Genomic DNA, 144,179 nt, shown 5'->3' on the forward strand with positions numbered 1-144,179 from the left:
ATTTGAGATAAATTGTACATTTGGAAAGCAAGGAAAATGTTACTGAGAAGCTAGGCTGCTAAACATAATTGAAATTCATTCTGAATTCACTGAGGGTCAGTTTCACTTTAAAGTAGCAGTCCTTGTTTTGAATTCCTATATTCTGCTTTGTTTCATCTACAGCATTAAATTTACTAATCACCAAAATGATTTTCTCCTCTGGTTTGGTTAGAAGAATTTTAATTAATTTTATACTTAAATTTTCTATTGTATAAATGTTTATATTTAATGTTTTAAAAGATATTGATTACCCAAAACATTGTGATCTAATCTCAAGAAAGGAGACATTAAGGATTAAAATTTGTTCGTAACAACAACTGCATCTACTCTTTGATTTTGACCAATTTCATAGGCAAAATATTCTGGCTGATATCTTTTGTGTAAATAATCCCAAATCAAACTTTGCAAAATAATGTATTTGCAACTTCACTGTCAGTTGATCTTTAAATAATATGTTCCAAGATTTTGATGGCAATGTATATTTACAATCAAAGATTCCTCCGTGGATCAAAAAGTCAGCCAGTCCTTCTTACCTTCCTTACTCTCGCTCAGAATTTAAGTATTAGTTTTTCATCTCTTTTTCTTCTCCCAGAATTTAAACATTAGTTCTTTCATTCTAGTGTCAGATTACCATAATGTTGACTAAGTGTCCTAAAAATATTTATTTGGAAAGTAAACTAAAAAATAAATCTCTGTTGTCTACTTTTTAAAAAAAGATACTGGATTCCCTGAGTTGCTAGCAATTCATGTTTTTTCTTAAATGTTATGTGAAGTCATTTAACTTTTGAAAGAAATCTGTAGTAACCATGTGATAAAATTACAGTCAGGATGTTCATAAAATAGTCTTGGTGTCTTCTCTTCAGGGGGAAAATCATCCAATAACAAAGTTTTCCAATAAGTCATTAAAATGACACACCAGGAATTTTAACTGTGATGGGTCAAATTCTCAACTGTCTCATCACCTATGATGCCTCTTTCATAGACTGTTCCTGATTATTTTTGCAAAAAGCAGAATAAAAATTCTGAATGTGATCGGACTTGGGAAGATAAAAACTTACTACACAAAATGCACTGATATGTTACTCTTACCTCATGAGACTGCCCAGACCTCAGTGAATTTGAGAGATGGGATGGAATGTTAGCACTGATTATCTGCCCAATATAAACCCAATCATAACGTGATTAAATTAACTTGGCAGATTAATTCTAAACATAATTTCTCATTCCTTCATCATTGGCCAGACTGCAATTTACACACTTTTTAATGACAGTGGACAAAACTACAGCTTAGTCAGTAAATCAAACTATGTAAAAGGAAGGTCAGCAAAAAAATATCAAGCATAGAACATTTTAAAATAAATGCCTTGGGACTTCCCTGGTGGCGAAGTGGTTGAGAATCCGCCTGCCAATACAGGGGACACGGGTTTGAGCCCTGGTCCGGGAAGGAGCAACTAAGCCCATGCGCCACAACTACCGAGCCTGCACTCTGGAGGCCACGAGCCACAATTACTGAAGTTTGAGGGACCAGAGCCTGTGCTCTGCAACAAGAGAAGCCACCGCAATGAGAAGCCCACGCACCACAATGAAGAGTAGCCCCCACTCGCCACAACTAGAGAAAGTTCCGCACACAGCAACGAAGACCCAACGCAGCCAAAAATTAATTAATTAATTAAAAAAAATAGGGACTCCCCTGGTGGCTCAGTGGTTAAGAATCCACCTGCCAATGCAGGGGATACGGGTTTGAGCCCTGGTCAGGGAAGATCCCACATGCCATGGAGCAGCAAGGCCCAGGCACCACAACTATTGAGCCTGCGCTCTAGAGCCCGTGAGCCACAACTACGGAGCCTGCGTGCCACAACTACTGAAGCCCGCGCACCTAGAGCCTGTGCTCCGCAACAAGAGAAGCCACCGCAATGAGAAGCCCACGCACTGCAAGGAAGAGTAGCCCCAGCTCGCCACTACTAAAGAAAGCCCGCGCACAGCAACAAAGACCCAATGCAGCCAAAATAAGTAAATAAAATAAATTTTTTAAAAATAAAATAAAATAAATGCCTTTTTACTGCTTTCAAAAACTTGCATTAGTTTGGATTAAGCTACAGAAATGTATTTACTTTAGTGAATAAATAAAGTGAGCATAGAAAATATTTTTAAATGTTGATTCTAAGATTATTGGAGAAGGTATATCCTCTATATATTTTGAATAAAACCTCTTTGAAGTCCTTATATCTTATTTAGAGTGATATTCTTACCAAATTATTTTTAGAGGTAACACAAGTAATTCCAAGGTAATTCAAGTTATCTTGAATTATAAATTCTAAACCGGTAATGAGGTTTAACATTGCCCAAAGTACCCTAAATATTGCTAAAAATAAAAAGTTGGCTCTTCATAAGTAGCTGATAATAACATTTCCAATGAAACATTTGAAGAATATTGTTCATTACTTTCTTCTGGGTGACTTGAAGTAGAATTAACCTGCAGCCATTTTTAATTTAAATATTTACTTGAAATTATTCTTACTCTTTAGAATTTAACAGTGTGGTTATATATGGGTTTTCCTTGGTTCTAGTCTGGAAAGGAATGAAGATGTTACACATTTTCTACTTTGAGCAATCAAAAACTCCAGTGTCACAGGCTTGATGAGATTTGCCCCTGAGGAGTAAGACACAACCCTCATTGAAAGAATCACAGGGATTTCATGTTTGGGAGAAACTACATACTGAGGTTTCTATATGGAGATCAAGACACAGTATATTCAAATCCTACTTCAAACAGAGTTTTAAGGATGAATGCTTCAAAATTAAGAGGGTGTCACTTAAACCCATCAAGAGTTGGTAATTCAGCAATTATTAAGTCTTCAGAGAAGCATAGCTCTTCTGGAACATAGTTATTGAAGTAGTGTGGCTCCACTTCAATAAGTGAAAAAGGAGACAGCATTCCTCTTTAGAAAACTCAGAGGCATGCTTCATTAAGTTAATAGGTACAGGAAATTCTTCAGCAGAAAAAACGTAGTCCCTGAGATTTATTCAATTAGCCTTTGGTGCCTATTCTTTTGCTGACTATTACCAAGTATCTAATGACATATTTAAGTGCACATATGTGCTTTATTTTTCCTTTTTCTTCATCTTAATGGAAACACACCTGTTTAGTAAACTTTTTATTGTTTGAAATATGTAAGTGTTGAAATGAAATTGTCACCTCTGGTCTAGTTGCAGACAGTATAATTAGCCAAGAAGGAATAATGTGAAGTGTCACATAGGACTGAGTACATGGAAATGGATAGATTCTTAAGATAGATTCTGAAAAGTCCCTGTGCTGGTCAAGGTCAGAGTAGCGGAAAACCATAATTACAGATTTCCCAGATCTAGCAATTGAAAAAAAATTTAGAGTAGGTAGGGTTCTAATTGTAGTTGAATAGGATGATTCCTCTTTGTGCAGTGGTATTTAATTCATGCATCATTCTGCATGTGGGATTAGCTAAACTTGCACTCTAATAGTCATTCCGAAGCCAAAGAGGAAATGAAGCAAAGCAAAATAACTTCCAGGGATTTCTAGTTTAATATTGTCATGATAACAGCAGATAGCGTATGACTACACCTTCTAAAGTGAGAGACACATACCATTGCTGATATGCAAAATGGCTTCAGGTGGTACAAGATGAAAATATTTTCTTTTTATTAGTTATTTGTTTTTGTTTTAATGTGTATTAGCTACAACCCAGAATTTCACATATATTGTTGTCTTACATGAAGCTAAAATTAAAAATTTAGTGAATCAAAAATTATTAAGCAAATAACAGCACATATTTCATGGCAGTAGTAAAAATCATAAAGGTAATACACAAATTACTGAAGTTGGGAAACAGTAGAGCAAGTCATACTCATTCATTCATCCAACAAGATTTATAAACTATGATGTTTGTCCACACATATGGAATAGGAGCACACTAAAGTATAAGATGGATAAGATCACTGCTTTTGTGGAGCCTACATTTTGGCCCACATCTCTAGTGATTCCTCAGGAGACTGGGGTAATCTAAGGCTGTCTACACTGGGGTGTTTTATCTACCTTTGCTGGGCGCAAAAGTAAATTTCCTCTGAAGCTCTGCTGGCTCAAGTCAGGTTAAATATGGAGCAGCCAGGGGTCCGGTTCAGTCCTAGGAAGATATTCTCACTAGTGGTGCTTCATGAAGAACCATGCCCTACAAATACTGAGCTCTGAGGAAGATGAACTTCTGGGTGCACCCTCATAAATAGGAAGATCAAGGTCTAGGTGCCTCATTCACCCTGCCAAGTACCTCCTTCTGAATACTTCCACTTTACCATAATCCCCCATGTACTTGCCAACCACTTCAGTTCTTACAAGCAAAGTCAAACCCAAAATATGGAAACCTTTGACTCTGAGAAACCAAATGTGAACACAGGGGAGACAAGTAATTAAAAGCACAACATGGCATCTTCTTACACTGGTAGCCCTGGCCTGCTAAGCTGACTTGCTAGATTTTTATCACAAGTCATGGTTAGCACAAGATGAAAGAAGAATATTGGGGAGTTAACACCTAGGATTGATCTAGGGCACAGTTTGGGCAGAGACTCTTTACACTGGGCTGAGAAAAATTAAAAAGTGATCTCTCAAGGAGTTTTCTTCCTAGAAGCTTGCTGATATAGAAAGAAAGAAAAAGAATCTGTGCTTAAACCAAAAGAAAAAAAAATTAAAAATTAAGTCTTAGTGTGTACCAATTGGGAAAGGAGGAAAATGAGGTGAAATGAAATGAAACTGAATTCATTGCAAGCTTCCTCAGGACTGCCCTAGTTTAAAATCTTAAGGTTGTTAAAGATTTTCTGAATTAGATTCCATTCTACCTATCCAGTTGTATCCGCTTCAATGGGGTTTCTGAATCAGAATCACTTGGTGTGTTTGTAAGGGAGTAGGAGGTTTGGTGGGTGCTTATTAAAAATGCATATTCCTAGGTCCCACCTCAGAATCCAAATCTCTAAAGAGGCCCCAAATCAACATTTTTAGCAAGGTGCTCAGCGATTCTTAAGCACTGTTAAGTTTGAGGATTCTTGTGCTAAACAACAAACTCCTTGAAATTTACATTATATTTATATTTTTACATTAAGTCCAGCTCAGAACCTTGAGCCCATAGCACAGAGTGCCAAATTCTTCAGTCTACCTCTGTGGGAAGTACACTAAGTTTTCCCACTTGTAATCCATCTCCTTTTGCCAGAATCATTCTGTAAGGAAGTGAGAGAGGGAGGAGAGAGTTCCTTAAGCATGTCAAGAAGAGCCTCTGCATTTAACATAGTACAGCAATAAAAATCTTTCAAAAACCTCAAGTAAAAAAAATTCTTCACTTTCAGAGTCTTGCCCTGGTGAAAAAGAAGAGAAGCAGCATCTCAACACTATGTTTCCTTGGGCAATTCACTGCATCTCTCCATTTCCTCTAGGGAGAAACAAGGAAGTTGAGTAGATGATCTCACACCTATATAACCTCAGTCAAAGGGCAGACACTTTTGAAAGTGTAGGGGATTTTCATTTTTAGTTCATCCTTCCCTTCCTTTACTGGCATTACTGAATGTAGCAAGCTTTATTAAATACTGAGCTCAATTTCCTTTGGTTCACTAATATAAATTTTTCTTTAACCAGTTTTTAAAACATTAATAATAATAATAACAATAATAAATTACACACTTGACAATGAATGCTCTTTTCTATCTGCAGTTCATTTCTGCAGAGATTCTGATTTATCTTGTGTAGAGTGAGCTTCTCATTCTCCAAGGATTACCCTCATCCACTAAGTTATGTTTGATCAATTACGGGTCAAATAGGGTGATGGCATTCCAACAAACTTATGTTTAAAGATAATTATTTTAATATTGAGGTTTTTTAATATCTATTCTTCTGAACTCAAGACCTTAACAGATTTATGCTCCAATGATCACCAAGAGTCTCTTTTGAAGATAGAACTTCAACAACCTACTCAATGTATGGTGTTTGGGGAAAGGAAAAGTTGGTTTCATTGGATGTGAGATTTGGATGTTTCTATTTTAAAAATTTAACCTAATAGATTCTAATATTTTACCCATATTAATATATATATATATAGATATAAATACATTTACTCATCAATGCTTTTGGCAGTGAGAAGGAAGTAAAGGTGTGAAGAGCAACTATTATTCAGTAATAGCACCGAGACACACCCTTAAATGATTTTAACTAAAGCTGTTTAGTTTCAGGATACCAGGAAACTTACATTATTTATTAAGAATAACTGCCCAGCAACCAAGTTTGTAAAGTTTCATTCTTACATACCCATAGAAGTTGAGTGCAAGTCTGAATTGATATATGGGCATTACTGAAACAGCTGCTTTCCAGTATAACTCTTCTTATGCTCATACATGATTTTTAAAAATTTAAGGACAAAAGAATATAGTTTAAAATTCAGGCTATTCAAAATCAGAAATGACAGTAGAAGACAAGTTTGCGTACTTTCAACATACTTTCAAACATAAATGGAAATTTAAAAACTTTTTTCTTTAAATATTTTAACTTGAACTTTTCATAATTTGTTTTACATATATAAATTTCCTTTAAACATTTAGTACAGAGAACATAGGCTTTGTGTAAAAATCAAGAAAATGAAGTTATAAGAAATACACTAAGATTTCTTTCAAATTCTATAGGAAACGGGAGCCAATGGGCATTAAAAAGAGTACTTGAGGGCCTCCCTGGTGGCGCAGTGGTTGAGAGTCCGCCTGCCGATGCAGGGGATACGGGTTCGTGCCCCGGTCTGGGAGGATCCCATATGCCGCGGAGCGGCTGGGCCCGTGAGCCATGGCCGCTGGGCCTGCGCATCCGGAGCCTGTGCTCCGCAACGGGGGAGGCCACAACAGTGAGAGGCCCGCATACCGCAAAAAAAAAAAAAAAAAAAAAAAAAAAAAAAAAAAAAGAGTACTTGATAATATGCTACACTGAAAGTTAAGCATTTAACCTTCTGAATTTATTTCATAGTCTCCTTCTAGAGTTTTAATAGCTATCATTATATAGCTTTTTATGAATCGTTCTCTTATTATTGGCAATAGAACATTCCTTTTGAATGTTACAAGGAAAATGTTTCAGCTTTAGCAACACAATAGAGAATTTTTAATTTGTCAAAAAAGTGGCACCAGTAAAATTTTCTAAAAATACCTTTAAAAAAAACTTTACCATCTAGCAATATTCTGAGAATAATGGTGTTACTTTGTAATTCTGCAGTAGAAAGATATTGTTTGTATTTCCTGTTTACATTTTTCCTCATTCTTCTGTGAATTATAGTAATGAGTCAAAGCCCAGTTTAAAAAAAATATCTATAAAACCCAATATAAAGGTCTCAAATATGATAAGGTTTGGCTGATATATAAAAGCAATCTTGGTAACTTTCCTGACCTTTATTGCCAATTTTGCACAGAAGAAATAAACATTTATGAAAAATATAAATCCAGGAAATCTGTAGTGGAGTGGATACCTTAAAGTAAATATCAAGGTCTAGTGTTGATATATTTTACTTGTGGATAAAATTATATTTCATGCATATGTGTAAAAAAAACTAAAGTGCTTAGAATTTTTTCAAAGTCCAATAAGAGGCCATTAGAGTGTATTAAACAGGGGAGATGACATGATTTAATTCATATATTTTAAAATCTGGCTACTATGTAAATTCAAAGAACATAAATACAGAAGTAAGAAAATCAGTTAGAAAGCTACTGCAGTTGTCCAGATTTTTAAAATATATATTTTATATATACTCATAATATATATTATATACACCTTAAATCTGGACTATATATATATATACACACACACATATATAATAGAATATATAGGTAATAGAAACCTTATTAACTATCAACAAATTAATACAGAGTAAAAGGAAAGAATACATTTAGAAATAAAGGAGGGCACATTATTAAAAACATAATTAGGTACAGATTGGGGATGTCCATCTAATTCATTTCTTCTTGCATATTTATTAGGTACCCATTATGTGTCAGGCACTGTGCTAGACAGCAGGCACATATCCAACAGTTTTTTCACTTTCCTTAAACAAAGTTGTATTATTTCGGAGCTAAAATGCAAACTGATTATAAAATGTGCTCTACATATACATACAATGGAATATTACTCAGCCATAAAAAGAAATGAAATTGAGTTATTTGTAGTGAGGTGGATGGACCTAGAGTCTGTCATACAGAGTGAAGTAAGTCAGAAAGAGAAAAACAAATACCTTATGCTAACACATATGTACGGAATCTAAAAAAAAAAAGGTTCTGAAGAACCTAGGGGTAGGACAGGAATAAAGATGCAGACGTAGAGAATGGACTTGAGGACACAGGGAAAGGGAAGGGTAAGCTGGGACAAAGTGAGAGAGTGGCATGGACTTATATGTACTACCAAATGTAAAATAGATAGCTAGTGGGAAGCAGCCGCATAATACAGGGAGATCAGCTTGGTGCTGTGTGACCACCCAGAGGGGTGGGATAGGGAGGGAGATGCAAGAGGGAGGAGATATGGGGATATATGTATATGTAGCTGATTTACTTTGTTACAAAGCAGAAACTAACACACCATTGTAAAGCAATTATACTCCAATAAAGCTGTTTTTTTAAAAAAATAAATAAAATATGCTCTATAGATCAGAAATAATTTCAGGGCATCTATACTGTATGTTGCTCAAGGAGTTGCCAAATTCCTAACAGCCTGGGTTCTAGTCCTGAATTTGCCACTATTATTGCAACGCAGGAAGCAAGGACTCTCTGGGTATGTTTTCTCCTATAAAATTAGAACTTAGGAAGATAATCTTGAAAACGTCTAGATCTTCTAGCTCTAAAAGAGTTTATGGTTTGATCAGCTTTGTCTAAGCACTCACTTACAGCTCTGGTGTGATGGATCTTCTCCCAATGTCAGGCACTGTTCAACTCTACTTATGTGTGTATTCTCATAGTCGTGTATTTATATTCTAATACAAGGTTAAGAATAATAGATGCCATTTACTGGAAACATTTATAACATATTTTCAGTTGTGTTTCTTCAAAACAACTGTGCAAGGTGAAATTTGTTATCATTTTCAACTTAGGGGTGAAGGAAACTTGGCCTCAGAGATTACATGACCTGCTGAGTAAGAAGCAGAGTCAGACCACAGCCCAGATCTTCCACTAAACAAAATGCAGCAGACTACATTTTGCTATTCAAACTAATGGGATCCAAGAGAAATAATCAATAACCTAGTCAATGCTTTTGAAGCATTTTTTTAAATTAGAAAATCCAATACGTGTAAGACAGGGGTTAAAAAAAGATTTTAATTGTGTGTTTGTAATCCTCTCCCCAACCCCACCCCATACTGGCCTTCTAAGAAGAAAGGATTATTGCTTGCTTAGTCAGCCATAGGAACTTAATTGTGTCTATTGGGGAGAGAATAGAAAGGATAATTGGAAGACACCAAATGAGTGTTCATTGCTCTATATAAGAAAGGCAGCCTAAGGAAAAAGAATTTTCATAAAGTTATGAAACTGAGATTTTATGGAAGAAAAAGGATTTGAAATCAACACATACTATGATGTAAGGGATTTTGAGGAGAGAAATTCGTTAAGAAGAATTTAAATAAATTTTTGCCAAAACTGGCCACAAAACAGCCCCATTTAATTTGAGTTACAGGTAAAACAAATAAAAGATAAGCTTCTCAGCTGAGATGTCCAAAGGCACAGCCCACCCAGATACACTCATAACAAACTGCTTCAGTGAGAAATAGCTATTTCTCTTTGCATCTTTGCAGACAGTTTAATCCTCTAAAAGTAAAGCAATTGAAATGGGTTTAGCTCTAAGCACAGGCAGGTACTTACCTGGTTAGTTAGCAGGCTGCCTTCCCCTAGATATCTCCCCAATACATTCTATTATTTAAGACATCAACAGGGAAAATAATCCTTTATTTCACAATAAAGATAAAGAATTAATTTGATCTTCTACGAACACTTGATCCTTCTACAAAGAATATATAGTATATACTAAACCTTATAATATTTACATATAGTGCATATGATGATAATGTAATGAAGGCAAACCAACTCTCTACCCCACTTAATTTAGCAGGGCTAGAAATTTGATGATATTGAATTAAGGCCAACTTCACAAAAAAAATTAGATATTTCTATTAGGCTAAGAAAATTGGAATATAAAAGAATCAATTAAACAGAATATGACTTTATAACTTGCATCCTAAATGTCTACACATATGAAAAGAATATATGTTAGAGTGTTCACATAGTATATTAATAATGCACTAAATAGTTGGGGTGGAATTAAACAGGAAAGGAGAATATAATTATGATAATAAAATGATTCAAAGAATGATATTATGCTATCAAGTTGGCAAATGAGTTGAGTTAATAATTTTACTAAACCTATATTCTGAGTGGAAAATAATTTCAAATCTGATGCTTTCAAAGGACAGTGAAAGCTGAAGACCCCCAGCTCCCCAACATGAGGAAGAAAAGAAGAAAAGCCTATAAGAAATGGAAAATCTTGAATCCCACAGTATGTAAGTCCAATTCATTGGTTTTATAAGTACATATAAAATGAACTACTTGGCTTATGTATTTTGTTCTTTGTCACAGGAATATCTATAAAAGTAGGAAGATAAATGCATATAGATATTATAAAATGATTTAGAATCTGGTCAATTGTCATTATGTATATACTTCTGCATTAATCGTTATATGAATTACAAGTGATAAAAACTTAAATATAAATATCTACATATTCAAACAAAGGCTATTAAAACACCTATTCTTAGAATCTGTTATCAGTGTATTATTATGTAACTGTCTCAAATCTATCTTCCTACTTGTAGAAATTGTAGTATAGTCCATTGAAGGATGCTATAAGCTGTAAAATTATAAAATTGAAAGTGGCTGTAAACTGAACTGTTCTTGGCAGAAGGGTGTTAGCTTAAGCATAAATTGTAATCTACAATTCTGGAAGGCAGGCTATCAGTCTATAAACCACTGTAAATGGGCTTTAGAGAGCCATGTCTCCATGTCACTTCTCCCACAACTTCCACATGACAGTTCTCAGACTGTAACCAGGCCCACTGGAAACCATTTCAGGACTTGTTGTAAGAAAAGCCATTTCCTCAGACTAGAAGAGAGATAAATGGGAATGGTTAGACTCTCCAAGGCACTTCAGTATGCTTGAGAGCCTATAGGTCAAATCAGAAGTCTGTATATCTCTCAAGTTGGAAAGTAATAATTCCTAAACGTATGATTCTTTATTTGGTTCTGAAACAGCAGTTATTTTTCTGCATCCCTTACTTCCATGTCACCTCTAGCTAAATTTTGATAGGATGTTTTCCTTTTTCTGATTGAAGAGAATTTATTTATTTACTCTTTATATAAGTATTTATGTAAGTATTTTTATTAAAATATGTTATATAAAAATCATATTTAAATTAAGGATATTTAAAGTAATTGTAAGTAATACTTTCTCAATTTTTAGTTTAATCAACTTATTAAAAGTATCCTTGTGGACCCCTGGTTGACAGATTTCCATGACATCATTATTTATTTGTTGCTCATTCTTCTTTCTTTTCCTTTCAAAATACTCTCTTTCAGACGTTGTTTAAAACATAATTTGAGATCTTCGTATTTTGTCTACTGTTTTTTACACAAGATCTAGTACCTCATGCTCAGGTTCACAAATTTTCAAGCAAAATATTCTAACATTATAAAGCAGAGAAGTAAGAGTCACAAGGTGGCAGTTCTTGGGCCAAACACATGACCATGGCAACTTGCTCTTTATCAAGAAGTCTCTTAAAATTTATTTGTATAAATTTGCTCTGAAATTTTTACTTCACCTGTTTTGGAAGTCTCTATTTTAGAGTAAAACTTAATTAGATTCTTACTTCCTAAAACAACTAGGTGATATTCTGCATTCTAAGATTATTGATTTAAAATGAGGTATTAGAAATGAATTTTTGCAGGAAATACCTTGACATACTAGAAATGAATGAAAAGTGTTACTCAAAAAATGCATTGAATTTCATTCTAGAATTTGGAACATCTGCTTTCTAAATGGACACATAAAACTTTTTTTTTTTTTTTTTGCTTCTTCTTTAGGTGAACCTCAGCCTGCTAATCAAGCATGCCAAAAAAATATAAAAGATCTTGAAAAGGAAGTCAAAGGAGACACCTCGGAAGCTTTGCTTCATCAGACTGGGACATTAGGGAAATCTAAGGAAAATGGAGATGTGCATATATCCACTTCTATGAATAGAAAGCAGAAGTCCCCTTTTCTCCCTAAAGATAAGAAACAACCTCCATCTGACAGCAGAATAATTAGAGAGAAGGAAAATGATGATCCTCCTTCATCCATTTCTTATCAACTAGAGAAAGTCTTACCAGTGGTCATGTTTAATGACTGTGAAGAATCATTATCAGGAAAAATTACACTGCAGAATTTCCCAAACACATTAGTAGCCTTTAAACCAGCAAAAGGCAAAATTATTACAGAAGTGAAATGTGGGGCTATCAATGTACAAGTAGAAATCAAGAATAGATTTTTCTGTAAAACAGGAATACAGTTTCCAACAAAAAAGAGATGTTTGAAATGTCACCAGCATTATTCTGTCAGATACTTTCAGAGATGCTACACTTCTAGAAGCTGCCGTTCTAAATTCAAGAATATATCAATAGAACTAAAACCTGAGGCACCATCTAAATCTGAAGGAAAAATTGCCAGAACTGAGAGCCCCTCACTGAAAGTAAGCATTGTAGGAAAAGGAATTAAAGTTAAATACAAGAGTAAGAAACAGAATATATCAATAAATATAACTCATCCTAAAAGAAGTAGAAAAATAGCTAAACACAGAAACATTTCCTCCAATCACACAACTAAAGAATGTTCCAAGTCTCCTGCACAGTCCAATATTAGGCACCCTGAAAAGTGGCAGCTTGAAAACAAGCATCAGAGTTCAGATTGTTTTCATGTCTCTCCTCCTGTTGTGTTTGCTGTCCAGAAGGAGGAGAATTTTGGTACAATTGTGGTTTCTCTGTGCTCAGGCCCTGAGAAGAAGAAGAATAAGCCTGACACACCGTCTTCGGTCTTAGATGACTGTGAGGTAGAGTCTGCCATCTTTCAGCAGAAGAACTTTATAATTAGTAAGAATACCCCCCAAAAGAAACATTTTTCCGAGGCTGAGACGCTTCTCAAAAACATTCTTCCTACTTCATGTGATACCCTAAAGACCACAAGTAATACAGGCTTAAGTAAAATGCCTTTTGAGGACCCCAAAGACGTGAATAGAGAGAGAAAAATCATCTTTGATAAACCAGAAAATATCACATCAGACTCATATATACAGCACAGTACAGAAGGAATAAATTATTTGCCAAGTACCATTACTGACATCTTTCCAGTTCAAGATGGCAAAGACTCTGACTTTTGTTCTTCATCTTCTCTGAGTGTGCAGCTTGTAGGAGAAAAGGCATCCAACATTTATTGCAAAGGCAGCAAAACTCCACCTGCAGATTGCTATGAGAACCCAAATTCTTTATCTTTCCCTTCTATTCAAAATGCTCTGAAGTCTTCCACTTCTTTCAGGCCATCACACTGGGCCACCGGATACTCAGAACCTGAAGAAACCCCTGGGGATACATTTTCCTTTAATCACTGTGCTGAATTTTTGAAAGACTATGAGGAAGGGCTTACTGATATAACTGACAGAGACTTTAACAAAACCACTTTACATAGTGACTCTCATACAAAAGTACAGCAACTACTGGAAATGAAGAGTACACAGTGTGCAACTCTCAGCCCTGCATTCTCTGGCAGCCTCTCTGCGGGCAGCCCACTCAACAGTAGTAGCCAGAGCACTGCAGAATGGGGTCAGACAGAGTCCCAGGCAAGTCATCCAGACACAGAAGTCCTCAGCAAAACAAAAGCACCAGTTATGACCTTAATAACTGATGAATTAGACCAGAGATTAATTATTCAAAGTGATAAAGAAGGCACAGCTTATTCTAATTATCCCATGGGAATGAAAAAGCCTAAAGAGTCACCCAGCTCTCTGGGAAACATTGAAAAAGACAAATTCCAGATAATTATGCCTGTGGTAAAGAATGCATGCTACAGAGATTTTGAAGACCTATCAAACAAGACTCATGATGAAGTTTGTTTTCAAAAGAATTTTCCAGACAGTGCTGAGTTCAATTGTGCAGTGTGTGGTACAGATAATCTGTTTCTTATTGAGAAAAAACTGACCAGTGATGCAGACCAATATGGTAACCAAGATGAAAAAAGCCTTGGACTAACCAGTTTTAAACAGGAGCCAGCAGAGTGCCAAGGGATTACATCGACAAAGCCAAATTCTGAAGAAAATAAAAATGACCCAAAGGAAACTTACTATCACCAAATAGACATGTTGTTGTCCCCTCAGAAGCAGAAAGCTTTGAAAGGTACAATGGACTATATAGAATCTTTAACTTTCATTATTTTTACATGTTTGAGCTTTGAGAAGTCCTTTTTATTGCTTGGGGTTTTTTCTTTATTGCTGAAGATATATTGAGTATTTTAGAGTTAGATGAATACGGGCCAGCATATATCAGTCTGCTTCTTTCCATTATCACCTACCCCACCCACCCATAAATAGTGCATAATAAAATCACCAAGACTGCAGTGTAATATACAGTAAAAAAAAAATCAATTTCTCTTTAAAAGGTTGATGTATTGCCAAATCAATTTTGTAGGAAACGTTAGCCTTTTGCCACTCTTAAATAATCTGCCATTTCTTTCCTTCTTGCAAGCTAAGCATGTTCAGAATAGGAATATGTCTGTGATAAAATGTGTTTTTAAACCTTGCTGTGTTGTTGCAGAAGCATGGCCTACATGTTTCAGGAGGCCATGTGGAATAGTAATTAAAGCAAAGGACAAAAAACAGAAACAGCCATGGCTAATCCTGATTGATCCGTCCATGGGGACTCTGACCTCAAGCAGACCTCTGACCTCCCTTGTGGATTTGCTGGCCCTTCTCAAACCATTGATAGAATCCAGAAGCTCTCCAGACCTGGAGAGGGCTAGGATAGAAGCTCCTTCCTAAGTACATAATACTGCCTGTCTGCTTTCAATCTAGGATCCACATTATATCATTTGGGGCATTTCACAGAAGGCCCTTCTTGTTTTTCTTCAATAAGCCCCAAATATTTTATATTTAAGGTTAGCATTATTCTACATTGTATATTAAAATACACCTTGAACAAGTAAAAACTTCCTTCCAAACTGCCAGTAACATTCCTAACAGTTCCACAGATATTTGGAACAATGAAATTTAGTCAAGAAGCTACCTTTTCTTTGTTGTTATTCTATCCCTAATTTTTTAATAGAATAAAATTTAGAAGTAGAAATAAAACACAGAAGCACAGAAGTATTGGCATGAAAGATGAAATTTACTTCATAGAGAATTAAATGCCCTAAAACAACACAAAAGCTATGCAGTCACCTGCTTAATATGAACACCCTAAGGCAAAGATCCATCATAGTGACTTCTTTCCAGTTCCAACATACCCCTAGATACCAGGATCAATGGCATTAATCCTTACATTTGCTTCAGTCCATAATTATTTAAGTCTGCAAGAGGCAGACCTGCGATAAGAGCACTGTGTCTTCCAGAGCAGATGTGTGCTCACCTGGATGAATATCCCTCCCAGGCTGACTCTTCCCCCGTGGACATGCTCCCCCCTGGACTGCCTCTCCCAGCAAGGCATAGTTCCTTAAGAAAATCAATCATTCAAGTCAGAATCTTCCCAAAGCTGATATCGTACTTCATTAGACTTTGAAACTGTCCCATTTGGTGAACAATTCCAGTGACCGATTCCCTGTGTTACTGTGTTTCATCAAAAGGCTGTTCCTACAACTCTCTCCCTTGCCCCTTTAGTCCTCTTCCCCCAGATCACTCTGTTCCTACCACACTGACTTCCTTGAGTTGCTGGAACCTGCCAAGCAAGAGCCCACATCAGTCCTTTGCTTGGGCTACTCCCACTACCTGGACTGCTCTTCCCACAAATGTCCACATGGTTCACACTCCTCCTTCAGATTTTTGCTCATGTGGTGCCATCTCAGTGAGGCCTTCTCAGGCCACTCATTTAAAATTGCAAACTAAGCTCTGTCCATTCCAGCCTAGGCATACTATATTCCTTTTCCATGAATTACTTTTACACATAACATCTTCACCTGCTAATGTGCTGTCTATTTTACTACTTTATTTATTCTGTCTTCTCCCAATAGAATGTAGTCGTGAGGGCATGTAGTTTTTCTGTTTTAATCACTGCGGTATTCAGAGCACCTGAACAGTCCCTGCCTGTAGAGTAGGCACTCAATGAATACTTGTTGAATGAAAGAATGAGTTCAGGGAAGTTATATCAGGTTTCTTTGTGGAAAACTCTGTGTTCACAAACAAGAACAAAAAAACAGGAAAACAGTTCAGAAATCAAAATGTTTATATTAGAAGATATTTGAATCTATAAATGTTTGCATGGATTTTACTCTTGTAGAGCTACGAGTTTTTTTATACTTTATTCAATACCATTATTATTATACTATTGATACCTCAGGCCAGGATTTTGTCATTTTTCAGGGTACAGATTTCTTTGAAGAGCTTGGGCATCTTTGTACTGTTTCTCCAGAAATTTTATACTTAATATAGGCACAAAAGTATGCCTCTATTTGCAGAGGGATCCTCCAAATTCTCAAAGTCTGTCCACGTACCTCAGATTAAGAATCCCTGACATGACTGCTGTACTTATGTAGCTCCTTCCACTTAGGAATTAACTAGATTAGAGGTCACAATCTAGAAGGGCCAGGCAGGTAGTATAAATGAGTAAAGCAGGCTGCATGTGAGAAATAATGGAGTGTTGGTGGACTAGAGGGAACGCTGTCCTGAGGGAATGAGAATTCAGGCCCTGCCTGTATAGACAGGCCTTCTAGTTTTTCAAGCACACGGGAGATGTGGCGGTTTTATCTGTATGAATCTCTAGATTATATGACATTTAAGACACAGTACAGGCTAAACAATCTACCACCTCTGAACTATATAAACCAGAGGTGGTAGGGATTGGCATGTGACAAGAGTTAAAGAGACAGTGGTATAAAGGAAAGCATACCAGTCTGAACCTCTTAAGACTAAATTCTGGGTTCTGGTCTGCACATTCTTTTTTTTTTTTTTTTTTTTTTTGCGGTATGCAGGCCTCTCATTGTTGTGGCCTCTCCTGCTGCGGAGCACAGGCTCCGGACGCGCAGGCCCAGCAGCCATGGCTCACGGGCCCAGCCGCTCCGCAGCATGTGGGATCCTCCCGGACCGGGGCACGAACCCGTGTCCCCTGCATCGGCAGGCGGTCTCTCAACCACTGTGCCACCAGGGAAGCCCTGGTCTGCACATTCTTAGGCAAAGAGGTTTATCAGGGCCTCAGTTCTTCCACTGTAAATTGCCTGAAATGTATCTTTAAGATCTCTGCCAAAGGACCAGAAATTCTCTGTCGTAAAACATTTTAATGAGGAAATCAAACCTAGGCTACTCTGAGAGAATGACAGATAACAAGAAGGATTAAATGATACTTTACATGGCATAGAAATATATATAATTAAACAGCCCTATATATGTAACATGATACAAAACTTACACGTAATGTGTGAGATATTTTATTTCCCTGTGCCCCTAAGGAAGGAGTGATTCTGAAAGCCCACACCAAGGCAAAAGGTGTACAGGATTGTAGCTCTGACAAAGTTTGTAGTCCTAAGATCTACACCAAGCACTAGGGATAAAAAGATACATAAAACAGTTATTCTTTTTCTTATAGAATACAACTCTTGGGATAATTTCCAACAAGCTGACTTCTTACGAAATTGGGAACTTTCCACACTTAAAGCCATTTCAGTGTTTCTCAGTAGATGAGCAAGTCCAGGGTCCAGGGTCCAGCTGCAATACCCCAGCTTTCTTCCAGCAGGGCTCCGCCCAGATCTGCATCTTCCTCTCCTTGGTCTATAACTCATTTCCCAGGCCTCCTTCTGGCTTTCATGGTGGTAGCTTTCTACTTTCATACTCACGTTTGATAAAACATTAGTGTGTTTTTTGATGTATTAACATACTGTCCCTACAAAGGGGCAGTATGTATTTTAATAGAGTCCTTCAAGATCCTTGAGTGTCTTCATTTCAGCACCAAGCAAACTGTCTGATTCCTAGAAAGGCTCAATAAACCTCTATTGGGTAGTCATGGAATGAGGGAGAGGCTTACATGTGAACAAAGGTTACCGAGACATAGGTTAAATTCACCATGTAAAAACTCTCTATCAGCTTGAAGTATTCAAGGATTATGCTGATTCAGGTAGTAAATTTGAGTCTGGGAAGTGTTCGAGCTTAGATTGAATGAGTCCTTGGTAGAAATCCTGTAGAATTGTTTTAAGCATATAGAGGGTGGTTGGACAAAATTACCTTGTATATTTTTGCAAACCTGAGATTCTACAAATACCAAGCAGGACAATGGGAGTGATGCTTTGCTCTCAGGGCACATTACAGTGGTTCTCAAATCACACTTCAAAACATACTGTAGGGCACATATTCTCCTCATTTCAGTATTTAATATTCTAAAGGAAAACTTTTCTCACAATGTCACAGAGCCATATTTCCATTACACACACTTTCCTAGATTCATAAGACTTCTTTTTTTTCCCAGCAATTTCAGAAAAGAATTGCTTTAAATGTAAAATATTTGACATTAGAAAATTTTCCTTCTCATGGATGCCTTCAGAGTCAGCCTGGACTCCCAATCTCAACAAATAGTGGAACTAGAGTGAGCACTGAAGAAAATGGTTAGAGGCCAGCTCTGTAGCATTTTTAAAAGTTTCACCACTCTGTAAAATTCCAGAGGGTAAAAAAGTCATCTTGTTCATAGCTGTAGTCCTAGTAACCAGCACAGTAGAAATTAGTTTATATATATATATATATATATATATATATATACACACACACACACACACACACACACACATACATACCTATATATTAGTATAGAAAGGAACAGTAAATATTATAGAATGAATGTCATTTTTCTGTCACCCTCTTAAGCCCTAGGGAGGAGGTAGGAGTCAACATCAAAATTATGGAAAATAAGAGGAATTGAATAATGATTCCTCCCTTCCCATGTCTTTGGCCCTGCCAAGTGAAGTTTAAATTGTCAGGTAAATGGATTAGTAATAACTATCTATAAAAATAAAGAAGATAATTTATTCATGGATATACCCCATTTATTATTTAAATAGCTCTGAGAACAAATTTTGACACTGATAAATTTGTTTTTAATTTACAAAGACCAAATTTTAAAAATTCATTTGCTCCTGGGAATAGAATAAAAATAAAGGTTAAAATTCTTTTTAATTGATGTTGCTTGCCTTTTGTATAGTATCAAAAAGTGAAAGCAAGAAAACTCCTAACCAATTCTAGCCTATCAAATTATTTTCTAGGTATTACGTACTCTGCTATTTGAGGTTTTATTTTTTTCATTTTGACAATTATTTTCTTAAAGTTCGCTTGTATTGCAATTAGTTTATCTGAAATTTTCTTACTTCTAATATACAGCCTCATAGCTTGTGATGACTAAAAATAGCAGTTTGGAAGTATATAAAGTATTTCAAGTTGTTATTTATTCAAATATAAAATTATCAAAGCCTTCATGTAATTTGGGGTTTTTTTCCTTTTCTTCATTTTGAACCAAGAAAAGTATCATGAAATTTGTAGTCTTGTGATGATTAGAGGTCAAACCATAAAGGACTTGAGTTCAATAGTAAACTTGTTTTCAAAGACTATAATTTAACTAATTCAGGTAATCATATCTTGTCTTATTGAACTTTCAGTGGACATAACTAACAATTTATTTGCACTGTGATCCTCCAAAACAACTAATAGACTAATACAATGTATCAGGCATACTGCTGGTGCCCAAGGAATATCTACTGAATTGAATCCAACTGAGGAAATGCATGGTGATTCCCCCCTTTCCTATATGTCTATTTTCAATCTATACAGCTCTTTCTTCTTCTTCTCCCCCTCCCCCTCCTCCTCCTTCTTCTTCTTCTTCTTCTTTTTGAGTAATACAAATTTAGAAAGTGAATCATGAAGGAGTTGAATGAAATCATTTTAGTTCTAGTCTTCTGTGATTCTGTTTCAAAGACTGGAATATTTGAAATTCTATCTTGAAATGCTGTCTCACTTTCATACTTAATGTGGTTTAATCTAGATTGGAATTTGGAAATTAACAGCCACCGAAAGTTATCCCAGGAAATGGCACCAAAAGGTACAAGGGCCAGTGATGGTTCACTGGACGAAGCAGTAGACCAGTGGGCCAGGAGGAGGGAGCAATTCAGAGATGGTAAAAGATGCAGCTCAGCTGGAAGAAGTTCGTTTGCCAGCAACATCACTGAAGGATCCAGTGAGTAGACTAATGCCTTCTTTTCCAAAACCAGAGCAAAGGCAACAACCTACTGAAGCTTAACCAGATCCCCTCCCTCTTATCTTCAGAATATAAACCCTGTTGCTTGACCAGGGTTTATACCACCATGGCAATGTGGTAATTATGTGCTTTCATATGAAAGATATTTTTAGAATAATCAACCCTTTATTACACACTAAGGAATCCAAACTTGGTAAATTACCTTCTTCAAAAACACACAACTGCCTACTAAGACTACTGTTCTCTTCAGAAACTGAAATAACTAAATATAGGGTTCTTTACTCAATGAAATGTGTGTCCTATTTCAAAGAATTTGAGTTGGCTTACAAAAATACCTGTAGTGCAAAAAGATAAGATTAATATGTTTGATTATAAGAAACAATTTTTTTTCTTGTTTTAACATTTCTGAAATGAGAAAGTGTCTTTAAGTAGATGCGTACTTTAGTGAGATAGCACTTTTTCTCTTGCTGTTGAAAAGATGTCTTGATGATGGCCATTCTGACTGGTGTGAGATGATATCTCATTGTAGTTTTGATTTGCATTTCTCTAATGATTAATGATGTTGAGCATTCTTTCATGTGTTTGTTGGCAGTCTGTATATCTTCTTTGGAGAAATGTCTATTTAGGTCTTCTGCCCATTTTTGGATTGGGTTGTTTGTTTTTTTGCTATTGAGCTGCATGAGCTGTTTATAAATTTTGGAGATTAATCCTTTGTCAGTTGCTTCATTTGCAAATATTTTCTCCCATTCTGAGGGTTGTCTTTTGGTCTTGTTTATGGTTTCCTTTGCTGTGCAAAAGCTTTGAAGTTTCATTAGGTCCCATTTGTTTACCTTTGTTTTTATTTCCATTTCTCTAGGAGGTGGGTCCAAAAGGATCTTGCTGTGATTTATGTCATAGAGTGTTCTGCCTATGTTTTCCTCTAAGAGTTTGATAGTTTCTGGCCTTACATTTAGGTCTTTAATCCATTTTGAGCTTATTTTTGTGTATCTCACACCAGTCAGAATGGCCATCATCAAGAAATATACAAACAATAAATGCTGGAGAGGGTGTGGAGAAAAGGGAACACTCTTGCACTGCTGGTGGGAATGTGAATTGGTACAGCCACTATGGAGAACAGTATGGAGGTTCCTTAAAAAACTACAAATAGAACTACCATATGACCCAGCAATCCCACTACTAGGCATATACCCTGAGAAAACCATAATTCAAAAAGAGACATGTACCAAAATGTTCATTGCAGCTCTATTCACAATAGCCCGGAGCTGGAAACAACCTAAGTGTCCATCATCGGATGAATGGATAAAGAAGATGTGGCACATATATACAATGGAATATTACTCAGCCATAAAAAGAAACGAAACTGAGCTATTTGTAATGAGGTGGATAGACCTAGAGTCTGTCATACAGAGTGAAGTAAGTCAGAAAGAGAAAGACAAATACTGTATGCTAACACATATATATGGAATTAAAAAAAAAAATGTCATGAAGAACCTAGGGGTAAAACGGGAATAAAGACACAGACCTACTTGAGAATGGACTTGAGGATATGGGGAGGGGGAAGTGTAAGCTGTGACAAAGCGAAAGAGAGGCATGGACATATATACACTACCAAATGTAAGGTAGATAGATAGTGGGAAGCAGCCGCAGAGCACAGGGAGATCAGCTCGGTGCTTTGTGACCGCCTGGAGGGGTGGGATGGGGAGGGTGGGAGGGAGGGAGATGCATGAGGGAAGGGATGTGGGAACAGATGTATATGTATGACTGATTCACTTTGTTATAAAGCAGAAACTAATTAAAAAAAAAAGAAAAGATGTTATTAAATCAGCATCATACTTCTGTCAAGGAGGAAAAAGACCTTCCTCAACCCTTCTATGTTCTTTTGACTGGCGTAAGAATTAAATTGACATGAGACAAATTAACAGGAGAAAATCAAACTTAATTTCATAGGTGTGGGAACCCCACATACATGAGAGGGTCAGAGACCACACATACCTGGGGGTCAGAGATGTCTTTGAATCTCTTTGAGAGATTCAAAGACAGAAATGTAAGGGACTTTCCTGGTGGTCCAGTGGTTAAGACTCCACCCTTCCACTGTAGGGGGTGTGGGTTTGATCCCTGGTCAGGGAACTAAGAACCACATGCCTCTCAGTGCGGCCAAAAAACTTTAAAAAAAAAAGGTGGAAATATAAAATGAGGTATATATGCCATCCTGAGCTAAGAAATGGGATAGGTGCCTGGGGCTTTCAAGAACAGGAGGGTCATTCATGGGATGATAAGAAGAGCAGAGGTTTGGTAATTAGATGTTTGCCCTGCCATAAAGAGGGGGCCACTTAGATAAAACTTATCTCTGGCAATAGCTTTTTCTCTGGGAAAAATCCCCAACTTAAGTTCTTCTAGGTAGTTGAGGGAGGGGCAGTATTCTCTTGAGCTCAGAGGGTTCCACTGCCTTTAGCTGAAAGAAATCCACATGCCAAACTGGCACATCTTGGGGAGGCCTCTTCTGAATCCCTACATCTCAGTCCCACAATCAATGGCAAACTGAGAAAGGAAAGTAAATAAGTCATCAATGAGGAAATTTAACTGAAGGAAATACGGGTTTAAAAAATGGAGGGGGGCCACTAATGAATACCACATTAAAATTTTTTTCTTTTTATTTTTGGCCGCACTGCATGGCATGTGGGATCGCAGTTCCCCGACCAGGGATCCAGCCTCTAGGTAATCCAGGGTGGGGCTGATTGCCAAGGGAACCAACCACATGATTAGAGGGTTGGAATTTTTAGCCTCACCCCCATCTTCCCAGCCCCAATCTGGAGAGGGAGAGGGGCTGGAGGTTGAAACAATTGCCAATGGCTAAAGATTTAATCAATCATGCCTATGTAATGAAGCCTCCATAAAAATCTTGAAAGGATGGGGTTCAGAGAGCTTCTGGGTTGGTAAACATGTGGAGATTTGGGGGAGTGGCACAGCCAGAGAGGGCATGGAACTCCATACCATTTCCTTTCCATACCATACCTTGCCCTATGCATGTCATCCATCTGGCTCTTCCTGAGTTGTAGTATCCTTTAATAATAAACTGGTGATCTAGTAAGTAAAATGCTTCTCGGAGTTATGTGAGCTGCTCTAAAATATTAATTCACATGGAGGTCATTGGAACCTAGCTGGTGGGTCAGAAGTACAGGTAACAAGCTGGACTTGCGATTGGCAGCTAAAGTGGGGAGGTGGAGGGGTGGGGGAGGCAGTCTTTTAAGACTGAACGCTTAACCTTTGTATTTGGTAGGTAGTGTCAGAATTGAGTTGAACTGTAGTTCACCCATGCGGTTTCTAAGAATTGCTTCTTGTTGATGTGGGGAAACCACCACCCGCACACACACACGCATACGTTGGAATTAGGTCCAGGAACCCAAAAGAGTTGTGACGCAGAGAACGGTGTCTCTATGATAGAGACAATAGTGAGCGTGTGAGTGTCCTAGGTTATGTCCTATGGACAAGCTCCTGGAATGACCCAAGTACAGTTCAGGAAGACAGTGGTATAACTTATCCAGAGTGAGTTAGAGAGCTGGCACAGGTTAGAGATTGAATGTAGCTATAAATGTGTGGCAAAATTATAAGTAATTTAAATAATTAAACACTGTACTGTATTATCCCACCACAGTGTTCTTACATGCATGTGAACAGTGAAGAATACAATGTAAATGTTCCACTTTGTCCTCAGAGTTTTGTTCTTGTCTCTTGATCATTGTCTAATCCCTCTAGTTTCTTCTTCCTATTTGGCAGCAAGGACTCAAGATCTGGAATCTTTTTTTTTTTTAATTGAAATTTTATTGCAGTAATTCTAGATTCACATGCAGTTGTTAGAAAAAATAGAGAGAGCCCAGTTTCCCCCAATGGTATTTTTGTTTGTTTTTTATTGAAATGTAGTTGACATACTATATTATGTTAGTTTCACGTGTACTACATAATTATCTGACATTTGCCTACATTATGAAAGGATCACCATAAGTCTAGTAACCATCTGTCCCCATATAAAGTTATTACAATATTATTGACCATATTCCTTATGCTGTATATTGCAGCCCTCTGGCTTTTGTATTTTATAACTAAAGTTTTCTACTTCTTAATCCCCTTCACCTATTTCTTAAATTTTTATTCTTACATATACTACTGTATAGGGTTGTTTTATTATCACTCTGTTATTCACAGACTCTTGAAATACCTCCCTGGAGAATACTTTTCTTATATCAGACTTCCAATAATATATTTCCACAGCTACACATTTTGTTGTAATGTTCATTTTATTCCACTCTCACTTCCCCTTCCCCTTATCAATTTCTGGATTGATATATTCTAGAATTTGATTTAGATTTTTTTAATTGTTACTTTTAATAATCAATACTTAATATAGTTCATTAATGTTTCTTCATCACTGCTTTTTGTACCAATTACTTCCAACAGGATTTGCTTTCTTTTTCTTCTTACTATAGTTATCCTCTAATAATTTTTTCAGAGAGATTCTTTGGGAGGTAAACTCAGACCTTATATATCTGAAAATGTACTCACTTCCTTCTTAATTCTGAATGACAGTTTGGCATAGTTTGGTAGACAATTCTAGGTTCAGATTATTTAAGAAACTGGTTCACTATCTTCCAGTAACCAGCAGGGCTGATGAGAAAGAAGTCTGAATCCAATCTCATTCTCACAGCTTCGGTCATTAATCCAATTTTTGTCTCTTTTACCTCTTAGGGTTTTCTCTTTATTCTTGCTATTCTAAAATTTTTCTAGTATGTATCTCAGTATGTGTATTTTAAATATATTTTCATGTTTGGCATCCCATAAGCTATTACATGCTGATGATTCATATCTTTCTTCAAGTCTCATAAATTCACAGATACGAGCTCTCTCTATTTTCTCCTGCTGTCACCCCTTTCAGAGAGACATTTAAATTTATAGATCTATCCTCCAGATAGCTTAACCTTCCTTTTGTACTTTGCATCTCTTCATCAATTTGTGCTACATTCTGAGAGAATTCCTTAGCCCTATCTTTCAGCTTAACAATTCACCTTGCATCCAAATCCTTCCTTCTCTTTAGCCTTTTTTTAATGTTTTTATTTCAACAACTCTTTCTTAATTTCAAAGGATCTTCAGATGTTTCCTTTTATTGATCTATTTTTATTTTTTAATACATTTTTACCTCTGAGAACATTAAATGAATTATATAAAGTTTTAATCTAATTGCTCTATCAACTATTTCCTCAGTACATATTTCACATTTGCTGAGTTATCTTTATTTCATAGTGCTGGTTTTTCCCAAATGGCTTTGTGATTTTTGACTGGATGCTTATTTTTTGCTTCAAATTTCCTATTTACGTAACGCCTCCTACTGAATACCTGGGCAGGTAGCAAATGCTCCACTATGATTTTTGCTATACTCTGTGTAAGTAAGAATGCTTCAGGTTACAATAAATGCCTTACCCCCGCACAGGATATTCTGTATCCCATCTGGGTGTCCTCTGTCCTCAATCTGTTACTTTTTTAAACATTCATTTTTTCTTGGCTAGAGGCAGATATAATCACTGCTGCTACTTGACTCATGGTGGAGTTTCTAAGTGAGGGATGCACAGACATCAAACTACCTGCTGTTTCTGTCATGGTGCTCCAGTTGATTGCCCTGTTGTTTGTACCTGGGGCCTCTCTAGCTCCTCAGTTCTCACTCTTGTCCTACTCCCACCATTCTGCATCAAAACTTCCTCACAGATAAGTCAGACAGAGAAAGACAAGTACTGTATGATATCACTTATATGTGGAATCTAAAAAAGCCAAACTCGTAAAAACAGAGAGTAAAATGGTGGTTACCAGGGGATGGGGGTGGGGGGATAGGATAGATGTTGTTTAAGGGTACAAACTTGCAAAGAGTAGTAAATAAATCTTAGAGGTAAAATGCACAGTATAGTGAATATAGATAATAATATTGCATTATAATCATCAAATTTGCTCGGAGACTAGAACTTAATAATTCCAACCACTAAAAAGAAAGGATAATTATGTTAATGTGCTAGAGGTGCTAATTGTCACTACAATGGCAATCATAATGTATAAATGTATCAAATTAATATGTGTACACCTGAAATTTACAGTGTTATATGTCAAATATATTTCAACAGGAAAACAAGAAAAAACACACAAAAAACACCTCTCACATATATCCTCCGCTGTGATTTCATTCCATGGCTTATAGTTTGATTCCGGATTTCAGGTTTTTCCCAGTTATTAGGTAGTACTGAGAATTCCCTTCTTTCTTCCAAACATATCTATAGATCTTAAAACAGTTACTATACTATAGGCACACACACATTCTCTATTTCCTTCCTAATTTTCCTGTGGACTTTGAAATACCTCTCTCCTTCATTATGCAGAAAACTTCAGCTGCAACCCCTGTTTCTACATAAGTGCAATTGAATTTATCACAGTGTTCATAAAATAAAAGACCTTGCGGGAATCAGGACCTATCCAAAAACATGTTTTCTAGCATTCCTATCAAAATGGGATACAGGGTCTGTGCTTACTCCACTATCTTGAATCCATGTCTGCGATAGCTTCCATTTGCCCCTCTAGCTTCCTTCTGCACCCTTCTCCACCTTACTGTCTGCCCCAGGAGTCTCACCACTATGGACTATATCAAGGAGTGTATTTGCCCCCTGGCTTCCTATGGGTTTGGCCAGTAGGGAAGAGCAGCAGAAGCCTGGAGGGAGAGTGAGATTCTGGTATTATTGCCCCAGATCTCTCGCTGTGGTGTACCAAAGGCTGCTTGTGTCCTTAAAGTCACACTCCTATAAAGCAGTCCTCTCCACACTGCCTTCTATGGCTCTGGGGTCTGGTAACTGGTACCTGCTTCCCCCCTTACTGTTTTAGTCTTAGATGGACTGGTCTATCACACCTGATTTCCTTAAGTTCTGTCCACAGTTTGTAAATAGTGTTTTTTATTAAACTTTCCTCAAATTACTCATTTGAGTGTGTCACCTATTTCATGCCACAACCTTATGACATACCAGTGCTCTGTTCTCACATTATAGCAATGATCAAATATCACCTACATTACATATTGATAAGAGAGAGCTGTCCATTGCTTACAGAGATAAGGGAGGATATGCCCCCTTGACAGAGGTTTGGTAGTGCCTCAGAGGGGGAAAGGCAAAGTCCGATTTTACAGAGAATTAGAAATTTGATTTAAGGCAGGTCTTTCAATGTGAGAGCTTGATTGGAAATGGGTAAGGATCGTGATTTAAAAGATCAGGACTTAGGGAAATGGCAAGGTGAGGATTTTGAGTGTTTCAAAGAGACTAAGGAAATAAACTATCTATTGGTGCATTCTGTTGAAGAGTTGACGGTGCGACAGAAGTTCCTGTAATGAACGATAAAGGTATTTGCCTGGTCAAGAGTCTTCTGGAGTGTAAAATGTGTTGATAATGTGAAATAAGGTCATGTAATTCAGACAGTAAGATGTGTGGGCGTAGGTGGTTTTGGTCCTCAGTGTCCAAGCTGTAAAAAAGAATAGAGGTTTTGTTCTCAGTGTACTCGAATCTTCCCTAGCCTTAAGGTAAATAAACAGACAAAATTTCACTAAGGTGGATTCCCCCAAACTGGATTTCCAAGACAGCAATATTCTTGAACTATCATTCATGTTTTCCTTGGCCTTTTGTTTGATTAATTTGCAGTCTTTGAAAATTTTCTTCCTTTTCACCTAAGAATATAAATCTTGTGTTACGCATGTAAATCAGATACAATTGCCATTGGCCCTACTCTTCCAGGTCCCCCAAAGAATATACCCACACAAAAGCAATATAATTGGCCCTCTGAATCCACAAGGGATTGTTTCCAGGACCCCACCCCTGTGGATAACAAGTCCCTGGATGCTCAAGTCCCTTACATAAAAGGGCTTCTATTACATACTCCACAGCAAACAACTTGAAATCCTTTGTTTTATGGACAAATTCTCTACTACCAATGCTCTTTCATGTTCATGTCTGCTCTGCAGAAAAAGGAACTACAGGTGTGTTGGAATCAACTCACAGTGGTTCACGATAGCCAACTGTGCACTTTTTTTCCCTTAACACTGCAGTTCAGTAACATCAGTTTGGTAGCTTGAAATTGGCCATGATGGGAGTATCTATTCAATGGAAACTGGTAAACACTACAAATCAGGGCTTGTTTTTTATCCCTTTTGGAGAGTCACTTGTTAAACATTTACCAGTATCCACTTGAAACAACACAGGAATGGGCTGTATAACTTATATAAATTCAAATTCAAGCCAAAATAACATAGTCATTTTAATTAAAACAATGATTGTTTCCTTTGGGGTGAATTCTGTTTTGAATGAAAACTTATACTAACAATTTGTTTCAGATTAGACATGAGGGAATTGAACTGCCATTTTATTTTTCAGTTTACCCAAGGCAAAGACACTCAGAAGGCATATTGTATTTCCTCAGAAACTTTTCAGTAGAGACTGCAATTCACTAAGAGCTGCTGGAACTAATATTGTTTAGTGTATGGTTTAAATTTTATCTCATTTATAGAGTCAGGATATGCTACTAATCCATGAATTCAAATCTGACAGCTTTATCGAGCATCATTACAGCTGGTGTTTCTCAGTCTGTTAATCTCACTCATCTCTGACTTCCTACATAATAACTGGAAAAGACATTAGGAATGACATATTTATGTCTGTGGACACAGTTGATCAATCCATCTAGGCTGTGGGGAATGCTGACTAAGGCACACCAGGTAAATAACTTGAAGGCTGTAAACGGAAGTCAGAAGGGTCTGCAAAATGGAGCTCTGATATTTATAATCTCAAATGGTTCCTGTATTACAAACAGATGTGGCAAGAATTTGGGTCTAATTGTGTGAGGATACTTGATAGCATTTCCCTTATTTCATTCAGCAATAAGAATTTTTATGGAACTGTATTTACACAATAAAAGAACTTCCATTTCTAATAATAAGAGCTAACAATTACATTGTGCTTGCTATGCCAGTCCTTACAATATAAATTAGTTAAGTGCTGTATTTTCATCCTGACTTTACCAAGTGGGGAATCTGCATCATGGAGAGAATAAGTGACTTGCCGAATGTCACTTTGCTATAAATAGTGGTGGAGCTGGGTTTCAAACCAGACCTTCTGACCAGGAATCCACCCTCTTGAACAACACAACTCACTGCCTCTGGTTGGATTATTCATATCTGACCCGGTCTCTCTCTGGAAATGTCCAAACAGAGTCTCACTTCATTAGATACCACTTTTTTCTTACCGTCAAGTAATACAGTAGAATGAAAGAGATATGAGAATGTCTAAAGACACCTGGAAGTGAGCTGAGTATTTTATCTTTTTGATTCTCAAGTCCCAAAAAGGAAGTATTTAAATTTTTCAAGAGCAAAGAAGTGCACATACAATTTCTGTCATACTGAGCATATTTAAGAGCTCACTCTGTGTACATGTCATGTACACACTGCTATATTTAAAAGAGATAACCAACAAGGACCTACTGTAAAAAAATTTTTTAAAAAGAGCTCATTCTGTTTTAAAGTTTCATTTATTAAAAGGCTCATCTAGCAAGCCAAATTTAGATGACCAAATTTTGGTGACAGAAACATTTGGATTTGTTTTCTCTTTGGCTCAAAGTTCCAAAAGGGCAGTTGAGAAATCTAGCAGCTCAAAGCTGCAGCAGGTGTGTGGCGTGCTGCTTCACTGGATGTTAACACAAATTTTATGTTTCAGTTTATGTAAGAATATGTTGATTAGCTCTGTCCTGGTAACTGAATGAACAGAGAACTGCTCATCCACATAATCAAATCTGTTTATAAGTAAGTGAGCTGTTTTAACAGTCTCATGCAGGCTGACAAAAACAAAGATGATTATAATTTAAAGGCCCACCCTCAGACCTTTACATGATAGGGGGGATGATTACCCGTCCAACATGGACAGCTCCCGCTCAGAAAAAAAAAAAATAAAGATAAATCCTTGCCCAGGAATCTACATATGTTATATTCATAAATATTAAAATATAACTGAATATTTAAGGCCAAGGATATAAGAAATAAATCAAATAATGGATGACACTTTAAAAGCCTTTAGGGCTTCTGTAACTTTAGCAAGTATGTAGGAAGCAGCTTTGATTTAGGCTTAAAGCTCAGAGAGACAGGTCAATGAATTATTATAATTTTTTGGTTTACTCTTCCTACCGTTTAAAGTCAAATGTCGCACTCAGATTTATTCAAAAAATGAGTGCAAACATACTTAAGGAATTTTGAAATATGATATGTGGAAGGTGTTCTATATCTTGAGTTAAAGTAATCTATTCGAAAGTTATCACTTTTATTTCAATAAACAAGATGCCCCATAACATTCTCATATCATTTACATTTCAACTTTATCATTACATAATATTACTATATAACATCCCCTTTATTTTCACACACCAAAATTATATTTATTCAATCAACATGGTCTATCTTTCCAGTACCTACTTCCCTACTGTGGGCCACCTGTCCATATCCTGTTTATCTACCAATCCATAACCTCATCATCCTGTAGAAATTTTGCCCACTCCTCCTTCCTTTAATCCTTCCCTTCCCTACAGCCACAATTACTCTCCTTCCTCTGAACTCTCTTACTGCATCCTGAGTCCTATATCTTACTCATCCTTCTATCCCCATTATGCCTAAAATTGTACCTTGCTCATGACAGAGTAACAATTATTTTAAATTAACTCAACTCAATACATGAGTAATAAATGAATAAATATATCTAAAATCATTTAAACCATTGTGAATTAATATCAAGTGATTAATGAACTTGTATTTGGTATATAAAATAAAAACTATAAGAACAAGCATTAAAAACATTTGGGTTTTGTTTTTTTGTTTTGTTTTGTTTTTGGCTGTGTTGGGTCTTTGTTGCTGCACGCGGGCTTTCTCTAGTTGCGGCGAGTGGGGCTACTCTTCGTTGCGGTGCACAGGCTTCTCATTACGGTGGCTTCTCTTGTTGCAGAGCACGGGCTCTAGGAGCACGAGCTTCAGTAGTTGTGGCTCATGGGTTCAAGAGTTATGGCTCGTAGGCTCTAGAGCGCAGGCTCAGTAGTTGTGGCTCATGGGCTTAGTTGCTCCACGGCATGTGGGATCTTCCCAGGCCAGGGATCGAACCCATGTCCCCTGCATTGGCAGGTGGATTCTTAACCACTGCGCCACCAGGGAAGTCCTGTGGTTTGTTCTTGACTGTCTGCAAGAGACCATGCTGTAGCATTCTTTGTCACCCCTGACCATTTCCACACAAGTTAAACAAATATTTGAGCTAGAAACTTACTGTTGCATTTATCTATGTATCAGGACAACTAACATTTACACCCTTCAGTCCAGTACTAGGAGAGCAGAGGTGGAAATGTAGGGCCGAGGGCAAGAACCATTAGGAATGAGTCTCCAGAGAAAATCAGTGACAGCAAAAGAACCTTTCTTTCTGGGGTTTATATAACTGACCTTCAGCAAAAGTCCAGCTGATTACTGCTGGACATGATGAGGGGAGTAAGTAAAAGGTTTTACCTATAATTTTTAAGATAAACACATGGGAGCAACTATAGTATGTGAGAAGACATTATAAGAGAAGTGTTTTGTTGTTGCTGTTGTTTAAGAATCATTCTGTGATCTTCAAACCCTACTCCCTTCATGATCATTAAGAAATGTAAGTAAAGGACCTGTGTTTCTCCTGAAAGTATGTTTTGGTTATAAAGTAGTGCTTCTCAATTTTGTATCCTTGAAAGACTCAAAGGCTTGGGGCATGACTTTATTCAGGTTTCAAACAGGACCACAAAGAAATACTTGGAAGATAAAATAGAAATGCACTCTCATTTCCTTAACTGGCATAGCCTTCTATACAATCCAAGAAACTCCCAAATACATGGAAAACTGTAAATTGCTATGACTGAAACTGTCAGATGAAACTTTACTTGCCTCCCTATATGCTTCATTCTACATGTAAGAGCACGGAGAGTTTTCTAGGAATGTATGTTTTTTGCAGCACCTTCTTTTTAGCACAGAGAAGCAATAGTGATTTTTCTTCCCCTGTGCCTGGAATTTTGAAAGGGATTCTAAAGCTAATTCTCAGTCTTATGTGGCTTCCTCTTGACCCCTAGATACTAATACATAAGTCGCAGAAACATCTCCTCAGCAAAAGGATTTGTAGTGCTGTCTTTAGTACACTGACTCCCACAGAATAGGCCCTCAAGCAATGCCTACTTTACTTATGATATTTTAGGACTATACAAGTTCTTCCCAAGAGAATTGTTTAAAAACTGAGCTACTTGTTTTCCAGGATGACACTGCCTTTAGTATAGACTTCGCCCCTGCACACATTCAGGAGCTTTCTTACCTCGGCCATCAGCATGTGCACATCTTTCTTCCCAGACCATAATTCACGTTATCACCTTTTCTGCTCCTCAGTCACCTCAGAAGACGGCTGTTCTGTGGATCTTGGCTTTCGAGTTGGTATTGAAGCACAGGGATTCTACACAGAGAATTTCCATTCAGCAGCATGGATTTTCCAAGGGGATGATGGGAATCCTGATGACAGCCCCAGATGTCTTAGTAAAAAACCTCGACCAGTAGCTGGTAAGGACCCTACAATTATGGTAAAATGAATATGTCCTAGAGAACCTGTAACCAGGCAAGTCTCTAAAGTCGGCAAACTTGCACACTGGGTGGAGCATTTGGAGAGAAGTATGGGTATGTGTGTATGTATATGTGTATGTGTGTGTGTGTATATATAGAACTTCTTAATATTGTGAAAGAATCTGAAGCTATTAAAATACAAACTGTCTTAAGCACTCACTCAAAAACAGAATAATAATTCCAAAGTTGGAGTTAAAGATTAATGTAAGAAGAGTCAAGAATCTTTTTCATTCTATGACTAAAAAATGCTTACTATTTTTTTAACCATGATTTAAGATTTATATTTTTTTAACATCTTTATTAGAGTATAATTGCTTTACAATGGTGTGTTAGTTTCTGCTGCATAACAAAGTGAATCAGCTATACATAGACATATATCCTCATATCCCCTCCCTCTTGTATCTCCCTCCCAACCCTCCCTATCCCACCCCTCTAGGTGGTCACAAAGCACCAAGGTGATCTCCCCGTGCTATGCAGCTGCTTCCCACTAGCTGTCTATTTTACATTTGGTAGTGTATATATGTCCATGCCACTCTCTCACTTCGTTCCAGCTTACCCTTCCCCTCCCCGTGTCCTCAAGTCCATTCTCTACACCTGCGTCTTTATTCCTGTCCTGTCCCTAGGTTCTTCAGAACCATTAAAAAAATGCTTACTATTTTTTAAAAAATGTACTGGAAAGTATAAACAAGTAACAAATCATTTATTGTTCCAGCACTGGAATATGACCATTTTATTGTTTCTGCATTCTTTTTATTATACATAGGTCTAGTCCTGTTTTTAAATGCATATGAAATATGCATTTCATATTATCATGTATACAGTTTGATATATAAGAAAGAACCCCTACCAGTAGCTGGTAAGGACCCTACAATTATTAAATTATATAGCCTGATTTATATTTAATAATATAATTATATAATAATTATACTTTCATTTAATAAAATATTTTCATGTGTTTTTGCAGATGTCATTATATTCTAATAGTTTCATGATGCTTTTTAAGAGATTAAAATTTAGTTTACTAAAACTATTGATATTTCCCTAATGCAATAACAGCATAATGATATTTTTTAAAGCTTATACCTGAATAACAACTTTCAGCATGTGAAATTATTACTTCAGTCCAATCTTTGCTGCAAAATTTAAGGTGTAGAGCTTTTATAAACTTCTGTTTTATTGGTATAAATAAATGACTTTGATAAATTGTAAACAATTTAACTCAAGCAAGCAAAGATTCAGATTAAAAATAATGTTTTAAATTAATTATACAATCATTGGCGTTCAACAAATACCTTGCCTACTGTGGCCCAGGAACTGGGGGAAGTTGCTAAAGATACACAGAAGTGACAGGTATGAGTATGATAGATTCTATTGCATAAAGAGGTACTTAAATTTTCAGTACAGGCATCAAAATGTGCTTAGTTTTACCTTAATCCCATTTATGCAGACAAGATTAATTGTTGTTACATATAAGATCATCATTTGTTTTACGTGTAGAGTAAAATAGAGCCTTTCTTAATTTTTTCTTATAAATATGCAATTCGGCATTGGAGGATTTTAATGAGGAAAAGTTGTAACTCTGAGTTCCTATGCACATGCATAAGACAAGATTTGTATATTGCACATTTAGAATATTTATTTATACTCATTTCATAATATGAATTAATTGAGATTAACCATTCATTGAAAAGCAAGCATGAGACTTTGATTCTAAAACTTAAGGAATTTAGAGTAGAATTTTTGAAAATTAAATTAGAAGCTGATGAACTGCATGCAAATCAATGAAGTTAGAACACTTCCTCATATCATACACAAAAGGAAACTCAAAATGGCTAAAGACTTGACTATAAGACATGACACCATGTCTTAAAACTCCGAGAAGAGAACATCGACAAAACATTCTCTGACATAAATTGTAGCCATGCTTTCTTAGGTCAGTCAGTCTCCAAAGGCAAAAAAAATAAAAGCAAAAACAAATAAATGGGACCTAATCAAACTTATAAGCTTTTGCACAACAAAGGAAACCATAAATAAAATGAAAAGACAACTTATAGACTTGGAGACAATATTTGCGACCGATGCAACTGGCAAGGGATTAATTTCCAAAATATACAAACAGCTTATACAGCTCAATAACAACAACAAAAAAAAACAAGCCAATCAAAATATAGGCAGAAGACCTAAATAGACATTTCTCCAAAGAAGACATGCAGATGGCCAACAGCCACATGAAAAGATGCTCAACATCATTAATTATTAGAGATATGCAAACCAAAACTACAATGAGGCATTATATCATACCAGTCAGAATGGCCATTATCAAAAAGACTACAAATAATGAATGCTGCAGAGGGTATGGAGAAAAGGGAACTGTTGGTGGGAATGTAAATTGGTGCAGCCACTATGGAGAACAGTATGGAGGTTCCTTAAAAAACTAAAAATAGAGTTGTCATATGATCCAGCAATCCCACTCCTAGGCATATACCCAGAGAAAACTCTAATTTGAAAAAATACATGCACCCCAATGTTCATTGCAGCACTGTTTACAATAGCCAAGACATGGATGCAACGTAAATGTCCACTGACAGATGAATGGATAAAGGAGATGTGGTACTTGAATACAATGGACTATTACTCAGCCATAAAAAAGAATCAAATAATGCCATTTGCAGCAACATGGATGAACCTAGAGATTATCATACTAAGTGAAGTTAGCCAGACAGAGAAAGACAAGTATCATGTGATATCGCTTATATGTGGAGTCTAAAAAAATAATACAAATCAACTTATTTACAAACCAGAAACAGACTCACAGACATAGAAAACAAACTTATGGTTAACAAAGGGGAAGTGGTGGGAGAGATAAATTAGGAGTTTGGGATTATCAGACACAAATTACTATATATAAAATAGATGAACAACAAGATCCTACTGGGAATTATATTCAATATCTTGTAATGAACTATAATGGAAAAGAATCTGAAAAAGAATATATATTGTATATATAGGTATGTATTTATACATATGTATGTATATATATATCTGTGTGTGTGTGTGGTGTGTGTGTGTAACTGAATCACTTTGCTGTATGCTAGAAACTAACACAACATTGTAAATCAACTATAAAAAAATAGATACTGAGAATTAGGCATAAACTTTTTAAAAAAGAAACAAAATTTTCTATAGTTAACTTTTATTTGAGTATTGGATGGCATAGGAAAAAAACACCAGGCCGAAAATAGGATTTTCAGGGTTAGGATCTCTATTTGTTCATTGATGTATTCTAAGCACCAAGGACTGTGCCTGCTTCATTATAGGAAGCCAATTTATATTTGTTGAATGAATGAATAAAAAGTAATTTACCAGCTATGTGACCTTAGAAAAGTCACTTATTTACTGTTATTATCTCTCTATCATACAGTGTTATAAAAATATAAAATGAGACTATATATGTGAAAATTATAATGCACTATTTTTATCTATCTTGACTATTTCTATCTGCTATCCTTATTTTTCTTAATTTTTATGAGAGCTTTAACTAAATATTAAATACATATTCACATCTGTGTACATTTATAAATATTTTATATAAATTGTAAACAATTGCTATTTCATAATATACTAACTAAATTGACCAATATGTATTGACTGTTTGTGGCAGGGAGATGAAAAACTAAGTTAGGTAAAATACAATTCCTCCCTCACAGTATCTTGGCTAACACCTGATGTAAGAAAGTACAATTATCACCATTTCTACAACTGTTTGTGGTCATCAATGAACAAGCATTTGGTTGATTCACTGTTATTTGCTTTAGCTAAAAAACAAAAGAAAATTTGTTTAATTTTGCCAAAAAATTCATGTGTGTGTGTGTGTGTATACACACACACACATATGCACACATACACATACACGCAACTAAAGAAAATGTTTAAATGTGGTGAGTTTTATACTATTTATTGGACTGAACCTCAGTTCAAGAATGTGCTAGTTTTTCTTTCTTACTGTTACTAAGACATATACCCGATACATGTTTTTAACTATGCGATTTTGAGACATCAATAGAAGAAGATGGAGATTGGGAGGAAACGTGAGTTGGAGGCAAATGAATAGCTTTAAGACTGAAAGATATCTTTATTAGCCTAATGGCATTTTTAAAATATTGTAATACTAATTTATATCTACCAGTATGTATTTTGTGAAAATAAATTTTACACTTAAAAAAATTCAATCCTGAATCTTCTAGAAAGTGTCCTTCCATAATTTGGAGAAATAGATAAACAAAGGTTTGCATCATTACAAAAGTATATTGCTGGAGCTAAAAGAAAATTTAGGGTATTTTCAATATATGAGTCATATTTATGGAACTATGTACCCTTCATTTGAACTTTTACATCTAACAAGATGATTCCAAGGAAGTGTTATTTGGGGGGATAAATTACTTGACGATGTGCCCACACAGTCTCTGAAAAGACAATGACATTCATCATAGACTATTCACCAGACAGTAGCAAGGGAATCCAGGACTATAAATCTTAAAATATGAGAAAACTGTCTTCAGAATGGGAGGGGAACATGTTGCAAAACATCTTGATTGTATCTTCTCCCACAGGAGAGCACTACAGTTGAGCTTACCATTTAAAGACTTTATTGAATTGTTCATACTGTCACACATTGTTGACATTCGATTTGCCTGATTGAAAAAAACCACCACCACCACTACAGCCTTGAAAGCAATAGCTATCTTACAGTCTCATGTAATACGAAAACAAACAAGAAAACATGATTTGATTTGAATCAACACAGTAAAAATACTCCATTAAACAAATATCTATTGGGTAATCAATCTGTCAAAAGCAGAAGATAGTATCAAGACGGTAACCTATAGGGAGCAAGAAGTTTTGACAAGCAGGGTTGTTAGAAATGATTTCTACCGAGGTCAGAAATAGGATTTCTGATTTTCTTTTTGCCTTGATTAGCTACCAGCTCGTTGCAGACTGCTAAAATATTCATTTCTGTGTCCTTGAATTTCCCAGTTCTGTCCCTTAAATTATGCTGAGATCCAGTAAGTGGCAGTCCAAACAGTCATGTAAAATAATTGCCAAAAGGGAATCATATTAACAAATGATAAGAGATCTTCCCAGGAACATAGAATAAAGCAGAGCACAGCATTTTAGGGCTGGAATACACTAATACCTGCACAGCAGCTTTGGTTTCCTTTTCCAGTAGAAAAACAGTGTATTTTGTTCAGACATCTTGTAATAACAAACCTTCCTTCATGAATCCATATGAAGAGAATTTATTCTTTCTCTCTTTGAATGTTTGCCAATTTTGGTAGCCAGTGTCTAGGATGTAAACTCCGTGAGAAAAAGTCTCTTCTCTGTATTAGGACCACTACAGTCCTAATACATAGGAAAACAACTGGGCACAAAGTAGATACTTAGTAAATGTTTGTGAATGAATTACTTCTGATATTAGGCTACAATGGATTATTAGAGACAAAGATGCTTGTTTCCTTGTTTTTATCAGATGTTTTTGTTCCCTAGCTGACCAAGGAGATGATCACATGCAAGAACATTTGGAGAGATTACCTAACCTTTTACTATCTTTGTCACTTTTTAATAAGAAACTTAATTTTTTAAACTAGATTTACCTCAGGATATCTGGAAGGAAATTTAATAAAATAATGGCAAATCTTTTTACAAACTCTGCAAAATATAAGGTACATTTATAATAATAATATCTCTCCAAAGATCAGGGACTCACCCCCCTGCCAGACCATCTGTCAGCGATGGCAAAGAAAGAGATTCCTCATCAAAGGGGAAGTGGACCAAGGTCCTTTCCCACTCAAAATGCAGTTGTTAAGAGTTCCTTTGAACTCTTGATTGTTTCTAATTTTATCCAAATTTTGCCTGCACTGGACATTTTTTTTAGTATGAACCTTTGAATATGAATCTAGAGGATGCAACCCTTCAAAGAAGAAATGTCCTTGATCTCCAACCTGGAGGGATATCTAAATATTTCTGAGAAATGAGAAGTGAAATATGAAAATATAAAAATACAAAAGAATGGTTGAAAAGAAGCTACAAAATATATTACTTTTTTTTTTTTTTTTTTTTTTTTTTTTGCGGTACGCGGGCCTCTCACTGTTGTGGCCTCTCCCGTTGCAGAGCACAGGCTCCAGACGCGCAGGCTCAGCGGCCATGGCTCACGGTCCCAGCCGCTCCGCAGCATGTGGGATCTTCCCGGACCGGGGCACGAACCCGTGTCCCCTGCATTGGCAGGCGGACTCTCAACCACTGCGCCACCAGGGAAGCCCTGTATTGCCATTTTTTAATGGAAGGGAATTCTATTAAATTGCAATTTTAAGGTGTGAATTTGCCTTGCCCTTATTAATAGATGAGTATTCTTATTTTATAATTACTTTTTTCCCAGAGACCTAATAATACCTTTTTCCCAGAGGCCTATTACTAATAATTCACTTCTGCAGCTCAGGCAGTTTATCATTATACTTTATTATGATTTATTCTTTATTATTTTAAGATATTCATTAACAAACAGGAAAAACTTGACTAATAAAGTATGCCAATCTAATCGTTGGGGGCAGATTAATTCTCCCAGTATAGCATTAATACTTCTCTCTGATGAAGTTTTCCTTAAATACAACCAAATACTCAATATTTTGAAGACTTTTGTTGTAATTCTTCATTGGATAACATTGTCAGCATTTAAAATAGGATTCTTCTGAGATCATTTAAGCCCTTCAAATGTTTTATTTCAGTTTTGTACTCTAGCATGATTCAGGCATGATTTTTTTTTTCTAAATAAAAAACAAGGTATAAATATACTGTAAAAGACAAAACACCTACCATGGCCACATCTCCCTTTATGGAAACTGCCCTTGCACAAAAGGAACAGTCTTGTAGAGACATGTTTTCTGCCTTGGAACCCTGCTCTTTCCTCATCTCTGAAGAGCAATAGCTCAAAGAGTTATGAGTTTCATCCTGTGAGATTCTCTCTTTCAGGAATTCAGCCTGGGAAAATGCTCTTGGAAAGTCTTGAGGTAGAGAAAAGTCAAGAGGGCCCAGGAGTTAGTCGAAGTTATGAACTTGTCAGCAAGCAAAAGCTTTGAGGAAGAAATACACACACACACACACACACACACACACACACACACACACACATACAGAAAAGATGGTATAAAGGTAGCAGAAGGAAAAGGGAGAAGACACATGGAAAAGCAGACTGAGAAACAGCTGGGCCACATTAATTAAAGATTATTAGACTAACGTAAAAATTCTTGAATTTTTACTGTGAAGTCTCTGGAACTCTCCACTTTCAATGCAGCATAACCTTATAGTTAAAATTTCGGCAAGGCCCAGCTGTTCCCAGTGTTTCTGAGAAGAAGTTCAGTTGTTCAGGATTTCCTGGGTTCCTGTAAGAGCTAAATGTATGGCTGAGTATTCTGTTTTCTTGTTTCCATGTGTATTATAGCCTTGTAATAAATGTTCCACTGTTTATGGATCTGAGTGCCTCAGACCTGTAAGGCTCAGCTGCCTTTTGGGAGTTGTGCTGCCTTGGAGTAGCAAGCACTGCCCCTTACTCATTATGTGACTCAGATGGGTTGTTAACCTCTCTGTGCCTCAGTTTCCTCCTCTCCAAAAAAGGAATATTAATTACAGGCTGATGTTAAGATTAAATTAGATGATACTTGTAAAGTACTTAGAATGTTTTTATTACCCCTGGCATGTAATAAATAAGCAATAAATACTAGCTGCATTTATAATCATATCTGTAGTATCTAAAGAATAACTCAAAAGAATGCCCTTTTTGTTTCCTCTTTAGTTCGTGAGCGAACCGTGAAACTAGTCAAAGGAACTGGCGATTATCCCTGGGGATTTCGAATTCAATACTCCAAACCAATTGTGGTAACTGAAGTGGATGCTAGTAAGTTATCTCACTATAGCAACTTTAATTCAGACAGGAACAACTATCTCAAGCCTCGCACAATATATTATACTAAATAGCCTCCAATATTATAGTCTTGTAAAACACATATATGCAATAGAAGCAATTTCTAAATCTCAGTCTATAAAAACTCATGATGATTGGCAAGTGCCTACATCATGATCAATTATTTTTTAAAAGACCATGTTTCCCTGATGGAATGGACGCCTCTGGTATACACAGGGCCACCCCACTAAAGAAGAGCCCTACCTGTACCTACGGAAACAGGGCTCAAGCTCTGGAGATAGAAGGGTCTTATGAGTAGGCAGCTGCCTATTTATTAGTATTTGATAGTTTCCAGAAGCAGTTCTGTTCCCCCTAAATTATTTCCTTTATGGCTCCTCAGATTTATTTCCTAACAAGCAAATTAGGAATTAGTAGATGCCTAATGAAAGATAGATCCTTTGCTCCCTGATCTGTTAGATATAAAGATAAGATAAATATACCCATACCTAGCATGGTGCATTAGGGGAGGCCTAATTAGGTTATCACAGAGGGATGCCCAAGGCCACTAGGGGTTTCACAGTCCCCATCTGGACTGAGTTTTCCAAGGTCAGAAACTGTATCCTATCCATTATTTTAATCCTCAATATTTTGTGCAGTGTCCCAAAGGCAACAAAGCAGATGCCCCCAAAAATGCCTGTGGAGTGACTACGAGAGCCCTAGGTACCTGAAGGCTGGGGCAGTGTGGATAGAGCGGAAGGGAGGTATACTGTCCAGGAAGATTACAACACTCTGGCTTGCCCTGGTACCCAGGTGCCGTTGTCACCCAGGGTCACATTTTGTTTTTCTTTGCTTATCAGCATTCGGATGTTTCCTCTGTGCACTCTCTGTGATTCCTTTGGGAATATGTTCTCCTATCTGTAAAGAAGTAGGTGACTACTCAACTCTGGGAAAGGCCAGAGGGGTGACAGCTGCAGCAGATGAAATTGTTGCCTTCAAGCCCAGCCTTTCACAGTCATAGGTGACATCTGTGGGTAGGAAACAGTGTGCACAGACAACCACCTATTTTTTATATGAATGGAGTATCTAGATAGAATGTGAGATATTCCTGGTGCAGCATGGAAGTTAAGTTTTACAGTTTTAGGACCCATCTTATGGAAACAACTTCTCACAGGTTATCACTTATGCCAGGTGATCAATGGCACAGATTCTGTATAATGTAGAGGCTTAGTCTCCTTTAAATGAAGCATAGGGGGAATGCCTAAGTACTTAGTAACCTAGATATCTATGTCACACTCACTGATGTTTGTAAGGAAAGAAATTTACTTACTTATATATAATATCAAAGTAGAAATTAAATTTACTTTAAATATAAAAGCCATGTGATGTTGCAGAGAGGAAAGACACTCACATTCACTGGATACCTAGTATAAGCAGGGCATTTTATATATGCGCTTCCATATAATCTATACAACAGAACTTGAAACTTGGTATTATTACTTCCATTTAACAGACAAATATATTAAGGCTCAAACTGGTTGAACAACTCACCTCAGGTTATATAGCTTTATCATGGCAACTCCAGGATTCATATCTCAGAATTTCTACCCCCTAGAACCAGAGTTTTTGCCCTATGACTTATATCAGTTAGGACTCTCTGTCTCAACTAGTAAGAAATTTGACTCAAAATAGAAGGGGACTGGTTGACTCAAAAAACTTGAAGGTTCTGAGATAGCACAGGTGTTAGATTTGTTTCATGGCTCAGTTACTTAATCAAAGGCATAACTTCTTTCAGCCCCTTGATCCAGACTTCCTTAGTGATACAAGCCTCTCATCTGGATTCAAAACCATCTCAGTAGTTCTAGTTTTCCCATCGCACATAAGAGTCATAAAGAGAGAGGAGACTCAGCTTGGTGCTCTGTGGTGACCTAGATGGATGAGATGGAGGGGGTAAGGGAGGTCCAAGGGGAGGAGATATATGTATACATATAGCTGATTCATTTCATTGTACAACAGAAACACAACACTGTAAAGCAACTATACCCCAATTTTTTAAAAAAAGAGATAGAGAGAGAGGGGACTGGCTTCAATCCTCAAATTTCCTCTTATTTCCATGTCCCTGGGGACCACTGTGAGCTGTTTCACTTAAGCCAAATGCAAGGGGAATGTCGTTGTCCTGGTTGAGCTTCTAGCAAACCAGGGTCCACCCTGGATCTACAGGTGGAATAATGCTTCTTTACATTTCCAAAAGTACCAATAATAATGGAAAAGAGATGGAGAAGATATGAGAAGGCCTCAAGGAACTCTACCACCTCTCAGCCTCAAATCATACTGACACAGTGACTGACACTCTGCACCCAATGAGTGATAAACAACAGTCACACAAACAAACGAAACATCACCTAGTGTACACAAACGTGGTGTTTTGTCTCTTCTTGATGTAATATTATTTCCACCTTATCCTGTTTTTTAAAAATCCTATTATTCTTATCAAAGAATTGCCTTTGAATTTTTCATGACTTGAGTTAACCTACTTTATTCTCAGCTGTTAAGAAAAATATTCAATACATTAAAAATCACACTAACTCTTCTTAGCTATACAGTTGAACTGACATTGCCCCAAATATCTGACCATCTATGAGCAGGATTCAGTCAGTGCACTACATAAAATAACTTTTTCTTAATACTTTCCATTAAGCTTACCTCGCAGACCTATTCTTTCCTGCTCTGGGTGAGTTCTGGGATGGATTCTAATTTTTTGTAGTCTCAGACAATAAGAGCATAATTGTTTTGTAACTAAAAGTTCAGGGTAGTCTAATAATCATAGAACTACAGGTAAGTCTAATGTAATAATCAAAATTTCTGAATTCTTTTCTAATCTTGAGTTTCCTCTCCCAGCTTGAGCCTCAGGCTTGCAAGAATGGATTATCTTCTTTACTAGTTCTCACCTCTATTTTCTGTTCATTAGAAATCCCACCTCTATACCTTCAAATGCACTTGAATTTTTACCTTTTTCTCCTTTTCTCCTTCTCCAATTGAAAGCCAATACTTCTACCTTCTCGTGACTTACAAAAATATTAGTAAATTAGGAACAGATGTAAATTTCTTTAAGGTAATAAAAGAAATTCCTTTTTCTCCATTTCTGTAGTCTGAGAAACAGACACCAATGCAAAAGCAGATGTGCAAAAGATTGGAGGAAATCACTATGACAGACAAAAGAGAGCATAAGTAGGCAGAAGAGCCTTTAGACAACAATGAAGGTGTGGCCCCTGTGAAAGGAGAGGGAGAAGGAAGCAGGATTGTGTAGGAAGAATCTCAAACTGCACTGTAGCTCTAAGAAATTCTGAGACAGCCCCAGAGTAAAAAGTGCCCATTAGACAAGTCCCACATTGGCCAGAAACGGCCTTGCTCCAGTACCCCCTCCAAATTCAGTCACTGGCTGGAAGTAGTGACTTAGTGGGAGGAATGTAGCCTTAGTGTGAGGCAGGATGACCAGAAAGTGTAGCAGTTGAAGGCTTTCACTCAATCATAATCCTCACAGTAGTTTCTCTTGAAGGTATATCTAGGCAGTGTAGACCTAAGAACTCTATGTAGAGTATGGGATATAAAGCCTCCAGGAAGGAAAAAAAAAAAAAAAAAGGCAAATTGAAAGAAATAATTCTCATAAAGATGTGCCAAATATTACTTTGAAAATACAGAAAGAAATTAAAAAACACTTAAATTAACGGCAGGAAAAGTGTGTATGGTTTGTAAATCTTAATGTTTAAAGATGTCAGTTCTTCCTTAAATTGACCTATAGATATAATCCTAATTAAAATTCTAGTAGAGTGGCTGTTTTTGTTTTCGCTTTTATTTTTCTTGGTAAAAAATTTTCAATTAGATTCTAAAATATTTATAGGAAAGCAAAGGGTCAAGTTATTAACTTTGACGTGAATGAATTTCAATTAAAGTTTAATCAGCTAATCAAATATACAAGTGACTATTAAGCAGATAATTCTCTTAATGATTGGGGAAGGGGGGTGGTTTACCCAAATGTTGGTGGGACTTGGGGGTGGTAAGGGTGAACCCCAGATGAATGAGGAGAGAGTAGAAGAGGAACATGGTGATAGAACTCAGGCAAAAAAACATAAACATTACAAATTTTGTCCACGGTCAACCTTACTCTGTCTCTTAGTGCCCTTCAAATTAACAAGAACAAAAACCAATTATGGCTTTAATTATTTCTATATAGACAAAAACAGTCAACTTTTTATCATCAAGTGGCTTCTGATTTCTTACAATGTTTTAAAGGACATCTGGCTTTAAGAAAATAGATGTTCATTCATGCGGAATGTGTTCACGATGTTCCTCATCTTTCCACTCCACTTAACTCCTCTCCCCCTTCCTCCTTGCTCCATTTTCTCTCTCCTCTGTCCTCTTTCCCTTCTCCCTACTCTCCTCTTTATACCTCTGATTTTGCAAGATTAGCCTTAAACAAAGAAATAAAATAATTCATAAGAAAAATAAAAATGACTGCCCTTTCAAATTCAAACATAAGTTTAGCACATTTTTGCAAAATATCAAAAACCTTGACATACTTTTCATGCCTACCTTCTAGATAAAATAACTAAATGCAGTTTAATAAAATGTTATGATTTCTTTAATGTCTGATACCTGTCCGACTGAGACAGTTAACTGTATCTCATTCATTCAGATGTGAAACAAATCAAAATATTTGCATTGTAAATGATGTTGTATTTAGGAGGCCCTGAGGTTTTGTAATAGGAAAAGCTGAAGCATCTCTACTGTAGCAAAAATGGTACAATACACAGTTAACCTAGGATTTTATTCAACATCAGAAAGTGCTGCCTTGGCAGGGATTCATGTATGCTGAGTCTACTTCTCTTTTTTTAAAATGTATTCCTCAATGCTGAAAAGCAACCCCTGAAATCCACTGTCTAGTCAAATCTACTAAATGAAGGGTTGAGGGACTTTAAAATTACATGTACTTTAGCATTTCTGAGAATCTCGTTCACACCACAAAACATTGTTCTGGATGCACCAGAGAGGCTTAATTACACACTGACGATAAAAAGATAAAGCAGGAAGACCTGTAGGTGCGATAGAATTATTATCCTTAAGTATACAGAGAGGGAGCTTGCTCGTAGCTTACATAACTAATTGCCCACACCCAGCTGTCATTTGCATGAACATTTTCTATGAAAGCCTAAATGCTTGTGAGATCTGTTGGCATAAACAAAAGAAACAGATGTTCCAACTTTGATACAAAGCAAACTTGAAAAGAAAACTATACATTTAGGGATGGGCAGACCCATAGAGGAAATTATGGACAGGGCCATCTTCCTGGAAGCTCTAGAATTAAAAATGCTACTGTTATAGTAAAATTTTTTAAAATGAAAAGGACAAGCCTGTTTTTTAATTTTAAGGTTTTCAGATTCTGCACTATATGTAAATATGCATGAAAGGATGAAGTAGCTCGGCATTTAACTCTTTATAATAAATACAGAAATATGTAGTCAGGTATCCTATTGGGGAAACAAACTTAGAAAAGCATGGTTTTGTTTTCTTACCACCTTGATCATTCCTTTGCAATGTAGGATGTATACTTCCATCTGCTCCCAAGAGCAGCCTCAAGTAGGGCAACTGTCTATGTGGTATATTACAGAGTCACCTTGAAATACCTCCCTCCCCTAAGAAATCCTAATGCCACAAACTGTCACCATAGTTAGCAGATAAAGGGAAAATTTGTAAGTTGCATTCAGATTAGAGGAACACAGTCAATACCCTCTATAATTAAAGCCAAAAGCAATCAAATAAACTATCAAGAAGCATTACACTATAGAAGTAATTCCTCGACAAACAAGAATAATTTTCACTCATAACTCAATAATACAAAGATAAATAACACAGTTTTTAAATGAGCAAAGGATTTGAATAGATATTTCTCCAAAGAAGATAAACAAATAGCCAATAAGCACATAAAAAATTCCACATCAATAGCCAATAAGCACAAAAAAAATTCCACATCAGTAGTCATCAAGGAAAGCAAATGAAAACCACTCCATACCCACTAGGATGGCTATAATCAGAAAGTCAAAAATAACAAATATTGGCAAGAAAGTGGAGAAATTCAGAACACTTATACAATGGTGATGAGAATGTAAAATGGTATAGCCACTTTGGAAAACAGTCTGACCATTCCTCAAAACGTTAAATAAACATAGAGTTACCATTTGACCCAACAATTTCACTCCTAGGTATATACCTAAGACAAATGAAAACATAAGTCCACAAAAAAATTTGTACACAAATTCTCATAGCAGTATTATTCATCAAAAAAATGGAAAACAACACAAATTATCATCCACTGATGAATGGATAAACAAAATGTGCTATATCTTTACAATAAAATATTCATTCAGCAATTGAAAAGAATGCAGTGCATACTACAATGTGGATGACTCGAAAATATTTTGCTGAGTGAATGACACTGAACACAAAAGACCACATATTATATTATTTCACTTATACAAAATGTCCACAATAGGCAAGTCCATAGAGACATAAAATAGATTAGTGGTTGCCTAGAGCTGAGACACTGGGGGAAAGAGAGAGTGACTACTCTTGGTTACTTAGTTTTTTCCTGGGGTAACAAAAATATTCTAAAATTATATTGTGATGATGGTTGCACAACTCTGTGAATATACTAAAAAACATTTAATTATACACTTTAAATGGGTGAAATTATACGGTATGTTAGTTTTGACTCAATAAAGGTATTAAAAAAACAAATTATTTCCATACTGCTGGATTCTTTAAGTCATAAATTGTTGTTTAAAGCAAAGTTTACTTGGGAGAGGAGATCTGTTATCAAACACTCATACCTTTGATTATATAGTAGTTTATGACTTCATCTATTCAATCATTTAGCATATACTGATCAGCACAAATAGCTCAGAAGTTTGTCTTTCACTTCCATCATACTCCTTAAAATTCTTTAGTTACCATTTACTTTTCTTACTCCAGATTTAATCACTTTTCCTCCATCTTTGTTCTTCTTGACTTTGTGAATAGAAAAGGATTTAGAATACCATTATTATGGTTACTTCTGTGGTATCACTGTAGAACTGTTGACCATTTTCTCCATCTTGAAATTCTTCCTTTGCCTTCACTGATCTTATACTCTTGCTTCCATGCTCTCTAGGACCTATCTGCTCCTTTATGTTCCTCTTTGGCTACCCATTTCCTCTCTGTCCTTAAAGGGAATCATGATTATTCTTCAAGATTTTGTCCTCAGTGCTCTGTACTTCTCTCCTTACGTTTATCCCTTTGGCTATAAATTCTGAATCCATTTCTCAGGCCAACTTCATATCCTAGGTTTCAAAGATATTTTTATACCTGGCCCAATGAACATTTTCAGTTTTTCTCTTCCATGGTTATCTCAGTATATTTAGCCAACCTTTTTAATACCCCTACCATGTGCCAGAGATTATACTAGCCATGGGAAATACCTAAATAAATAAATAAGAAATTTTACTTGCTCATGAGATGCTTATAGTCTATTAGGGGCAGAAAGGCATCGGCCCCTACTCATGCAAATGAGTGCAATGAGGTATTTTAGGTCCTATGACAGCATTTTATACCTTCTATTCATTTCCAGTTCCTGCTTCCAGAGCCTGTATGGCAGGCCTGTATTGATTTTGATAATAATATCTTTGCTGAGATGCTTAACTTAATCTCTCCCTATTCTAAATTAATCTTCTGAAAACCACTGTATTGCCATAGGATCTTGAAGTCATCTGCATCTGGCAGGCAGATGGGTAAAGAATAGGAAGAGTGGTCCATGGGATGTTTTTATGCGCCAGGCCTGAATGTGGTATACATCACTTCTATCCCATTTCAACGGCTAGAACTCAATCATATTGCCAAACTGCAAGAGAGTCGGAGAAAAGCTGTCCAAATGTGAGCCCAGATAGAGGAGAAATTTGGTTTGTGAACACCCAGCAGTCTTTCTCACCCTGCCTTCCTCATTACTCTCCACTATAGAGAATCTACTTATTCATCAAGGTCCAACCAAACTCCACTTCTCTGGAAAGCATTTCTTAGCCACTCCAAATGGGAGTGAGAATTCCCTTTTCTGAAGTTTCACAATACCTATTATCTTTGTGTTTTTACACTTGCTGCTCAGAGTATTGCACTATTTCTTTCTGATTATGCATGTCTTTTCTTCTCCAATAGAATTCTAATCTCCTTGAAGGTATAATTTTTAGGTCATTCATTCATTCAACATGTATTCATTGGAAGACTACTGTATAAAGACATAATATTTAGTAGCATATGGAATACAAAAATTGATAAGTTGTTTCTGGATCTATATCATCATTTTAGAATTTGATTCAGAAAGCACTGCCATAATCAAGGTCTTTAAAGCAATGGAGGAAATTTTTTCAAATGATCAGCCATACCATGGACTTTAATTCACCACAAGGATAATATTATGCAAATGAATGGATATATCAAATATTACTCTTCACTTAACCTTCCTACATTGATTGACCATTTCCTATCCAAGCAGAGATCTTCCCTACTATTATAAACAGACTTAGACAAACTAGTCATTACTAAAAATATTCAAAGTCATGTTACCTCACCAAATGAGTCATGCTTTAAGATTAAAAGTATTTGAGGAGGTTTATGACATTCTAGATAATGACAGCCTAATATTGCTACGTAATTACTCTGCAAGTCCATAAACACTCACCCAGCACTAAGATCTAAGAAAGAGGAAATGGGTTTAAACTGAAGTAAAAGAAAAAACAGATTTAAACTGTTGCAGAAAGAATCTTGTTCAAATATATGGGAGACCTTATTTAAAATGAATTAACCTTGAAATGATTTATTATATCCTTTTTTACCCCTAGAGAATATTAGGTATGTTACAGTAAATGCAGATGCCCAAAAACCGAGGGATAAAATAAATAGCCTCTGGAGAGGTCCTCCCCACCTTCCAAAACTTAAATCTTAAGCCCTAAGGCTATTTTTGGTTTCCTTTCTGAGATGGCTTAGAAAGGAGCCTATACAATGAAAAGTAAAAGCAGCTCTTTATTTCTTTTTTCTCTGACTACTCCAAGATCTGTTTTTGCCAAAACTTCTTAAGTATTTCAATTACTTGTTCCCTCAACAATACTGCTGAGAAGTTCTGCCCCCCACCTCCCTTTTTATAGATGAAGATATTGAGGTTAAGTGATTTTCTCAGGGTTACAAAGAGACCTAGCAGCAATGAAGGAATGAGAACTAGCAGTTCAACCTTCTGGTAGATGAATAGATTGAGCTTCTGAGCAGCCTTGCTATTATACTGCAAAGAGGCCATGCAGATGCCTGGATGAATGTGCAAAGAAACCATGTCCTGGAAATGAAAGGAGGCTCCAAGGACAGTATTTTCCTTCTTATTAATGACATCGGCAATTGTCTAAAGTTTGAAAGAAAGGCCCTTTACAGAAAGAGCCTTTTAAAAAGGGGACAAACAACAGGGCAATCAATTTGGGACCCCTCCTCAATGAGACCCTTGTTGTCTGTCTACTTACAGACAGTGCTGCTGAGGAAGCTGGGCTCCAGATTGGAGATGTGGTGCTGGCTGTCAATGGCACTGAGGTCACCAGTGTGGAGCATGCAGAAGCTGTGCACCTTGCAAGGAAAGGTAGGTGGTCTACAGAGTCCAGGGTTGATGTGAAGAAGCAGAGAGCTGAAATACAGCAGGGAATGCGAACATGAGGAGGAGGCAACCACAGAATGGGTATAACTTCACTTCTCTCCTGAGGCTACCATTAATGCCTTGTCATCAACATGATTTCTCATAGGAATTAAATCACATTTCTGCCCCTTGTTCCTTCTGTATTGATGGCCAGCCACAAAAGTGAAACCAGAAAGTGGCAGTAAGCAAAATGTGCTCTATTTATTACCAATATATTTCCTTAAACTCCTTGCCATGAAAGTCATTACAAGAATTCATTTAGTATGTCTCTTTTCCCCTTCCTCCCTTCCTTCGCCTCTCCCTCTCATTCTTGCATCCTCCTTCCTTCCTCCCTTCCTTTCTTCCTTCCTTTATTCTTTTCTTTCTTTCCATCAGTTTTTAGAATTAAGAGCGTCAGTGTTTTAATGTTATAAAACAAAGAGAAGGACATAAAGAAATCACAAACCTAAAGCTTCTACAGCTTTTCCTAGGGCCACTTGAGGCCTGCCCTTATAGCAATCTGACACAGATGGGACCACCAAGAGAACAACGATAACACATGCCCTGTAACCTTGTATCCACTCACATTAAAATACTGGAAAGGTTAATACCACCCTCCTCTCTGCAAAACAAAGTTACTTTCTTTGGCATTATGTTACAAATCCTCATCTCCCCAGAGAAAACAGCTGTTAATTGCTGTGTTCCATCATGGGATTATTTGGTGAGGTGTCCTATTCCTGGCTTCCCAAAGGCTGCATGCATACCTCTGTGGTCCTGAAATATATTATCAGGCAATGAGGGATTAAAATGTGTGCATTTGGGATAGGCCACATGTGCCATAAGTATAACCTGCTGAACAGTATGTATTGCTCACTATTTCTCAGGATGCCATCATGCTTGTGGGTTAGCAACAGCAAGAGACATCTCTAGTGCAGACCAGCACAAGAAAATCACTAACAAATGTTGTGTCCTGATAAGCATTCTGGAGCTTCTGAGGTAGAATTTAGCTTAGTATTTGGCTGCTTGTCATGTACTTGGTGCACCAGGAATCCAAGGACACTGTCAGCAGGTGCAGCAACTACTTATAAGTCCTACATAAATATTTATCCTTATGCAGTACAGATTAAAAATTGAGATAATATGGTAATGATTATACTAATGAATTGGTAGTATCCCATTCAATGAGGGAATACTACCCCTTGCTACTGGATCTAGCTGTTCCTAGGTTCTTTCTCACAAATTAATTTTCCAATTGTTGAGTTAAATAAAATCTAATTTTAGTAATATTTCCACTCTTAGTACTTCTTTTATTTTTCCCCAAGAAGCTTAATGTTCTTTATAGCATTGAAGCATTCAGCCTCCGTTAATGGAAGATAGAAGACAGCTCTAAAACTTGAATGGAGGGTTTTTGGATTTCTAAAAGATGATGAACTGACACTGATACTGGGAGAAGAGCTAAATTCAGCACCCTAGCTTGTGCTGTCCCTGGCAGTTATCTGTAGGATGGTTTTATATGCTGTTATTCTCTGAGTTCCACCACTCCTTCTTTGCCAGCGTGGACATCCTATCCCAAGACCCTGACCCTCAGGGAACCTCCCCGTGTCTTTGTCAATCCTTCTCAAACCCAACAGTAGAGAAGCAGCAGAAGCAGAAAGCCTCAGAAGCAGAAAGGTGAATTATAGATCTGAGATGTTAAAGTAAGGACAGTAAGAGACTTTTAGGGAAACAAGGCCATTTGGTACCTGTGTGTGTTTGGAGGGGTGGGAACTACAGCCAATAGCTAAAGAGAACTGAACATCTCATATAGGGAATGGCTGAGGGACTGTTTCTTAGTGTTTTTCTCCCCATTATAGCCCTGCTGGCCAATTCCCCACCACACTCCACTGAAAGCTGGACAGATGGCACCACCTGTTATGGACAGTCAGTGAGAAACATCAGAGTAGCCCTTGAAACACCGCTGGATTAGGGAGTTGATCATTCCTTCCTCAGGTTTAATCTGCTGCACATTTCTAAGGCTACCAGCTTTTAACTGAGAAATAATAAAAATTTAAAAGATGCAAATAAAATGGAGAGTAAAAAAAGGAAATAATAAAAAAGGAAAAACAAAGTTTTAAAAATAATAAAATACTATTTGAACACTGCATAACAATAAATTTAAAAATTAGATAAATAAGAACATTTTCCACAAGCATTTAAAGAGCCAAAATTAGTACAAGAACAGTTAGAAAATTTGTATAGACTATAATAAAATATTTATAGAATAAACAAAAAGACCACCTTGCCTCTCCTCCATTTCCATCCCCCCCATTCCTCACTCAGAAGCCCAGGATACCAGTCACTTTTATAGATAAAATGTATCCAACTTTCATAGAACAAATAATCCCTATTCCATAGAGTTTTTTCAGAAAATAACAAAGAGTGAATACTTCTCAGCTCATTTTATAAATCTATTTTAACTTTGATTTCAGAACCAGGTTAGTATAGTATGAAAAACTAAATCATATGTTAATTTTACTTATGAGTGTATAGATGCACAAATTCTAAGAAAAAATAGTAAATACCTAAAGCAAACTGTGTATTAAAATTACACATAATACATCATAATCAAGTAGGGTTTATTCCTAAATAAAGACAGCTTATAAGAAAATATTATAACACAATTCATCACATTAATGAATTAAAGAAAAAAATCACATGACTATATAAAGAAAAAATCATGTATCAAGTTATATATATATATATACACACACATATGTATAATATATATACATATAATTCTCTAAATAGTAGGAATAGAAGTTTCTTTTCATAACTTGATAAAGTCTATCTACCAAAATTCTAACCATGAAAAGAGAAAAATAAATAAAAGTGTATACACAACAACAATAAAACATTTAATAGAGAAACTTTAAGATGCAGTCTTTTGAGATTGAGAAGAATAATGCCAATTTTTTTTTTTTTTTTTTTTTTTTTTTTCTTTTTGCGGTAGGCGGGCCTCTCACTGTTGTGGCCTCTCCCGTTGCGGAGCACAGGCTCCGGACGCGCAGGCCCAGCGGCCATGGCTCACGGGCCCAGCCGCTCCGCGGCATATGGGATCCTCCCAGACCGGGGCACGAACCCGCATCCCCTGCATCGGCAGGCGGACTCTCAACCACTGCGCCACCAGGGAGGCCCAATAATGCCAATTTTAACAACCTCTGTTTATATAACATCAAAGGCCCTGACTTGTCCAATACACAAGAAAGACAAATAAAGGTATACGGTCTGTAAGAAAAGAGACAAAACCATTATTATTTGTAGATTATATGATTATTACAAAATCAATAGACTGATGCTTAGAAGTAGTTAGAGAAAGATTGACCAAACTAAGATCTCCTTATAAAAATCAGGAGTGTTCTCCTACACCTGAATAACCAAAAAAGAGAATAAAAGGAAACTAATATATGATTAACAATAGCAACAAAACTACAAGGTAGAAAAGAATTAATCTAACAAAGGATGCACAAGGACTTCATGAAAAAATGTTTACAACTTGACCAAAGTACATAAAAGGATACCTAAATATAACTGGAGATACATAGAATCTTTATGGGTGGAAAAGCTTTGTAAAGATCTTAATTCTCCTAAAATTAATCTAAAAATTCAATAAATTTTCAATAAAATTGTATTTTAAATGTTTGAGTAGCTTGTCAAACTTATCCTCAAATATATGTAAAGAATAAATGTCTACAAACAGCTACATCATTTAGGAATAGGGCAAACAATGGCAGAGGAACTTTTCATATCAGATATTAATATATATTATGAAACCATAATAATAATAAATAAAAAATGTAGTACTGTCACAGAAATAGACCAGTGGAATGGAATGGGTTAGAAAGTTCATAAATGGACTGAAAAAATTATTAAAGCTTGACATACGATAAATGCCCCACAAAACAATGGGAAAAGGACAAACATTTTAGTACGTTATTTTTATGGAGACTTATAATTTGGATGGATTCATACCTTCATGTATTATGCCTTATTCTTTATACCATATACCAAGGTTGACCTCAGATGTATTAATGACCTCAATTTTTAAGTTAACAGCATAATGTCAATAAAAGAAATTATAGTAGAATAACTTTGTTAGTGATCTGAGAAATGCAAATTAATAAGGTGATATTTTAGATCTACCAGGTTAGGGGGAAAAAGTGGAAATTAGATTATAGCCAGCTTTGGTAAGGATATGAGGAAGTGAGAATCTTCATGCAGTCTTGCTGGGCTCTAGGCATCTCAGAGAGCACTGGCAACATCTAGTGAAGTCCCTATAGATCCTCTGTCCTACCAATTGCACTTCTGGGCATTTAAGCCCAAAGGAGCTGCTGAGAAGACATATACAAGGACCTTCATTGCAGTGTTCTGTGTGGTGGGCAGTAGTTAGAGGCAGTCTGGGTGACTGTCACTAGAGGAATGGATAAGCAGACCAATAATGGATGCATACTCTGGACTTCTATGTCTTCTTTGAAATAATATACGAAATGCACATTTAGCCAGCACCATGGATAGATCCTTAAAAACATGGTTTTGAGTTAAGAAAAAGACAGAAATAGAATGAGATGTTAGCAAAATACCAGTTATGTAAAATAAAAAGACATGCACAAAAGAGTGTATTCACAGTCCTATATCAAACATGTTTTGTGAGTGCCTATTGTGGGGAGCAGAATGTTTGAGGAGAATCAGGAATGGAAGGAAGAAATAAAGTAAAACAAAAAACAAAAGGGGGCTGGACTCTAAACACAATTGCATGCAATGACCTGAGTGTTATGATGGGCTCAGTTGTCTATAGTTGAGTTCAAGAGCAACAGACAAATGCCTCCTGGATGGGGACCCACCCATACACAATTTTAGCTCCATCCAAGTTCTAAAATGTATAGGTGGTAGTCATGAAGGAAGGCAAAACAAACAAACAAACAAAAAGCACAGCATTACTGAGAAGCAGTGGGTCTATGAGAAGAATATACATGACCATGATACTAAAAAAAGAAGAGGAGAAAGGGGAAGAAATAACAGGAATAATTTGATTTTTATGTAATGCTTTACATGTTCGATTTTGTTAGCAAGCCTATACATTGGTCAGGGTATTTCTGGAGTATATAGAATTTGAAACAAGCTTTTGGAGGTTCTCTTTGGGAGAGGAAGTCACCAACTTGTCTGAAGAAAGTAAAAATTGTGAAACAAATGATAGAGCTTTTTGTTAAATTCATATGAAACACAGAGGCCTTGAAATATATATTTAACAGGTACCTATTATGAGCATGTTTAAAAATCTGAATGTTTCCACCTGACTCTTGTGTCTGTTTGCGTAAGTTTTTTAAAAGTCCATCTGATATCTTTTTGACTGTTATATATCTCTGCACAATTTCACTCCCATGCATGTGAAACTCTGGTAAAATCCTATTATATTACTGATCGCTATGCTGCTGATTTAGATATAGAAACATCAAGTAACTTTTCTCAAAACATTAAATCTTAAATCTAACTGTATGCCAGAATCACCTGAGAAACTCTTAAATACAGAATTCATGGTGGGTGGTGGCCTGCACATTTGTAATTTTAATCAAGTCTCCCTGGTGGTTCTTTCACAGCCTGCCCAGCATCAGTACACAGACCAGCATCTCGGAGGCATGGCCAAAAGGTTACAGGCATAAGGTTAAAAATCAATTTTGTTAGCTTCCAGTGCAGGTGTTATCATATCTTCCTAGACCAGCATTAGAAAGGGGAATTATTATTGAAATAATAATTCCATTCAATAATAATAGAATAACATGTTAGTATATGTTATATATTATATAATAGGAAATAATATAAAATAAAACATAATCAAATAACAATTCTGTTCAAAAATACTAATCACACACACCTAGACAAATTACCTCAATTTTGCTGATGGAAATACCAAAACAGATTTAAGAAAACGTTCAGTATCACACTGGGAATGACAATAGCTCCATGTGAATTTTTATTTAATTAGGTCCCTCATACTTTCTGGTTTGAGCTTTTATAGGGCTTGGTTACTTGCAGGGTCAAATAGAAGATTTAATCATTAATGAAAAGTGCTGAAAAGAAAGAGAGGAAAGGGAAACAATGAAGCTTAATCAACCTGGAAGTCCTTTGGATTCATTAGGGCTCCTTTGTTTCCCTAACAGCAGGCTGTACTAAAAACAAGCCCAGAAGTGCCTCTGGAGCCTAGGACCTCGCAGCTGAACGCAGTACCAGCCCACTGCGCCAGCCCTCGGGGACAGCACTCATCTTGCACGTTGCTCATCCACGCCTGCGAGGGTGGTGGAGTTTGTCTGACAGCAGAGGTGCGACTCTGACACAGTTTAAGATTGGTGGCATAATAAAAGACAGTGATCCAAGGAGAAAGCGTGAATTAGAAAAAGAAATCATTTTTCTCTCTCCTGTAGCTGTAAATAACCTCACCCACAACTCCTTACTTCCAAACTATAGGCCAAAGCGCTAGGGAAGAAGAGTTTGCTGGAGAGCTTTTCTTTTTAAGGACGTCATCACCAAAGAGCTGTATTTGCTAAAGACATGGATTTTCAAACTCTGTCATCTCATGAAACAAACAGTTCTCTTAACTCTTTCACATCAGGCCATTCGTCCTACCGCATCCTTCCTCCCACTCACACCCAAAAAGCAGGAAAGATTTCTGGGATGTCCAGTAGAGGAAGGCAATGATGATGTGTCCCATTTCTCCAGGGTGGGGAGATATCTAGAGAAAGAAGTAATGGTGGCACTGGGATAGGTCATGGAACTAATGATTTTGTTGTTGCAAAATATTGGGGATGAAAATGAAAGCATACAGGGGAGACTAAATCAGAGCCAAGGAAAGAAAGAAGCCTGGTGGTTGGTGACAAAGACTGTGCTCATGAGCAGAGCCTCTCAGCAACTGACAGTTGCCTGGGGACTTGCCACTTAAATTGTGGTCCAACATTACCTGAAAGCTCCTTACAAATAAGGAATCTCAGGCCTCATCCCAGACCTACGGAATGAGGATTTGCATTTAACAAACCCACTGGGTGATTTGCATCTACATTTAGTTTGAGAAGCACTGAGCTAGGACATTGGCATATTTTTAGGCTCCCAGTAAATTAAGAGATAAATAATAACAGAACCAGAAGGGTTTAATTGTTTGTACTTAACATTTAGTTCTTTTAAAACACACACACACACACACACACACACACACACACACATACTACAATGACTATATAAATAATCTAATGTGGAGATAACATCAAAAGTCTAAAGTCTCTGTAAATGTCAGGCCCAGGTCCTCCCGGCCCCGGATAGGACCTTCAAAGAATATAAAACCACCACCACCCAACAGCTGTTTGGAACTCAGCAACTCCCCATGCATCAGGATCATGTCCTAACTGTGAACATGAAGAACTTTCCTTTCCATATGAATGCACCAACTTTCCTTTCAATATGAATATAGGACCATCTGTATCCCTGTCCCAGAAAGAATTTTTTTGGTGTACCAAGTTATGCTTACGGCCGGCTGAAACTCAAGTTTAGCTTGATCAGTATCAGAGAAACCCATATGCAGTCTTTGTAAGCAAGAGAAAAATGACCTCCAGGGGCAGCCCACTGCAGCAGTACATAAATAAGTTGGCAGATGTGTCAACTACGCATATTAGTCCAGGAGTGCAGTTCTTTGGGGACTGAAGTCCAAAGACAAAGACATTTGTGGGTTGCTGGTCAATCTGGAGCATTTCTTCTAATTATTCTGGATGTGTTTTTGACAGGAGCTTAAGGGCAGTTCAATAAATTAAAATGTATTTACATGGCAATGAAGAATCATCTCAACTTGCAGAGTTATTTAATTACCAAGGTGCTTTGTGTGCTGCTAAAGTTAAGACTGTGTCAGCCTTTCTGGGACAAATCTTTATTTTCAGGGCCATGTGGCTCAGCCAGAAATGATCCCCTGGGTTGGAACTCGTCACTTATATAAGAGGAGTCTCCTCACTGACCCCCATTTCCATGGACAGCTCTAAACAGATTGGTAATCTCAATGTCAGACATCATGATGAAGTCAGTGCTGCCAAGGCCAAATGTCCCCCTCAGGGATGTGGCCTCCATCTCAGAGGAATTGTAAATGAAGTCACACCCCATTTGCAGTTTTCAACGCATGTCAGGGTTGCTGTCTGTCTGAGTGACTTTCAGAGAATTTTCTTGAGGCATCTAGAGGTAGGTATATGATGAAAGCCTATGTTCATGCAGGCAGCATCAAAGCACAATTGGTAAACAGTGACCTCATATTATCAGGGACAGGGACAATTTTTCTCAAGCTCTTCACCATACTGATTCTACAGGAAAGGGGACACCACTGAAGTCCAGGCACTCCAGAAGGAGAAGATAGGCACTTGGAAGCTCAGGGTCAAATCCTCAGCAATGAGTTGGGTAGGCAAGAAAAAAGGATAAAAAACATTTGTACCTCCAAGTCTCCTAAAATTTCTGTCTACTTCAAGTTCAAAGGTTAGTAATTGATTTTGATCAGAGACAATATTGGCAACATATACTAGCAGTGGTTTAGATCCTCCCTTTAGCTAACACAGGTCAAGGAAGCTAATTATCTTGAATAAAAGTGAGATAGAAAAGCCAAACATCATCTATCTTTCTTCTTTGGATGTAAATCAAAATATGTTAAATATTTAGCTTGCTGTTACTATAGACAGAATGAGCAGACCTGAGTCCTCCATAATCAGACCCAACTAGGCCATGTGGTTAAATAGAAAGAGTTCTGTCTTAGAATCAGGAAACCTGGGTCTCACATTTGATTCAACCCCTTATGAGCTATGGGTCCTCAAAGAAGTCCCTTTACCTCCCCAGTTTTCATTTTCCTCTTCGACATGAGGGGTTGAATTACTAAAGAACTCTCTGATTCATTCCAGTTGTAGAATTCTATTTCACTGATTCCATTTACGGTAACTATACCTCTTTTTCATCCATTCCTTCTGAAAAGCAACAATCTTTCCAGTTGATTGTAAGCGTTTCAGCCACTGAACTATCTCAAATTCATCCCTCTAGGTCCAGACATCTTGACTCTGGTGGTGGGGTCTGACATCAGCTGCTGTCCCAATACGCCTTGGCCCACCTGCCGCGGCTACCTATATAAGAGGACTCACTCCGGGTTCATGAAGGGTTGGAGGAAACGGTGGTTCGTGCTGAAGCATGATGGCTGCGTCCACTACTACAGACACAAGAAGGTAAACTAAGGGGAAGGGAAAGGGTTGGAGTGGGTGAGAACAAGAAACCCTGGGCAGTACAGGAAGTCCATTACCAAAGTATTGTCTTATAAGGTACCATGCATGTGGTAGGATCTTAGAAACAGTGTTCTCTCCAGTGACTTTTAAAGAACTTTTCCTTCTTCAGAAGTTCAGAGAACTGTAATTTATTTTCTCTGCTGCTGCATAAATCAAGGCTGGCATACATTTCTATCTGATTTATTCCTACTTTCAGATCCTCTGTGAAAACTTTCTTATCAAAGCCAATAAAATAAGAACCAAACTATATACCTAGTACCCTAGAGAAATCAAGGTGGGCTAAGGCAAAGCACAGCTAACATCTCACTAGACCGCTGTGCCTGGGCTCTGTTCCTTAGGTTACAGGGACTGATGTTACTAAGGCTTCTGAAGCAGAGCACCTACTAAGCCACCTGAAATACTTTGTTTCATTTCCCAGATTTCCTTAGAGCAGTGATTTCTAACCATAGGTGAGGGTTGAAATCTTCTAGGGAATGTTCTCAAAATATGAGATCCAGTCCTCAACCCAGTTGTTTCTCATTCAGCAAGTCTGGGATGAGGCCTGGGCTTGTGGGTGTGGGGAAGGCACTTCAGGTGATGCTGGCCTGCAGTTCAAACAACCAACCGGCAGGTCAGGTCTTATCAGCAGAATTGTTTTCTTTGCCCTATGCAATACAATGTTTAATTTTTTTAATCAAAAGCAAGCATCATAAATTTTAGAGATTTCACACAGAAATTCCAATTTCCAATTTCTCTTGAAAAATTCTCTAGTTACAGTTGGTGGGAACTGTGTAGTGACTCCCTCCTCTAGGGAGGGTGAGAGGGGCCCAGTTCAACCGAGGGCCCACTGCTTCCTATGTCCTCTGCCCGGCTGGCTTCACTCTGAACCACCTGTGTGACCCGCTGCTAATAAGCGTGAAAAACAGGAGCTTGGGTTATTTACCTTATCCATGACACAATTTTATTTTTCTGCCTTTATTTTATATTGCCCTAGTTTCTTAATTTTAAGCGTTTTTGTTATTTTATATATTTTTTAAATGACCTTAATTCCCTTCTGGAACAAGGAGTATCTATCTGTCTATCTATCTATCTATCTATCTATAAAGAAATCAGTGCCTTTAAAAAAATAAGTAGTAACTTTGCATATGGAATCATTGTGAAGACTCCTCATTCCTAGACCGTGAATCATTTATTTGTGACATAGACCAGGAGGTGTCTGCCTTTCATGGCAATGCGAGCCGTACAGCTACTTTGCAAAAACTTTGTCTCCCTCCAGTGCAGGAAAATAGGATTCTCTGTAAGCAGGATGAGAAATGATGGTCTAGCCTTGTTTTCTGTATTCTGAGTATTAAAGTGGAACAGACCAGAAAGTTCCAACCTGGGTATGCTTCAGAAGCCCCTGAAGAGTTTTCCAAAGTACACATGCAAACTACCTCCTTCCCCCTTCCCTCCTGAGTGGCGCCCTGGAAACTGTATATTCTTTTTTTTTTAATTTTTAATTTTTTGCTTTATAACAAATTTAATCAGTTATACATATACATATGTTCCCATATCCCCTCCCTTTTGCGTCTCCCTCCCACCCTCCCTATCCCACCCCTCCAGGTGGTCACAAAGCACCGAGCTGATCTCCCTGTGCTATGCAGCTGCTTCCCACTAGCTATCTACCTTACGTTTGGTAGTGTATATATGTCCATGCCGCTCTTTCACTTTGTCACAGCTTACACTTCCCCCTCCCCATATCCTCAAGTCCATTCTCTAGTAGGTCTGTGTCTTTATTCCTGTCTTACCCCTAGGTTCTTCATGACATTTTATTTTTCTTAAATTCCGTATATATGTGTCAGCATACAGTATTTGTCTTTCTCTTTCTGACTTACTTCACTCTGTATGACAGACTCTAGGTCCATCCACCTCCTTACAAATAGCTCAATTTCATTTCTTTTTATGGCTGAGTAATATTCCATTGTATATATGTGCCACATCTTCTTTATCCATTCATCTGATGATGGACACTTAGGTTGTTTCCATCTCCGGGCTATTGTAAATGGGGCTGCTATGAACATTTTGGTACATGTCTCTTTTTGAATTATGGTTTTCTCAGGGTATATGCCCAGTAGTGGGATTGCTGGGTCATATGGTAGTTCTATTTGTAGTTTTTTAAGGAACCTCCATACCGTTCTCCATAGTGGCTGTACCAATTCACATTCCCACCAGCAGTGCAAGAGTGTTCCCTTTTTGGAAGCTGTATATTCTTTTGTAAGCTTTCAAGGCCATTCTGAAGGAACTGATTTGTAGCCTGGATAAGTCCCACAGCAAAGTTTATTCCCATCTATAGTCAGAAGACAAAAATAAAACAATAATGCAAGCTTGCCAATTTTTCTTTCATGGAATAGATGGTTCTTTATCCTGAGATTGTGTCCTTCTCCTACCTCTTGGTGATGATAATTTTTGTTTCCTCTTGTGAAACAGTGACAATAGTAGATGCCAGCTTTTCTTTAATGGCTTCTTCAGCAAAACAAATACATAAAGCAACCCTATGCCGAGCACCCCATAGTTTAAGATTCCTGCTTCTTGAGATTAAGAATGATTCCTGGAGCAGTGTCTGGGCCTGCCAGGGGGCAATCATGGGGCTAGTGGTGCCTGCAGATGTTATATTTGGCTTGCACAAAGTTTTCATAATTTTTTTAATGCAATGCATTCAGGTGAAGCAGCTACTATCCAATTTGCCATAATCCCTACTACTCCTCATTTCCTTACACTGAGCCCAGCCATTTAAATTACTCACTAGGCCCTGCAGGGATTTGAGTGTATAAGTCCTGAGGTAGAATTTATGTGAAAAATTAAAAGTGTGGTGGTAGAGAGGTTAGAATTAAAATAGATTTTTTTTAAAAACTGCTTCTAGTCCTCTTTGGAAAAGACATGTACATCTTATAGTAAGTTTGGACACAGCTAAGAAAAAAACATCTTGAGTAACTGCTGTTGTGAGCATCACCACCAAAATAGAGCTAACATGGAGATGGTAGAATATAAAAATACAGCTTTATTTTGTTTATAAAGAGCCAAAATCAGATCCCTTGTAATGCTACAAATTCCAGAATACATTACGTCTAATCTTTAGAGTAGATAGCAATGACTGAGAAGAGTTAAGGGGGCATGATAAGAACACAACAGATTAAATTAGCAGAAAATGAACTCAGCTATACAGTATTCATTCATGCAACAAATATTTATTGAGTGCTTTTTAAGAGCCAGGCATTATACTAAGCACTGGGAATATAAAAACAAAAACAAAAACAAAAAAACAAAAAAACAGACATGGTGCCTGCCCTGTTTGTACTTATAGTTGCATAGAAGAGACTGATATTAAGAAATAGACTTACAAATAAATATACAATTGTGATTGGTACAGTAAGAAAAATTATGGGATGGGAGAAGAGAATTGTAGCAGTCTGAATCCAAACAAGAGATACAATCACACAGTGATTTAAACAACTTTAATAGAAATAATTATTAAACTATGATAAAAGAATCACTATAGGCTATAAGAAAAATCTATACGCTACCAAGGGAAAGTACCCAAGGAAGGACAAACTTAGAAAGGGTACCCCTCTCCAAGGTTGGGGATTCAGATCTCCTTGGGAAATGTAGTTGAATCCACTGGATATCAGAGCCGCTCACTAGTTCACTGAGACAGAGTTAGTTATTCTGCAGTCAGAGGGCAAACAGGAAGCAACACTTTGGAGCACAGATGGGGCAGGTAAACTGAAGCTGGTAGCTGGTGCATGGGAACATAAGAGGAGTTGGGGATGCCACTGTGGCAGGAAGCCTGGAGCATGAGATATCCCTGTTGCGAAGAATGTCTGGAGTGAGATAGTGCAGGGAGGACTGCAGGAGACAAACCTATAGGAGAGGGGAAGTGAGCAGAGGGAATCAGCGTACCAGGGTAGGCAGGAGATGTCCATATGGAAAGGGTTACAGGAAGGTTATCACCAGGTCACACTAGGGCTGCAAGGTTTCCAGGGACAGGGTGTTCTGGGTGAATAGCTAAGATAGAGCACGCCCAGATGTCCACACACTCACACTGCAGACCCACCCTAAGCCGCTGAAAAGAGCGGGAGGGCCCCTTCCTCTTGCAATGTTCCTCTAGCGCCCTCTACTGAGAAGACAATGCGCTTAAAAAAAAAAAAAAAAAAAAAACTATGGAAAGGAATTCCATCCATTATTGCAGAGCATAGATTGAGGAGTGAATTTTGAGATGAGAAGCAATAAGTTTGTAACTGGCCAAGAGTGAAATGGAGGGTTTAGTATAGATTAGAAGACATGGGAGTATGTAACGAATTCCTTCTTGAGGATGTAATATTTTAGCTTAGGCCTGAGGACTGAAATAAAGCTAGCCGGACAGATGGTTGAGATGAGAGTTCTCTAGGCAGGAAAAACAACATGTATGAAGTCCCTGAGCTGGAAAAAAGCTTGGCAAGTTTGAGGAACTCTGAGAAAGCCCAGTGCAGCTACACCAGCGTGCAAGGAAGAGGGCAGGGAAGGCAGGAGGTCAGGCTAAAGAGGTAGGCAGGAGGCTGTCAACTCAGGGTCCTGAGTCAATGACAAGGATTTTTGGATGTTCTTCTAACTACAATAGAAGGTCACCAAAATTCTCTTGGGCAAGGCAATTTCAAAAGATCATTTTGACTGTTATGTGGAGAATAAATTGGAGGGGGATAAGACTGGAATGGAAATAACAGTTAGAATGCTAGTACCGTAGTCTAGGCAAGAGGAGAGCCTAGGTAAGTAGTCTTGACCAGAGTGGGGATAAGGAAGCTAAGTGGACAGATCTCTAGAAACATTTAAAAGCCAAAATCAAAAGGATTTGGTGATGGATTAAATGTGGTAGAGAAAGGGGAAATAAAGGACAGCCAAGGATGACTTTGAAGTTTCTGATCAAAGTAACTGGTTGGATAAGATATCTTTTACTGAAAAAGGAGCAGGTTACAAGGGTATAGGGTAAGGTGAGATCAATAGTTCAATTTGAACTACATTTAGAGTATTATATATACTGTATAGTTATAGTATAGCAAATACATATATGTAGTATTTAAAGCCATGGAAATTGATGAGATTGCTAAGGGAGAGAATATAAAGTGAGATGAAAAGAGAACTCTCAAACACTGAGAGTGGACAAAGTAGGAGGAAATAGGAAAGGTGATTGAGAGGGGTGGCCAGAGAGATAGAAACAAAACCCAGGAAAACATGTGCCATGGAGCCAAGATTTAAAAAAAAAAAGTTTCAAGAAGGAAGGTGATAGTGTTTCCTGGCATTGCTGAAGGGTCATACTGTGATAAGTATTAGGAAGCATCTGCTGGGTTTGGCATTATGCAAAGTCCTTGGAAACTCTGGCAAGAAAAGTCTGGGTTATATAGAGTGAGTTGAGAAAGAAACAATTTATTATATGAATTGGAAAAGTATAAACAGCATTTGCAGAGCAGTCTTTTGAAAATCTTGCCTATGAAAGAGACTAGAGAAATAGTGTGAGAACTGAAGAGTATTTAGTCCATTTACAGTTAATTTAATTACTGATATAATTGGGTTTACATCTACTATTGTTATTTTTGCTTTCAATTTGTCTCTCTATTCTGTTTCTATTCCTCACCTTTCTTGCCTCCTTTCAATTAAGTTAATAGTTTTATGATCCCATTTAACTTGTACTTGTTAGGTCTTTTACTGTTCTTTCAGTGATTACCAAAAATATTACACCATGCATTTAGATTACTGGAGTCAAACATAAATTAGTACTTATACTATTTTATGGACATCACAGCATCTAATTTAGCCATGCCTTAAGTAATATGTTTGTGTTGTCATATATTTAAATTCTATACAGATTGCAAATCCTCTGAGATATTATTATTATTATTATTATTATTATATTTGCGGTACGCGGGCCTCTCACTGCTGTGGCCTCTCCCGTTGCGGAGCACAGGCTCTGGACGCACAGGCTCAGCAGCCACAGCTCACGGGCCCAGCAGCTCCGCAGCATGTGGGATCTTCCCAGACCGGGGCACGAACCCGTGTCCCCTGCATCGGCAGGCGGACTCTCAACCACTGCGCCACCAGGGAAGCCCGATATTATTATTTTACACAATCAATATTCTTTTGTATTTACCCATATCTACCTTTTGCATTGGTATTCATCTGTTCCTGCATCTTTAAACAGTTAACCTGCAACATTTTCCATCTTCCAAAAGAATGGTATTCAGTTGGAGGTCTGCTGGGGGTGAATTTTTCAGCTATCTTGGGCAAATATCTTTATTCCCCCCTTAATACTTTAAGAATACTTTTACTGGATATAGAATTCTAGATTGGGTAGTTGTTTTCTTTCAGATCATTGAATATGTCTTTTCACTTTCTTTTGGCTTTCACTGTAACAGTAAGACTATTAGATAACTTCTCAGTATAAGTTGTTTCTTTGTGCTTTATTCTGCATATATTCTTCTGAAATTCTTCTGTCTAGTTTAATAGCAAATAAACTCCAGTAAGTTCTTAATTTCAGCAATTGTATTTTCAGTTCCAGAGTCCATTTGATTATTTGTTTATATTCTCCTGTTTATGCTGAAATGCTTTTTAAAATGTCTTTTATTTTTTGATCATATTAATCATAGTCCTGCTAAAGTCCATCCTTTATCAGGATCCTCTATAGGTGCCTGTTTTTTTCATCTGCCATTTCTGCAATTTTGTCTGTGTTAGAAAGATAAGGGCACTAATCCTAGGCCATCTTAATCTATTCAGTGCTAAAATAATTGTAAGACAACCTTCAGTCATTGTGAAGGTTGGTCTTTTTGTCATTCATTCTAATTCCCAAGGTTATTCTTCAAGATTCTAATTCAGAGCATGATTTATAAGGACCTACTCCTTGATGGGATCTGAACTCCATGAGTATGTTGAAATCTCTGCTCAACTTCTTAGTCCCTTCAGGAGGAAGTGACCCCAATGTTGGGCTCATCTTCTGCTGGATTTTAGTCCCATTATTCTTCACTATCTTATAGGCTCTCTGATGTATTCAGAGGCATTTATATATCCTTCAGCTCTTCTAGTTTTCCCAGTAATAGAGTTGATGCTAATGAACTAGTCTGCCATTACCAAAAGGACAATTCCAAGTTGTCAAGCTTCCTTGACAGCTGAAAAGGAAGGATATATGAGGGCAGAGTTGTTTTTGTTATTGTTTTTAAGGTGTAAGATACCAGTTTAAGTGTCAATGCTGCTGAGAGTAGAGTCAGGAGAAAAAAGGAGAAAAAAGCTGAAGATACAGAAAAAGAGGAATTACTGGTGGATACATTTACCTTACAATCCACCTATCCTAAAATTGGGTATATCTAGCTCATAGGTACCAAAAGAGAAACTGAACTTTATGAAGGATAAGACTGAATGTTCAACCAGGTTTTTCAGAAAAAGGAAGCATTCTCTGTACATTGTAGCAGAACAAGCCAGTTTTTGTTCTGTTCCAGGGATCTATGTATGCAAGAACCCAAACGTGGGTGTACGTGGGGGAAAAAGGACTGGGAGACACTTCACACACTGGGCTTTACAGATCTCAAAGAAGAAAGCAGTGTTATGCTTTAAATACTTGTCTCTATTTCAGGAATTGTGATTGTCACAGCGTATTTACTTCGCTATGTTGGAGGAGGAGTCCAAGGGACTGAGTAGCACACAATAGTGTGAGAGACTTCATTTTGAACAAAGAGTAAAATTTGGGGCATGAAATAAGATTAAATATTTTTGTCACATGTCTTGAATTTCTTTTGTAAATGAGACCTGTTAATCTTTGATTTCCTTTTACGAAGGAAAGTGAATGATATTACCTTCCAAAATTGCCACGATGTTAACAATGCACTTTTAAAGGCAGTTAAGCTCTAAAACTAGAGGCGGGGTGAAGTAGAATAGAGTACGGGCCTTGAAGGTCAGTCTAGCTCTACAGCCCACAATCTCAGAATAATTTTATACTATGACTTTTCGTAAAGTAAGAGTTATCGGAAAAGGGATTTGCCCTAGAATTGACCTAAGAAGCAGAGGAAAACCAGGCCCACAGAACGGGCTTGAACAGATAGTAGAAGGAAACAATACAGTTGATTCCTGATGGCACCTTACGGTCTTGCTTATTACCAAAATGGTTCTTTGCCTGCAGCTATCCAGGAGACCTTATGGAAGAGACGGAATGGTGGAGCTCTGAGGACAGATCTGTCAAGAGATTCAGCTATGTTATAAAATCATTTGCATATGGAGTTGGCACTATATGTCATGAGGTCGCATATTAAGAATGTAGATTACAAGAGAAGAGAGCTGAGGTCAAAGACATTGGGATGAGGACAGAGCCAGTCAGAAGTCTGGCATGGGGAGGAGGATCCAGCATTAGAGGCTGAATAGGAACAGCCAACGAGGCAAAAAGAAAACCAGAAGGAGTTTTATGTTTCCAGAGCCCAGACATGAATGTGTTTCAAAAGGGTAGGAGCAGTCAGTGGAGTTAAATGCTGCTGTGAAGTCATTGCCTGTCAGATACAAGCCTCTAAGTGGGAGAGTGGACCTCCTTTGCTATGACTGGCCTTCTCTGGCCTTGCCTTGCCTCTATCTTTGAATTCACTTCTTCCCAATCTAAAGGCATATTTGTCTGTTATATCCTGAGAGAGGGGAGAGAAAACCCTCTTGAAGACACATTTATTGTGACTAACTTTCTATCTCTCATCTCCTTTTCTAAGGCAAATTCTTGGGAAGAGTTGTCTAACCCTACCTTCCTTCATTTTCTTTCCTAACCCACTGCAATCAGGTGTCTGTTTCTGCTATACATGTGGACATTGAAATTATGATCATATCTAGATTATCCAGGAAGAGAGTATAGGATGAGAAGAGCAGTGGGCCACCAACATTTAATGGGACATGATAATGTTTACCTGATAAAGCTCTTATGTGGATTAAATTAAGTATCATATATAAATCAATAATTACAGGGCCTGGCACATAGTTTCAACTACTAGATTCCATCCCCTCGACCCATTTTACCTTAATCTAAGCAATTTGCCTGTGGTCATGTAGCTCATACGTGAGTACAGATTCAAACTCGTGTCTTCTTGGCTAAAAAGCATATTTCTATCTTTCCACTACTCCAAACTTCCCTCCCAGAGGTTCAGTCCCCAGTTTTGTGCCTAACTACAAACTACCTGCCCCCTGGGAACCACAGTCCCTGATGAATTCCCCAGGTTCACACCTCAAACCTCATCCAGCTAACCTAAAAGAGAGGTGAACATAAGAACTATTAAGTAAGATTCGTGAGCATCATTTGCTGATTTCACAGGAATGGAACAAATAAGTACCTCATCAATGGAAGAATGCTTGTGGCATTCAGAAAGCAGGGAATAAGTCAATATATGTGGTCAATATAACAGAGGATTTCCAAGTTTCCTATAAAATCTTAAGTAAGTTCAGCTCCAAATTTCAATACCTCATTGGAAGCTTACTTTGTAATTTAAGTGATTCCCAGTAGGTGGCGTAGCTTACTCACAAATGGTTTCTCAGAGCCCACCTGGGAGAGCAATTTGAATTATAAAATTCTCGTTAATGCAGGAAGAGACAAATAATTTAGACCAACTTCCTCCTGTTCCAAAATATGAAAACGAGGATTAAAGATTATATAATTTATAAGAGAAGACCCAGCATTTAAACCAGGTCGTTGATATTCACCTGGAATCCTCCTATTTATACTAGTTACCAGTCTCCAACTTTGGGTGACATCCCCTAGGAAGGCCATGCAATGGCAGTAAGCAGCTAGCTCTGGGTTAGGAAAGTGTAAGTCTACATAGAGAAAGTTGTCTGCCATGATATGACCACAGTCTTAGGATGATAACCTGTTGGGCCTATTTATCCAGTATTAAGAAATCTCAATACAAAAGGACATTTAAAATGGGAAGAAATCCACCCCTTCCCTTTCACCTTCCTGATCTTCTCCTACCACCTTCTGCTCTTTCTCCTACAGCAAAATCCCACTTGCCAGGTATATGTTCAGATTATAAATTAGAAGAAAGCCAGCTTTCCAAAGTGGCTTCCTTCCCAGGCTGCCCCAGTATCTGGAATTCCCAGGGACAAAGACAAGGCCATCATGCCATGTCCACTTCTAAAAGATATTCCTGGGGGAAGTTCATATCCATTCTGTTATTGGCAAAATAGTTATTGAAAACTTACAGTATGTCAGAGACAGAGCTGTAAAAATAATAAGCCAGGCCAACAGCTCTCATGGAGTTTCGCTTTACTGCGGGAAGAGACAGAAAATAAACAAGATAATTTCAGATACTAATAAGTATCTGGATTTGAGAGTGGCTGGGAGGAGGGGTAGGGTTGGGAGGCTATTTTTAAGTAATCATCAAGGATGCTTGTCTGGGAAGATGACATTTAAGATAAAACAAAGATCTGGGGGAATGATTTCAGTAGAGGAAACAGCTAGTACAAAGGACCTGAGGGGGAGTATCAAGCTGTTTTCAATCATTATAATCTCAATAAGCATTAGGTAGTTTATCCCACTGGTTCTTAAGTGCTTGCTACCTGGTATAAAGAAAAATACTGAAGGCACTGGGGTTTAAATGAGAAAGGAGAGGGATCATCCTGGAACATGTCAGGAGTGTCTCCTTTCCCTAGTGTGGAGGTTGTGGGGACAGTTGAGTCCAGCAGTGCGGCCCTGGTCTATGGGGAAGTGCCAGGACAGGAGGCGGCCATCACAAGGAGAAGAGACTCACTAAAGGGATAAACGGAGGGCACCAAATCCAAACTGCAAGTACTTAAAAGAGATTTTAAAACACCCTGCTTATCTCCACCTCAGTGTTTCCCAAAATGTGGTCTGGGAACCACAAATCAGAATCACCCACGCACTTATCAGATACCCCTGGGCATCATATCTGGTCTTCCAAATCTGAATTTATGGGATAGGGCTCAGGAATGTGGCTTATAATAAGCACACACACACACACACATACACACACACAGAGTAAATGTTATATACACTAAAGTTGAGAACTGATGCTCTGGAGAATTTGCATTTTCCCAGTGCTTCAGCTCTTCAAATAGTATGGCCTTCAACTTTCTCCTAGCACAGGCTCAGTTCTTCAAAGTAGGAAGAGACTAAAACACATCTGAGAGAAAAAGGGAAGATTAATGCATGGCCCAGAACCCTGTGAAACATTAGGGAGTTTTAAAGAGATCTTTAATAGTTCCCTTTATTAACAAGACATAGGTCTTTGATAATTTGTGATTTTTTAAATCTATAATATATAAAGAAGCACTTTTCTTTATGGATTTGAGTAAACAAAAGCTTTCTTCAAGGGTTTAGTATTAGTTTTCCTGTGGATGGTGTAATTTTGTGGGCAATAATGTACTCTCTGTAAATCTCAAGAGCATTGAACTCTCACCTCATCCTGTTCTCAGGGACACAGTGGGAAGAAAGTTCCTTTAGTCAAACTGTGGGCTGGAAGGATGTGATTTCAACTCCTGCAGCACACAACAATGAGGACACAGCAAGTGCATTTGGAATGGTGAAGAAATGGATATGTTCCTCACGTCCACTGGTATCTTTGTATTCAATTTACAAAACTATGGCCAAAAAAGCAAGAGTAAATTTGGACTTCTTACCCACCCACCTCCCATCTGCCATTAGGTATTGAGGTTTCTTGTTTGTTCATTTGTTTGTTTTTACTAATCCTTCCACTGACCTAACCCCAATAAACCAGCAAAAAGCAGGATTATCTGGTTGCCTGATTCAGCCCAATACATTTAATGCTTGATTTCTTTTTTATTTTTCATCATCAAAAATTTGAAGAGAAAGCACATGACTTCTCTCTTCCACAGAGTTTTCTAGCAGGCCATAATGCCCAACAGTAGCAGCAGCAGTGGCAGTTGTAGTAGCGGGGCCTTTGGGAAGAAGCCCAACAACCCTTGCTTGAAGACAGTTCAACCACTATTCATACTCTTCAAATGTTTTAACCAAAATGTCAGAGGCTTCATCAGGGTGGAAATTATTTGATGGCTCCATAATACATTATTTTTCCTTGACATACACTTATCTCCTTATTCCAGTAAAATGTGCTAAATTGGCAAAAGGGGAATCAGTCAAAGTTGGTGTTTTTGTTCTTCACAAGGAATTTGGGGGGTATAAGAATAGACAATTAAGACAAATTATTCATGAAGTACATATGCCATTTGCATTTTTCCCTTCGGGATACATTTGTCATCATCATTTATATGGAAGGTATTTGCTTACAGATCTGCCCTTTCACCTCAGAACTAAGGTAATGTTTCCATTTAAACTGAGTCATCCTTGTCCTAAATATTGCATAGTGGCACAGACCTGCCATCTCCTGTTTCCTTGGGCCAAACACGATGACAAAGCAAACTAGACTATGGTCCCCAAATCTCTTTGTACTCACTGCCATTTTGAGTGGTGGTCAGAAGTATTTGTTACATTGCGAGGAATTGTAACAGTGAATAAGTTGCGCAAAATTCTACCCAAGGAATTCTAAAATAAAAAGCTTGCAAATGAATGCCTGCTCTAGCTATGAAAAATGTGTTCTGAAAGCACAGAAGGAACATTTGCAACTTGAAACTTTTCATCAGAAATTGAAAGAACTCAAGGTCAGTTTAATATTAATACTCTCCCAGCTCTTTCATCTAACAGATATCAAGTTGCATTTGAATCTGGTAAAGAGATATGAATTTAGGTCAGTTTAGCCTTCAAAGGACAAATTTCTTGAGAAATATTCTGTATCCATCTATTTAGTTTTGAGTATCATTATGTTATTTTAAGGTGAAAATGACCAAAACTTGCCTTTTTTATAGAATGAGAAATTCATTTCTGGTAAGCTGAAATTGCTTTTGAATAATTTATAGGGAACAGAGAATTCATCAGATCTGATATCAGCAGCCATGAGATTGCCTTGTTCTGTAATGGGTGCTAGGGGAGCTGGAAAGCTGGAGTTGGTTAGCATGAGAATTCCTATCCAGAATCTCACACAGGTTAAAGGCAGGTGAAATTTAAGAAATGGAAAGCTGCGGTCAAAACTATGTAAGAAGGAATCTTTAAAAAATTAGCCTGTAAAGGACAGTGTCTAGACCTCCCACCCCGATGCTGATATTCATTCTACCATAGTTGCCAGTCAATAAGCAGGACCTCATCTCATAGCACCATCCTCTCCTCTTTTTCATTGGTGGGGAGATGATGATAAGAGAAACAAGATGAAGTACTAAAGCCAAATAAAATGAAAATAGATTAATCCAAATAACGTGAGATAAAACCTTCAATTGATAACTGATCAATTCCCTATTTCTTACACTCAGATATTAGAATTTTTTCTCCCACTCTTTTAGACTGGCTCCTGAATCACTCTACCTTGAATCCCATCCAAAATTTTAAAATCTATAATCTTGGACTTCCCCAATATCCCATGTTCAGTCTCCTGTCCTTTAATTTTAAATGCTTTTATTAATCATCTTTTTGTATGCAAGGGATATAGCTAATCATTAGTCTAGAAACCAAGTTGAATAAGACAAAGTTCCTACTCTTATAATGGTTGGTGATTGAACTTAAGCTTTTAGCATGGGTAATATTTCTGCACATATAATGTGGGAAAGAAAATTCGAGGTGGAAGAAACAGCCTGAGGAAAGTCTGTATAGGAATATGTTGAGATCCAACTAAGGAACCATAGTGGATCAATTTGATTGCATCATGGGGTATATGGACAAGACTAATGGAGACTTAGACTGTAAAGACAGACCAAAGCCAAATACTAACAAACCTTAAATTCACAGTAAAGAGCTGTCCCCTATGCTGGTGGCAATGAAGAACCACTGAGTGATTCTGAACCCCAGAAGCATAACTGAAAGATAAATGAAGCTATTCCTTAGGACTGTGGGGAGGTGCTGGGAGGTTGGGTTGTAGGGTGAGCTAGGAAGCCTTGCATTAATTAAGGCAAGAGATAGGAGGCTGAATTTGGTTGATGGTGCTAAGAATCAGGGAAAGAAAATGGATTTCAAAAATATCTTAGATATTCGACTGCTATTCCAAATTTTTCCTGTTACCCTACACTGTTTTCACCAGTCTTATATCCTCTATCCCACTACACACCCTCCTTTACTGTTCCTTGACCAACCTCTCCAGCCCCTAGCTATGGAAGTTCTTACCATGGAGTTCAAGGACTCCCAGGAATAAAAGGTTCTTGGACTTGGATGGGAAAATAGTTACATCTTTATTTTCACTAAACTCTAACTGAAACTTAAAATTTTCCTCAATTATAAAATAGGGAACAAACCACCATAAAACTGACTGTTCTGTCAATTTTTTTAATGACAGAAGTTACAGGTATCTTGTGTCATATTATAGTTATTGTTCATATATTAAAATATAGTTTGTATTCATCACTATTTCAAAATTAAGGTAGCAATTAGTCCCATTACCAGATTCTACTGTTTAACATGTTATTTAAAAAGCAGGTGCTACCATATTACACATTTTTCTTTAATATTTTGATAATGGTATTTCAGTATACTTGGTTTTCTTTGTAATCCTAAGTATTTTGATTTATGCATGTAAAAATGTTATTCTAAAAAAAGATACACAAGCTTCTCCAGACTGCCAAACATCAAGAAGCTTTGTAGAGATCTGGGTCATCATTTGAGGTTGTGGCCTGACACAATTTTCTGACCATCTCCAAGGTCTAGCTCTATACCCTTGAGAGGAAATATTCCATCTCTCACTCTTTTTAAAGGCAGCCTTGCCTCTGCTCATCACCTATAGACAAGGGAAGGAAAGATGTCCCCTCACTTGTCACCTCATTGCTGGTTTCACCTCTCCCCCCCCATTTTGTTTCCACTTTTTCTTCTATTTTATGAGCCTTCTTTGTACACCTTCAGAATGCCAGTGCTTTTGTAACCAAGCGTAATTTCAGTCTCCATTTTGTCCTTTTTTCTCCTGGAGAATTCTTTCTATACTAAATAAAAATGCTGTTCTCTGTTGGATCTAGTCAGTTTGTTGTTGCTGCATACCAGAAGCCAACAACTTTTAAAGGTGAATGCCAAGTCTCCATTGATTCACTTCCTTATAAGAGAGAGCAGGAGGTGAGAGACGAATTTCCTGCTGGGAAATTAATGCTGTGTGTGTGAGGCACCTCAGCAAGCCTGTGGACCATACAGTGATGTGGGGAGAGAGGACAGGAAGGGAACTGTTGACTAACAAATGGAGAGAGGGTATTTTTAAGGGACAGGGAGTGCACCAAACATGAATTTCATCCAGGGTTGACCCTGACTGCTCCCACTGAATGACCTTGTGTGTTGAGAGTCTTGGCACATGTGAGTAAGTTGATAACCTCTGTTATGTAACATCTCAAAGGGCACACGCTTAGGCCACACACTAAAAATGAAAGCATGATAAATATTTTCTTTGTTGACATTGTGACTAATCTAGAATACTTTTAACAGATTTTGTTTTCATGAAACTTTCAATTTACCTCATTTCCTATGACTAAGAGATGGCACTGGTGATAGAAGATACTATGTGTTTTGTAGAATTTTGTGGATATTTTAGTATGATTTTGTTTTGTTGGGTCTTTTCTTCTTTTAACATACACATCAAATGACTAATAAAAAAATAATTAGTTGGAAAATTATACACAGAATTTTCATTTAATATTCTCTCCCAGTATTGGAAGTAAATAATGAGGTTTCAGGGGTTGTTTCTGAAAATCTGTAATTTGACATTTTCAATAAAAATCAAGAAAACAGGAATAGAAAGTTTGATCAATAAAATTGGAGCCACAGATACAAGGATGTCTAGTATCACAAAATGTAAGCTTAGAATTCAAATGACTTTTATAATTTGAAGAAGTAGTTGGTGGGTAGGGACAAATATATACTGAGGGAAGAGGAGCCAAATGTATGTTTCTGTGAAACTAAAAATATCACAGGGTTAGAGTGGGCTATAATCATCCAGAAATCAAAACTAGAATGGAAAATGCAAAAATGCTCACTCCCTGGACACTGTGAAGTCATTGTTTTAGTAAGGACAGCACAAGGGGTGACAGGAAGACATGAAGAAGGAGGATAAATGTCCCAGGAAAGGTCAAAATTCATAGAGTATGAAAAAAAAAGAATTTAGAAGAAGTACAAGGGACATGACATATTACATTTGGAAAAAAGAAAATTGTGAGAATTAGTGTGTTTGGGTGTGCAGACCAGTACCGCTCCATGGTGATATTCAGAGCCCACAGGAAAAAAAAAAAAAATTTTTTTTTTTTTTTTTGGTTGCATCAGGCCACTTGTGGGATCTTAGTTCCCCAGCCAGGACTAAATCCAGGCCATGGTAGTGAGAGCCCAGAATCCTAACCACTAGGCCACCAGGGAACTCCCTTAAAGGACAATGTATTAAGTTGTTCATAAGTAAATTTTTTTCCAATTTAATGGTTTATCCTTTCTTCTGCAAGTACATACCTCCTAATTTTCTAGTATCAAATTGTCTTTTTTTTAAACACAAATAATAGATGTTAGATTTTTTCTTAAACACTCCTCTTTGGGAAAAATTTTTTTTAAAAAGAAGTGAAAAGTATATCCAATCTCTCTAATTTATTTTCATTTTCTACTCTTTGAATAGTTAGTTCAGACCAGTGATCCTGAACTTATTTATTACATAAATCTTTCAGAAAAATTTTAACACACATCCTTAGTGTACAGGATTATTTTAGAAATCACAATCATATGCTGCTCTGATAATATATTGATATTATTAAACTTACACAAAATATAAATTTAAAAGGATGAGATGAAAAATAAACATTATAATTTATTTTACTTGTTAAAGATTCAAATGACCCATTATGTTTTCTTTCATCTTAAAAATATTATTGAGACCACTTTATTTCATATACCTCATTTTTTTAAAATCTTGGTTTAACATTTTGTGAGACAGGAATTCAAAGGCCTAGCTCAGAATTCTGTTTATTTTCATTCATAGTTTTAGTGACTGTCATAACTTAAATGTACACTTTACAAAGATAGAAGAGATCTAAATGGAAGAAGTGCCTTATTGGCTGTACTTCCTAAATCATGGGGCTCATTTTTCAATCCCACCCACCAATTACGCAAAAATTTTTCCTTTAAATTTGGCCAGTAAATTTCCATCTTCCCTGATATCAGTGACTCATCCATGCAAACTAACTGGGTAGTGTTGCTTTTTACTATTTTTAACAAGTGGACTCAGAAGATCTTATTTGGAAGATTTTAAAATTCCAAGTTCCTTAAATGTGGAGATATGAGTTTTTATAGGTGAAACACACTGTTTATGGCAACTAAATCGTTAATGAGATAAACATTCCCGAAATGCTTTTTTCATAACATGAGTTTCTTTCCAAAGCATTTCCTTTCTCATCCATTATTAAAAAGTGACCTTTACCTTGAAGGAGCAAATCAAGTTTGCTTATTTTTTCAAATATCTGCTAGATAACACACTACTGGTAGCTACTTGTCATCGCAAAAAAAGGTCAGCAAACCTGGCAAGTGAGGGGTTTTGGGGTTTTTTCTTTTAATAAAAAAAACAATGTATAATTAATCTTAAATTTGACATGTTAACTTTCTGTAACATAACCAGCAAACCTCGGTGTTGTGCAAAAGATTTTCAAGTTCACTGCTCCACATCATTAGAAAGTACTGTAAGAACTTTTAAAATAGAAGGTAATATACTTTCTGAATCCCCTTACTCACATACTAACTTAACACTGCAGCATGCTGAAAGTGAACACACAGCTGCAGTGTACAGCCAGTTCCTCTGAACGTGGAACTCACACTCTTGCCCTGGGGAGGTGGAGCCTTGGGTAGAGGTTCCTAACCTGTAACCACCTGAAATACAGTCTATGTGACGATGCCAGGGACAAGCTATGTATTCAATATTCATAAAGCTTAATTTATTATATTTTTAGCTAAAAGTCTAAAAATAGAAGTTCTAGTATTTTCTTCTTGCATCTCAGTCTCTGAGCTGTACATACCATGGATACTAAGGTCTTAATCGATTTGAATAATGTGTTTTTTATTTTTCTAATTGACTGTGAAAGGCCAATAGTTTAAATGGCAAAGTTTATTACTTAACATTTCGATTGTCTTTATGAACATAGTGGGCTATTATATAGAGCGTGGTGTCCACAAATTCTTTAAATTTTCCAAGAACAATTAAAAGTAAAAGAACATAAAGCCTAGAAAATAACTAAGGATAAATTAAAATTAAAAAATTTATTTTCGGGCTTCCCTGGCGCAGTGGTTGAGAGTATGCCTGCCGACGCAGGGGACACTGGTTCGTGCCCCGGTCCGGGAAGATCCCACATGCCGCGGAGCGGCTGGGCCCGTGAGCCATGGCCGCTGAGCCTGCGCGTCCGGAGCCTGTGCTCCGGAGCGGGAGAGGCCACAACAGTGAGAGGCCCGCGTGCCGCAAAAAAAAAAAAAAAAAAAAAAAAATTATTTTCAAGGAACATTGTTAAAATAAAAACAAATTCTGAAAACAAAAAAAACTTCTCTACAGATCTTTTCTATAATATTAAACTACCTGAGATGAAAGGCAATCTATATTACAACATGGTATTGGAGCCAGACTTCCTGCTGATCTATGAACACAGAGCCCTTGGACTTTCATGTCTGAGTTTTCACAAGAAGAACCTAGGCACAGCCTTTCCTGGTTCACTAAGAATGTCATTCTCCCTGCAATTAAAAGATGCATTTGATTTCTATTAATACCACAATGATCACGTTATCTTGTGATCATTACTCAAAAAGCTCAACCAATTGAAATTAAACACAAACAAAAATGTAACTGAGACTTATAAATAGTCTGAAACGAGCATCCAAGAAGTAAAATACTGAAAACACTAGTTTTTGACATTTTGTTTTAGTTGATTTTTCACAAAATTTATATATAAAATTAGAAGACCATAACAAAGGGCTATAAAAGCAAAAGCAAATGAAATTACTACAATTGGGCCATATGAAACTACCAAGAAACAAGTTGCCAGAAATTTTAAACAATATTTATATATTTGCAAGGATACATATTCTTATAGTTTGTGCTTACTGATTAAACAACTAACACATCACCTATTATATTCATTGTTATAAGGACAAATTTCAAAAATACAGTCAATTCTTATTAGTCTCAGTAATTATGTTCTATGAATTCACTGCAAACATTGAATTAGAGAATACTGAACCACTGCTCCTAGGGAAACACAGGGCTAGGTTCCTGCAGGCCTCTGGTCACAACATCTTCAGCAGTCATTCAGTACATAACCTTGTTTTATGTGGGTTTCTGTTTAAATATATCTCATTTAACATATATATAGGTGATTCATTAACATTGAATTCACGGCCTACAGCCCTATAACTTATGCTTGAAAGAAACTTAACTGACACAGATACAGGCATGCCTCACAGATACTGCGGATTCAGTTCCAAACTACTGCAATAAAGTGAATATTCCAATGAAGAGAGTCACATGAATTTTTTGGTTTCCCAAGGCCTATAAAAGTTATGTTTACACTATCCTGGAGTCCATTAAGTGCACAATAGCATTATGTCTAAAAATATGTACATACTTTAATTAAAAAATACTTTACTGCTAAAAATTGCTAAACATCATCTGAGCCTTTAGTGAGTCAAAATCTGTTTGCTGGTGAAGGGTTTTGCCTATATGTTGACGGCTGCTGACTGATCAGGGTGGTGGTTGCTGAGGATGAGGGGCTGTGCGTGCGCAGTTTCCTAAAATAAGACAACAATGAAGTTTGCTGCATCAATTGACTGTTTCTTTAATGAACGATTTCTCTGTAGCATGCAGTGCTGTTTGATAGCATTCTACCCACAGGAGAACTTCTTTCAAAATTGGAATCAATCATCTCAAACTCCACCACTACTTTATCAACTAAGTTTATGTAATATTCTAAATCCTTTGTTATGTTAACAATCTTCACAGCATCTTCACCAGGAGTAGACTCCACTTCAAGAAACCACTTTCTTAGCTCATTCCTAAGAAGCAACTCCTCATCAGTTTAAGTTTTATCGTGATATTGCAGCAATTCAGTCACATCTTCAAGCTCCACTTCTAATTCTAGTGTTCTTCCTGTTTCCACCACATCTGCAGTTACTTCCTCTACTAAACTCTTGAACCCCTCAGGTCATCTGTGAGGGTTGGAATCAACTTTTTGCCAAACTCCTGTTAATGTTGATATTTTGACCTTTTCCCGTGAATCGCAAAAGTTCTTAATGGTATTTAGAATGGAGAATCCTTTCCAGAAGGTTTTCAATGTACTTTGCCCAGATTCATCAGAGAAATTACTATCTATGTTAGTTATAGCCTTATGAAATGTATTTCTTAAATTATAAGACTTGAAAGTCTAAATTACTCTTTGATTCATGGGCTGCAGAATGGATGTTGTGTTAGCAGGCATGAAAACAACATCAGTCTCACTGTACATCTCCATCAGCACTCTTGGGTAACCAGGTGCATTGTCAATGAACAGTAAATATTTTGAAAGGAATCTTTCTTTCTGAGCAGTAAGTCTCAACAGTGGGCTTAAAATATTCAGTAAACCATGTTGTCAACAGATATGCTGTCATCCAGGCCTTGTTATTCCATTTATAGAGCACAGGCTGAGTAGATTTAGCATAATTCTTAAGGGCCCTAGAATTTTCAGAATGGTAAATGAGCACTGACTTCAAATCACCAGCTTTACTAGCCCCTAACAAGAAAGTCAGCTTGTCCTCTGAAGGTGGAAGCCAGACATTGAGTTCTCCTCTCTAGCTATGAAAGCCCTAGATGACATCTTCTTCCAAAAGATGGCTGTTTCATCTATATTGAAAATCTATTGTTTAATGTAGCCACCATCATTAATGATATTAGGTACATCTTCTGGATAACTTGTTGCACCTCCTACAACAGCACTTGCTACTTCACCTTGCACTTTTATGTTACGGAGATGGCTTCTTTCCTTCAACCTCATGAACCCAACCTCATGAACTGACCTCTGCTAGCCCCAGACTTTTCTTCTGTAGCTTCTTCACTTCTCTCAGCCTTCACAGAATTAAAGAAAGGTAGGGCCTTGCTCTGGATTAGGCTTTGGCTTAAGGGAATATTGTGTCTGGTTTGATCTTCTATTCAGACCACTAAAACTTTCTCCCTATCAGCATAAGGCTGTTTCACTTTCTTTTCATTTATGTATTCACTGCAGTAGCACTTTTGATTTCCTTCAAGAACTTTTCCTTTGCATTCACAACTTGGCTAACTTTTTGGCCTATCTTGGCTTTCAACATGCCTTCCTCATTAAGCTTAATCATTTCTAGCTTTTGACTGAAAGCGAGAGATGTGTGACTCTTCCTTTCACTTGAATACTTAGAAGCCACTGTAGGATTGTTAATTGGCCTAATTTCAATATTATTGTTTCTCAGGGAATAGGGAGGCCCAAGGAGAGGGAGAGAGATGGCGGAATGGGGAGAACAGCTGATGGTGAGGCAGTCAGAACACACACAATATTTATCCATTAAGTTTGCCGTCTTACATGGACACAGTTCACGGAGTCCCAAAATAATTACGGTAGTTAATAGCAAAGATCCCTGATCACAGATCACCACAACAAACATAGTAATAATGAAAAAGTTTGAAATATCATGAGAATTAACAAAATGTGACACAGAGACAGGAAGTGAGCAAATGCTGTTGGAAAATGGCGCTGATAGAGTTGGCAACTCAATGCAGGGTTGCCACAAACCTTCAACTTGTAAGAAATGCAGTATCTGCAAGACACAATAAAGTGAAATGCAATAAAATGAGATATGCAAATATTTTCTCCATGGGGCACATCACCCCCATCACCTCCATGGGGCATATCTTAAATGCCTTCCTGCATTTAAGAACACTAGCCAGAAATTCAACACTGCCATTGGAGGCCATTTAAAGAACAAAATCACCAACAAAAAAAAACCCCATAAAAATGGAAAAACATGGCACTAAATAGACCATGAAAAGGATACTTGTTTACAGAATAAGAGCTGAAACAAGAAGATAGAGCATTGTTTTGTTCAGCCTCAGCTGGGGACATGGCCTAGACAACTCAAATTTTTTGCAACTTTAAGCACATCCATGAATGATTGTGAAAGTGCTATGAGTATTGATTTGGGTTTTATGAATCAATTTTAGCAAGTAGGTGAATTTTCACATATGGAATTTATGAACAATGAGAATCAGCTATTGCTTGTAAAACTTAAAATACTAAATTAAGAGAACAGGAAAGTGAAATGTGAAAGATGATTTTTTGTTGTCAAGTTTTATTAAAAATGGGAAGAAAGTATTACAGTAAAAATGGCAGATATTTATTAAGAATTTATTATGAACAAAATGGGATTTTGTTAAGCACTTAGCAGGGTTTTAATTTCAATAACCCACTGAGGTAGTTTATATTATTATGCCCATTTAAAGATGAGAAAACTGAGGTTTAGAAGAGAAATCATATTTTCCAAGCTCATTCAGCTGCTAATTGGCTAAGCTAGAACTCAGTGTACACTCAAAAGATCAGAGCGCTCCTGCAACTCCATGAAATATGACCTTCCTAAATTTAATCCTGGTCACTAATTTTGAAATAGATTGATAAATTTACCATAATGTCACTTTTTTGGCCAGAACTCAGCTGCATTTTTCAAACAGTTTTTCCTTTGTTCGGGTTCTTGTAAACTTTTCATCTAAATTATTAACCTTAACCATGCACAAATATTCTGTTGACATTCTTGTAAACTCTGGAATATAAAAAGAACAACATGTGGCCCTTCAGATAACACAGTCCTTTTTTCTTATATTTGTGCAGGAACACACTCTTTTGAGTTTACAGTAATTTCTCAAAAAGAAATTAGGAAATGTGTTCTTCCAGAAACACAGATGGTATATAAACACTTGTTGCAGCTTAAACATGCAGCTAACTCTTCTTTATATTGTATTATAAGTAATGGGAGATTTTGTCACTTCTCTATTCAAAAAGTTTCAGCATTTCCTTATTATCCATAGAGCAAGGTCAAACTCCTCAGCCTGGTATTAAGAGTCTCTACAATAGAAGTCCAACTTCCAGACTTACCCCCCATAGCCCATAGTATTCCTCAATGCTTACTCGGCACCATTCAGCCCCTTCCACTTGCTGCTACCCCAGAACACCCTTTCCCTCCAACTCCTAGACCACTTCTCACACCATTTCTTCTGCTTGCCTCTCTTACCCTCCAGTGTCTACAGATGTCAAAATATAGTTTCCTTCATAAGACCCTCTCAGTATCTCCAGGTAATAATTAATTTATTCCATCTCCATACTCCTATATGTCCTTGTCTTTAAGAAATTGCCTACACATTGTAGGTGCCCTACGAATGTTAGTTAACTGAAATGAAAGGAAAGAGTCATAAATATCTGGGACTTAGGCATATCTCTCAGGACATCTTCTAAACAGGAAAGCTGAGATATCACTGCCGACTCTTGTTGAAAAATGGAGACAGACTAGCTATTTGGTAATCAATCAGTAACTTGACACTTAAAATACAGGTTTGGAAGCTCTCTGTTTTTGCTGGCACTCTCTACACAATCCTAGCTGCCTGTAAAGATGTTTACTACCCATAGATTTGGTAAATCTAAATCTTGGGCTGTTGAGATCTAAACCACGTTAGGAACTATCTTCTGATCTGTAAAGTATGCAGATTTCATTTATGGTGCTCTTATGAACAAAAACATGCCTATGTCCTTGCACTTAACTCCCAGTATGAGAGTGAAGGGTGACTAACAGCACCTTCTCCATGAAGTGGAGGGTGTATTGAGGCCGTAGTAAATGGAATGAGGAATAGTGCCAAGAAATGGAGTTTTCAAAGGTAGGTTGGGATGAGGTGGTAGAGAGACGTATTGAACAGTGAAAGATGTCTGGGCTTCATTCTGAAAGGACTCATTGGAGGCTTTAAGCAAGGGTATGACATACTCATTAACATTTTTTTTACACAGATTTGTCTTTTTTTTTTTTTTTTTTTTTTTTTTTTTGCTGTACGCGGGCCTCTCACTGTTGTGGCCTCTCCCGTTGCGGAGCACAGGCTCCGGACGCACAGGCTCAGCGGCCATGGCTCACGGGCCCAGCCGCTCCGCGGCATATGGGATCCTCCCAGACCGGGGCACGAACCCGTATCCCCTGCATCGGCAGGCGGACTCTCAACCACTGCGCCACCAGGGAGGCCCTCACAGATTTGTCTTTTAAACATGGCAACATGAAGCACTACCTGGAAAAGAAATTGTTAGCAGGAGAGCTTAAGTTATATATTTTATTAACCCTCCTGGTGGGATAGGAAAAGTGTAGCTTCCCAAAAATATTCCACTAGGGAGGCAACCTTAGGAGGAAGGAAAGCTGCTGGGTCTCAGGACATTTTCTCTAACCACTTGGAAGATTGTTTCATTCTTCAGCTTCCAGTGTCCTAAATGAGCTATTGCCCCAAAGAACAGCATTTCACCACTGATAAATTTTTACTCTTTCCTGAAGATTTTGAGTGAGTTATAAAATATTCATTATTGATGGGGAAACCTGTTTCGGTGAATTTGAGCTTGAGGATATTTATGAGAGGAAGAAGTGATCATGAAAATATAGCTATTGACCAGGAGCATTTCTTTCAGGTTTCTTACTCAAGCTTCTTTTAAACTAGAGGGAAACAAAGAAGCAAAACTGCATCTAAGAAGAATTTAGAGTCAAAGATTTCTAATAATACTATTTTAGATCTCCCATGTGTTAAGCATTTACTTTCCTTATAGGTATTGGTGCTAGATACTTGGCATATCTTATTTCATTTACTCTTATAACAATGATATGAGATACTAATGCAATGCCTATACAGCTTCTGCATGGAAAATGGTTTGGAGGGGATCAAGGGTAGGACTGGGAAGCCAGTTGAGGTGCTACTACAACAATCCAGACAAAGTAGATCTGTACAAAAGTAATGGAGGCTGCATAGACCTGAGATAAGGAAACATACTAGAGGTAAATTTTGAAGGTAGGGCTGATAGGACTTGACAAATGCCCTTAGCTCCTAAACCATTCTTTGTTTTGGCAGGAGCTGGAACCACTGGGTACTACTGGCACACTAGAGTCATCAGTCTTAGAAAGCAAGTGCTGCTTTCCTGGGTGACTGATTTGACAAATAAATAATTTACTTACTAACCAGAAACATCTAGCCAATGGAAGAAGAAACAACTCAGAGCCCAGACTGAACAAGTCAAAAAGCACACTCTGGTTCTATACTGTCATAAAGAATGGAAAAGCAAGGTCAAAGATAGGAGCAGGCACCAAAGTGGATGCCTTTGAGGGGATGAGCATACCTGTGGTCTAATTTCAGGCTCCACAGAATTTCCTCCTTCCAAGAAGTATGATTTTCTCCATAGTGGAAAAGAGAAGGAAAGAAATAGCTTTTTCACCCCAGCACCATTTGTCAGACCTGTCTGAGTACCGTCCTCCACTCCTTCATACAGCCTGCAGGCCAGGGTCCCACTTGGCTGGTTACAGTGAGGCATTACTATACAGTAGACAAGACTTCAGGCTGTGGCCTCTGCCCACAGCCCTCTCACTGCAGAGTTGTCTAAAATGCCAACTTGGGGACTGAAGACCCAGAGAAGGGGAATATCCCACAGGAGACCAACAATGCTGCCCTATCACACAAGAGGTATTTCCTTCCCAGGGAGAAGACTAAAATAAGCCATCGCTCCACCAAGCCCTCCAGGACCTTGCCTGCAGGATTTCCCTAAAATCACCTCCCCAACCCCAGCTCCACCACCCCACAGTTACACCTTTCTCCCTCAGTACCAAGAGCCAATCTCAGCTTCCTCAGGAAGGATATGACCCCAGCACACAGGTCTTGGGGCTATAGTATGATTCCCATTTATCCCACAGTTTGCATAGTTATGTTTTCCTTTGTGTGCCACACACTACCCCTCCCCTCTAAGAAACCCTCTGTGAATTCCTAATTCTCCACAGGAATGAAACCACGTGTCCTCTCATCACAGAGGCTCCCCATCACAGGGGTTCTGCACAGTTGAGGGAGGCCATCCTCATTTTCACCATTAGCAGTGGGAGTGCCCATGGGGAGCTCTGAGGCTCAGCATTTACCAGCGAAAACCTCTTCTGAGGGGTAAGGGAAGAAGAAGTTGTATAAATGAGTTTTAGAACATTGCACATCCTCTCTTTCTGCCTGGCCTCCAAATCCCTTGGCCTTGTGCATAATTGCTCTGTTCTCCAGTGCCCGATGGTCTTTTGCAGCTCCAGACTTTTCTCACAGAGCTTAAGAAGCCTCATCTCAACCTAGCTGAGCTGGTCAGCAGGCCTCATGTTCTCCTTGCCCAGAACAATCAGAACAGATCACTCTTCTGCTTTTTTATGTACACCATTTTGATTTAATGGTCCCATTTCTGCCCCAAACCTGTCACTCTCTAGATTAATGCTGCATCTTACCTTCTTCACACCCCGTAGATCCCCCAAATAATTTGTGGGTGAGCACCTCCATTTTTATTGACAATGGAAAACAAAGTCCTTTGCTAAACGAATAGCACAGAGTCCTGATGCTGGTAAAGAAGGTGCCCTCTAGCTCTGAGTCCGTCCCATCACAGCTAGACCTCACCCCTGGTCTCTATTTTGGGAAGCTTTTCATCCCAAAGGCCACAGAGGCAACCAATTGCCTGAAGAGAATGGCATTATGATGAACATAGAGGTCACTCTGGATACTGTGTGCTGTTCGTTGATTACACACTTTCCCAAGGCTGTCCTTGGTACATACGCAGTGAATGCTAAATGGCATGTACTCCTCGTTCCAGCAATTAGTTTTGATCACTCTGGCTTAATGCTGTGTCCAGTTGTTCCGTAAGAGAAAAGAAACGCTCTGCCTCTGCTCATTTATTTTTATATATGCATTCAGTGAAGACTTACTGAAGCCTAGGTCTCTCCTAGGCATTGTGAGGGATAAGAATGAATCATTCCCTACCCTCAAGAAGCTAACAGCATAGAAGAGGAGAGAAAACATGTAAGCAAAAAACAATGTACAATATGTTCCAGTGTTTGGAAGAGGGAGAAGAACCCTTCCTTTATTCAACAAATATACGCTAAGCAAGGTTTAAGGCATGAAGATACAGAGTGAAAAAGGCAAAAGAGGTTCCCACTCTTGTGGGGAGAGGTGATCATTACACTAGTAAAAAATTAAATATACAAAGTTAATTTTAAAAGTGGTCAATGCAATTAACAGAACAGGAATGGGATGGGGCGAAGGTTAACTTAGAGCAGGTATTCAGGTAGACCCCTCTAGAGAGGTGACTTCTCTGAATGATGAGATGGCTGTAACTGTACAAGACCTAGAGAAAGAACAATATGGGCAGAGGAAACAAGTGCAAAGGCTGTGAGGTAGACACAGGATGGGAGCTTTAGGAGACAAGTGATAGTTCAACTTCAAAGACTGAGGAAAATGACATTTCTGAAAAATAAAATGGCATAAGAAAAGGCACTGAACTGGGAAAGCATGGACTGCATTGAGTTGGAAGCAAGCATGAATTTGAGTCAAGGTCTAGTAAAACCTGAAATTCAAAAGATAAGATGTGGTAGATTATTTACGGAGAGCCCAGGAGCGGGCTATGGCTGTGGAGTGTATCCTATGAGCACGGAGCACTGCAGGTTTTAGAGCAGTCTCTGACTTGGTAAGAATGTGCTTTAGGAAGATTTCTCTGGCATTAGCGGGAACCATTTTTGCCTTTGACAAGCAAATAGTCCTCTGTGCTTTAGTCAAAGCTTCCTATTTCCTGATACATATTCATGCCTTGGTTTTTTGTAAGAGGCTGGGCTATAAAATAGTTTTAAGTAGGGCTAGCAATATAATTTGTGGGGCCCGGTGCAAAATGAAAATGTCAGGCCCTTTGTTCAAAATGAAGTTTAAAAGCTTTTTCCTTTCTTCAGCTGTCTCTGTCGTGACTTGTCATGGTGCTTTGTATTTGTTATTTAGTACAAAATAACTCCTAAAGCACAAGGATACTTGCCAGACAAGTACAGACCCTCACAGGTACCAGAAGTCTTCCCCCGACCCAACACCCCGGCACCCACGCCCAGCACCCCGCAGTGGGGAAGGCAGCAGTGGTCTCTGGGTGGGAACAGAAGAGGAGGAGGCCAAAATCCCATCCTACAGAGACAGGGAGGTAGACTCACACATGAGCCAAGGCTCCAAGCCCCTAGTGCATGCTCCGTTGTTTCTTCAACTTCACTTACAAAACATAAATTCAAAGATAAAATCATTAAGGATTTCAAGATGCTGATTGCATCCTTCTGCTGTGGGGCTTTGTGCAAAGGCACAGGTGGGACACCCAGGAAAACTGCTCTGGCTGAGACCTGAGGAGAAGGCCTCAATATAGAGTTTTTCCTCGGAACTTAAACTCATTGAGCTACTGTCCTTCAAAACCACATGTGCTACTACTGTTTTAGAAGACGTTACCACTGGGGGGAACTGAGGGAAGGGTACATAGGACCTGTTTTATTATTATCTTCAACTCCCTATGAATCTACAATTATTTGAAAATAAAAGGTTACATACCAAAAACCCTCACGCATATGCTATTTTTCTGAAGAAAGGAAGGGGTGGGGGGTGCCGGGAAGGAAACCAAGAGCAAGATTGGGAGGATGAAATTAAAGTCACTTAGCGGTATTCAGCTGGACCTCACAAGTTATCTTGCCACCTCAGCTGGAAATGCAAAAGGAGAGTGGTCAGGCTCACATTCCAAAGGTGAAGGACTGATCTGCTTGTTTCTGACCACACTCCCCTGTTCCAATCCACTAAACGATCATTTTCTGATTGCTCCCTATATACAAGGAATGCACTGCACTGCCCTATGCTCTCTGAGATTACAAGTGCATTTTATGCAAGGAATGCATTCCCAAGAGTTGATGGAATCCAAGACTAATCTTGACAAAGAACTTCTAGTTGCCAGCTAAAGCAGTACTACCTCATGGCAATAGAGTGAAGAGAGTTTTCTTGGCCCATGTGTGTTGAAAGTCTCCATTTTTTATATAATTTGAGAGTATTCACCTTATTTCTGACTTTGTGTCTGATGTTTACATAATGCTTTTCCAAATTTGCACAGTTCAGATTGGCATAAAAAGATCTACACAGATTTTAAAGGGATATTGCTGGAAGTAAATAAACTAACATATATAAACCATCTAGCATAATCCTTGGAACAACACAGGCAGAAAATTAAAGGTAGGCATTCTTATTGCTATTATATTCAGTAATATTTCCAATAGATCACAGTCTTTGATCCCAAAGAAAAGGATCTCCAAACTACAAAGCTGGGAGAGTTCCATTTTTCTAAAAAAAAGAAAAGTCAGTGTGAACAGAATAAAAGTAGAGCTCATAGAGTTACAACAGTTTCTACGAAAATACCATTTAGCATTGAAGTTCTAAGTGTTTTTCCAATGAAGGGAAAATTAATACCCAGTCAATTCCACTGCTTCTGTGCAAATGTGGAACAGAGTAGCAAATTAAAACTACACACCATCCCAAAGCTTTGTTCTAGTCAGTGATTAGAATACCTCTTCTCTTATGTTATTTTTCTTTGCTCACATCATGGGGGAAGGACTAGTAATCAGTGAGATTTCTGAATTAAAAGCAAACACTGTAGAGGCACTCTGCATGGTCATTCCCTGAATGGACATAAGTAGCCTATCATGTTCTTCCATTCCTGGGTAATAGCTCATGAATGAAGGACATTTAAGCAACAGAGCAGGACAAGGGCACCAGGGTTCAGAGCACCCAGCACCGTCTTCATACAGTCTAAAGACAAGCTTCCCTTTGGATCTGGCCATTGTCATCATCGTCATCTGTCCTGAATAGCATGTCCTCCAGAGCCAGGCTTATACTGTGGTGGGGCCTCAAGAGCTGAAAGAAGGCCAAAGCTGCCTGACAAGTGCACACATTCCAGGGAAAGGGAAATTTTTCTGAAAACAGAAGTAGGGAGACTTGTCTCTGGAGAGGTTATGTCATAGCTGTGAAGAAACAACAGAACACCAGAAACTTACTGCAGAAGAAACTATAGTGCTGGATACCAGGACCACAGGCTCCTTAACAGTTGTCCACCGGATCATTTGGTGTTTAGTTGAGATCTTTCTCTGGATGCAGCACTGTCTTACCTACTATCTGTGAAAAACACACACTGTCTGCTCACACGGAGCTGGTATCTACCTTGGTCCATAACACCCAAGTGAAATAGTTCATCTCACGACAGATGAAGAGCACCAGCTTTGGATTCAGGCCTCAATGCTGCTAGCTTTCTGCCTGAGTGGAACTGGGCAGTTCAGAGAGCTTTTCCAAGCCTTAGTCCTGAACTATAAAATGGGGATAATAACATCCCCGTTCTCCCAAGGTGAACGTGAACACGGCAGGTAGGAAATCTGGCCTTTATGAAATACATCTCGTTTCATGGAGACAGTCCCATGTTGTGGTTATGTAAACCATGGTTCACATCCTGGCTTTACCATCTATTAGCTGCATTTCCTTTGTCAAATTACTTAACCTCACTTGCCCCCATTTCCTTGTTTGTAGAATGCAGATAATATAGCCATCATAGTATGATGGTTTTACAACCTTGCCCAACTCAACAAAGAGTATTAAAACAAATCTTTCTAGATGTGAAGAGTCAGGGTCAGTTTGCCACCATTTAATTTTCACTCCAGGCAAGACCAAATGGCATTCAGAAATCACATACACTTATTTTTTCAGCAATATGCTCGAAATTTTTTTTCCATTTCTCAAAGGTCTAAGCCATCCAGAAGATTTCTTGAGGTTGAACAGAAAGGGGTTTGCTAGAAACTCTCAGTCAACTCTGTGGACATAACAAAGCAACTACTGCAAAGAGCAGGTGGTATTCTGACACTTTTTATTACCTCCCTGGGGTTTCACAGTGGATCATAGGATAGGTTATCTCACTGGAGGTAGGTTCAATGGGAAGGCTCCTGTCTATTATTTACTAGATATACTAAACCAGCAGGCCACCATAATTTCCAGATGCACAGAGAGAATTCTCACAGGAATGTGGCACATGTTACATGTTCTCTCCCCCTGTTTATAAACTTGTTGTTTATCTTCTGAAAAGGGGGACCCTATTCTGACCTTATGACATCTTACTTAAGAACAATAGACCATAGTCCTAATTTGCTAATTTCCTTTGGCTCCCCAGAGAAAGAAGAAAAATTTTAAATTATATCGTGACTCTTAGGGGAGCACATCGGCCCATACATAGAGTATCTGATGGAGAATCTTCAAGATGAGATGATCAAATGACTAAAAGTGCACAGCACAGTTCCTGGTGTGTGATAAGAACTCAATCTCAATAAATATTCACCAAAAACAAAAGAACCACAAGAGGCACTATATAATTCATCACTCAATTATATGGCACAGGCATGCTTTGTAAGAAGAGAAAGAATAGTGATGGCTGTAAGAAGAAAAACATGACTTCAAAAGGAAGAGGAATTTGAGCTGGACCTTGAAGGATGGCTAGAATATGAATGAGGGGAAGAGATGGGAGGGCATGAATGGTGAGGGAAAGCTGAGTGCAGACAGAGAAAGAATGAGTGGTATGTTCCTGGGACACTGAGGACTACTAACAAAATTAGATAGAATTGGTGGGGCCTGTTTATAGAGGGGATTGGGAATCAGCAGGAGAATCCTGATTGGATATTTTGATATTTATATTTTGACATCAAAATGTCCAATCAGGGTTCAATCTGGGTCCATTCAGGAGATAGAAATCACACAGTCAGGGTACTGCTCCCTGGTGTCTGCACTGGAATATCCACAGAAACAAATGGCCATACTGTTGGTGAGCGGAAGCTGATGCTTGGGCACACAGAGGGACCTGGGTACATAGATAGTGCTGGGGTGCTACCGTGTGTGCTGCTGGAACTGGGGCCTGGAGAGGCCTTCCTGTGTAAGAACCTAAGGTACTTTTGGGTACCTCAGGCCAAGGGGTCCAGAGTTCCCTACATGTCCAGCCCCGTAGGGCTGAGGAGAAGGTGTGCAGGCAGAAACTTGGGCTAAAGCACAGGTTTCATTGTCTGGGGCTCCCCACTATGCCACTGCTGTCCAAACTGGGCGCAGAGGACCCCTGGGGAAGTTGCATCCTGCAAGCTCTTAGCACCGGCAGAAACCTTGAGGGCTGAGTAGTGGAGAAAAATAAAGCACTCTCTAGTTCCTTTGGAACTATCCACAGAGCCAGGAAGAAGAACCCTTCTTCCTGGGATATCTCTCCAGTGCTCTGTACTGGCGGAGTTGAACTTCATGCCAGCTGGCAGAGGAAAATATTTAAAGGTTCAAGATCCATTTTCAGCAATCAGGCAGTGAAGGATACGTTAGGAGCTAAGAGGTAATAAATTGGCAACTGTCACCATGGGCAGCGCAATGGAAGCAGACCTTCGGGGGTGATATCAGGCAGTTTGGATTACATTGTCAAGATTGTGCTGGCGACAGAGAAGCTCAGCCAGGAGGCCGCTGTAGTGACATAGGCATGAGATACCAAGGCCTTGGACCAAAGTGATGTCAGTAGGAAGGAAATAGAGGGGTTGGGTAAGATACTTGGAAGGCAAAGGATCATGAGTAATAATGGACAAGCTGGGTTTGAAAAATTCCAGAGTCTAAGAACATGGCCAGAAAGGGGCTAAGGAATTGTCAAGAATGAGAGAGGTTGAAGGCTAGGAAATCCACCTAAGGTTAAAGCCCATGTAGGTCCTTAGTGCCTAGCACAACGTCCGGCAGAAGGTATAGACACACTCAGTAAACACTGGTGGAAGCGAGGGAGGGAGCGTGGGTAGTAGAGAGAGAGAAATCCTTTAAAAGGTAGAATCTTAATCCAGGAGGGGCAGGGTTTGGCAAAGGTCCCCAAAGCAGCCTCTCAGGATGTGATCCCAGAGGGAGGGAGGGCCAGGGGTAAGGGCCTGGCTCTTGGCAGCAGTCAGCCTCTACCTGTGGGCTATGGGAGATCCCCAGTCCAAGTGTAACCAGAAGCAGGGACTGAGTCCTCCAAACCCCTGTGTAAGGGGCAGAGAACATTTAATGAACTTTGTCACCTAAATGACAAGAATCCAGGCACAGGAGCCAACCACTCAGATCATCACAACTCTCTCCCAAGATATGACAGTGAAGTCGCCCAGGCTCTCTCCCTCCTCCCAGTAATACCACCAGTGGTTCTGAAGCAGGGGCTTTTCCTATATCCCTAGGCTTTTGAGTCCTAGGGATATAACAGTGATGCTTCATTTGTACTTAAACTGAAAGTGGATCCCAGATGTGGGAAAGAATGAACCTTCATTGAACAGCTGTTATGCACCTCACAGAGAAAGGTACTCTTACCCCCATTTTACAGATGAGGACACAGATTCTCACAGATTCTGAGAGAGTAAGTCTTTCCCCTTGTTCATGTAGTATGTCATTCTTGGAGGAAAGAAAAGACATATATAGGAACTTACTTTAAATAAAGTTACCCTGTCATCCGTATTAAAGCTTCCTGGTTGACTTATTTATTTATTTATTTATTTATTATTTATTATTATTTTTTTTTGCGGTACGCGGGCCTCTCACTGTTGTGGCCACTCCCGTTGCGGAGCACAGGCTCCGGACGCGCAGGCTCAGCGGCCATGGCTCACGGGCCCAGCCGCTCCGTGGCATGTGGGATCCTCCCGAACCGGGGCACAAACCCGCGTCCCCTGCATCGGCAGGCAGACTCTCACCCACTGCGCCACCAGGGAAGCCCAGCTGACTAATTTTTTATGTTCTTACTCTTCACTTTCATCAAATTCTACATAATAATGAAAGCTAACATGTACAGCTCACTTAACAAAGTGCCTGGCAGTGTTCTGAACACTACATATATATTAACACAATCCTTATAACAACCCTATTTTACAGATGAGGAAACTGAGGCACAGAGAGGTTAAGTAACTTGACCAAGGTCACATAAGTGACCTAATAAGTGGTACAGTGAGGATTCAAACCCAGCTGGTCTGGCTCTAGAATCCATCCACCAAACAGCACACTGAGTTCAGAGAGAAACCTCGTAGGACAAACAATCAATTGCAGAGCATAAGATGTAGAATGTCTTGATTTTACAGTTAATCTGGTAACTTTTTGACAATTTTGAACAGGGTCATGACTACTCAGATTCACTACTTCATAGTTTTTCTGTTGTAATATAACTATGGAGCTGTAGTTGTTATATTCTACGGGATAGTTTAGGAGCCAAGTAAAATGTTGACCAATGAGACATGTGATTGAGGCCAGAAGTGTATTCAAATCTGTCAAGCCCAGGTAGCCAGGACCCCAACATCATTAGCATCCCTCCACTTGGCTAGCTTTCCAGCAGGAAGCCTGTCTGTCTGAGTGCAGCATAATGTGTTGGTGGAGATGAACTCCTTCAGCCCCCAAAGCCACCCATGTTTCCTGGAGCCCAGTCTCCCTAGTGCCAGGAAACAACATGGTGTTGCCAGCGTGTATTTATCACTCCGAAAAAATGTTCACCACTCCAGGCAAACTGAAAAGAAAAGCACAAAATTCTGAGTTTGGAGCCAGTTACCTCTGCTGATGTCACAAATAAGCTAGGCTGCATTATAAAAGCAGGGAAAGAACAGTAACCATACTTTTATTCAAACTAGAGAGTTGCTGCAACTGTGGGGTGCAATGAAATTGTCATCATCTCAAGTTCTTGATAAAAGCAAAAAGAGAAATAGCAAATTCACAAAGCTTTGACAAGGCACCCAGTACCACTTACAAACAAGGGCCTGACCTACATGCTTGCTTTACTTTCTGCTCTGTTCTTCATCCATCCTTCCTTGCCTGCCCGGAGGGAAAGAGGAAAGCATAAATAAATAAACAAACACACACATGCATATATGTACGTATATAATAATCTTGAGTTGTGTAGTGAGGGGCTTGAGCCTTTAAATAGAGTCAAGACTTCTATTTAATCCCAGGACAAAGATAGCAAAGATCGCTACAGTGAAAGCACTCTTACATCTTTCCTTCTTGCCTTTGCACAGTTTGCTGCTCTCTGGATCCTATCAGGTAGCACGTGAACAGAGGCCATCATCTCATAGCTACCAAGGAGTGATAGTTTTCAGTCACCAGTGGGCAGGGCATGCCTCCAAACTGCTGCCTAGAGATAAAGGGTTCTCAGAATCATTAATAAGACTCCCAGAGACTCTCCATCTTCAATTTTGCTTCAATCTGATAGCTTTAAATACAGCACTTGAGATATGTATATTTCATGCACCCTTTCATGCGGTGCATTGCTTTAGGACATGCTTTCTTTCCCTCTAAATTTATCTTGGCTCTGTTTTCCCGACCAAGAATCAGCTCTTTTTCATGGCTAAAGATGCCTTTTTCCTCCTCCTTAGTTTGTGGATTTTCATGGCTGTGCCTTCAGATAAAATGAACCATGTTGGTATAATGTCCCAACCTTTTCTCTTCTCTTAGACAAAGAGGCCTAGCAACAACAACAAAAATTTTCTAACATGTTCAAACCAAAATTCTGACCAACACAAATAACCCAGAGATATCTGTAGGTAATTTTATTTTACCAGAGAGCCCAAGTTGCAGACAGACACAAATGCCCTTGTCTGTATTTTTCTTTATAGACATAATTGAATTTAGAAGTGAATTCACTCTGGGTTGGGTTTTTGTCATTATTATTATTTACTATTTCCCTCTTCTGAGCACTCTGACCTTTGGGATTATTGCTCTAGAAATCGTATTTCCATGATTGACAATGTCAACATCATCTAAGGCCATATGGCATAAACAGCCCAAGTTCTTTTATTCTCAGTCGATAGTTTCTGGACCTCACTAAACAATTCCTTGGTAAATCCCTTCAGCATCCCTGCTATTTTAATCAATCCTGCACACACGAAGCAGCTGGATCTCTGCTTCATGATTTGTCTCAGGAATAGAAAAATGGAGCTAGAGCCTTCCCATGCCTTGGAAAGAAGAATATAAAGTTGCGGGGAAGCCAAAGTCTTAAAGAAATCTTCATTGTTTCTAGTTCTGACTCTGCCAAAAGTGAGACTTTTGGCAGAGCTAGAGGGAAGGAATCAGACAGAACCTATTTAAGAATTATTGCCAAACTGAAGGATTGAGTTTTGCTTAAGGGATGAGTTAAAGACCCCAGGGCATGGCAATAAGATAGAAAAGAGATTTCAGTTGTCCTTTATCTCTAGAAAACATTTGATTGGGGAATACAGAACAGTCCAAGCAGCATTAGGATTAGACTGAATGGAGAACCTTTTCCAACCCTTGTATCTCCACGAGGGTGGAGCTTAAAGGTGCTTGGGCTGGTGAAACCAAGAGAAAAAGAGTAAGATGAGTAAGCACAGCTGCAAGAGCACCTGCACCTGCGACACAGGCTCTGTGTCCATGGTTTTATTGCAGCTGCTCCCAGGGCCACAGTGGGCTCGTAATCACGGGCAATGAGGGAGCAGCTTAGATTAGTAAAAATGGAATATGGGCCATGATGGAGACCATGTAAGAAATAGTAGCCCTGATTTTTAATCTACTCCATTTGCCATTGCTTCTCCTCACACAGATGAAACTTGAGCAGAGGCAAAGAGACTCATAAGTGACTTCAGATACTGTTCTTGGTTGTGTGTCATATGTCATAGGAGTGTATTCCTTTGCACTGTCCCACAGCAAAGGATGAAGGAGAATACTGGTAGTTTCAGAATTACCTAATAGTGCTGATACAGAGAGACAAACATATTATAGCATCTTATCTGCCTAATGGGTCCAAAGGATAGCAGACCCACTGAGTATTTGCTCTTAGCAAATGAGCACACCTGTCACTTATTAATAGAATAAAATCTCCAGGCTTTATTTATGTTTCCCCGTTTCTTTTTGCAGTTTAAGATGCTCCTGAAAAATAGCTACTCTTTATAGGCATGCAAATTCTTTATCCCTATTAAAGCAAATGAAAATGTATTCCTCTGGTTTCTAATGTCATTATTATTGGCCATATACAATTATTATAAGATGTGCTACTTTATATTTACTAGAACAGAGCAAAATTTTAGATCTCTGTCTATATTCCAGGAAAGCTCATGGCTCCAGGAAATATTCTGTCTCCTAAAACGTAAATACTATAGCTTTCAACTGCTGACTCTAAGAGCCATGGCCCAAGAAGCCAGACATGTGAGAGACGTAGTGTGGAAGATAGAGCCAGAAAACCAGTGCTTAAGTTCTGTTTCTGTCTATGTAACCTTGGGGCATCTTATTGAAACTCAGTTTCTTCTTCTAGAAAATGGGGATAACATTAGCTTCCTGCTTTATAGAGTAGTTGTGAAGAGTAAAAAAGACAGGGTCCACAAAAATGTTTTATAAACTAAAGTGCCGTACAACTATGAGATATTACTTTTAGTGGGGCATGTATTTGTATATATCCACCTGTGAGTTGCAAGAAATTTTTTGTATATGTGTATAAATTCACACATACACATTTATGTATTTTGGTGGGGGTGGGACGTCCATAGTTTTCATCAGCATCTCAAAGGAAGTCATCACCTAAAATTGATTTAAGAACCTCTGGGCTAGTTGGTGTTCTGCATCAACAGTCATTAGAAATATGCAACTTAAAACCACTAGGAGATACCACTATACACCCAGTAGGATGGCTATTATCAAAAAGACAAGCAATACAGAGTATTGGTGAGGGTGTGGAAAATCTGGAACATTCATACACTGCTGGTGGAAATGTAAAATGGTACAGCCACTTTGGAAAACAGTTTGGCAGTTTCTTACAAAGTTAAACTTACCATACAGCCCATCAATTTCACTCTTAGTAATCTACCAAAGAGAATGAAACCATATGTCCACACAAAGACCTGTACACAAATTTTCATAGCAGCATTATTTGAAATAGCCCAAAACTGGAAAGAAAACTCTCCATCAACTTGTGAATGGATAAACTAAAAGAGGCATATGCATATAGTAGAATATAGCTCAGCAATAAAAAGGAATGACATACTAATAAGAACTACAACATGGACGAAACTTGAGAACATTACACTAAATGAAAGAAGACCCTACAGTGTATGATTCTATTTATACAAAATGTCTAGAAATGGCAACTTTATAGGGACAGAAAATAGATCTGTGATTGCCTGTAATTGGAGGGGCAAGGGTGGCAATTGATTGCAAACAGACTCAAAGGAAATTTGGAGGTTGATGGAAGAGTTCTAAAACTAGATTGTCGAAATGGTTTCACAGCTCTGTAAATGCACTACAAGTCACTAAGTTGTACACGTACAATAAGTGACTTTATGGTATGTAAATTTTACCTCAGTACAGCTGTTTTTAGAAAAGACATGAATAATGGACAGGATATTTTGACATATAATTGTAAAATAAATACAAATAGCAAAAATTTACCTATAAACTGATTTTAGTTTTGCATACATGTTTCAAACTACTGACACTTATAGAAAAGTGTTCTTTATTCTCTCTATGCTGCAGTTTCCTGACTTGTAAAAAAAAAAAAAAGATAATAAAACTACCTCATAAGCATTTGTGAAGATAAATCAATTAATAGATTTAAAGAAATTAGAAGAGGGCCTGACACACAATAAGTATGGAATCATGTTAATTATAGCTACTAACTAGAGATCTCATGCCACTACCAAACACATATATTTTGTAACATCAATTTCTTTTTTTTTTTTTTTTTTTTTTTTTCGGTACGCGGGCCTCTCACTGTTGTGGCCTCTCCCATTGTGGAGCACAGGCTCCGGACGCGCAGGCTCAGCGGCCATGGCTCACGGGCCCAGCCGTTCTGCGGCATGTGGGATCTTCCCGGACCGGGGCACGAACCCGTGTCCCCTGCATTGGCAGGCAGACTCTCAACCACTGCGCCACCAGGGAAGCCCCATCAATTTCTTTTGATGTTCTTTTCTCTGATGGGAAAAACGGGCATGAATGATTAATGATACTCTCCCAAGTTGACATAAATAAATGCATATTAATAGAGGCTATTCAAAAGGGATGTGGAAAATTTGGAGTTTGATGTAATATATCACAGAGAACATAATCTACAAAAACTCATTTTGGTTTTATTTTCATTTTGGAACAAAACAAACAATCAATTCAGAAAAGTTACTTTAGTCCTCCTTTCCTCCCTCATTTTCTTCCTTATCTGCTTCATTGCAGTGCCCATTCTGAACCTCTTCTTATCAATTACAGGATGAAGGAAAATGCCCACCTCTAGAGGTAATAAAATTAGAAGGTGCAGAAATTGGCATTGATAGCAGCTTGGGAAAACCATTTGTGTTTAACTGTGTGCCTCAGTCTGGAAATAGAACTTTCTACCTCTGCGCAACCTCAAACCAAGAAATGAAAAGGTAACTGATTATTCTTTTATCTTACTAGTTTCACATTGGGTGGGGGAATGCTTCTTCAACAGCAATCTGACAGATTCTTGGGACTGGAAGTAGGGAAGGGAACAACAAATTCACAGCATGAGTCAATAAACTGTCTTTTTCTTACGTATGAAAAGTTTGGTTTTTCATGTTTCTGCCAAGTTTTTTCCTAACAGAATTTCCAAAGAACAGAAGCATCTTCTCCTAACTCATTTACCTTAGATCTCTATATTTTCTAAAAAATCTCACTACTGCCACAGTTCACATCTAGCTTCCCCAAAAGTTACCAGATTCATATATTTTAAGCTAATTGGATGGATAGTCAGAGGAATGAAAATAATGTAGTTGGGTTACAATTTAACACACTACAGTGAAATGAGCAAAATTAATAATAATAATATAGCTTTGTGGGGAATTAATGCAGTTGACAGTCTGTAAGCGTACAACCCAGTCTGAGGGTAGAAGTATGAAGGCATTCTAAGAGGGTAGCCTACAAACTCTAAGCGTTCAGCAACTTATGATCATTATTCAGTGTGTCATTCTGAGGGAATGGAGATCATTGGTCAATCCAGTGAGTCAACTCAGAACTGCTGTGTAAGTACTGCTACTTTAGGGTGATGGGTGGGATAGAATGGGGGAGAGGGAGACAATGACAAAAAATGGGTCAACGGTGTTTAGAAGAATGCCATATCTCTTTAAGAGAATTTGGACTCCAATTTTAAAGAGAGCCCTAGGTCTGAAACCTCTTAGGCAAACAATATACTGTCTCTATTTGTGGAACATTGTGTATTCATATGCATGTTTCTTTATAGGACAAACAGGGAAACATGCTGATAGCAACTTAATTGTATTTCAATTCAGGGACAAAATATTTATTGGATAGCTAATATGTCCAAGACACTGTTTTTAAATCTCTGAGAACTATTAGTGTGATTAGGCACCAATCCTTGCCTTCAAAAAAGCTCTGAACCAAGAAGGTAGGATTTTTAATGCAAAATAGAAATCTAGACGTGCTATAGGAAAAGACAATGTGGCATAGGAATTGAGGGTGGGGAGAGAAGGTCTCTAGACGTGTGGGTGAGGGAGGAGTTTATGAAGGGTGTGGTATAGCATCAGATATGCATACAAAAGAAGAAATGGAACACAGAAGTGTAGAGGGATTAAATCAAGCTTTGGGGAAAAAAGCGTGCAGGATGGTTTGATTGGAAGTTATGGGGTTTAAAAGAAACTTGGAAAAGACTGGCAAGATGGGGTGGGGTAGATAGGCTGGTACCTGGCTAAGGAGACAAGACTAAAAAAGTTCAGTCCTCAAGTAGGGACATTAACAGTGCACAAAAGGTGGCCACCTTGTCTAAGGAACACTTGGGGAGGTGGCTTAGAACAGTGGCTATTTACCAGTCTTTCCATATATTAATAGCCAGGGCCTTACAGTTATCAGCCCTGCTGATGTTAAATTCACATACCTCAGTAAAACAATGAATACATTTTCCCTTAGGCACTAATTAAACTATAGTAAAGGAGAAGAATAAAAATAAATTTATTTTAAATACCCCTGGTGGGTGTGGGATTTTGCCACCTAGTAACACCAATTTTATAAGAATGTGTTGCTCATCAACCATGAATTTAGAGCCATGAAATATACCTGAGGCTCAGGACTCTTCTGTCTGAACAATGGGTTTCAGGGAGAAAAACAAGGCCCTCTGAATGACACTTATCAAGCTCCCCAAGGAAAGCACCTCTCATCTTTCTGTCTTTCAGGTGGCTTGAAGCAATGGACAAAGCGGCCGATCCTGTCCACCAGGTAAGGTGTCCTTGATGTTTACCTGTGCCTTCATTCTGCTTTTCTTCTCTGAGGGGGAAAGGATCAAGTTAGATGTCATGCAGTCTACCCTGGGACTTCTCATATCTGCGATAAAAGCTGGAATTTGCAGTCAACAGGATTTTCCACTCAGATTTTATGGAGGTGCTTGCTTTCCTGCTGTTCTTTTTGTTTTCAGCGGTTTGTATGACATGCCTCTCGGTGAGCTCAATGGGTAGTTCCAGCTGGGGTGGAATTTCTCCTTGACACAGAACAGCCCAGTGGTTCCCCATGAGGTTAAACCACTGCTACTGTTTTTTTCTCACTCCCTAAGAACAAGGGCTCAGGGATAGCTTGGGATAGTGCTGTTGGCCAAGCAGCTTATTAGAAAATGATTCCTAGCCTTGAAGTAATATAATTTTAATTTAGATTTGACCTATAAACTGATAGATAACTTAGTAAGATCTACAGGTGAGTCATCACTTCAGCCCCTAAGTCATTTGATACCCTTCTTTCTGAGCTATGACCTGGTCAAGAGGGAAGAAACTGCTTCAATATTCAATTGTTTCATGTTTATGCTGCAGATATGATTTCTAATAAGGTTACAGAGTTCCTTTAAATATGCTCATTTCCTCACAAAATGGCATACAAGAAAAAGGTATTTACTGTCAATTATCTTCTCTACATATTTTGGCTCTTGTACATTCAGGAAAATTTGGGTTGCTTGAGCTTAAATGTACTACCCCCGTGCCCTGTAACTGTACTTTCAGAATAATCACCAGCATCATCATATGATAAACAGCAGGACTTGTGTTTCACTTTACCTGGAACACAATGCTCAACACACTCATCCGTCTCTCCAGTGCATCGTCATAATGAGCCTCGCTATTTTTAAGAGGGATCTATTCTGCTCATGCACTCAGGGTGTCTGCAGCAGAATGAAAAATGAATACCCAAACTCCCAGCAGGCTCCCACTACACAGCAAAGAATTCAGCCAGCTCTGCATTCTGAAATCTTTCGCACTGCTGTGTTAAAACTAAAGAGCAAAAATGAAACCAAATAAAGAAGAGAAACTGGCCAGTGCCCAGCAAGGCATTCTGATAAAGGGATGAAGCACCATGTCCCCTGCCTCAGGTCAAGTTCCCAGGAAAAGTCTGCCACTCCTTCAGGACTATGGATCGAGGGCTGACCTCCAGGGTAGAGGATCTTGATTTATCATGGGCCTTCCACAACACAGACCATATGAGCCAAAGGCCTGATCTGGCCTGCGGCATTTAACTTGTTCCTTTGCACAAATGGGAGAGCTAGATAAAGCATGAACCAGGGGCTGCAATTAGTCACAGTGGACATACCAGGAACAGGGCTAGAAGGACAATCCCAATGGTGAGTAGAATAACACATTGGGGCCAGCACTTATAGACAGGGCCTTTAAACAATAGCCTTTGCTGAGCTGCCCATTTCCATTTCCTTTCTATACATCACTGATAATTCTTTTGATTTCCTCACAATAGAAAAGAAGCCAAAGAGAAGGGATGTCTATGGACATGAAAAGGGAGAGATCCTCTATGGCCAATGGATAAATTCAGATTGTCTGGCTTGTTGCTCAAGTATTCAGATTGCCTTAGCAATAGAATCACTTAGGACAGAAGCTTCTCTGAAGTCAGTCTTGGTGCTGATGTCATTGGCTCTGGGAGTCAATGACCATTGGCACAGGATGGCCACTCAGCTGATCCCTTTGTGTCACATCTGCAGAAGCATGTCTGGGAAGACGTTACTCTGCACAACAGGAGCCTCCCGCCCCTGGCTATCAAAAGCCCAGAGTGCCTGGGCCTTCTGCACCAACTTGACAGAAGCACAGACAGGTGGATCAAGCACTACTGCATCCTGAAGGATGGCTGCTTGTACTTCTACGCTAGCATTCGCTCCACCCAGGCCTCAGGTATGGACTCAACTTTCACCTGAAATAATAGTAATTACCGTCATAATAGTAATGACATCTTAGCTTTACAGAGACTTTACCAAACTTTATGCTGTGTAAATTAGTTCAGTTATCATCTGGAGAAGGGATACTATTATTATTCACATTTTACAGATAGGAAAACTGACTGGAAAGTCTACACAACTTGACAAGATCGCGTGTAGTAAGCAATGAAGCTGAGATCTAAATGCAGCCAACCTAACTCCAGAGCCTGCACCCCTAACCCCATGATTTTACTGCCTGGAAAAACAAAAACTAAACCCCTTCATTTTTTTTATCACTGATGACATTCAGAGTCAACGCCAGTAGTTTTCTTGGCTAGTGACTCTACCCTTTTCTGGTAGTATCCCTAATCTTGGACAAGTGAGTAATGAAAAGAACATTAATTGTCAATTTTCCTTAGGCAAGTTACTTAACTTCCTAAAACTTAGTTTCATCATTCATAAAATGGAAACAGCTATCTATTGCACAGGACTATTGTGAAGACTGAATGAAGTGATTGCCATTTAGAGTTACATAAGTTCTACATACAAAGTACTCCACACAAAAAGCTTTCTCTCTATAAAATGTATATATATTTATTAAATTATATATAAATATTATACATAATATATATTTTAATATGCTAAAAGCTATATATACAAAATAAGTATGTAAACAATATAATATAGTAATACAATAATTGTGCATGATTTCTACAAGATTATTTACCTTCTTGTAATTTTTTTTTTTTTTTTTTTTTTTGCGGTATGCGGGCCTCTCACTGTTGTGGCCTCTCCCGTTGCGGAGCACAGGCTCTGGACGCGCAGGCTCAGCGGCCATGGCTCACGGGCCTAGCCGCTCCGCGGCATGTGGGATCTTCCCGGACCGGGGCACGAACCCGTGTCCCCTGCATCGGCAGGCGGACTCGCAACCACTGCGACACCAGGGAGGCCCCCTTCTTGTAATTTTTGACAAAATAGATTACAGATGTTTTATTTGCAGTTGAACTTTTTCCCAAACGAATAATCCTTAAAAAATTTTCAGTAATGAAGATCCTGGAATCTTAGTCATTTAATTTCTTTTAGCATAAATGCCTTTCTTTAATTAAGCTAGATAGCCATGCCAAATGGGAAGGAGGTATCTGGTGACCATTTTGACCTTCTTGGAAGGGTATGAAAGAGGTACAAACTGAGCATCACACTATGGTCCTTTTCTCATCACTCAGGATGAGCAATACAATGATTCTCTTTTACTTACTCACCCTTCCACTTTGAGAGTATTAAAACATGACCCAGAATATTATTCAACTATTAGGAAATAGCCAGCATCTCTAAGCACTTACAGAACAGACTGTTCCTATGCAATCCAAATCCACAGCTTTAAGGACCTGACTCCAGGATGAGAATGAAGATAAACAAAACAAACCTCTAAAGTAGTCATGGACTGGGACTTTTATTATAAAATATCACTGCGAAAGTCTGAACCATTATAACTAACAAATCAGTGAAGTTCATTTTCAAGAGAATGTTTCCATAGGTAGAAAGTGAATGTTTAGGACTGAATGCTCAGATTACTCCAAACTTAAACATTAACCAAGTGCTTCCAAACCCGTAGGACCCAGGGACTGCTACTGATTCCAAGAGTTTAAAATGGTAATGACAGCCACTAAGTGGCTTCCCTTATTCTGAAAGGTCCAAGGAGGCCCTACTTAGAAAAGTCCTAGTTGGAGAGCTGGGAAACAGCTACTAATAAATGGCCTAAAAATAATAACAGTAAAAGCAGATAACAGAGTTATCTTTTAGTGGGTAAAGATTTTGTACTGGTCACTCTAGTAAGTGTTTTTACTTATTATTTCATTTAATTTCTTCAACAATCCTATAAATAGGTTATTAGCCCACCTACAAGTTTGGAAACTGATGCTTAGCAAGGTTAACTCATTTGCCCAAGTTCCCTTAGCTAGTAAATAGTGAAGATAGAATTTGAACCTAGGCAGCCTAAGTTACACTAGCCAAAAGGAAAAATAGACAAGGGGGAAAATGTGAAAGCCTTCTTTATATTCAGTTCTTATTATTTCACACATCTTTCCAGAAACTTCCATGGTCCTTTGTTGCATCCAGAGCACTCTAGGGCCTTCTACTTTATCCCCAAACCCTTCTTTCTGGCTTTCTCTTCCACTCCTGTGTTAAAGCACCCTGTACTCTACATGCACACATGGTCATGTTCTATTTGCTTAGCACACCCCACCTCTTGGACTTTTCTCTGACCCCATGTCTTTGCTTATGTTAATTCCTTCCCCTGAAACATTCTCTACCTACTGATTCCCCAACACAAGTTGTCCAGATTCTACCTGTCCTTCAAATGCTTATTCAAATGCTGGCCATCTCTGCTAGAAAGGAATCCCAGATGGTCCTAGGTAAACAAAGCATCTCACTTTTCCGAACTTCCATACTCACCCATCTTGCGACACTTATCACCCACTACTTTGTATTTTATCTCTAGTTGGCCATTTATCTCTTCTAAGGGATTATGTACTCAGAGATGACTCTATATTATGTATGTTTAATAAATGAATGAGTGAACAACCAAATTGACTCAGTTGGCCACTATTCCCATGAAGCGTGGGCAGTGTAGTTTGTTGTACCCTCATTTAACAGTGGAGAAAAATTAGAAGATTACAAAGCCAATTCAAAGGCAAAACCAGAACTCAGGCCACCAGATACCTGGGCTTTTGGCTATATTACACTCTTTCCAGCTGTAAGAAGTTATCCAATTTCTATCTATTTTAAAATTTTTCTCATGAAAATATATTATTTTGTGGCTAATAAAAATAAATTCAAAGCCATTCATTCTTTCCCAGCCTTACTTCTTTTTAATTTAATTTAATTTAATTTTATTTATTTATTTTTGGCTGCATTGGGTCTTTGTTGCTGTGCGCGGGCTTTCTCTAGTTGCAGTGAGCAGGGGCTACTCTTCGTTGCAGTGCGCAGGCTTCTCATTGCAGTGGCTTCTCTTGTTGCAGAGCACGGGCTCTAGGAGCGCAGGCTTCAGTAGTTGTGGCACACAGGCTCAGTAGTTGTGGCTCGCGGGCTCTAGAGCGCAGGCTCAGCAGTTGTGGTGCATGGGCTTAATTGCTCCACGGCATGTGGGATCTTCCCAGACCAGTGCTCGAACCCGTGTCCCCTGCATTGCGGATTCTTAACCACTGCACCACCAGGGAAGCTCCCAGTCTTACTTCTTGAATATCCTATCTTCATAGGTCCTTAATTTCTAGCCCAAATTATTTCAAATATGAATTAAAAGAACATGTTCCTTACTGAAATTCCAACAGAATTTTTATATCTAGGCCAGGTTCTAAAATAGAGGCCTGTGATTTCTGTTTTTACATGACTCTACTCTTCCTTGAATAAAAGATGCCTGAGCGTGCACCTTGTTCCAGAAGGTGTACTTTATTGCCACCGCCTCCCCACTGCCACCCTGACAGCTGCTGGGTGCAGCTGGAAGCTCCCCCAGGGTTAATCTGCTGCTAACCCTTCTTCAGCATTAAGGTGGCTGTGCAGGGATTCTTCTGAAGTTCTTTACCCTTCCCTAGACTTGAATTTTAAATTGAGGTTTACATCCTTTTTCTAAGAGTCCTTTTCAATCTTCTTATACATCTTAACTCAGATCATGACCTGAGGCTCACAGCCAGTGGTCCTGCATAATGAAACTCAAGATAGGATCGAGGCAAATCCAAATTTCCTGTGGAAAATTCCCCAAATAAATATGCCCCTCTCCACTGTCCACAAAAAGTCACTGCCCTGGTGAACCATATTTTTTTTTTCCAGAGGACTGGATCATACTGCTCAACTGTATTGGAATGGGAAAGTTAGCATGTGCTATTGAATGCTTCCTATGTGTCCAGGACTTGGATAAGCACTTCATGTTCTTTATCTAAAACTAATATTTGCAAAACATCCACAGTTATTGTCCCATTATAAGTGAGAAACTAAAGCTTGGAGAAGTTAACTAGCACACCACTGGTTAACCAGCTATTAAGTGACAGAGACAAACTCTGAACAAATGCTATTGAAATCCTATGCCCAAACTCTTAGCCACCATGCTCTGTGTAGCACTCCCTGACAGAAATTAGTCTTCTAAAAGCAGTACTCGGTCAGTAATGTTGTGTGTCTGGTCTCTGCACTCTGGACAAGAGCACACTGACTGCAATAGCCAGGGTCCACTCAGTCCAACAACCAAAGGAGTTGTGAGGACAGCAAAGAAATTTAGTGAGAATGGCTGAAACCATGCTGCACCAGGAACACTACACGCACTAATATGTTTAGTTTAACTTAATCATTTTATATGCATGGAATATGAATCATTATTATATTAATAAAGATTATACAAAAAAAAGATTATACAGGGTTCTAATGCTCATTTTCTTCTAGGTGACACTAAGTAAATGACCTTTGTGCTGGTCTGATCTATAGTTCGTTCTTTACTTATATTGTTCAAGCTCTGCTTGGCTCTTGCACATCCCACCCTGGTTTGGTTCCTAGTTCTCCGGCCCTGTGAAGGTCATAACCTTGAAGCAGGCCTTGATTACCATTTATAGCAGTATTTATCAAACTGAAGGTTTTGACCCTGTTACTGTGTCATACAATCAATGTAGTAAAATTGTGACCAGTATTTAAAAAACAATAGCATAGGGGGCCTGCCTGGTGGCACAGTGGTTGAGAGTCCGCCTGCCAATTCAGGGGACACGTGTTCGTGCCTCGGTCCGGGAAGATCCCACATGCCGCAGAGCGGCTGGGCCCGTGAGCCATGGCCGCTGAACCTGCGCGTCCGGAGCCTGTGCTCCGAAATGGGAGAGGCCACAACAGTGAGAGGTCCATGTACTGCAAAAAAAACAAAACAAACAAACAAACGAAAACAATAGCATAGGATTTAATTGCATAAAAAATATGATACCTCACAATGTTTCACAAAATTTTTGGTTTAATTGTATTAAAACATGTAGAGGTCTGTATTTATTGCATCTTTATATCACAGCCAAAAAAGGTGGAAAAATACTAAAGTACAAAAACTCCATCTCTGCATATATCCTGGTTCACACAGTCAGTTTTCCTTCAGAATATTAGAAACAGAATATTTAAAGAAGGTTCTTCTTTCCTTTCTATTATCTTTGTAATATGCCTGTCATATTATTTGCGTTGTTATTAAGACTCAGCCTTCTACGTTCACCACTTCAGAGACATGGTCCCCTGGCTGCAGCATCTCGGTTACTTTACTGTTTTATTTTCATTTATTTTATTATTCATTTTACTACATTGATTTATGTTCTTTTTTAGAGACCTGGAACACATCATATGATACTTCTTATTTCTGAAGGTATCTGTAGTATTTGGGGCATGACTTAGTTCTTGTGACAGTCACCTGTGATGCTGAGAGAATAGTGAGGACAACAAAGAGGAGGCAGGGAAAGATAACAGTGAAAGGAGGGGAAAGAGCAAAAGCCACGAGAAGCAACACAGCCCTGATGTCCTGTAAAAACCCTATGAGATGCTAGTCCCACATTTTACTTTCAGCTAAATATGCCTCAAATATATATTTTGGGAGTCAGAGAAATAGCCCCAGTCAGTTAGGTCCCTGAAGTCTTTTCTCACCGTTACGGAAGGTGCTAGTACTTTAACAATATGTATTACTGGCTGGCCTATGCCTGCTAATATTAAAAAGCCACTGTGATTATTCCAGAAGCCTGTCAGTCAAGTGCCTCTTCATAGGCCTGAAGCCCCTTGTCATTCACAGTATACTTGATAATTTTTTTCCTTTTATCTCTCTCCAGCAAGAGCTGGAAGTAACAAATCGTGATTGTTAACTATTATTCTTAAACAAATCACATCAAGGTCTGTATGTGCTTCTCAGATATATCTTACATTATTGCAACAAATGGATAGTTCTTGTGAGAAATATCTATCCAAACACTGTGCCAGCTTGCTATTTATTGCTGCCACCTAATGACAGACAGAGACCAGCCCAATGAGGTCACTTGAAATGAGGTAATGGGGTTATAATTGGATGACTTTACTGCTAATCATTTCTACCCTATAATTGGTTGGGAGAGGTGTCAGAAACTTTCCTGTTTGTAGCAGACACCTTTTGGGCATAACTTTCTATCTATTCTCAAAATGGGTAGGAATGGAGGAAGGTATTCTTATCTGTTCAGACATATGAGAAAAGGAAATTTGCAAGCAGGAAGAAGTCAAAAACCAGTACATAATATAAATGGTGTATACTGTTGTTTGGAGCAGAGAATTAAGACAGCAAAATAGCCCTCAGATAAGTCCTTAGGTATCCTATAGTCCTGAAACATCTAACATGTTGCTTATTCTACATCTAGTATATACCCCCAAAACATACACCTATGCAAAAACTTGCAGGCGAACATCGCGATGTTATACATAATAGCCAAAAAATTGAAGAAAACTCAAATGTCCAAACTAACGAATGGATAAATCAAATATGCTATATCCATACAATGAAATTTCAGCAATAAAAATAAATGAAGTGCTAGTACATAATACAACATGAATGAACCCTGAAAACTTTATGCTAAGTGAAATAAGCCAGTCACAAAAGATCACATATTGTATAATTCCACTTATATTAAGTGTCCCAGGAAAAACAAATCTATAGAGACAGATAGTTGGTTAAGATTGCCTAGGCTTAGGATGGGGAAGCAGATGGGCAGTGACTGCTAATGGGTATGGAGTTTCTTTCTGAGACGATGAAAATGTTCCAAAGGTAGATTATGGTGGTGGTTGCACAACTTTATAAACAAACTAAGAATCAGTGATTGTACACTTTAAATGGATGAATATTATGCTGTGTAAATATTATCTGAAAACAGTTGTTTTTTATCTGTCTAGCTCAAAGAAAGAAGTCACTCTCTGATTTTGGTAAACACCATTTTACTGGAGCCTACTAAAAGAAAAAATTTTAACCATTTCTAAAGTGAATGCTTTCCTAGAAGTTAGTTTCTAAAATGGACTCTTTTTAAATGAAAAATTTTAAAGAATTAATAGTGCAACTAAACCCCCTCTATAGAGTAAAGAATTTTTAAAGTCCAAAAGCCACTCATTCTGTCTAAAAAGAAAAATTTATGACTTCCTGACAGTGTATATTGTTATCAAGTGTAGCCCAAGAAAAACAAAAATGAGCCACATTTTCCTTTCACAGTCCCTTATTACCATACCAGTATAGAATACTTATCCCATAGAGTAGCAAAAATCCCAGTCGTATTCTGGCATTTTCTATGTTAGTATAGTGCAGTAAAGTGGCTCCTGGGGTGGGGACAGTGGGAGGTTGGGGAGCGAGAATAATAAGAGTTAGCAAGTACAAGAAAGAGATCTAAAAATCTAATCATCACTATTAATGACGTTACCTAGAGTATCTGCATGAGATTCAGGTTACCTCAGAGCATCAAGACACCATAAGGAACACACAAGTGTTGATTTTTCGGCACCTTCTCCTAGACTGATGTCTTCTCCCTGCACCCCAACCCCTAAACAATGTAAACAGAATTCTGGCCAAGCAATATATAACCACTAACATAGATTCAAAGGACCATGGGGGAAGAAATTATCTTTTAAAACCAGTCATTTATTCTCATTTTAATTCAAGTTGGCGCCCTCATATCACCCTGTGGGTTCATATTTTAAATGTGCTTTGCATATGCACAAAGAAGGTGAGAATCTATGTTGGTTGTAGAAACCTCTGGCCATCTTCATAACTCCTCAGGATGTCTTAATGGTTCTGCCCAAACAAATACTATTTAATTTTTCCTCTAATGTAATATTGTAGGTGTCAATACTTGATACCGAAAAATGTATTTCAAAATGTGTCCTCCAGGGACACACTAAAAGAAGTAGCCTAAAGAAACTACTTTAGGCCCACAGTAACAAAAAGCTAAATATTGAACATGTCATGAGAACACTGTAGAAATGAAAAACAGGAAATCCAAACTTTGTTACCAGTCTTGCCATTAATTATTAGTGGATGACCTAAGTTATCAATATATATTCTTTTGGAGCCTCATTTCTTCATCTGTAAAACAAGACATCTGGACTAGAGGTTCCTTCAGATATAAAATTTTCTTGACACCTTTTCAGACTTTTTCTCCATCTTACTCTTTCCCTATTCTCCTCACTTGCTTTTTTCCTTTCACCCTCTGTAGGTGGCCTTTATCTACAAGGATATACGGTGAATGAGCAGACCCTTAGCTTCAAGCAATCAGTAATTGAACTCAAACCTCCATCTGAAGAATTCAAGACTTTCTATTTCTGTGCAGAAAATGAGACTGAAAACCAACGGTAAGTCAAGGTCTACGTATTTCTTCTTCTTTATCAGTCCTGACAGGAGCCTTCTAAGCAAACCCTTATCCTTATTTTCCAACTTCAACTCCACATCTTCAATTAAATATCTCCCTTTCTTTGCATAGTCCCTATAATTAATGTTCCCCAAGATTTTTTTTTCTTTCAATGCATAGAAGATGACTATTCTAGAAGTATTTTTTTTTCAAATGAAAAAGGAGTCCATAGTTCTTCCCAAGGTAGTGGCTGACTCAGGTTTCAACATAAAAAATCCACTAACACTGTAACCCGTAAATACTGTAATTTATTAATTCACAGGTTTGTTGTTTCACCACCTTTCACGTAACTCTTATAGATATGTCCATCTGGACAGTTGTTTGGTTTTGTTATAAGCCATCGAAGGGCATAGGACTTATCCATCTAAATTGTATGTTTAGTATCCAACTTGGCATGTACAAATGGGTACCGGTTTCATAAAGATTCTGAAAAAAACCCAGCAGTAAAGTTAACAGAGACAAAACCATGAAACAGAGGAAGTACCTAGAGTATCCTCCTTCATTTCTCAAGTCTCCCTGACCTAACTCCAACCCCCAGGAAATCCAATGTCCTACATCTCCCATTCCTATCCTCAACTGCTTGGTGACCATCCAGACACTTTCTTCCAACTATCTAGATAAAAAGGATCTAATAAAGAAATTTACAGTGATTTATTAAAACAAAGGACATGGTAAAACTCCCAGGGCCATTTTCAAGAATCAAATTCACTGTTTCAACCCAAAGAAATAAAACTCCAAAAGTAGAATTTCAGTAATCTCCAGCAAGTGACCATTTGGAGAAGGGAAAAGGATTTCCTAGGCCTTCCCTCATTACGTAACCTTCCTTGCTCCACTCACTCCTAAGCATGGGCTAGAGTGGGAGGATAATGAATATAGAATTGCTAGATACTTGCCAAGATCTTCTTCCTCAGACTGTGCTGTATAATCTGGTGGCAGATAAAGATGGTCCCTTGAAGGTGAGGCTCCAGCTGGCATATTATTGTAGAAAAGGGGTCAATGAAAGAGAGTTAACTCCTATCTGTAAAATTTACTGGCTTCTCTAAGAGAGGAAGTTGAATAGTTGGATCTCACTGCCAAATCCATGAGTGGATACTATTAAGAGGAAACAATATTAAGTCATTAGAGAAATATTTAAAAGAGCAAGAGTTTCACAAATTGTGGTTTGTGGAACTCTGGTTCCACAAGATAGCCCACTCCCCAAAAATAATGAAATAAGTTTAGGAAATGATACAAATCATATTCCCCTCTCAGAGAATCACAAAGTATATTAACTCAGTGTTTCTGAGACACACTGCTGGAAGGAATCCTGGTTAACTCCCCTTAACTCCCACTACCTAAGCTTATCTGACTTAAACTACTTTAAAAAAATAACACCTATTAACCACCCTTAGAATAAACATTATATGGGCACATTTTATAAAACATCATCCAAGAAAATGAAAGGAACAGAGAGGAAGAGAGAGGAGAGTTAACTGGAGTGTTTGCTGTGGTTTCAAGAATGTGACAAAGAAGTATTTGGCCCTAATGGCAATATTTGATTACTATACATTTGATCAACTAAACTTTAAATAGAAACAGAAAAATACTAGTAATAATTTTAAAATCCTATAACTGCGTTAATCACTATTTACTAACATTGTACCCTCTTCTGGCCCTATTATTTACATTAACATGGGTTTAAATCATAGCTACCATTGCATATTTCTCTTTTGGTGTTTTACCTTTTTGTTCAATCCAAAACCTAAGGATCATGGTTTACTATATTAATTTTGAACTAAATAACAAAGAGAAACATTTACAAGATAAATTAAAAGATTTTGTAACATTTCATCTCCCTAGAGTCCAACAATTTTTTAATGACCTGTCCCTGTGCTGTTATTTCTGCAGCTGGATTACAGCTCTGAAAATGTCTATCAAAAAATGGCTTCCTTTGCATCAGGCTATTGAAGACTTCATGAATCGACCTCTAGAGGAGACAAGAATGTGACGGAAACCCTAATCTTAAGAGAAAGGATCCACAAAATCACCACCAGCTAGTTGTGGGAAGAAACAAAAACATTTATCACTATATAGCTTTTCAAATGAATGTTCCTCCAATATATTAAAATTTTGTGATAAGATTATAATTTTGATTCTGAACCAAAACACCAAAATCTCATGTGACACTCAAATAACTTATATCAACATCATTAAGACCTCTATATTTTCCCCCCATGGGCTGTACGTGTTAGCATCAAAATATAGTATGCCCCATATCCCTGGCTTTTTGAAAGGATATAACACAAGAAAAGTTAATTTATTTTATTCTTTCTTTTATATTCTTTACTAAATGTTCCACTCTGTTCTTTGGCTGTAGGTTTCCTAGAATGTCTCTAGGTCATGATGTGGGAAGCTGATATTTGGGAAATTTAAGATCATGGAAATTAAGTGGCTTAAATGATGAGTAAATAATTCAGCTAAACAAAGGTCATCTTAAAATCAACTGGCCCAAGTGCCTCCCAAAATTTCCCAGATGAAAGAAAATAATAACAATTATTGTTATAAAAATAAAATAAGGAAATAATTAGACTGAATTTAGGGGAGAAAACTCAGAGGCATGGGTCTTATTATTACCTGAATTATTGTCTGAATATCTATCACACTGAAAAGGGAAAACAAAATAAATCAAGAATGTTCTGTTCTTAATCCTGAAAGTAAAATTCAGAGAAATTCAAAAGTGAATTCCAAGCATTGACTTCATTTCTCAGTGGAACAATCCCAATGTGTATCCAAGACGTTGTGATGCACTCAGAAGTCCCATGCCCTCACTAATGGAACATGGAACACAGCTTTCAGAGCACAGATTCAAGTGCTCTGGAGCAACTTATGACAATAATAAAAACTTGAAAATTTGTCAAAATATTTCGGAACTCACAAGGACCTTACAGCTTAACCTCTCTTCTTTGTGGCTGAGGCTCAGAGAGGTAATTGCCTCTTGAAGATCACAAAGGTTGAACTGGAGCTGAAGCCTGGAGCTGAATTCAGATATTCATCCCTCTATCCAGCATTGTTTCCACTCATCCTACAGCCCCTCAGTGTGCCCAAGGATGTGGTGGGGTTTAATAGAAATAATGCAGCTACTCACTCCCCAAACTTGTTGAATACTTCTAGTCTTTCGCTGAGAACTGAAAAACATTGATTCCAGCAATAAATCATGTTTATATTTCTACAGTCTCATGGAAGGCCTTCATGTTAATTCAAATCATAGCCTTTTCCAGAGACTCTTAAATATAAAAAAGATATAAAAACTCATGCTATTTTTCCTACATTCTTCACCTCCATCCCCCACCCAAAAGACTGAACTCTTTATCTAGAAGGTTACACTTTGCAGCTGTCCTTCACCACACTTCAGATAAAGGAGGCTTGTGAGTGTGTAAGCATGTGAAACTTAGTTCCCATATTAAGAGAAGCTGCCTAAATGAACTCATGCCCTTAAAGGCATGCTGTAGTACTCTAACCAACTTAATACCATAATCAAAAATATTCAATTAACAATAACAGATAGCCCTCTGTTCTGACAATGGTCCCTTTGTTCTCCAGTATTTGTCATGATAATAATGAGGACTTTCAGCAGGGGCATTACTGATAGTAGTGTTCATGTCAGAAACCTGGAGCTCACACATCTGCTCCCCAGCAGAGCACTCCGCCTTTCTGGAGCCCCATCAAAGAATATACAAACTGTGCTGTTATCAGGCAGCAGGCTAGTGACCACAGCCAACTGTAACGCTGGCATGGAGCTTTCCCCTGATGAAGGAAAACAAAAGTGACTACCTCAGTAAAAGGTGAATACAGTTTTTCCTGAATTAAGCACTCATGTAACTCACTTGAAAGTGAAAGGTATCAACATTCCAAGTTCAGAGCCACTCCTCAAAAACTACTGTAGTTATTCCTGGAAGGTTCTAGAGATCTAAACAATCCCAGACATATTAAATAAAAAATTTTGTGTGAGGTTTTGTTTTTTTTTTTTTTTTTTTTTTTTTTGCGGTACACGGGCCTCTCACTGTTGCGGCCTCTCCCGTTGCGGAGCACAGGCTCCGGACGTGCAGCCTCAGCAGCCATGGCTCACAGGCCCAGCCGCTCCGCGGCATGTGGGATCTTCCCGGAACGGGGCACGAACCCGTGTCCCCTGCATCGGCAGGCGGACTCTGAACCACTGTGCCACCAGGGAAGCCTTCGTGTGAGCATTTTAATGTGGAGAGGGTTCTGAGGTTTTATATGATTTTTAAGGGATATATGACCCCCAAAGAACTTTTTAGTTCTAAGATTAAAAACATTTCCCAAGATCCACAAGATTTCCATCCCCAGTAGGAATACTAGGGAGCGAAAAGTACAGGGCCAGCCTTCTACATAAACACTATCTGACTGCACATTTTAGGGTTAGCCCACCTTTTGGCAAATCAAGGAGAGCTCCCCATGAGCCCAATAGTCAGTTAGTCAATAAATGTTCATTGAGCACCTACTATGGGTGAAGCGCTAGTTGCCAGCAGTGTGCTACTATTCAGGAGAGGCAGAAAACATTGTTCAAAGCATGCACTCTATAGCCAGATGGCCTGAGTTCAAATTCTTACCCTGTCACTTCCTGGCTGTGACCTTGGGCATGTTACTTTAACTCTCCCTGCTTTAGTTTCCTCATCTAAAAATGGAGATAATTACAGTGTGTGTCACATGTCTATGAGAATTAAATGAACAATGTATGAAAAGCACTGTAACAGTGAGCAGCCCCAGTGAACTCTCAATATGATTATCAATATCATTAGCAAGCACTGTCAGCTAGTTATATACAGACTTCCCATCTCTGTGGACAGCTCCAGAAGAAACATATCTTGTCCCCTTCACCTCACTAGCTGAAGGTGGAGAGGATGGAGGAGAGTTCCATCAAGGTTTCCTTCTTATGTGGCTTTAAAAGAGAGGACCAAATATAGTTTCAGGCGTTCTGGGTTATAAGCAGCATAATATTGCCTATTTAGAACCCCAAAGACTGGCCTGCAGTTGTCAAAACTCTCTTAGCCCAACTTCTTAGTAAACTTGGAAGATTTCCCATCAGCATTCCTAGAAGTCCTAAGCTAGGCCCAAATTATTCTCAGAAGGTCCCTGCAGGGCCTAAGTCGGGCTGATCTAACTCCAATTCTTATTCAGCCTCATCTGTTGACTTAATGTGCATACTATAAGGAAAACCCCCAGAACTGTTCTGTACTTGGGAATTACATTTAGTGAAGTTAAATTAATAAATATCAAAGAACACAATGATTATTCCCTTAAGAAGGGAACACTAGAAGCAATCATTCTATTTCCTTTATTTGCCTCACCCACTCAGCCTAAGAAAATAATCTCAGTGATCCCTTGCCTCCTAATAATCTCTCAAGCTTCTTCCTGAGTTTGGAATAATCTTCCCACACACATACACTTTTGAGAGAAAAATAATTTTTCCATAGAGGTTTTGCTAACAAAGTAGAATTCTGCTTTCCATTCTAGTCTACCCAACAATCATGCAAAACCCATTTCAAAGGCATATTCATAGCAGGATATAAAAGATAATGAAATTATAAAGCATACTTTAAAAAAAATAACCACTCTATTCTAATAGTACCTTACATCTTATAATATTACCTATATATATTTTTGGTTTAAAAAATATCCCTTCACATGTTTCCAAATCTGTCTTTTTAGAATGGAACCCATTCTTAAGCAGAGAATTTTCCTATCAGTGCCTCTTCACATGCTATGAATACCTAGAATGCATAAACAGGGTTGTGAATATACTACTAGATTATTTGATCAATCATCTGAGGCTGAATGGGGAGGATCTCACATCTGTAATTATTGGTATGATGACTTCAGGGAGGTAGGAATATGTCTGTCTTACTTACCATCTTCCCTGAAGCTAGCACAATGTCCAACATACATTAAACATTCAATATTCATATAGTAGAAGCATAAATAAATGAATTCCCATTTATTGACCTGATCACAGATGAAAATTAAATCTGCACATTTTGAGTTTAGATTCTGAGTTGCATTAGGACTTTACAGAAAGATTTTGGAGAGAACTTAGGCATAACGATATTATAATTATGAAGAAATTGTGGCATCTTATAGAACCTAAAGGCAAAAATGCACCTCAGAGTCAGTCTCAATGGGGATTGAAGCATAAGAAGAAACCCAAGGTATCTTCTCTCTCCGCTCTACTGCTTGTTATGCCACTTCATTCTTCTTTCTCCCTGCAAGTTGACTTTAATTGATATAGAGAATGAATGTGTGAATTTTAAGTCAAAATCCCAATGACAGTCTTAGCCTCCTAATAGGATCCACATATGGAGATTACCTCACCTTTGTATTCATAAAGTCTGTGGCCAGAGGATGGGGTAGAAAAGCCTTTGAAGCAATCAGAGCTAGTGTCAACATGTTAAGGTGAGGTACCCTGCATATCACCAGTAATAGCAAGGGCCTAAACAGCAACACTTACAGAAGAACCAAACTCAAAAAGGGAACTTCCCTCTTATCTAAGATGAAATATAGGAAGGAGCCTTCCTAGTTTAAAGCCACTTGCTCCCACGCAGAGGTAAATGCTGTGCCTTCACTCTCTGAATGCTTTAAAGTTGTGTCTCTTACCTTGAATGATGGGACCCAGAATGATATCTAGGCATTTGCTGTTCAAGTTAAATGTCTATCTTTGCCATCAGAGTCTTGAGCGATTAGGGTGACCATACAATTTAGCTTCCAAATCAGGACATTTTGACAGAAGATACTATCAATAATTATCCTGAGCAACGGATGTAAGCAGGGAATGTCTCAGGGAAAGTGAGATATGTCATCTTATGAATAATGTACAAACTGGTATTCTCTGCTTCCTCACCCACATGGAGGAATGTGATTTTAGCTGACAGCTTCAAGTCTGTATGTTCTCAGTCCAGTTCCTCTGAGAGAATAATTCCTATCTTTCGATACCAGTTCCAACAAATTGAAAGAAACCAATTACTCATGACCAAGGAGGTGGGGTCACATTATAAGAGAACAGATTCTGGTAGCTCTGCAGTCCTAACTCTGTGTTTGTAAGGAATAGAGTAGAGAGAGGAAGCATTGCATTTCCAGAAAAATGGAGACTCGGGGAAGACAAATGTTGGGATTTTATCCAACTTAAAAGGTTTAATGGTGTGCACGAGTCCTGGAAACCAAAGAATTCCCATCAAAATGACTATACAATGAGTTTGCCGGCCACAGTGCCATGGGTGCTTGCAAAAGACATGAGATTCCTGTGTCAGAGACAAAGGACTTTATTACTCATGGCAAAAGCAGCCACTGCCCACCACTGTTAAGCTGTGGCCTATGACACCGATTCCTGCATCACCAACTGGCCATACTGACTACAATAAGTCATTTGGCTTTTCAGATATTTAGTCTCCTCACCTTTATTTTTGTGCTGTGCAGACCCTAAAATAGGTTTTAAACTAGTTTACTTAAGCGACAGTTGAGAAATTGTTTTTCCTGAGCTCATGAGAGAATAGTGGAATCAATTATCCCATACTTTTAAAAGGTTACTATGTTATACAGTAAATCACTATATAGCTTGAGATTATGAGGAAGGTATAGTTATCTGTAATTAAAATTATAAATATAGAACAAGAGACTCCTTTTGGAGGACACTGTTCAAATAACACTGGAATCAAACTTGACCATTTATAGAGCTCCACTACTGTGTTGATTTAGCAGCAAGCAATGAAGTGTTAGGTTGTGAATGTGAGTTTGAAACAGGAACTCTCTTGGGTGAATGCCTTTGAACCACACCAAATCCTTTATTTTGATAGAAAACCCCTCAGACTTTCCAACTGATTATACATATTTGTCCTTTATGCTTTGTCAGTTACTCAACTTGTAGATAAAAATAAAATGTTTTGCTCAGTGAATCTGTTCAATTGTAATCCCTGTAATTATGACTTTATTTTTAAATGATCCATGCTGTATTTTTTTATGCTGTAAAATAAATTAGAATGTTGTTTTTGGGAATTTCAATCTATTCTTTGTGGCAACATAGGGTAATAATTTTGCTCTACTTTCAAATCAGACTTTTCATTGCAGCTTCTCTCACTGTCCTCTGGAGTGTTAACTGCATGTGAAATCTGATACTAATAATTAGATGAATAGTTATACATAGTCCTACTTCTTTCAATTATTATATTTACTATGAATTATTTAATTATAGATTTCCACAAAAATATACTGATGATGGTGTTTTCAGGGTTTCCCCCCTTATTCTCATCAGAACATCTTCCTGATCTTTTGAAAGGAATTTGTGTGTGTTTATCATCGTTTTTTAAAAAATCATTTTTAGGAATTTCTAAGCCATGAAGTGATACAGAATTTTTAATTTTGTGACAGGGTTTTTAATTGAACAAAATGTCCCTTGAAATGCAGTAGCAAAAAAGGAGGTTCTCCTTCCACTACAGTCATGGAAAGAGAAGTATTAAAAACTGGAGGTTTTTCTTTTCTCCTATGGCATCCATTTTTCTGTCCATAACTGTGATGTTTTTACTTCAGAAACAGCTTATAGCTGGTTCCAAATGCAGTAGTAGCTTAGAATTGTGTGCACATCAGTTTTAGCTAAAGAAATATTAGGTGCTCATCCGTGCATTACTAGAGAGGTAAAATTTCCAGATTTTTACTAAGAATGTACAAACAAACCATGTCAAATCTTTGCTCCATCATGTCCCGCTACAAAATCTAAATGCTTCAGAAACCAAGTAAATTAAATGTGGCCACCTAACAAACCTGTATGGAATCTGTTTATTTTCTCAGGCACATTTGTAAAAGCAGCAATAAGCCATGATCCAATTGATAAATACTCACTTTACCAGGTAAAAAATTATGATCATACATCAATATATTTAGTCAAAAGATAAAATTAATTTTTTAAGTGTATTCAAATTCTTAGCCTCTGTGATGATTCATTTATTGTGAATGAATGATAATATTCATTCATTCATTCACTCATTCTCAATATTTTCCAGACCCTGAAGAACATTTGCCTGGTGGACAAAGTCTCTGCCCTAATTGAAGAGCTGACCTTCTAGTGCAGGAGTCTAGCAGTAAACTAGCAATAAAATAAATCAAGGAATTAAATAAGTATAAAAGGTGATGAGTACAAGAAGGAAAATAACCAGCTTATTCTGAGAGAGAATAAAAATGATGATGTTAGACAGATAGGATGGGCAGGAAATGTCTCTATTAAACTGAGACCCAGAAGATGAGAAATAGTTGTAGTTCTTGTAATTCTGCTAGAGTAAGGAAAACAAGTGAGCAATCAGAAAAGAGGTTGTTGATTAAGAGTTTGCTGATCATGGAGCAGAAGATCTGGAACAAAAGTGGCCAAGGAAGAGTGAGTCGGGTAGGCAAATATACAGAGCCCAGTATGGAGGTGAGGTAATAATAGATAGCTGGGGCCTTGGACTTCATATCATCACTGAGGTGAACCAGGAAGAGAGGCATAATTGAATTAATTGTAATAAATTCTTAGTTAAAAGTAAGCATTATTCCAGCATTGAGGTCTCAAATATCAATATTTTGCTAGGTGGTGTGACATCCTAAACCAACTGACTAGCTGCTAAAGCACCACTGCTCAAATTTGTGATGACATAAATTTTTCATCATTATTTTCACCTAATTATAATAGTTTAAAAATAAAACATGATAAATTTGCATGACGTATTTTTGACACTACCTAATCCCTATACTTCTTAGTAGGCAGACATTCAGTGAGAGTAGAACTAGGTACTAATGGATTTTGACTCCCTACCACTCCTGGAACTTTTACCTCGATGAACACACTGTCATATGATGGTTTTAGGATAACAAAGTATTGTGTGCTAAATCATTTTTTCTTTACTATGTAAAGCTGGTTATTGCAAAGTTGGCTCAGTTGATTATTGCCAGTGCTTATGGTTAATAACTGAGTTAGCTTTGCTCTCTTCCAAGTCCTCATGTTGCACCACTAAAACAACCAGTTTTCACAGAAGATCGTATTTGTTGTTGTCGTTGTTAAATTAACTGCCATTACAAAAATAACTCAAAGCACAATTTCTAAAATCACAGGTAAATCTGTCATATTTAAAGGATGTTCGGTACATTCTTTTGTCATATGGTAAAATTCTTGCTTCATACTGAAGTAGAGATATAAAAAATATATGTGACTTGCTGAAATCATAAAGAAAAACTATGGTGAAAAAGAGAAGTGAATACCCAGGCTTGACAGAAAGAATAATGAGACTCCAATTACCTTAAAAGTAACCCCTATCATATGATCACTAACATGACCCAGAAAGAACTGCCTAGCCATTTACAGGCAAATGTGGTAGAACAGGAGGAGAAAGTTTCAGGTTAACCAATCATTTGAAGTTTCCATCTCCCTTAAAAAGTAAGAGTGAAAAGAATGGGTTTTTTAATCCTCATCGTCAAGACAGAGAAACAGAAGTCTGTTAGAAGCTGAAAAATCTGGTTGTCTGGAGGTTACCTAAGAATAACGGAATTAGAAACACCAGCTCCTATAAACATAGAAGTCATAGTCTGAGAGGCAGAGATTTACTTAGAGCAGTGGTCTCCAACCTTTTTGGCACCAGGGACAGGTTTCGTGGAAGACAACTTTTCCATGGACTGGGGTGGTGGGGGAAGGTTCAGGAGGTAATGTGAGCGATGGGGATCGACGGGGAGTGGCAGATGAAGCTTTGCTTGCTTACCTCCTGCTGTGCGGCCTGGGGGTTGGGGACCCCTGACTTAGAGAACCCAATGACATAGCAAGGAACTCCACTAAAATGTAGAAAAGATTTTTAAAATGGTGACCTCCAGAGAAATACATTAGGTTATCTTTTCTTCTCTCCTAAAGAATTGAAGTCAGTTCATTGACATAGAACCATAGGTTGAACCCTGGCAAACTGAGAGCACAGTCATAACATGGTGAGTTCTTGATGTGTCTAAATGACGCGTATCCCGAAGGGCATTATGACTTGGCCACCAGAAGCAATGGCTATATTACTTCATATGACAAGGTATCCAAATGTCTTCCCCCAAATCCAAAGGCCACTGACCTTTGAGAGCTTTCCATAATGACACCAAGAAGTGAGAGCAAGAAAACACTCTGAATTTGGTATAGAATAGACTCTGCTGGCCCCAAATGACAAGCTCATTTTGCTTGCATAAGACATGACTGACAGGAAATGTTACACGTTCAGGCAGCAGAGCTGAAAAATGTGATAAGTAGTAAATGTGTAGTTCTAGAGAACACTGACCTTCTGGTCCATGAAGGAAAAGCAAAAGATTGTGAATTACTATTTTGGTTACAAAGAAAGAGCAAATCCAGGCTGACTGCATCAAGGATGCAGTCTCACCATTTTACTACAAGAGTAATGGGAAAGAAGTACTTTCCATGTTACAGTTTCCGTGTCAAAATCCAATCCAACTAAGGATGTCTTCAAAAGAAATAAGGTCCCCAGGGTGTTTGGTACTAAGAAGTCTAGACTAAACCCTATCAGTCACAAAGTTATCTTTAACTAGAACTTTTCAGCCATACATGGTTAAAGAGGCTAAAGATACTTAGGTCAGAAGGCATAATGGTGCCACCAGCTTCCTGCTACATGTTCACATCACTGAAAGAAGTGATGTTAACAGATTAATTCCCCTTCATGTGTCTCTGAGTTACAGTGATACAAAACAATGAGTACCAAAAGACATAAGGGGGGCGGATTCAAGATGGCAGCATGGGAAGTCACAGAGTTTGCATCTCCCCACAACCAGGGCACCTGCTGGACGCTGGTGGGGGACCAATGCCCAAGGAGACGGGAGGGACACCCTAGCGACCGGGTAGGATGTGGGGGAATGAGGGGGGAGGAGAAGTGGAGGCCAGACAGGAACAGTGCCCCTGAGGGCTAGCTGGGAGGGGGGAGGGGTTCCCATACCTGGAGGGACCCTTGGGGGCTCAGAGGAACAGGGGGTAGTGGGCCTAGTGTTTCCCCTGCCCAGTCAGGCCCAGGAAGCCTGAGGGGCTCCCAGGCTGGGTCCTCTGCCCTCTGAGGCCTCCTCCGAGCTGCATTGGTCCTAGGGGTGTAAGAGAGAGGGGGATGGGGGAGAAGAGGAGAGGCAGGCGGGAGGGGCACTCTGGGATCAGAGGATCAGGGAAGGCATGGAGGGCGTTTCTCCCAACCACTCAGCCCTGGGAGCCTGTTGGGCTTCTGGGTCTGGTCCCCTGCCTTCTGGGGCCCCCTCCCACCACGTGGCTTCTAGGGGCATAGGAGGGAGAGAGGTGGCGGAAAAAGAGAGGCCAATGGAGAGGGGCCCTCCAGGATCAGAGGATGGGGGGAACATGCCTAGCATTCCTCCCGCTCACTTGGGCCCAGTGAGCCTGTTGGGGCTCTGGACCCGGTCCTCCAACCTCCAAGGCCAGAGGCACTCCTGATGCCCTCCTCCCCGAGCCTAAGCCCTGTTCCCCACAGCCAAGGCCTTTTCTCTCTCTCTTTTTTTTTTTCCACCTCTTTTTTTTACTACTGTGGTCTGTTTTACCTTCCGGTTGTTGTTTCATCAATATATATTCTAACATCTGTTAGTTTTCTAATCTTATTTTATTCTTTACGCTTTGTTATTGTTCTGCTCCTTTTTTCTTTCTTCCGTTTTTTTTTTTTTTTTTTTTTTTTTTTCTTGCCGCCCTGTGCAGGTTGCAGGATCTTGATTCATGAGCCAGGGGTTGAGCCAGAGCTCCTGTGGTGGGAGCTCTGAGTCCGAAACACTGGACTAACAGAGAACCTCAGTCCCCAAGGAATATGCTTTGGAGTGAGGTCTCCCAGAGGTCCTCATCTTGGCACCAAGACCCAGCTCTACCCAACAGCCTACAAACTCCAGTGCTGGAAGCCTCAGGCCAAACAACCAGTATGACAGGAACACAATCCCACCCAACAACAACAACAAAAAAATGAGATGACAAAAAATATGTCACAGATGAAGGAGCAAGGTAAAAATCTACAAGACCAAATAAATGAAGAGGAAATAGGCAAACTACCTGAAAAAGAATTCAGAGTAATGATAGTAAAGATGATTCAGAATCTTGGAAATAGAGTGGAGGCACAGATTGAGAAAATACAAGAAATATTTAACAAATATCTAGAAGAACTAAAGAACAAACAAACAGAGATAAACAACACAATAACTGAAGTGAAAAATACAATAGAAGGAATTAATAACAAAATAACTGAGGCAGAAGAACGAATAAGTGAGCTGGAAGACAGAATGGTAGAAATAACTGACGAGGGGCAGAATAAAGATAAAAGAATGAAAAGAATGAAGACAATCTCAGAGACCTCTGGGACAACACTAAATGTACCGACATTCAAATTATAGGTGTCCCAGAAGAAGAAGAGAAAAAGAAAGTGTTTGAGAAAATATTCAAAGAGATTATACTGGAAAACTTCCCTAACATGGGAAAGGAAATAGTCAATCAAGTCCAGGAAATGCAGAGAGTCCTATACAGGATAAACCCTAGGAGAAACACACCAAGACACATATTAATCAAACTAACAAAAATTTAACTCAAAGAAAAAATATTAAAAGGGAAAAGCAAAAAATAACATACAAAGAAATCCCCATAAGGTTATCAGCTGATTTTTCAGCAGAAACTCTGCAGGCCTGATTTTTCAGCAGAAACTCTCTGAAGGGAGTGGCAGGATATACTTAAAGTGATGAAAGAGAAAAACCTACAACCAAGATTACTCTACCAGCAAGAATCTCATTCAGATTCAGTGGAGAAGTCAAAAGCTTTTCAGACAAGCCAAAGCTAAGAGAATTCAGCACCACCAAACCAGTTTTACAACAAATGCTAAAGAAACATCTCTAGGCAGGAAACACAAGAGAAGAAAAGGACCTACAAAAACAAACCCAAATCAATTCAGAAAATGGTAATAGGAACATACATATCAATAATCACCTTGAATGTAAATGGATTAAATGCTCCACCCAAAAAACACAGACTGCCAGAATGGATATAAAACCAAGACCCATATATATGCTGTCTACAAGAGACCCACTTCAGACCTAGGGACACATACAGACTGAAAGTGAGGGAATGGAAAAAGATATTCCATGTACATGGAAATCAAAATAAAGCTGGAGTAGCAATACTTGTAGCAGATAAAATAACCTTAAAATAAAGACTGTTACAAGAGATAAGGAAGGATACTACATAATGAACAAGGGCTCAATCCAAGAAGAAGATATAACAATTATAAATATTTATGCACCCAATATAGGAGCACCTCAATACATAAGGCAAATGCTAACAACCATAAAAGGGGAAATTGACAGTAACACAATAATAGTAAGTGACTTTAACACCCCACTTACACCAATGGACAGATCATCTAAACAGAAAATAAATAAGGAAACACAAGTGTTAAATCACACAATAGACCAGATAGATTTAATTGATATTTATAGGACATTCTACCCGAAAGTGGCAGAATACACTTTCTTTTCAAGTGCACATGGAATATGCTCCAGTATAGATCACATCTTGGGCCACAAATAAAGCCTCAGAAAATTTAAGAAAACTGAAATCATATCAAGCACATTTTCTGACCACAACACTATGCGATTGGAAATCAATTACAGGAAAAAAACTGTAGAAAACACACATACATGGAGGCTAAACACTGTGCTACTAAATAACCAAGAGATCACTGAAAAAATGAAAGAAGAAATTAAAAAATACATAGAAACAAATGACAATGAAAACACGATGACCCAAAACCCATGGGATGCAGTAAAAGCAGTTCTAAGAGGGAAGTTTATAGCAATTCAATCTCCCCTCAAGAAACAAGAAAAATCTCGAATAAACAATATAACCTTACACCTAAAGCAACTAGAGAAATAAGAACAAAGAAAACCCAAAGTCAGTAGAAGGAAAGAAATCATAAAGATCAGAGCAGAAATAAATGAAATAGAAATGAAGAAAACAATAGCAAAGATCAATAAAACTAACAGCTGGTTCTTTGAGAAGATAAACGAAATTGATAAACCTTTAGCCGGACTCATCAAGAAGAAAAAGGAAGAGGATGCAAAGCAATAAAATTAGGAATGAAAAAGAAGAAACCACACTGACGCCACAGAAATACAAAGGATTATAAGAGACTGCTACAAACAACTATATGCCAAAAAAATGGACAACCACAAAGAAATGGACAAATTCTGAGAAAGGTACAACTTTCCTGAACCAGGAAGAATTAGAAAATATAAACAGACTTATGACAAGTAATGAAATTGAAACTGTATAAAAATCTTCCAACAAACAAAAGTCCAGGACCAGATGGCTTCACAGGTGAATTCTATCAAACATTTAGACAAGAGCTAAAACCTATCCTTCTCAAACTCTTCCAAAAAATTGCAGAGCAAGAAACACTCCCAACTTCATTCTATGAAGCTACCACCACCCTGACACCAAAACCAGACAAAGATATCACAAAAAAAGAAATTACAGGCCAATATCACTGAAGAACGTAGATGCAAAAATCCTGAACAAAATACTAGCAAACAGAATCCAACACCATATTAAAAGGCTCATACACCATGATCTAGTGGAATTTATCCCAGGAATGCAAGGATTCTTCAATATATGCAAAACAATCAATATGATACACCATATTAACAAATTACAGAATAAAAACCATATGATCATCTCAATAGATGTAGAAAAAGCTTTTGACAAAATCCAACACCCATTTATGATAAAAACTCTCCAGAATATGGGCATAGAGGGAACCTACCTCAACATAATAAAGGCCATATATGACAAACCCACAGCAAACATCATACTCAATGGTGAAAAACTGAAAGCATTTCCACTAAGATCAGGAAAAAGACAAGGATGTCCACTCTGGCCACTCTTATTCAACATAGTTTTGGAAGTCCTAGCCATGGCAATCAGAGAAGAAAAAGAAATAAAAGGAATACAAATTGGAAAAGAAGAAGAAAACTGTCACTCTTTACAGATGACATGATACTACACATAGAAAATCCTAAAGATGCCATGAGAAAACTACTAGAACTAATCAATGAATTTGCTAAGGTTGCAGGATACAAAATTACTGCACAGAAATCTCTGGCTTTCCTATACACTAACAACAAAGTATCATAAATAGAAATTAAGGAAACAATCCCTTTTATCATCGTAACAAAAGGAATAAAATACCTAGGAATAAACCTACCTAAGGAGGTGAAAGACTTGTATTCAGAAAACTATAAAACACTGATGAAAGAAATCAAAGATGATGTAAACAGATGGAAAAATATACCATGTTCTTGGATTGGAAGAATCAATATTGTGAAAATGACTACAATCTACAGATTCAATGCCATCCCTATCAAACTACCAATGGCATTCTTCACAGAATTATAACAAAAAAATTTCCAATTTGTATGGAAATACAAAATACTCTGAATAGCCAAAGCAATCTTGAGAAAGAAAAACGGAGCTGGGGGAATCAGGCTCCCTGACTTCAAACTATACTACAAAGCTACAGTAATCAAGACAGTATGGTACTGACACAAAAACAGAAATATAGATCAATGGTACAGGACAGAAAGCCCAGAGATAAATCCATGCACCTATGGTCAGCTAATCTATGACAAAGGAGGCAGGAATATACAATGGCAACAAGACAGCATCTTCAATAACTGTTGCTGGGAAAACTGGACCGCTACATGGAAAAGAATGAAATTAGAACACTACATAACACCATACACAAAAATAAACTCTAAATAGACTAAAGACCTAAATGTAAGACCGGATACTATCAAACTCTTAGAGGAAAACATAGGAAAAACACTCTTTGACATAAACCACAGCAAGATCTTTTTTGACACACCTCCTAGAGTAATGGAAATAAAAATAAGAATAAACAAATGGGACCTAATTAAACTTAAAAGCTTTTGCACAGCAATGGAAACCATAAACAAGATGAAAAGACAACCCTCAGAATGGGAGAAAGTATTTGTAATTGAAGCAATGGACAAAGGATTAATCTCCAAAACATACAAACAGCTCATGGAACTCAATATAAAAAAAAAAAAAAAACCCAACTAAAAAATGGGCAGAAGACCTAAATAGACATTTCACCAAAGAAGACATACAGATGGCCAAGAGACACATGAAAAGATGCTCAACAGCACTATTAGAGAAATGCAAATCAAAATTACAATGAGGTATCACCTCACACCAGTCAGAATGGCCATCATTAAAAAATCTACAAATGATAGATGCTGGAGAGGGTGTGTGGAGAAAAGGGAACCCTTTTGCACTGTTGGTGGGAATGTAAATTGATACAGCCACTATGGAGAACAGTATGGAGGTTCCTTAAAAAAACTAAAAATAGAACTACCATATGACCCAGCAATCCCACTACTGGGCATATACCCTGAGAAAACCATAATTCAAAAGAACACATGTACCCCAGTGTTCACTGCAGCACTATTTACAATCTCCAGGACATGGAAACAACCTAAATGTCCAACGATAGATGAATGGATAAAGAAGATGTGGTACATATATACAATGGAATATTACTCAGCCATAAAAAGGAATGAAACTGGGTCATTTGTAGACATGTGGATGGACTTAGAGTCTATCATACAGAGTGAAGTAAGCCAGAAAGAGAAAAACAAATATATATTAACGTATATATGTGGAATCCAGAAAAATGGTACAGATGAACCTAATTGTAGGGCAGCAACAGAGATGTAGATGTAGAGAACAGACATGTGGACACAGCGGGGGAAGAGGAGGGTGGGACGAATTGGGAGATTAGGTTTGAGATAAATACACTACCATGTGTAAAATAGATAGCTAGTGGGAACCTGCTGTATCGCACAGGGAGCTCAGCTTAGTGCTCTGTGACAACCTAGATGGGTGGGATGGGGGGAGTTGGAGGAAGGTCCAAGAGGGAGGGGATATAGGAATACATAAAGCTGATTCACTTCATTGTACAGCAGAAACTAACACAACATTTTAAAGCAATTTTACTCCAGTCAAAAAAAAAAGACATAAGACCATCACATTCTGAACCAAAGTAAGCAGTTCTCTCTCTAGTAATAGCATTGTCCAGTACGTAGCCTCAGCTACAAGTGGCTATTGAATACTTGAAATGTGGCTGGTGATGTGTTGTTAGTACAAAATACGAACTAGATTTAGAAGACCTAGTACCAAAAAATGTAAAATAGTATATTAATAATCTTTACATTTACTACATGTCAAAATTATAGTCTATTAGAGATATTAGGTTAAATAAAATAAATTATTAAAATAATTTTATCTGTTTCTTTTAAATTTTTAATGTAACTACTAGAAAATTTTAAATTGCCTATGTGTCTCACAATATATTTCTATTAGACGGTGCTGAGTTTCAGTTGCCATCTGGTCCTGATTAAAAAAACAAAACAAAACAAAACAAAAAACAGCAATGGAGACAGGAGTTTCCTCTTCCAGGAAGTCTTGACTGGAAACTGAGCCCTACCCCACACTCTTTGTATCACTAAGAAGCTGATATGAAAGGCTGTACTTTTCCAAGGTGACTAAGAATCTAGGAAATCTGTGATTCTACAAAAATTAAGCCAGAGAGCTATGAAATAAACTGTTGGAAACTGTAAGGGCATTTAAAAGAACAAGAGAAAAGGGGCTCAAAGAATCATGGGAATAGACCTCACTCAGACAGATGTACTAAAGATAATCAATGTGAGAATTGTGTGAATTCAGATGTAGAAATTAAAGTGGGACATACTCCAGAATGTATATGTAATCTTGCTGTAGGCATACTTCCAAATAAACCAATCCCAACAGTGAGGCTTTTGTTGTGACATACTGAGAATTTGCTTGTTCTACATCTAACCTGATGCCCTTCTTGTATTCCCTCCTATACTACAGAGCTACAAAGCTGAAGAGTACATATCCTAGACTCCGTAACAGCTTGGCTTCTAGATGTCAGTTTGGTTATATCAATCAAATTCAAAATACAAGACTTGAGAGTTTGGAACTGAGTACATGGTAAAGTGCAGAGCAGGAGCATTGATGTTGCAAGCTTGATTCTCAAACTGATAGCTGGAAGGGTGAAGCTTCAGTTGGATAGGCAGCTCTCTGATGGTGGCCAGGAGCAGCTCCTTGGCAGCCCAGTTTTTCCATGAAGATTTGGGAGTTACTCCTAGAAGCGCAGTCTAATATCTGTCTCTTCAGCTATAAAATGTACACAAAAATTGTACCTATCTTATAGGCTTTTTATGAGGAGTAATGAACAAATGCATAAAAAGGATTAGCACAATGATTGGCACCTAGAAAGCAATTAATAACTATTAGCTATTATTAGAATTTTAACGTTAGCTATTAGGATTTTTTTTCTGTTCAGTAGGGAATCAGAAACATCAGTATCTATTAAAACTGCAATAGGGATAATTAATTTTTTAATTCGGAGACCCATTAGTTTTCACTATTACTGTTGTAGTTTACCTATGGCTGTTGATCATCTATAAATATTACCACTGAAACAACAACAGCATAATATACAATTTCAAGGTTTTAGTTTGATTTTTTTCTCCCTTAGATAAGAAGCATGGAGCCACAAATTCACTGACATTTTCTTGCTTATTTTTATTTTTTTTAAAACTTTTTATTTTATATTGGAATATAGTTGATTAACAATGTGTTTGTTTCAGGTGTACAGCAAAGTGATTCAGTTATATATATACATGCATCTATTCTTTTCAAATTATTTTCCCATTTAGGTTGTTACATAATATTGAGCAGAGTTCCCTGTGCTACACAGTAGGTCCTGTTGGTTATCCATGACGAGGGGAAAGGATAGTTAGGGGGTTTGGGATTGACATGTACACACTGCTATTAGGATTTGAATTCAGGGCTGATCATGGAGGAGGTTTGCATAGCAAGTGAGATTTTGGCCAGAGGTAAAACTGATTAAGCTTTCTTCCCATGAAGAACCAAGATAAGTTCCTTAATCTGGAGATGAAGAGAAGTTGGAGAAGTAACTCTCTTAAGTAGGTAAGAATAAGAGATCTGAATGACAAGAACTTGCCACACAGCAATATTCCAGGAAGTTAATTACCTGGGACTGTTCAGGAAAATGTGTACAGACAGAGGGGCCATAAATAGAAACCTCTCATTCAAAATTATAACAAAAAATTATTAATGCTTAACTCTCATGCTAATGGAGAACACTAAATGAAGGTTGGACTTAATTTCTAAGACTCTATTGCTGACTTCATTTCCAGAGGGCATCATTAATTAATTCTTTAAATGTTTATTGGGCCTCCCAGGTGCCTGGCACTGGGAATAAAATGTCAGAAAGCAAGTCCATGGCCAGTAGTTGAAATGGTGAGGGTTGATAGCAGCCAAAATGAGAAAGGAATGGAGTTTGAATGGAAAGTAATCAATCTTGGGAGATAGTTCTCAGGCTGGGTAGGAGTCAGTGGCGTAATATTCCCCATAAATTTTTTTTCCTTCACTTTGCACTCTACATCAGCCTTCTTCCATATCCCCTTTGCCCAAGATAAGATCAATAATGAATATAGAAGCAATGCTATGAGCTGCTTGGCCAAAAATAGGGGAGCAACTTTCATGTTTTTAAACAATCTCAAATATACAAAGAAGTTATGAGTATTATGCAAAGAGATTTATTCTTGAACCATCTGAGAATAAGTTGCTGACATGATTTACCATCACACTCATGTAGCTGATGTGCATTTCCTACAAACAGGACATTCTGCTATGCAACCACAACACAATCATGAAAAAAAGATCATTTATTTTGTAGCATTATCCTCAATTTTGGTTACTCCGATATTTTCTCATGATCAGATTAAAAATAACACAGATGAGAAGCTATATTCTTCTCATTTCATCCTATCAAGTGGCAAGCAATCTATTCCCACCATCACTACTAATTTCACTTTGATCACTTGATTAAGGTGGTTCTGCCAGGTTTCTCCACTGAAACCTTATTCTTTAACACCCTGTACTTAATAAGTAGTTGTGGAGATGCATTTTTAAACTATGTAAATATCCCTTCCCTCACCAAATTTTTAATGTATTCACTTATCTATTTATATCAGTATGGATTCATGGTGTCTGATTTTATTCAATAGGTTATAATCCATTATTCTCATTACTTTTTTTGATGTTTGAATTGCCTCAGATTTGGTCAGTGGGAGTTCCTTCAAACTGGCTCTGTGTCAGGTTGATATTGTCCACATCATTCTTAGATCACTTTCTTACTTTCTAGCACAAAAAGATGTTACAGATTTATACTGTACTTTCCCTGCCTCAGCCTGGAATTAGCCATTTCTACAGGAGACCCTGATTCCTTTTGGTTGAAAGTAAGAGTACTGTCAGCTGTCACCCCTTTCAGGGAGTGCCTTAGCTACAGGTAGCCACCGTGCCCAAAATCACACTCTACCCTGGGAAGCCAAGTGAGGCAGGTATGAAAGTCTGGAAAACCCAACTGCAACTGCAACCCAGATCTAGTCACTAGTTGTATTCATTGACATTGGGATGTTGCTTTCCCCAGGCCCTCTCAGTGGGCAGAGGTACTGTGTGTGTGTGAACATGAACACATTTATGAGAGTATTTATTTATTCATATATCTGTGGTAGGCTTAAATGTGGCCCCCCAAAAGATATCTACATCCTAATCCTGGAAGCTGTGAATGTTTCCTTATACAGTTGGGGGGGAATAAAAGAAGGAGAGCCTTTGTAGATATAATTATATTAAAAATCTTGAGATGAGGAAGTTATCCTGGATAACTGGGCTCGATGTAATCGAATGGGTCCTTATAAGAGGACAGCAGGAGCATCAGAATCAGACAAAGAGATACGATGATGGAAGCAAAGGCTAGGGTGACACAGGGCCACAAGGTCACAAGCCAAGGAATGCTAGCAGCTTGTAGAAGCTAGAAAAAGCAAGAAAATGGGTTCTCCCCTATAGCTTCCAGAAGGAATATAGCCCTGCCAAAACCTTGATTTCGGCCCAGTAAAACTGATTCTGCATTTCTAGCCTCCAGAACTGTGAGAAAATAAATTTCTGTTGTAAGTAACCAAGTTTTTGGCAATTTGTTATAGTAGCCATAGGAAATTAATCCAAAATCTATCACCACATGGAAGCCTTCCTCACCCAGCTCAGACCCTGATACCCCATATTAGGCCACCACCCTCCTCACCATGCTGGGCTCCATCCTGTGGCAAAAGGCTTACTGAGAGAATGACCTTCTCACCCTGCTCAAACTCGGAGACCTCATTCATGCTGGGCCACACTCTGTACAGATGCTCTCCACATCCTCCCGAGGTTCCAACTCTGCAGGCCCCACACCAGGCTGCCTTTCTGTGCATGTCCTCTTCCCTTTCTTACACCCTTATAAGCATTCCAATCTGCCCCTCCATGGGTACATCTTTTTCCCATTGTCTTCAACGAAGTAAGCACCTTCTCTCTTCCCATCACAGGAGGCCAGACATTTGTTCTCTGAGAAATTAAACCAGAGAGTCTCCAGACCGGAGAATACCAGGCACCTGGGGGATTAAAGTAGTTTCTTCTGCCTTTCTCCAAGAAGGCTGTCAATCAACCCGGCACTCAACCAGAGAGGAGATTAAGGGAATCCTCTCTGGAGAAAGTGAGTAGCCTTAAAGAGGGGACATATAGATACTGGTATTTAGAGGCACTCTCCCAACAAACAGGCTATTCCACTGTTTATAAGTCAACAAGTTCCACTTAGGTACACAGTTTCTGATAAGGGTCTTCATATATAACACTTGATTTATTGGACAGCAAAGTATCACCTGATTATTCAGGGAAACCCAAAATGAAAGGTCTTTTAAAAAATCAAGAAGACAAAAGAACTCAGAAAAAAATAGTGCAGGGAATAGCAGAACAAATTTTAAAAGACATATCCTTAGAAAGATAAAAGAAAATAGAATTATATAAAAGACAAATAGACAGCAAGAAAGAGCTCTTAGAAATTAAAATAAAATTTATTAAATTTTTTAACTCAGGAAAAAATGCTAACTATGCAAAATTATGGATGTGTTAATTGACCTGATTGTGGTAATCATTTCACAAAGTAAAGATACATCAAATCAACATGTACATTTTAAATATATATAATTTTGTCAATTATACCTCAATAAAGCTGGAGAAAACATTTTAAATAAATAAAAATTCAGTAGAAGAGTTGAACTTTAAAATTGAGGCTTTCTTCCACAAAGTAGAACAGAAAGACAAAGGAAATATAAAATTAGAAAGAAAAAGTGATGAAAGACCCACCTCCTAGAGTAATGGAAATAAAAACAAAAATAAACAGATGGGACCTAATGAAACTTAAAACCTTTTGCACAGCAAAGGAAACTATAAACAAGACGAAAAGACAACCCTCAGAATGGAAGAAAATCTTTACAAACGAATCCAAGGACAAAGGATTAATCTCCAAAATATATAAACAGCTCATGCAGCTGAATATTAAAAAAACAAACCAATCAAAAAATGGGCAGAAGACCTAAATAGATATCTCTCCAAAGAAGATATACAGATGGCCAAGAAGCACATGAAAAGCTACACAACATCATTAATTATTAGAGAAACGCAAGTCAAAACTACCATGAGGTATCACCTCACACCAATTAGAATGGGCATCATCAGAAAAGCTACAGACAACAAATGCTGGAGAGGGTGTGGAGAAAAGGGAACCCTCTTGCACTGTTGGTGGGAATGTAAATTGATACAGCCACTATGGAGGACAGTATGGAGGTTCCTTAAAAAACTAAAAATAGAATTACTATATGACCCAGCAATCCCACTACTGGGCATATACTCACAGAAAACCATAATTCAAAAAGACACATACACCCCAATGTTCATTGCAGCACTTTACATTGCAGCTATTTACAATAGCCAGGTCATGGAAGCAACCTAAATGCCCATTGACAGACGAATGGATAAAGAAGACGTGGTACATATATACAATGGAATATTACTCAGCCATAAAAAGGAACGAAATTGGGTCATTTGTAGAGAAGTGGATGGACCTACAGACTGTCATACAGAGTGAAGTAAGCCAGAAAGAGAAAAACAAATATCGTATATTAATGCATATATATGGAATCTAGAAACATGGTGCAGATGAACTGGCTTGCAAGGCAGAAATAGAGACAGATGTAGAGAACAAACGTATGGACACCAAGGGGGGAAAGCAGGGGGTGGGATGAATTGGGAGATTGGGATTGACCTATATACACTAATATGTATAAAATACATAGCTAATAAGAACCTGCTGTTCAAAAAAAATAAATTAAATTTTTTTTAAAGTGAGGAAAAAGAATATCATTCCAGGCTATATAACATCCAACTAATAGGAATTATAGAAAGAAACACAGGGAAAACTATCAAAGATATAATGCAAAATTTATCAGAGATGAATGGCATAAACCTCAAGATTGACCCTCAAGAAATAAAAGTAAAAAAAGACTCACATCAAGACACATCATAATGAAATCTCTAAACACCAGGGATAAGTAGAAGACCCTAAAAGCTTCCAGGGAAAAGCTAGGTTGCATACAAACAGATAGGATTAGAATATAATACAATTTTTCTATAATCTAGAATTCTATATCCAGCTACTCAATCAAATGGGAGGGTGGAATAACAATGTTTTCAGATCAGAATGGCTCAAAAATGTTATCTCCCATGAACCCTTTTGTATCAGTCAGGAGAGGCCAGATTACAAGCAATGCTAAAATCTCAGTTGCTTAATACAGCAAAGGTTTCTTTACTGGTATACTTGGAACTTATGTGAGTACAGGAGATTCTCCAGGTCAACCATCTTCCATGGCAATTTAACAATCCAGGCTTAGTTTTGGTCTCATGACCATCTCTATACAAGGCATGGTATCTTCTCCCATGGGTAAAGAGTACGCTTTTTCACGAACTGGTATGTGTCACTTCTACTCACAGACCACTGGCCAGAACTAGATAATGACCTATGTAGCTGCAAGGAGGCAATGAAGTGTCACCCTCCCATTTGTCCAGGAAGAGAGAAAACTTATCATAGAGAAGTATTATAAGTATCTACCAAATTTATTTTAAGAGGCCACTGTTGGATGTGTTAGACCCAAGCAAAGGAATTATCCAAGAAAAGGGAAAATATGAGATCCAGAAAATAAGGATTCCACATCATCAGGCTTGGAAAGAAATCAGTCCAGATTAAAGCAGGAGAATCCAGGGCTCTGGGAAAGGGGTCATGAAAGGAGGGGGAAAAAAATGGAATTGATGGACTGTCTTACATGTGGATTTAGAAAAAATGATTATAGTTAGCTATAATGGAAAATATTAGAAAAGTTCTTAGAAAACAATGGAAATAAAAACTTGTGGTAATTAGGGAAAATGAAAGTTGTATAAGAAAGAAAATATAATTATATTCACTACTTGGCTTAGCAATAATATAATTTAACACAATAATGCAAACATTGACTATTACCTTGAAACAAAAACTATTATATAACTATATTAGAGTGGGAATGAAAGAAAGGGGGTGTAAGACAGAGTTAAATACTCATCAGCCCATATTAAGAAGTCAATATTTAATGTCTAAAATTGGTATATCAAGGAATAAACATAGTATATGTATTATACAACCACTCACATTGCTCCTACTGTCTCCTTTCTGAAAGTGCTGTATTCCAGGTGCTCAGCCTGGTCTGTATTCCAGGCTGAGCCACCACCCCCTCTCCATCACCTTTGCCAAGCTTCCCAGCTGGCTGGAGTTAAGGTGAAGTCCAGCACCTGGATGGCCCATACACCCCGCATGCTGAGACTGTCCATGCCAAGTCACCCTTCCACTCCTGGACTTCAATGGAATGCAACACCACAGGGTGTGGGAGAAGCTTCTAGGAGGCCACAAAGGGCCAGATGGCATGATCCTGAACTACAGAAGAGTTAGCTCCCCATGGAGTGAACTCTGACCAAGGGGAAAAGGGAGATCAGAGCAAGCCAAGCAGATGAATTTCCATCCACGCAGTATTTGGGGATGGGGTTACTCATCACAATCCATGGGGACAAATCCATATGCTGAGTTGACATGCCTGCTAAGTACCCATCATGTAATGTATTACATGGCACTGCTTTGTAGCTTTCCTTGCCTCACTTCCCTTTATTCTTACCTTCATCTACCTGGGCTTATACCACCCAAAGTATCAAAACATTAACCCCTTAGTTAATCTGTTTTTAGAGAATCTAGGCTAAGACAGCATATTATTTTTATTTTTATTTATTTATTTATTTAAACATCTTTATTGGAGTATAATTGCTTTACAATTGTGTGTTAGTTTCTGCTTTATAACAAAGTGAATCAGCTATACATATACATATATCCCCATATCTCCTCCCTCTTGCGTCTCCCTCCCATCCTCTCTATCCCACCCCTCTAGGTGGTCACAAAGCACCGAGCTGATCTCCCTGTGCTATGTGGCTGCTTCCCACTAGCTATCTATTTTACATTTGGTAGTGTATATGTCCATGCCGCTCTCTCACTTCATCTCAGCATACCCTTCCCCCTCCCCGTGTCCTCAAGTCCATTCTCTACGTCTGCATCTTTATTCCTGTCCTGCCCCTAGATTCTTCAGAACCTTTTTTTTTTTTTTTTTTAGATTCCATATGTATGTGTTAGCATAGGGTATTTTTTTTTTCTCTTTCTGACTTACTTGACTCTGTATGACAGATTCTAGGTCCATCCACCTCACTACAAATAACTCAATTTCATTTCTTTTTATGGCTTAGTAATATTATTTTTAAATACAGAGATATATACTGTCTCTGAGGAGTATGATTACAGTATCGGGAGGGTGAGATGAAAGATTATTAATTTTTTATATATTTTCTGATATTACTGATTTTAAAAACTATTTCCATATATTACTTTCATAAATAAAAATTAATTTAGAAAGAAAATGTACGATGATTACCGTTTCATGAATTTAAAATTGCTCACATACCTTTTATAAGTTTTCTCCATAGACCAGAGAAACAAGCTAACAATTATTTTAGTAGTAGTATAATAATATTGTGACTTAAATCTCTGTAGTCATACACATATTATAGATTTTTCTAAAAAAAAAAACCCTTTTATGAAAAGTGAAGGAAGATGTCACCTTAAGATCAATACTTCCTTGTATCCTGCTTAAAGTACTATATTCTTGAAATGGCGGCAAGTGCTTTATGGCAGACTAGCAATAAGTCAATCTATAGACTCATCCTAATGAATTATAGAGGAAAGAGAAGCAGCTAAAAAAAGAAACCATTTTATTTTTACATTGACTGTCTTTTGAAAAATGGAACTGAGGGTGGAATTAATGATTTAATTAAACCACTTAATGTATTATTAAAGTCAATATGGCCTAGTGTTTCTGTGTAACCGTCAGCTTATCAATAAAACCTCATATTTGTTTTTGCCAAAGGATTCATAATTTTTATTAGATGTGCCTGTATTACAGAGCCTCTAATTGTTTTCAGGAAGTCATATATACCCTTATTTTATAAAACCTTTCCATTAGGGGATCACAAAATTCCACTGAAAAAAAAAATCAGGTCAGGTTCTGAAGGCATGATTTATTCAGCTTGGTGTACTACTCCACATGAGGAGCTCTATTTCTGCTCTATTCAGCAGAATATCTGTTCAGCTTTTACAGCAAAGGAGGGACTCAAGGTCACCAGAGCAAAACCCACCTGAGGCTGATGTACTCAGCGAGAAGCACTGAAGCACCAAAGATAATTTTCTCACTAGAACCTGTTAGTTCTTCCCCTTTCTTTGGAGTATGTCTTTACTCATCCCAAACTCCCCCATTTCTATAGCCAACATAAATTACTGAAAGTAAATGGCCAGTTAAGGAAAGAGGAAAATGGGTAAGAGGGGCCTCCAAGATAATTTACAAATGTGAACCCATTTATTTCATTTGAAGCATGGAAATTAGGTGGGAACAATTCTGGCAGAGAGGAAGAGCGTGGAAATGCAAATCCAAAGAATAAAATGTGACACAACATGTATGCATTCCCTGCCACCCTGACTTTCCACTTATGTGGCTTCACTTACACATCTTCACTTATAAGACCTAGGACACTGTGAGACTGTAGATCAATAATCAGACAGAGGCCATGTCCTCATGCCCACATCATCCTATTAGTATTTTTGCTTTGGTCTATGTATTGCTAGAGGGGAACTTTCCAGACAAAAGCTGCCTTTTAACTAGAAGGGAGTATCTGTCCCTGCAATGCTGACTTCTATGTTCACAGATCAAAGCCTCTGTGGGCGGGTCATGTACTCACACTCTCTTAGGAGAAGTGTCTTCTCAGGCCCCTCATTTAACAGAAAACACAGACATACAGAAGAACGCTTCAGGTCCACTCAATGTCACAGACTCATTTTCTTCACACTTTAGCCTAATGGATTTTCATGTCACTTATGGCTCAAATTAAAAATTTTAAAATTCACATGTTTCACATTATTTGTTTCACAAGATATTGACCAACTGGCATGACTGACTCTATAATGTTATTGACTTGCTTTGTAATATATATATATATTTTGGGCTGTACCACAATACTGTTTATATTCTTGTCCACTCCATCTCCTCCACAATTTGTCCCTCATATGTTTTCACTCACCTTCAATCCTCTGCCTTAAGTGTTTCCATCTTCTTATTCTTGTCCTGATTATGGAATATGAAATAGGAACTGGATTCTTTTTCTCATTCTTTTCTTCCCCTGGTTGCTGCTAAGGAATACCTGATAGGGAAAAAGAAGATCAGTGTTAATACTGGCATTTTAATACACTGAAATGATATAGATATCTTCAGTAAGTGCTCTTTTTTCCCCTACAACACAGAAAAAAACCCCACATATTCCTACCATCCATTTACAAAATTATTAACTTTCAATACTGAATTGCTCCAATATTTTTTCTGTGTAGATAATTTTTTTAAAAACTGCACAAGCAATTCACACTTGCATTCTTTTAGGGAAAGAAAGGATGGAGGAAAGGAGGGAGGGGAAGGAGGGACTAAAGTTCTCTTTGACAACCATCGAACTCCTTTCTCACTTCTCCTCTTCATTCTCTGCCCCAGAGGCAACTCTCCCACACCAGGCAACCAGTAGCACAATATACATAATTTTAAAAATTTTTTTCATGCTTATATATGTATCCAGAAATAACACACTGTACATATCTTCTGTCACTTGCTTTTTCACTCAACATTAAGCTTTTGAGCTCTATCCCTGATGATTTATATAGATCTAGGGCACTGTCATTTATAGCTTTGTCAAAAGTCCCCTCACTACTTGCTAAGGAAGTAGCATTATTTGCTAAGTATATAGGGACAAGCTCAGCCCTTACTCACATTAAGTCTTCTCATAAATGCAATATATTCACCATCACTGAAAAGTGGCAGTTATTTTGGCAAATTCATAGAAGGACAAATTTACAGTAAAGTCCAGATTTAAAACCAAAATGAAAACTTTCCTTTGGAAAGTTTAATTTTATACTTGAAAAAAGCATTTCTCCAGCTGTCTAAATTAAGGCACTACTAAAGTTCAATCCAAGAATACTCCTTGGCTTTGAATCAGTTGCCTTTTCTTGTGGTTGGAAAGCAGATACATTTTTTTCCCAAAAGCTCTTGCCAACATATTCTTTCCTCTAAAAGAGTTAAATAAATGTCAATAGGCAAGCCAGCTCCCTTATTATTTCCTTCACTCAGATGATCTATTTTGGTTGAAGTTTTGCATATAGAGATGCACTCACTCTTCTTGACACATTTCCAGAAAATATGCAAATAAGGCTCATAATCTTCTAAAGCCTTTTGCTCTCCTGATGTTCAATATGTAACATTCCTTCCCTTCACTGCCCTAAAGCCTTACTGTCTCTTTATTTTGATGCTCTCAGAAAAGGGAAGATGCTTTTAAGAAGTTCTTCCTTTTCATCCCTTGGCCTCATCCTACTAGTGACTGCTTTAGGAACTGTTTTCAGATAGTATCTACCTGGCTTTCCATTTATTTTGCTTCTCTAAACTCTCTTTCTGGACCCCACGGGTCCTTACCCTTTAGAATTTTGATGAAAGTTCCCAAGAAAGGCACACGTATGCACGACTCCAACATTATGCATATGTGTATCAGAAGGATGGGGGCTCTCTAGATAGCCACCCAGACCCCAGCCTTTGCCAATCAACGCTTCCCTATCCGCTGCCATTTCTGAGACTTCCACTGGTACAGGCGTCACTGCCCCTTCTCCTTTTCCTCCCACTTTCCCAAGCTCTTGCAGTCTCAGTCTATACACACAAGGTTGCTTGGTGGTGCCATTTTAGGAACCATAAAACCTGTCTTGTATGCCCGAATGGAAATTAATGCTGCCTTTAGCTATCCATAGGATTAAAATTAGCATTTGTTGATGAGAAAAAGAAGCACAGTGAATGAAAACAGAGCAAATGCACCAAATATTGAAAAGTACACCATTTCTATACAATTAGACACGCTGGTTGACCCATTTCCCCCCAAATACCCCCCCAAGTATTCATTCTCTACTCCAAAATACTTCTTTCTGTCTATTCTCCACTATGAACTTGAGTGACCTAAAGGTTAAGGTCTGCAGGTGTGAAAAGAAGAATTGCTGGACCAGCTCACTCCAGATACTCTGGAGAATTCAATACTGAAAACAAAGAAACATGAGCTTTTGGTTTGGGGATATCTCTTCTCCTGTGTGTTTTTTCCAGTTTTGCCAGGAATTCATTGGTGAAAGCAGGTGACGACTGAGGTAATACCCAGACAGACTCACCTTAAGCCCATCAATGACTCATCTTTGTTTCTACCATCTGTACAATAGGAATAAAAATATAGTGATTTCTTAATCATCTTCATGTATGCTATTCTTCTGCAAAACTGATATTTAGGCTGATTTCCCTTCAACGTGTTTCTGAAGGAAATTCCCCAGTCTCCAATTGACTCATACTGAGATAATACAAACCTATTTTAATATCAGCCTCAGTAAAACACACTGTAGAAGATACATATACCACCTAGAATTCTAGATGTATGCTTTTGTCAAAGGTACATAACTCAGAACTTAAAAATTTATTTTGGATGATCTGGGTAGGTAATAACCTTATCTTATTGCTTGTCCCACAGAGTTTCTAGAATGAGTGTTTTTAGTACCAGAAATGAAAACAGATGTATACTCTAGAGTCCTGCTCCATGTAATCCTGCCTCTGTATCAGAGACAGTAAGCTGTGGTAAGTCTTTGATGGCCCCAATTATGCAGCTTCACACTAGAGTGAGAACACTAAACCCAACCTGCTCACAATGAACTCATCACCTTTCAAACACAATATCTCATGTAACCCACTACCCTCTCCTGTACCCCATAAATCTGCCAGCAAATCTGATCAGATACCCCTAAACTCTTTAATTGACATCCACATCTTTCCTGTTCTTATTATCATTGCCCTCATCTAGAACCTTGTAGTTTTATTTTCTGTTAGATTAGCATCCTCCTTCAATGTCTCCCTGGCCCTATCTATTCCCTACCTGACTGCTGAGAAATTTTCCTAAAATGCCACCTTTATCATGTCAGGACCCTTTCCTGAAACCTCTGCTCCCCAGCAGTGGTAGGCAGTACAGTGTCTCCCAAAGCCGTCCATATCAGATATCCCTGACATGTCATGTTATATGAGAAAAGAGACTTTGCATACATAATAAAGGCTACTGGTCTTAAAATAAGGAGATTATCCTGGTAGGCCCAATTTAATTACATGAGCCCTTAGAAACAGAAATTTCTTAGGCTGGAAGCAGAAGATATGTAGCAGAAGGGAAAGTCAGAGAGATTCAAAACATGAGGACTCAACTCATCATTGCTGGTTGAAAGATGAAGGGCAGGATAACAAGGAATGTAAGTGGCCTGAAGGAGCTAAAAGAGGATTCCAACTGACAGCCAGCAAGGATGTGTCCTCAGCACTATGACCACAAGAAACTGAATTCTGCCATCAACCTGAATGACCATGGAAACAGATTCTCCCCCAGGGTCTCTGGCTAACAGCCCAGTCCATCCAACACCTTAATTTCAGCTCTGGGAGACCCAGAACAGAGGAACCAGATTTCTGATCTACAGAACGATGAGAT

General features: G+C 38.1%; 1 protein-coding gene across 1 annotated transcript; it reads left to right on the forward strand.

The window, feature by feature from the left end:
* Window positions 1-2,364: 2,364 nt before the first annotated feature.
* On the forward strand, window positions 2,365-113,909 carry LOC309805387 (uncharacterized protein; the record flags this gene model as incomplete). The annotated part of the gene is made up of 12 exons (XM_082623304.1): window positions 2,365-2,386; window positions 12,187-14,523; window positions 20,350-20,541; window positions 33,050-33,217; window positions 41,121-41,222; window positions 50,812-50,922; window positions 60,037-60,215; window positions 99,581-99,738; window positions 101,515-101,557; window positions 103,308-103,494; window positions 111,731-111,866; window positions 113,810-113,909. The coding sequence occupies 12 exons, from the start codon at window positions 2,365-2,367 to the stop codon at window positions 113,907-113,909; spliced, it is 3,735 nt and encodes a 1,244-aa protein (XP_082479430.1).
* Window positions 113,910-144,179: the final 30,270 nt, after the last annotated feature.

Source organism: Mesoplodon mirus, assembly GCF_964341445.2.
Source record: "Mesoplodon mirus genome assembly, chromosome: 5".
In the NCBI taxonomy this organism is placed as follows: Eukaryota; Metazoa; Chordata; class Mammalia; order Artiodactyla; family Ziphiidae; genus Mesoplodon; species Mesoplodon mirus.